The sequence below is a fragment of the Aythya ferina genome (assembly GCF_964211825.1).
Source record: "Aythya ferina genome assembly, chromosome: Z".
Taxonomy (NCBI): Eukaryota; Metazoa; Chordata; class Aves; order Anseriformes; family Anatidae; genus Aythya; species Aythya ferina.
This window is the reverse complement of record NC_140299.1, coordinates 52,237,681-52,365,187: the sequence shown is the minus strand read 5'-3', so window position 1 is coordinate 52,365,187 and position 127,507 is coordinate 52,237,681. Positions and strand designations below refer to the sequence as shown.

Here is a 127,507-nt window from a genome sequence, read left to right as displayed (position 1 = left end):
ACGTGCTGAGCTCTGCTACGCTCCTAAATCCCTTCAGTGCTTCTCGCAGTCGCTGGAAAAAAAAATAAATTAAATTTTTAAAAATGCCCTTTTTCAGCCCAGGGGCTTCTCCCCGCAGCCTGGCTCCAGAAAGCGAAAGAGCACAGATGTCTGCAGAGCAGCCCTGTCTGCACCTCCGGAGCCGGTTTGTGTTTCGCAGTTCGCTGGAAGTTCTCCCCGAGCTTCGGGTTTCCGAGCAGAGCACGCCGTCAGGTGCCGGGGTTTCTCTCACCAGAAACTACAACCTGTCCCCTTCTGCGAGAGACGGGTTTCCCTGTCAGAAGCTGCAGTCAGAAAACACCCCAGGGTGTCACGGCGCCCCTCGCAGCAGCTACGCCAAGTGGCTGGCAGGCTGGCGGGAGGAGGATGTTAGCTGCCTTCCCCGCGTGCTGCCAGCTTGTGCTTTGCTCAGTAGCCCTCAAACACTTTAGTTTATTTGGCTGCAAGAAGAGAGGCTTTCTGCTGGGCACCCAGGTGTGATCAGGGTGATACCAGGCTGGAAACCCGATGGGAAGTCACTGCCATTTCAGAGCTGCAGTTTTGCCAGGGTTCCTCCGCAGCCGGTGGCACTTTGTCGCCCAAGGACAAGGCACGAGCTGCGGGCAGGACAGCAGCAAAGGGACCATCCACCCCTGGGGACACACAGCCAGGAGAAACCTCCCGCACACAGCAAAGGGTGCAGCGTGATCCCACCACCCATCACAGCCTGCCTCCACAGCCTTGGTGCAGGCACCCCTCGGGGCGTTATCCCCTGCAGGTGGGCCACAGTTGCATTTGGGCTGAGGATAGTTGGGCTGAGGATAGATGAAGTCCTTCTCTGTACCCGCAGTTCGGTGGCAAGGAACAGGTTCCTGCCATAGGCCTTTTTGGCCAGCAAACTGACCTGTGCAGATTGCAATAGGGAGTCTTAGGATTCTCTGAACACTTTAATTCTGCTCCTGACCTTGCACTGTAAAACAAAGCTGTCAGGTGGAAGGCGTTGTTCCAGTCGTTTTGCTGTGAGGAAAGGCTTTGGGCAGTCCTGACACTGCAGGTGCGCCACCACAAAGCCACTGAGACAAGGATAATGTGCCCGGCCCCCATGCTCTGGACAACACATCTCTGCAGCCGAGGGAAAGCACAGTGCTGCCTCATTCCCCATTGCTCCCTGCCAACACCAGGGTGATCTCAGCCTTTCAGTTTTCCAGCACCAGAAACAACAAAGAGAGACAAATCCTGTCCTCGCAGCAGAAAGGTAGGTCCAGGCATAAAGCATGATGCGTCCTGGCCTGGAGCTTTCTGCATCTGGCTGCCCTGATGGCAGTAAAGCAAGGGCGGCAGCACCAGCCAGCCTGGAGCCTCCATCCAGCAACATCATCCCGTGCTCCCCCCAGCAGGGCCATGTCACACGGAGCTCACAGCACTCTTCCTAGCCCAAATACCTCCTCTCTCACTGCTTTCTGCTCCACATTCACCCAACCCAACCACTGCCATGCTTGCTTTCCACCCATGCCACCCTGCAGGAGAACAAGGCTCTGCCCGTGCTTCCACCACCTGGTCCCTCAGGTCGCGCTGAGCCCTGGCCCATCCATCTCTGGATGCGCACCATGAAGCGTGGCAGCCCCAGCAGGGCAAGGAGGAGAGCTGAGGGGCTTCACCCTTCTCCCAGCCTCTCCTGAGGAGCCAGGCATTTGTCTGCCCCCATGCTGTTTTGTCCCATCTGCTTCGTGTGCCTCTGAGGCCACAGGAGCCAGCGCAGGGGCACGGTCTGCGGATTCCCCATCTGTGCCACATCTGAGCTGGCTAATGCAGCGGAAAAAAAAACACCCAGTGTCTGGGTCTCTGAGGAGGTGATTTGCTCCGTCTGCCTCCTCCCAGGCAAGGCTGAGGTAATGTTGGTGCCGGCCAGGAGGCAGCTGGAAGAAAAGACACTTTTTTGGTGGGGGATGTAGGGGCTGGTACCACTCTACTCCACGCAACTGCTTGCCGCCCAGACCTGGGCGCATAGGTGGCAGCTGCGGCTGCTGCACTTCGATTTGCCTTTTTTTCCCTATTTGTGTTCAGTTGAGAAGAATTTGACATTTTCTCCCTGGCCCTGGCTTCTGGCCTGAGTCACCCAGACGTTTGGGCTGTCAGGAATACACTCTGTGCCATAAGGCTGGGAGAGTGTTTGCTGGCTTTGGGGAGGATGATCCACAAGCCTCCGCCACGCTGGCATCGAAGTGAGTTTGCTTCACTGCTAGGGAGGGTGATGGGATTTGGCACCACCCGCCCCGAGGTTTGCACAAGGGAAGGCGGTATTTCTTACACCATCAATCATCACTTCTTGCACCAAGGCCATATTAAATCCCAAAACATTACTATGAACAGGCACTCATCAGGGAAATGGGACGTTTATAGTGTTTTTATGAAGGAAATTATGTTTTTTTTGTCCAAAAGCTTGATGTAAGTTTTCAGTTAGCTACATCAAAAAATGATTGCAGCAAAAGCTGGCACAAAAAAAAAAAAAAAAAAAAAAAAAAAAAAAAAAAAAAAAAGCAGTTATGAGTGCTGTCATATCTACAGAGTGCTCTGAATTGCTCAAGGAATTAAGTTCAACCAAATGGCATGTATTTTAACACAGAGCAATCTAGGGGGAAAAACAAGAGAGAGAGAGGGAGAGAGGCAGAAATCCAGCAGCCAACCTTTGTGGAGGTGGCAAACAGTCAACTCAGCATGAATTTGCAGCCTGGTTTAGTGGGTAAGCTGCTGCAAATCCTGCAGCAAAGGGCACTGACACCACCCCCAGGTCCCCGTGCTGCCAGCTACCAGTGGCAGCAGGAGCAGCACGGGTGAGCTGGAGACGTGCAAAATGTGATGGCAGGCGACCCGGCTGCCAGCCAGGTGACCAGGACACAGGAAGCTGGAGGTGAGGCCAGGAGCTGTGGGACACGACGGGTGGCAGCATGAGAACCTGATGAAAGCACCAGGAGGGATGGCTGGATCGCACAGGAGGAGTCGTGCCAAACTGCACAAGGAGATGCTGAGGGGGACGGTGGGGCTGGCATTGCTGTGACAGTGCCTGTTCTGGGCCTGCTGGCACTGCCCTCCTCTCATGACTGCCCAACACAAACATTGATCTTATGAGTCAAAAATTCACTGCCGAAAATACCTTCTCTCACAACCCTACCCCCTCAGAAATAAAAAGAAAAAAAAAGGAGTATTTCACAATAAGTGGTCTGTAAAGAATAACCAATGCACAACCTCTGTAATCTTTTGGCTATAAAGGTGCTCTCTTGCTCATTATTCCCCTCTCACAGGGAGATGAGAGGAGTACAGGAAACTCACTTCCAATTTATTCCTCCTCATTCAAAGGGGAAAAAACACATGTAAGCCATCATCCAGGTGCTCGCCAGAAAACAGCTCAGGACATTGCATTTCAAATCAAACAGAGATTGCCTCTTTCCGTGGGGGAAAGAGAAGGCTAGCAATAAAATAATAATAATAATACAAAAAATAATAATAAAAAAAAGAAAACGCCACCAGAAACACCATTACCCACAGATGGAAATACTGAGTTAATCATTTATTGGATTTTCTCCTGTGTGTCTGGAAACAGCTGCGAAAACATTTTTTTTCTTGTTTTACTCAGAAGAACAGTCACAACCCTTTCTTTCTGACTTAAGCCTGGAAAAGTAGCTGTAATGGCACAAGGGGAACAGCAGAAATGGAGGTAAGGTCCACACTAGGAAAGAGCTGGGCATGTGAAACCTTTCTACTATTTTAAAGAAAAGACAAGCAGTGGTAATAAATCATTACAGTAAAGCCCTGGGTGGCAGCCATGGCCGGTGCACACATGGCAGGTTAGCTGGTGTTGTTGTGGGGAGTGGTACTGAGATCTGTGCCAGCATCATCACACTCCACCAAGTTCTTTCCTTGCAGATTCTCCAGCAGGGCTGGCTTTTCACTCAAAACGCCTGGAAATTTGTCTTTCAGGGGTTAACTGATTCTTGCCTTGCTTCTTCCCCCATTGACAATTCCCTAGAGTCTCGCCATGCCCAGGACTCTGGGAAATGTGATTTTTCCAGATCCTCCATCTCTTCTCTCCAGAGATTTCACTTCCCTCCCTCCTCCATCTGACATGTTCCTTGGGAGGAAAGGAAATGACAGACATTCCCTGCCTGCGCAGCCAGATTGTGATATTTGCCCTTTAACTGGACAAAATTAGAGCTTTTGATCCATCCTCTTTGGAGATCTCCAATCTGACATTTCTCTCTGAAAAACCTCACAGCACAGGTACCTCCCCTGATGTGCCTGTCCCGGTCCTTCAGAAACGTCCTTGTTAGCCCCAGCAAAACTGGACGACGCAGAAAATCCTGATGAATGCCCTGCTTTGTAAGGTTCATGGTTACCTCCTGGGACTGGGCCGTTATTTCCTCTCTTAATCTTTTCCCTCCCTCACCTCAATCAAATCTCTCTTTCTGGCCTTCTCTTTAGCAAAAAGGGCTCCAGATCAGCCTGTCAGCACTGGGTCTGTCCCTCCTGAGCAGGCCACCGGTGACAGCTGAGAGCACCCTCCATTTCCTGGGCCTGCTGGAGAGCTGGGCAGGGAGAAACCTCATGAGGTTCAACAAGGGCAAGTTCAGGGTCCTGCAGCTAGAAGGAATAACCCCAAGCACTGGTACAGGCTGGGGGCTGCCCTGTTGGAGAGCAGCTCTGCAAGCAGGGACCTGGGAGTCCTGGTGGACAACAAGGTGGCCACGAGCCAGCAGTGTGCCCTGGTGGCCAACAAGGCCAGTGGGATCCTGGGGTGCATGAGGGAAAGTGTAGCCAGCAGGGAGGTGATCCTGCCCCTCTGGGCTCCCCAGTGCAAAAGGGACATGGGGCTACTGGGGAGAGTCCAGCAGAGGGCTACAAAGGTGATGAGAGGACTGGAGTACCTGTTGTCTGACGACGGACTGAGAGAGCTGGGCCTGGTTAACCTGGAGGGGAGGGAGAAGGAATCTTACCAATGTGTATAAACATCTGAAGGGAGTCTGTTAAGAGGAGGGGGCGAGACTCTTTCCAGTGGTGCCCGGTGGTAGGATGAGAAGCAATGGGCACAAAATGAAGCACAGAAATTCCCATCTGAATATGGAGAAAAGCTTCTTTACAGCGAGGGTGACAGAGCACTGGCACAGGTTGCACAGAGAAGTGAAGTCTCCTTCTCTGGAGAATACTCAAAACCGACCTGGACACGATCCTGTGCAATGTGCTCTGGATGACCCTGCTTGGCAAGGGGGTTTCTGTGATTCTAGCACTGGTAATGCATCACACCAGCCTCACAAGTCAATCTGACACACACAGCTGGACTAACAACCAAGAGAAGAAAGAATGTTTTCCATGAACATCAACCTCATCTTGAAAAGAATCTTTGGCACTAAGGAAAGTCCAGAAGTGTTCAAAAGTGCACTCAATCCAGCACACAGGAGGGGACCACACTGCATTTGAGCAGAACAGAAAAGCTCCAGGTGGTCTTTTCCCCTCCAGAACAACATACAGGATTCTGCAGAATGATATCCTTTATAGGAAAACCTTAGCCAGACTCACATAAATCATTCTGGTCTTGACCTCCAAAAACAGATGCCAAAAACTGAAACTGTATGGTATGTTATGATCAAGGGAAACTTACATTTCAAGCCAAGGTACTGTGGCTTTGTGTTTTTGGTTTCCTGAAACACTGGGATCCTCCTGTAAAATCCCCCTGTATGGTTTTCCCCAGCTCATGTGTGCCTTCTTTCTTCTGCCACAGATTATTCAGACTCGACTGGGACTGCACATCAGATGCCAAACCACCAAGAGTGGAGGGGAAGAGAGGGATGTGCTCAATGGCTTTTTTTTTTTTTTTTTTTTTTTGGTAGGGTAAGTATCACCTTTTAACAGTACTAACAGTGTGTGGAAAAACAGAGTCAGGGGAGGATTGCTGCCGCTAAGGCTATGACTTCATTGGTATGCTACAAGCAGCTTTTAGAGTCAGGCAAGCATAAGACACCACCCCACAGTCCTCTGAAAATGGGATCATTATGTCCCACAGCTCTGGGACAGCGATGCAGCAGACACTACCTGAAATGCTGCAGCTGCAGAGTGAATTAATACCATTGAGAATGAAGCTATTAAAACCAACCAAATAACGCAGCCTCACTATATTGGAAAGGTGACAAGAAGAGGTGGGTTGGCCATCTATGTTTCGTCTCACTGTCTTTACCACAAGCAGCAGGACTCTACTTCTAATTGGACATGAGAAATTCCTCCTCATGCAGGTATTGCCTCTCATTTTACTTCTTCAGTCCAACAAGCAGAATGGAACTCTTTAGGCAAGTGAGATGTTAAACAGCCATGTTCAGCTTTCTCCTCTCCTTAGACAGAACAGCCATGGATGTGGGTAACAAACATCTAGAAATGACCCTGTTCATCCACATCCCTCCTCGTATCTCTCCATACAGTGAACACACATGAGTCACAAACAATGGATGCAAGGTTACAAACAGACAATTAAGCAAATTTCACTTGGACAGAGCAAGCCCAGCAAGCGTGGACAAATTAATACTGATTTTGGTTGGAAGGGAAAGGTTTCTGCAGACAATTCTGTTGACAGATTTTCTAAACAAAGAAAGACACAGATCCCACAGCAGAGAACAGAAGCCAAAGCCAAAGAAGACCTGAGCCGAACGTATTATGTGTCCCATGGGAGAGTGACACCAGGGACAGGTTACGGTACCAGGTACAACACCATGACAACAGCCTCCAGTTTGCAGCTCACAGGGCTCTGTTGTCAGCTGGGGGGTATCGTATTTTCTCCTCTCCATAGCCCTTTTCCTGGAGGCAGTCTGCCAAACAAGGGGGCTGCACAGCCTTCTGGGTTAGCATCAGCTTTATAGGGTCATATAAAGCGATTAAAAGCCCTGGGGGAACAAGAGCCAACAAGGCCATTCCTGGGAGGATATAGTGAGAAGCGAGGCATAGCTTTGCATCAGATGATGGGAGTACATGTATATGCATAAATCACACACTGAAATTGTATGTAGAAAAGGAGCCACCAGGGGAAGACCCTGTCCTCCCTTCTCATGCAAATCCCCTACACTGTTTACTGGTCCTCTCCAAAGCAAGACCCAAGACCTCCTTTCAAACCTTTCTATGCTCTTTCTTCCCTCCCCAGGTGTCAAGCCCAGCATGTATCCCCTAAATTTCTACCCTCTCATGTACCTCCCCATTTCCTCACAACACCAGCCACCTCTTGCTCCTCACAACCCTGGCCTTCTACAGCACTCAAACTCAGACCCCAGCACAGGAGCTCTCAACTCCTCTGTCCTCTTGTTTCATACCACTGCTGCCTCCTTAAGGAAGGGTCCCAGCCCTACTACCGTACATTTCCCGTTTCCCACTCCCTATCTCTCATGCAATCACTTATCTGCTTAATATTGCTCTTTCTCTAGGTAGTTATTAATTTCCACCCTGCCCCTGGCCAGAGGTCAGCACTCCGTCAGTGAGATAGGTACACAGACTTGACATTCAACATCCCTTTCTGCATAAGCAGCAGGAAAGCTGTAGAAAGCTCCCACCCACCCCACTTTTAGTCCTGACCACCATCTGGAAGCTGTGCCAAATGCCAGATCTATCCAGGCCCACTCTGTGCAAACAGAGTGCTCTACCAAGAAGCATTATTTTCCATTTCAGCTTTACTTTCTACATTTCCCCCCCAAATGAATTGCTGCCATCACCTTTACTCCTACCCCTCCCCACCCTCCTGTAACTCAGCCTTTATTTTCCACCTGCAAATGGATGAAACAGCTCCTGCCTGTTCCTGGGCTAGCACTCAGGATTAGTTTTCATGATTTCCATACATCTTCCTCCACACCCTAGGTGGCTGTACTGAAAGCCAGGCCAGCAGGCTATAAAGCATGTACCTCTTTTTGTCTCCTTACTTTTAGGAAATCCTCACCTGGACTGCAGAAGGCATGAAATAGACTACACAGTGCTCTAGCATACAGATCCAATCTCCTGTGAAGTGGGTTCTATCTCAACAACTGAGGGCGTCGGTGGACATTGTCTGTCATTTTCCATTCCATTCCATATCACTCACCATCTCCATGTGGATCCAGATGAAACTGATGTGCTGCTCCTGACTCCTTTGAATCCAAAAATCCTTCTTTGCTCCGTTTCTGAGAGTTTGAATTTTTCTCCTTTAACATCATACTGAGTCTTTACAGCTCCATAAAACCAACTTTACTACTCCATAACTATCCCAAGTTCAAATCCAAGTCCAAATTCAGCCCAAGGGAAAAAGCCACTCACTCCCAGAAGCATGTGTTCCTATCCTTCAAATTTTTTTTCCATTTACATTTTAAATTAGGATACTAGATTTTTGAGAGCTGGTGCAGAAGCAACATGCTGTTTCTTGGATTTCAGAAGGACTTGACTCCTTGCCTGAAGAACACATTAGATTCCTGTTTTCTGAGAGAAATAGAAATGAAGAGTTATGCATGGTGATGAAATGATAAGTATCTGAGACAGTTGCAGGAGACACAAACTTGGGTTGAAAGTCTGTTGGAGTCAGGGAAAGCTATCGCTTACTGCATTGGCCTTTGGAGCCTCCTGTGGTTCAAAAAATGTTGGATTTCTACTGGCTATCTTAAATTTTTAGTCTGTTTCTGATCCTGCTAAGGACATTTAACCTTTACTGCTTAGGGCAGTAGTGACAAACAGTCAACGCTGCTCAGGATCAGGCTGTTGTGCAAGTGTTCTCAAGCGCAAGACAAACAATTGTTAATTATAGTTTTTCATACTGGCAGACTTCTCTGAAGTCCAGGGCACACACTCATGAATTAATCCTCCTACTTCACCTGGTAAAAAGGCAAACCCTAGCATTCTCACTTCTCAGATGAAACAACTGAGGTAGAGAAGTTAAATGACATGAATGACATGATCAAACCACAGATGCAAGCAAGTGTTAGAGTCAATATGAAAGGCCTGCTCTCTGCATGGCAATAAACCAGATGTCGTTCAGCGTGGCGCCTCTCAGTCAGTCCCTACTAACTACATGCTTCAGTCCCGCTGCAGATAGTTACTTACCTGAATGAAGTTAACCAAGGCACACAAGTGCTTTATAAAACTGGAACCCGGATATCCCAGATCCATACTCACATTTTCAGACATTGGTCAAACACAACGCTGAGGCATTTACCACATTTACCACAACCATAGCTCCACGAAATTGTCAGACAGCACAACTGTCTCAGGAGCCCACCTTGCTCAACTGAGCCCTCAAGGAAGGCCTCCATTTCCCTGTGTTGCCTGAGTCTGAGCTGTTGGAACTGGATGGAAAAAGAAGAGAATGATCTACTGCAGCACTCAGACTTGTCTCTACTCCCTCTCTGCTTGATTGAGTAATACCTTTCAATCAGTGAGCCCAAATAAATAAACCCAACTCACAACTCAGATTTGAGTTTGAAGGGATTTGCTGAGCTGGATGAGAGCTCTTTACGTCTTTGAGTAGGTCAGTATTTGCTGATGAGCTAGCAGCCCCCTTGGAACCAATAAAAGACTGGTTTCCTATATGTAAAATAAAAAGCTCCACTTTTTCCAAAGAACTCCTCATGCAGCAGTTTTTTAGACACACCTATGAAATGCAGCCATATTTACACTGGAGGTTAGCAACAGCCAAGAGAACAATAGAAAACCCTTCTCCTTCTCATAATGGGAAAGTGATTCTTGCCAAAATAACTTGCTTAAATGATGGACTAGCTTAATTAATAGCTTTGATCTCAAACAAACAAATGAAAGCAAATACTGCAGGCTTATGATAATCCAAAATATCCATATCATATGGTGGCATGGCAGCAATCCTTCTACCTGCAGGAAATGCAGGGAATCTGTTTTTGAAATGCAACATGAACATTTCAACAGGCAGTCTTTGTATAGAAGCTATGGGCCTCAAGCTATACAGCAGAACTTGATACAGCCAGAGGATTTGCAGGTACCTCACCAAGGATGTCTTCTGCATACAAAACATTCAAAGACATTAAAAGAAGAATTGTGCTATGTGCATGCAGTAGGGTCACCTGGCAAAAAGAGACACTCAAAGATCCTTTCTTTTTTACATTTGGAAAGCCATGTTTGAAATTAATAAAGGCTGGAAGTTCTGTGGGATCCAAGAGATATTTTACAAGAATAGGGAGTGCTTGGCATAGACTCCAAAAGTCCCCTTTGGCCAATGTGTGTTCATGGAGATCTGGTAGAGGACGCTGGTGGAAGTGAACAGACTGACGTCTTCTGTCGTAACGGCCAGTGCAAGCATGAGTTTTCCTATATATCAGACCCTGTAAAAGGTGTGGGTGATGGTAATATGGTAACATACGTACCACACAACCTGTTGCTTATGACTAATGCATCTGTAGCCACCAAGATCTTCTCTAAAGTTGACAAGACAATCCACTGGTCAAAAACTCCCTGCATGGAGTGGAATCATTCCCAGGGGATGGGACCACGTAATTCAAATGATTTTGCTGTGACTGGCTGAACAAATATAGGGAAAACTCACAATCTTGGGATGGATTGGAGAATGAAAGCCACCCTGAAGAGCAATACAGTGGAATGCTTTCAAATACCAGAGCATATTGCAGTAAATAAGGTACACTAACAACCACCCAAAACTGTTCATACAGCTACAGTTTACCCTGTGGTACAGGAAAAAAAATAATAAAAAAAAAAAAAATAAAAAAAAAATAAAGAATGGTTTCTAACCATTGCTTCTTACCCAAAAAGGTCATAATTAGATGGGAATGACATTTTCAAGAGCTGTTGTTTTGCTATGAATCATATGAAAAGGAGACATTATTAGCTGTCCTGTAAGGCAGCACTTTGTACTGTGATTCTCCTGTTCTAGCTTTGCCATATCCTTCAACCCATTGCCTTAAATTCTCCTACTCCTACTCCCAAAAGAAGGCACTGTCACACGCAGGAACCAAACCCAGTCCTTCTGAAATCAGTCCTGTCTTTCAGCCACAAGGCTGGTTTCAGCTCCCGTGCCCACAGGCTGCTGCTGCAGCACTGAACACAGGACCAGAAAGTATTCAACCAGACCAGCCAGGGAGAGTTTCATATTCACTGTGTGTCCCTAGGGAGTGTGCTGGATTTGATCCCTTGTTTTTTGAGGTGAAGACTTTCTCTTAAGTGCCAGACTTGACCAATTCACAGGCAGCTGCAGCCTGATTAAACAGTGCTCTTTTTAGCCCAGTTTTCTAAGAAAACAGAGCTTATGGGGTTACGCTACCTGTTATCTGTTTGTTCATCTGCCCCACCTCCTGCAGTATCTTTTGAACCAGTTAGCTAATTTCAAACAGAAGTAGGACAGAGGTCTCGGGGAAAATTAGGTTAATGGAAATCAGCACTTGATCAATGCTTGTTCTGCAGAAAAGACACGGAGAAGCACGTCCCTTTGGGCAGCAGTCAGCATTGGCTAGTGGTATGCACATTTAGGTAGTATTCTTGCCTGCTATAGGTATTCACAAAGACACAAATGGAAGACGGGAAACACCAATAGAATTGCATAAGGTTGGGCTATAAGAGCAAGTCCATGGGAATGAAGAGTTCATGTAATGTCACACTCGTTATTACTGTTGGTTGAAGCTCCTTGTGATTTGCATGCACCACTGTCACAGGGGATTATTGGTGATGCAACACCAGCCACACAGCAGGTCCCTTTGAAATGCTACTGACTCTAACTAGAGGACTTCTAAGAAAAAGAAGTGGCTACCTGGCTACCTTCCCTGGTTACCAAAGTGCAACTCGTTAGTAAATACCCAGGGTGCTGCCCCAAAGTCTTGATGGTGTATAGAGGGTGGGCCACAAGTAAATACATTACTCAGCACTTGGTCGAAGTGTCACCATTTTACAGAATGGCGTATTTATTGTTATTGCCCCAACATCTGGAGTAATTTCTCAGAGCAGAGGACAGAGATCCGCCACTTCCCTGCTGGTTGCAGAGTTTCTTAGATTGTCTCTCCATTGCCTGCATGCCTCGTGGACTACTACTCTTGCGTCCACAGTCCAGTTTAAAAAAGGTAATCTAGCGCATACTTGCTATGCAAATGCATGATCACCATTTCAACCATTCCTAGTAATTCCAGGCCTGTATATCCTACTTTTTCCTGGCAATCTTTTCAAATGTTTCACTATCTTAATAAGTGGAAAACATCTGATCAAAATTTCCCTTCCTGTAATTTCAGCCTGTGGCTTTTATTTTATCCACCATGGACAAAGAGAACAGATTATGCCTTTCTGTCCTGAAGCATTCTTGTAATTACCTGAATAGGGATCTCACAACCATCAGTACTATCTTCTCTAAATTAAAACAACATTGTTTTTGTTCAGCTTTTCCTGTACACCCTGCTGCCTGTGTTGAGACAGACCTACCTGCTGGATAAAGCAAAAATGCAGAAGTCTACGTTCTCATTAGAGGTGAGCAGTGATTACTGGAGCTGCCTGTCACCACGTATGAGGAAAATGTTCCATGCTTACAGACCACACATTCTGGGGACCCGGAGCTAGAAATACCTGGTTTCAAAGCCAAGATCTGATTTTGCCAGTCTGTCTGGTCCTAGGCAAATTGGATACCAGCGCACAACTCCTTCACTTGACAGACAGGTCTAGAAATAACAATTTGCTTAACTTAGCATATCATGACCAAGGTAATATAAAGTTGGAGACTGTGCAGATGTTGTAAAGTGTGGTGGAAGAGCTGATTGTTATGACAGACTTCCATGCTGATAGGTGTTCTCTCTTATAAGTTATTTTAAAAATTTTGTTCTGAAATACGACAGGTCTCTAAAAAAGATAGTTCTTCAAGACTGATTACATCAAACTGCTGGGATATCAGTAGCTTCCAAGTAAATACAGTGACGTGCAGGACCTCAGAATACCAGGATCCTATTGGTAAGTATTGATATTTGAAGCCCTTCACATGAATGACTAAACTAATTTGCCTATCATTGCTATGACTCATGGGTTTCCTAGTAGAAAGCCGATTCTGCTGGGAGGATTCTCTCTAAAATAGGTGTATTTCTGCACCCTAAGGTGCTTATAACATAAGGTGCTTATGAGTATCAGAATACTTTCTAGTTCAGGCTGCTATTTTTATTTTTATTTTTATTTTTATTTTTATTTTTATTTTTATTTTTATTTTTATTTTTATTTTTAGTCACCGCAGCAGAAATCTACCTGGAATCACTTAAATGTTTACTGCCATTCAAAACTTTCCCTCCAGATTGGAACTTCATATACAATCATTTTCCTTTAGTTGTATTGGTCAACAGACTATTTATCAATGGTTCTTATGCAATTTTATTGACTTCCTAACATTAAAAAAAAAAAAAAAAGATTTGTTTTGTCCTGTTTTTAATACACTAAATTGTAAGAGAGATCTATCTGCAATAACAATCATCTTCTGAAATACTGGTGATGGCATATTAGAACACACAGGTGTTGCTTGTTTTTACTGTTTATTGAAAGAATTTGTTCCACGTGGCTTGATGTAAGGAGGTAAAAAGAAGTACTTTTGTTTTTTTTTAAAGGAAATGGGCACTGATGTACATTACAGTGTCCAGGTGATCAAGTCCACCTGCAAATGTTTTTCACATTGCATGCCCATTCAGTTTGTACCCACCTACCTGCAGTTTATTTGGGTGCTTTATTCATTTCTGCATGATATCAGGAGTGTTGAGGTATCTCACAGCTCTTGATGCCTAATACCACTTTAGAGATTGCTTTGAGAAGCCTGGTGGCAGAACTTGTCTGTTCTGCTCCCAGTTTCCATCTTCTTAGCCTATCAGTTTATTTAGCCAAGTTATATCCTGCTCAGCATGTTCAACCTGTGCTCACCATAGCTCTCTCTGTCAGATGAGGTAGTCCAGCCTTCAGCTGTGCTTTCATTACACCAAGATACAGGTGGGAAGGAGAGATGTGCTGAACAGACCGTGCCAGCCAGATGCAGAGGTAGATGACAAGTTCTGCAACAGCTGCAAATTTCCCTGGTGTGATTAACAGACCAGCACCTCATTACCATAAACAGCAAGAGCACCTCTTGAATTTTGGGGAAAAAAAAAAAAAAAAAAGATAAATCAGGTGAACTTGTCATTGAGTGGTACCAAGAAAAGCAGTTTTCTGGGGTGTCAGGGAAGAACAACTAAGGCAGAAGGAGAAGCCTATTATCAGTACTCATTTCAATCTAACTACAGGGAAAGGAAGCTACAAAAGAGGTTATTTACTGCAGACTGGAAGAGGGAGACAACTTTTCTAGGCATGTGGAACAAGACTGTGTTTCTACAGGAAAGAGATCTTTATCTATGCAAGGCATCAAAAAATAGAAGAGAGAGGTGAATTATTGGAGTTGATAATTTAGCCTTGCTCAGAAATCTAACCCATCATTTTGGGCTTTTTTGTTCAAAGCTCTCCAGGCCTCATTCCCAAACTCAGGAGATGAATTAAGGCAGAGGAGCTTGCTCACAATAAAATGACTGGCTGCCTAACTAACCCCAAGGTGGCCATACACAGGCATCATAGAGTTCCTTTCATTAACTGGGACTTGTGCTGCAGGCTACGTGGGACAATGCCATTTAAGTAATATTACTGGTATTAGAGAGAGACTGAGATGAAGAACAAAATACCTAGAAACCGCATGTTTGCTGTGTGCCACCACAGACAGCTCTCCACCCAGGTTAAGCAGGCCCACAGCAAATCAGCCACCCTCTGATGCTGCACGGATCTCTGCTGGGGCCAGGCTGTGCTGGGCAACATGAGGAGAAGCAGCCAGCTGGTCAGCCAAGGCACCCCAGCAGCACAGACAGCAGCAAGACTGAGGGGATGTACTCATCTGAGAGCAGTCTGCTTGCATTCATCTTCGATCCTTGTTGGGAGAGGGTGAAGGAAATCATCCAAGCAAGGAAAACAGGCCATATTCGCCTCCCCCGCCCTCTTAGGCCTGCCTAGGACCATGCCCGTTCTCCTCATCTGATCCAGGTATGGGATTGCAAGAATAGCTGAAAGGTGCTTTCCACAGCAAACCTTTCTGTGTTGGAATCTATCTTCCCTTATCAAATCTGACAGAATGGGTGCTTTTGCTTGTCTCCTCCATCACAGAAGGCCTCACATCAGGACTCAGGTTAGGAGGCACAATGTTGTTTCACCCTCAGCTGAAAGAACCCTGGTTTTCTTCAGGTTAAACATGTCCAGCTTGCTTTCCTTAGCAGGCAAACATGACTTTAGATCACACGTGCAACCTGTGTTTGGCCAAATCCTAGAGAAAAAACTCAGTTTACGCCTCCAGAAACAAGCTTATTGTATGCAGCAAATAACAGACGGCAATAGAGAAGCGTAGCTTAGGAAAGAGAAACTGGGTGTTTCATTTGCATCTTTTGTAGGCTTTAATTTTTCAGGGGAAAATGTTAATTGAGCTAATACCTGTGAAGTAAGAAGTCAACCCAGCTGGGTATTCCCCATGTAAACCTTCATCTGCATACCCATGTCAACTCCTTTCCGGCACAGACCTTACAGTTCTCAGCTGCATTGTGCTTGAAATACCCGCAGTGGCAGAAGCCACCGTATGTCACCCCATCTGTGAAAATGTGCAAGCAGAGCATTGGTTTTTGCCTAATCAACTGGAAAGGGATTAACTAAAAGGAGTATTTAATTCTCAGATTTTAAAAATATCACTCATAAAATGCAAGGAGATATTCTGAGGTGAACAACTGTAATTACGGTGGTCAGGTAATAAGCACCACACAGTAATAAAGTCCTTGAACTTAATACTTATGAGCTATTGATAAGGAAGTTTTTTTGTTTTGTTTTGTTGTTTTTGTTTTTAAATCAGAGGTGTGGAATAAAACTGTTTTACTATACAAAAAAATGAAGTGATCAGAGGATTTCAATATGTGTGTCATCTTTAACATGCCCCTTCTTCTAGAATCATTATAGATTTCCCAGGGACTACAAAAAAAAAAAAAAATCATTTAATCGAGCTTTTAAGAAATATGCCTTCTATAAAACAACAGGGAACAAATCTGAGTGTTTTCTTCTGTACTTAATTCAAATAAACCGACTGGTCCATCACTCAGTTTGTGCTATAGGTAGTTGGGTACTTGTAAGATGAGTGGAGAACATCTGATACAGTAAAATTTGTCTCCTCCTGGTGCTGATACAAACAATGACAAAAGGTACTGTGACACCCAATATCAGGCCCAAATGTTTATGAAAATCTAGCACCATAAAGCAGCTCTCTAATTCCTTTCTAGATAGCTGTAAACCCCTGCCTTGCTCTATATCTTCTTCCCAAAGATCTAAGAGGCCAAGACAGCTGATGGACTCCACCCTGGCACGGTCAGGGGCTGCATCAAACATCAGCCCATATTCTGGGTGTGGAGTGGACAAATGCAGAGTGTGGACAGCAGGGACCTGCTTCCCAGAGAGATAAAGCACTGCACTGCCTTCTCCAGCAAAGGGAAAACATGACATCACTGACCAGAAACCTGAAGATGACTCCGTTTTGAGCATGTCCTCAGGCCCTGGCCACAAAGGAGCAGCATGGTGACTCTCACCAGTGGTAAGACAGGGATAGCACTGGTTTGGGTAGGTATTCCCATTGTCGACATGCAGCAATTAACTATATACAATGTAGATTGTTTCACTAGGATGAAGATTGCAAAGTGACTGGGAAAACCATGGAAGAAAATACTGAGTTTGGTAAACTGTTACTCAGATTTTCATATGGAACAGCTGAGAAGATGGAAATGAGAAGCTATTTACATGTACAGGTTCTGGCCTACTGGGAAGACACCAAGAGGCTACATTATATTCAGGAATGCTGTATTGTTCACAAACCAGGAAATCACTCGCTGCTTGCTCATCCAGGATCAGAACCACTGAGATGATGGGCAGCACACAGAATGAGAGATTTGTAAGAACACGGAAAGTCTGCACATTACACTTAGGCTAAATAAGCACCTTGTACACCTGTCTCAAGTTCTGCCAATGGCATGGAACTATTTAACCAGCTGTAGTTTTAAAAGAGTAGCAAGAAGCCCTATTGCTTGTACACTTGAAAATAGCCTTTCTGTGGAAAGAGCTTAAGCAGAAGGTTTCATGGAGAAAGAGAATGAAAGCTCCTTGTTTTATCCTTTACGAAAAAGGAAAATGAAAGATGTGATTCACAAATTGGAACATCCTGCCTAGTGTAATAAGGACAGGTATCGTGCTTTCTCAGTTTCAAGAAGAGCTTAGCACTGATTTGCTTTCTCTGCATGTGTTTAAGCAAACATCACAAATGAAGTTAGAGCTGCTCCTGCAAGTGTTAATGCCTTTGGTACAGATGGTTACCTTTATCTATTATCACCACCTCCAATTAGGGTATGAGAGAGATAAAAGATATTACCCAGTGCTTGCACACACTCACAGGTCATTTACATATAGATCAGACTAAAAATGTTTCCCTGTGCCATGGGAAAATGATAATCGATTAAAATGTTGCATGGAGGGAATACAACACATAAATGCAGTATAGCAACAAATCACTTTCTTGCATTTTGCCTCCATGGAGCTTTGCCTTCCACTAGTAACAAACATTTTAATAAACCATTTCTGCCTGGGGATCACTGGCAGTCACAGCGGCATGAATAGAAAACAGTATTTGATTCATCAGCTGTGGACCAAAATTAAACATTCCTAACAGGTATTATGCAGCACTATTTCTTTCACAAGATCAACACTGTCGTTCCCATATGTCCAATACTATCTGTGAGCTGCATTATGTCTGCGAAACACAGCTCCTATTCACCATTTATGGAATGGTAAACAGCCCCATAAGTAGCAAACAGGCTGGATATACAGTCCTCTCACTCTGCCACTGTGGCTCTGCATCGTCTGTTTTGAAAGAAGAATATTCCCCTGGACTTCTAGAAGAACGTAAATGAGAAAATATCAGGGAATGTGGCAAACTCATGTTTGAGGCAAAAATGTAGAGCTGAAAGAACAGCTTTCTTAACAAGTTTTTTCTTAGCCACTTCATTAGCTGAACTCACAAGCAGTTTTCTCAAAGTTATGTCTGTATAAAATCATTTGTCAAATAGTTTCAGGGAATCATTTTGGGCCCACAATGAGTTCCACTGCTGTTTATTGTACATTTTTCCTTTGCACTACATTGAACTGTTTTGCTCAAATACAAAAATCACGTTCTTCTTTCTATTCCCTGACTACACCAAAGAGGTTTAAAATCAAAGTGTCTGTTTGACCGTTCAGGTTAACAAGAACAAAACCTGCTTTTTATGACTACTTGATTCAAATCCTGGTTTCATTTCTGACAAAGAAGAAAACACATATAAAGTTGAAATGATAAAACTTTTACAAATGTAAAGGAATCTCCCAGCACAACATGGCTATGAGCAACATTTATGCAACCATATAGTAAGATAAACAAAGGAAGACCTTAAATATTATGGAATTTGCCACTCATTCCCTGCCCTCAGCTGAAATACAGTTTGTTTGTAAGTGGGAAAAAAAAAAAAGAAAAAAAAAAAAAAAGAAAGAAGAAAAAAAAAAGATCTGAAACAGGCAATTACTGCATCAGCAATCACACTTCATATGTGCTTCTGCTATAGAAACTATCAAAATGATTCATGCTGTGCTGCAAAAATGCTTTATTGTGTATCAAGCTCAGTGCTTTTAACATAAAAAATGTAACCATGGGTAACACTTGCACGTGTACTTACAACGCACAAACACACAGTGCAGATTCTTCATTTTTTCCACACCACTCTCTTAACGTGTCTGCTAAAACAACTTTTTCCTTTCTTGTTTTAATTTAGACCATCTTTTTTTCCTGGGATTGTCGTTAACAAAAATTGCCTGAAATCAAGAGAAAAACCATGAAAGCTCCACAGAGAGTAGCAAAAGCAAGGCACAAAGCCTTCACCTTAATTCCATTATTAATGATATTAATTATATTGTTATTATTGTTATTATTGTTGTTGATTTTGTTGTCATTGAAGTTGTTGTTGTTGTTGTTATTGGCTTTCACAGGCCACCCTTCACCGAAGCAGGATGTATATTTATTTGTTATTTATAATTTATCTTTATTATCAGCTGCACTGACACCAACACTCCCTTTGGGCCAGCGTTCAACCCTGCAGAGTGAGTTGGTCATCTGCTTGAGGGCAGGAAGGCCCTGCAGAGGGACCTGGACAGGATGGATTGACGGGCAGAGGCCAGTGGGATGAGGTTCAACATGGCTATGGGCCAGGTCCTGCACTTTGGTCACAACAACCCCATGCAGCGCTACGGTCTTGGGGCAGAGTGGCTGGAAAGCTGTGCAGAGGAAAAGGATCTGGGGGTGCTGGCTGATGCTTGCCTAAACATGAGCCAGCAGTGTGCCCAGGTGGCCAAGAAGGCCAACGGCATCCTTGCTTGTATCAGGAATAGTGCAACCAGCAGGAGCAGGGAGGTGATCATTCCCCTGTACTCTGCTCTGGTGAGGCTGCACCTCGAGTGCTGTGTTCAGCTTTGGGCCCCTCACCACAAGAAGGGCATCAAGGCCATAGAGCAAGTCCAGGCTGCAAAGCTGGTGAAGGGCCTGGAGCACAAGCCCTGTGAGGAGTGGCTGAGGGAACTGGGGGTGTTTGGCCTGGAGAACAAGTCCTACGAGGAGCGGCTGAGGGAGCTGGGCTTGTTCAGCCTGGAGAAAAGGAGGCTCAGGGGCAACCTTATTGCTCTCTACAGATACCTTAAAGGAGGCTGTAGCGAGGTGGGCGTTGGCCTGTTCTCCCACGTGCCTGGTGACAGGACGAGGGGGAATGGGCTAAAGTTGCGCCAGGGGAGGTTTAGGTTAGATGTTAGGAAGAACTTCTTTACCGAAAGGGTTGTGAGGCATTGGAACAGGCTGCCCAGGGAAGTGGTGGAGTCACCATCCCTGGAAGTCTTCAAAAGACGTTTAGATGTGGAGCTTGGGGATATGGTTTAGTGGGGATTGTTGGCGTTGGGTCGGAGGTTGGACTCGGTGATCGTGAGGTCTCTTCCAACCTAGAAATTCTGTGATTCTGTGATTCTGTGATTCTGAGAAGGGGAGGCTCAGGGCAGACCTCATTGCTCTCTGCAGCTGCCTGAAAGGAAGGTGTGGGGAGCTGGGGGTCGGCCTCTTCTCACAGGTGACCAGTGATAGGACCAGAGGGAATGGCCTCAAGTTGTGCCAGGGGAGGCTCAGCTTGGCAATGAGGAGCCATTTCTGCTCAGAAAGAGCAGTCAGGCGTTGGGACGGGTTGCCCAGGGAGGTGGTGGAGTCACCGTCCCTGGGGATGTGCAAGGACAGGCTGGACGTGGTGCTTGGGGACGTGTTTTAGTGGTGAAATGGATGGTACAGGGATGGACGAGGAGCTCTGGAAGCTCTTTCCCAACACTTCTGCCTCTGTTACCCTACGATTCTGACTCCCTGGTCCCACCCCCGCCCAGCGGCCGCCCCGCTCCGGCCCAGGGGCCGCCCAAGGGCCCGCCCGCCGCCGCCACCACCCGCCCGCCATGCTGACCCCGGGGCTGCTCCGCCGACCCCTGGCCGCCGCCGCCCGCCTGTGCGGAGCGCGGGGCCGCCCGCAGGTGAGGGCCGGGACGGGGCCGAGGAGGGAAGGGCCGGGCTGGGGGATATTTTTGTGGCGTGGATGGGAAAAGGGCTCGCCAGCAGCCCTCGGGAGGTTGCCAGCAAAGGGCAAGGAGGCAGGGTTTTTAGCAGCGGCTTGCTGGAAGGAAGCAATCTCTCCCCAGGCGCTTGCTGCTGGGCGTTTTTTTGTGCCAGCAATCTATAAGCTGTCAATACCGATGTAAGGCTGTAATTAGGAAGCGTGGTGCAGTAGCTGGTCGTAGATTAGTAGAAACGCGATGCAGTCTGGTGAGTGTTGGGCTGAGCAGTGCCAAGAGAGCGATGCTTTAATGCAGAGATGCAAGCTGGTAGTAACATTTTCTATTTTATGCAGTTGCACGCTGTAATTCTCAGCAAAACCAGTAATGGTCACTGGTTTAGTCAGCACTCTGCATTAAAATGTTAAATGATATGAAGAGTTAGCCACCTTTTTTTTTTTTCTTTTTTCCTTTCTTTTTAGAATCATAAATTCAATTTACATATTGAAGGCATATTAAGAAGCGTATTGCAGGGGGTGCTCATCAAGATGTCTGGTTCACTTTCGCATTCACAAGCAGCCAAGGCAAGAGCACGCCCTGCAGAGGGCAATGAATGAGTAACCTGGCAGGCAGCACTTCCCCTGCTCCCATTCCTGTCGAGCTGGCCCTTGGCTCATGTGCCGTGGCATATTTTCTGTGGCAGAGGACTGGGTCATGGAGGCATACCCTGGTGCCACTGGTTCTGGGAAGACCCCATGAGACCCCGGTGAGAAGAGAAAACCCCTTATTTTTTAATGGGTAATAATTAAACAGCTCATTTTGACAAAGGACGTGTGATGGTCCATTGCACTGCCAAAAAGAATTGCAGCAAATAGTGCACGTGGGAAGTATTTTCCCAAAGGAAAAAGTCACAAGGCACTCATGCAGTGGAGGTCATGAAGTATTCCCTCTCCCAGTCCCTATTAAACAAACAAACAAACAAAAACCAAACACCTGTGCCTCACTGTAAAACAAAACAAGAAGTCTAGAAATGAGATAGAAGGATGGTTTTCTGACTTGAGAATGTTTGTTATTTTTCTTAACATTTTCTCTTAGGTACTCGCATCGCTTGCTACAGGTCCCAGACAAAATAATGGCATTTTCTATGAAATTCGTACATACGATATTAAGCCATCGAGGATGAAGGAGTTTGTGGAACTGGTCAATAAGTACTTCCACCTTCGCACAGCTCACTCAGAGCTGGTGGGATTCTGGACTGTGGAGCTGGGAGCGATGAATAAGGCTGTCCATGTGTGGAAGTATGGTACGCTCGGCCTCCCTCTACGTGCTCCGTGTGCCAGCGAGGGGACTGCTTATGTGGCTGTTGTTTGTTGCTCTTACGATAAGTAACCAAGCATCAGAAAAAAAAAAAAAGATGTTACCGTACTGATTAATGGAAAAAAAAAAAAAAGGAAAAAAAAACCTGTAGGACAATTTTGACTTGTTGGGATGAAAGGATTACAGCTGTTCCTACAGGGTGGTCTTTGTGCCTCGCAGGTGTATGAGATGAGCTGCAGCAGAGTCCTTTTGCCTGTGGTAGGTGTCTTGCTTAGGGCCAGCTCCTGAACCACAGATGTCTTCACAATCTCAAAATGGATGGAAGAAAGTCTGAGATGTCCTCAATAAGATAATGCAGATAACTGCAGACAGTATATATGCAAGTGTCTGTATGTGTTTACACAGAATCATGCACGTATCATTGTTCAGAAATCTTAGATGAGCATGGTTCAAGTTTAGTTCAGTCACTCGCCTAAAACAGAAGAGCACCCGGTTCGTGTGGTTAGGCTCCTGAAGCTATGCTGTGCTGAGCTGGAAAGCTGCTCCACCAGCTCTGTCATCCCACATGTGTGAAGCGCTCTGTTGCTGCAGCGATGGTTGCAACAGGCTGCTGGTGCTGTAACCAGCTTCGTATGTTGTTGGAGTCAGTGCTGTCTGCCACATGCATCTGTGGTTAAGAAATGTCCTGCTTCTTAGAACTTTCTGCCCTATTCTGTTGTTCCTTTTTCTAAAAAAAAAAAATAAAAATCTGAATAGTTTCTGAGAAACTTTTTAAATGGAAAACTAAGGAAAAATAAAATTATTTTTATTTCATGATTATGTTTATATGTGTAAGGTTCAACATCCTTTCTCCTTGTCTCATCAGCCCCCGTATTAAATGTTGTTAAGTAATTAAGAAAAACTGTTACATTTTTCCTCTGAATACCAAAATACTGATATTCCTCAAAGTTCTTTCCAGTCTCTCATGCTACATCTTTCTCATACTTGCTGATGTAGCATTAAGTACGTTTTTTCATATTTTTTCCCCTTTCTTACAGATAATTTTGCCCACAGAGCAGCAGTCCGGAAGGCGCTAGCCAATGACAAGGACTGGCAAGGAAAATTCATCTCTCCAGCCCTCACCTGTATAGAGAAGCAGCACAATGAAGTTGCTTATCTGGTACCCTGGTGTCAGCTTGGGAAACCTTCAAAAGAAGGGGGTGAGCTTATCTTCTCTTTTACTGATTAAAGATACTGATGCTGACTGACTGGCTAACAAAAAACGGCTTAAAGTTTAAACCAGGTATTACACAATTTTATAACCCTTTATGTAACAAGTGCATGTAAATACACTCTGAAAGAGGTGACATAGTACAGATGAGGTAGAAAATTTTTAAGAATGGCTTTGTACTGACTTGTGTCAAACCTTTGTCAAACTTTTTGTCAAAAGCTACAGCCCCAGTTGTAAGGCTGTAAAAAGTTGTGTGAGTCACATAAACAAACATGCAGAATGACAACTCTGTACTAACATTCTGAGCAGTCATCCTGGACTCCCTTTGTCCATCTGTCAGCAAGAGGATGTTTCCTGGAAACATTTAAAAAAAAAAAAGATTGTTCCGTATCACAGAGGTTTTTCTCATTTGTCAGTTTTTATTTTATTGCTTCTTTTGCATAATTGTTTTTAAAACAAGGACCCCCAAACCTACTTTTTAAAGGTACGTATAAGTCAAGCATACTTTGTAGTTCACAGATCAGGTTTAGATGTCCTGTCCCTCACGTCCTATCTCTCCATATTTTCTTTCTTTCTGTAGCAAATGTGACCACGTGCTTACTGAGAAAAATTTGCAGACTTTGTAGTCTGTCACCTGGAATGATGTCAAATAGGCCCTGCTTTACCCCTCAGAATATGTATGCATACAGTAATCTTTGTTCTTTATTTCTGAGAGATTATGAATTTTATGCTGTGTTACAGTTGAATTTAACAGCAGTCCAGTTTTCTGTTGAAATTGGATACCTGGCTATTCTAACACTGCATTCACATTTTAACGTTTGTACTTTTTAAATCTCCAGCCTGTATTTGGAGAACAGTACCAGACAATACATTGCCATACGACAATTGTCCAGATTCGTATTAAAGTGTTAGCAAGTGTGATTTAGAGTAACTATGTGAATGGAAAGGAGGCAGGTAACATGTCTTTTAGCAAGACCAGAGTTTTTTGGGATATCGTGCTGTTTGTCTGCATACAAGGCAGATTGTTTGGCAGAGCAGAGATGGCAATCTAGTCATGGTCTGTTATTTATGACTTCAAGTCTTGATGCAACCAGCTGCCAAGATTCAAAGGTGTTTATAATGTCATAAACCAGCTCCAGAAAACATCACTAGTCTTAGAAAAGGCCACCTTGCATAGTTCAGCCATTGCAAACCTACCAAGTATAAGTATTTGTGATGTCTGCAAAGTACATTGAACTGCTCTGAATGTTCGTGCAACCATTTCCCTTTAAACTGGGCTTTGTGGGAATCCTTTTGAACCTCTGGGTCCCAGAGCTTTTATGTAGACTTCAAACAGTTCTAGTTGAAGAGCCACTTCCCTGTGCTCCTCTGGAAGCTGTGAGATGATGTGTGTGTGGGCTGGGAGGAAGGGGGCAGTTTTGTGGGCTGCCCACCCCAAATGGCAGGGAATTGCAGTGCTGGTTTCACAATGACTACATTGTGGCTGTGAAAAAATAAGAAACAGCACGTATTAAGTTTTATTTCCTTCCTCGAGGTCGTCTTTGTCGTTTCCTCCAGGTGTATATGAGTGGGTTACTTTCCAGATGAAACCTGGTGGACCAGCTCTGTGGGGTGAATCGTTCCAGGCTGCAATCAACGCTCACATCAATACAGGCTACACTAAGCTGATTGGAGTTTTCCACACAGAGTATGGGTTACTTAACACAGGTACAAGTACTGCTCACTTTCTGATAAAGATTTGGGAATGGCGACTGGGGGAGAAGGGGTGGGAAAAGTGGGAGAAACCCTTGTCCTGGCTCACAATTGGATGGCTTGATTAAAAAAAATGTCGGTATGGATCACAGAAGTCCTGTAAACAGTCCTTGAACCCAACGTTGTGTATTGGGTTATATGCTTAAGCCAGATGGTGCTCTTTTAAAAGGTTCTTAGATCTGATGTTCAAGAGTCAAACCTTTTAAAGGCTCAGCAACAGATTGTCTCTCCACATACTCGCCTGGTGAATCGTTTCTGCTAGATGCAAGGCGTGAGAGGGTGGAAAACTAGGATGTGCATATGGTATTACAACAGGAACAATATTTAGCTGCCTTTATTTGTACTTTTCAGTCCATGTGATCTGGTGGAATGAGAGCCCAGATCACCGGGCAGCAGGAAGGCACAGTGCCCATGAAGATGCCAGAGTGGTAGCAGCTGGTAAGCAATGTTGGATCTCACTGCTGGTACTTGTATGCATGCTGAGAAAAGTATTACTCCTCATTGGATTTATTTCCTAATTAAATGTGTGTTTCATTGCAGTACGGGACAGTGTCAGGTTCTTGGAGTCCCAGCACAACATGCTGATGATTCCTGTGGCATGCTCACCCCTGAAGTAACCTTCCCCTAAATGATGTGACCGATGGCAGAAAAGACAAGATGGAAGCACTGTCAGCAAGTACCGTCACATGGATTGTCATACCCTCATGAACTGTGTGGTTTGTTTTTCAGTTTACAGTGGATGGATGCAAAATGCTGATACACCAAAGAAAATTAGCAAGATCTTGCATGATAGTTTACGGTGATGTTTCTACATCTCCAGGAATAGAACATGAAAATTAGTTTTGCAGCTCTTGTAATTTAACCCCTCACTTATTAAAGCTTTTCTGTGTTTACTAGTAGGACCCACTAAGTAAAGTGTTGTTTTCCAAAGTTACAATTCAGGGTGGTATCATTTTCATAATGCACAGTGGCGACTCTTGTAATCACTGCATCATGGGTATTACATACTGTCTTAAGAATGAATGCCCCTATATCCTCGTAACACGGTTATGTTTCATCAGACATCTCATTGGGGTGCTTTATATTAATTCTTCGTAATGTAAAATTTCAGTGTGGCTACAATTGTGCCAAGGAGGTGCTGCAGTGAAGCTGGTTAGGTGGCGTTCTGATGGAGTCTGCCCTGACTACAGTCCTTTCATTTTGTATTCAGTAAGCACTTCCACAAAGCTAGCTTTGAGGAAGTATTTTAATACTTATTTAGGGTGCTAAAATTTACAATCTTGTATCTCAAATTCAGCGCATCTATACATGCTTACATTCTTTGAAATAGTGTCTGCCAGATTGTTAAAAACCAAATAAATTTGCATAAAGAATGAAATTTTAGTGTTTGCACCTCCAGCTCTTTATGGTTTTGACCTGTGATAAACCCCATTCTCCCAGGCACAGCCTTCTGCAGGTTTTGCATTCCGGTCATCAGCAGGCCTGGTAATAGCTGCTCTGGAGTCACTAAGCTGCTGTGATTTGCTGGAGTAGCAGCAGGGCAGAGGGCACACGGGGTGAGGCGTCACTTAGATTTTGTGTACAGTGAAAAGCACCCTCTGCTGAAATCTGAAGTTTATTCACTAACCTGCGATAAGCAACTGAGTTCACTTTACCGAAGTATCTTTGTGCAATCTGCCTAATGATGATTGTTGCTCCTGTCAAGTGCACTAAGGTCTCATGGAAAGCACTAGAAAAAAAATAAATAACCAAAACGGCTGCAGGTAGTTGTGCTGGTGTCCAAGCTGAGTGGATGGGATCCAGCTACTGTGTAATGGAGTGTTAACAGGTCACAGATTTTTACACCCACCAGTCTTCATCCTGTCTCCCCATGACAGAGGGACCTCTAGTGTTCTCAGGATGGACAGCAGACTAGCTCAGAGACCCCTGCCTTCTATTTTACAAATGAACTCCTAAAGGTATAAATGACTGATAAACCATCAGCACACTGATTTAGAACGTGGTCTTGTAGCAGTTAAAAGGGGGCTATTCGTTTTTCTTGAACAAGAACATGGACTAAAATGACACAAGGAATTAATAAGACTTTTTGCACACAAATGCAACAAATTACTTATATTTATTAACTGACATGAAAAAACAGCAAAGTATTACAAAAAGACTAAAATTCCATAATAAAACTATTCTATCACAAACACTTAAAGTGATGAATACTCAGAATGTTGGAGATGTACTTTATTCCAAAGTTTGTATTTTTTGTGGCACAAAAAGTTGATGAATAAAGCACACTACCCAAATTGCAGACTGAACACTATTAAGGCAGCAGAAACAGGTAATTTTAACTGGCTTCTTAAGAAGAATTTTTGAGAAGAGTGTAACTCAATGAATTTGTTGGATTCTGAAACTTTGATAGTGGGAGAAGAGGCAGTAACAGCCAACATTTTTAAATCACTTTTCCTTTCAGCAATCTGACCATTGTTCTGCTTTCATTTCTAAATTGCTGTTCAAAATCAATACGTTATTAACTTGAGGGATTGTCCTTTAATTTGACGTTAGCTAAGGTATTTCAGAGCCTTTATACACAAACATGACATTCTGCTTTGTCAGTGAAAACAGGTATCGAATAGCAAAGAGAACGAGCACTTATCAATATAGTTGCACCTTGCTGCACCTCTGTGATGGAAATATTCTGGGGTGCATGCCTGACAGATGATTTGAACATCCAGATAGGTCTGTGGTTCTTAGAAGCTCTATTTTTTTTTTCCAGGATTTATTGGAAACCTTTTTACTTAATAAATTAAGAAGCTTAAAGTAGCTTCTGCATTTCAAATCTTGGACCACCTCACTTACTTACCTGAAAATAGCAAGTGCCTCACACTAGTATGTAGGAATACTTGAACTTGCTCATCAATTATGCATGAAAGTAAGACCAGACCAAAACAGGGCAAAATGAGCTTCTAAGTAGCACTTTTCAAGGGTGTATGCATAAATGACGCTTCATAGACCAAAGGTGCCAGAACAGCTTTATTTTTTTTTACTTAATACAAGGCAATTAGAGTGCCTTTTAATACTTCACATAACAGTTATTAGCAAATACAAATATATATACTTTTTTTTTTTTTTCGCTTTTAATGAAAATGTCCATTTAAGGATTTAACTCAGAAATTTCAGTTGTGAAATCTCACTAGATTTTTGCAAAGTTAATAGATATTCCAGTGCAAAAATAGATCCCATTACAGATAGCATAAAGTGCTTGGAATGAAGGACCAACTATAATTCAGGAGGCAAGGATAAGCACAAAGTGGCGGTTTAACCATGGGGGAAAAGTGTAACAACTCTTCTGAAATACAAGTGTACTACAAAGAGGGATGCAACATTTCAACAGTAATACAGTTTAAAATAAGTTAACACCTCAGTGCAGCTTCATTATAATGAGTGGTTCATAATCATACTGTATGTGACTAGAGTGATTTTTTCCCTATGAACTGTTAATAAGGGTAGACAAATTGTTGTCTGGATTTACTCCATGACAAATCTGCATGGGAGCTGTATTAAGCTGTCTGTTCAGTATGACTACAAACAAAATGGACTGGAGTTGTGAAACAGTTCAGTTAATATCCATGTTTACTGTAAGGTTTTCATCACAGATACCAGACTACCTGTGGCAGGGTATAAGCATGACAGTCACAGGGCACAGGAACCAATAATGTCTTTTTGGCCAGCTAAGGGAAAAATAAACTATTGTTTCCTGCTTAATTAGTCACTTATATGAACAAAGAGCAAACCACAGCTCTTTTTTTTTGACCAAATCTGAATCCTCCTAGAACTTGTAGTTTTCTACGTGCACTAGATCTGTGCAGTGCAAAACGTAAGCCCTTCACTTCAGTCTCTATGCTGAGATTTTGACTCAATTCTGATTTCTAATTACGATTTCTAGCAGTGGTAAGTCTTCAATACATGCTACTTATTTCACTGATAAAATAACCTACCAGCAGCCTGCTATAGAAAAGTCATGGCTGTAGCTCAGCTGCTTGGTAGTTGTTCTGCACCTCGAAGTTTGGTGCATACTCATCCTCATGGGGGCAAGGATGCCATAAAGGTAATAACAAAGCATGTTTTAAGTGAGGTATAACAATCCCCGTTACTCTCCTTTCTATCCCCTTAGCAATATACAGATAAAAAATAATTAGTATGAAAAAGGCACTTGAGCAGAACATGTAGTAAGCTATTAACTTTATCCCAAGGTAGAACACAGCAGGGACTGGGGACTTGCGCTAAATCTTTAGCTGTCTATGTAATAAAAATGCTGAATTGGTCAATGTTACCACGTACGCCTGGAAATACGTAATCGGCCTTAAGGCTCATTCCAGCCTCCTCGCTGCTTGTTGGGCTGCTATGGGCATTCACAGAAGAAAGTGGTCCGTGACTCGTTCATGGCGGAGTAGCGTTAAAAACTAGTGCAGAACTTGTACAGGTACTTAAGGCAGAGGCACGACATACAGGAATAGCCCAGGAACTACTACACTTGGGTTCAAACCACATACTGAACCTATTTCTGAACTTTGTAAAAGCAAGACAGAAGGGCCCGTAAGCTTATTAACAAAAGCACACTCTCCCACAACTGTTCTACAGGATGAACAAGAATTGCTTGTTCTCACCACATCATCTCCCCTCTATTATTAATCTGTCTTTGTAAAACTTTAAAAACTCACTGATGCAATTTGTAGCACTACTACTTTGAACTATCTTGTTCAAGACGATTTTTTAATGAAGCAGTTTCTTGCATGAACAAGGGTGTGTTCTCCAGTTAGGGATCACCTAATGACTGAAACTATACTGCACAACAGAAGTACAAACTTGCACATTAATCTAACATTATATTAGCTTCAAACAGGGAAAACTTTAGGTCAACAACTTGCAGTAATTCCAGATACAGGTTGATTGCAAGAACGTGGAACTCGCCAAGATCATGAACATAGCTATCACTGAACAGAGAACGAGAGCACAGCATTGCAGGCATAATGTAAAGAAATACTGTGGCTACAAAGATCAAGTGAAAGCACTTTCAATCCCTAATTATGCTACCTACTTATTTAAAGTCATATAAATAATACTGTTAAAAAAAAAAAAAAGACCTACATTTCTAGTTTTATCTGGCAAAGCCAGAAATGGCAACACTTGTGCTAAGCAATAACTTTAGTTGATGGGTACCTTTCTGGTGCAAAGCAGGGGTTAAAGAGCAGACGTTACATATCTGAGTGACGTATCATGATTTAGAACTTGCTCTTGGTATTAGCAGCTTGTACAACTACTGAGTTTGCTGCTGTGGTCAGAACCCTGCTTCTCACCCACTCCCTTCTGCTAGGTGTTCATGCAGCTGCTGCAGTATCTCGAAGGAGCAGGAGAGTACTCAGCTACACAAAAACCTAGTCGGAGTAGGTTACTGGTTGTGATGCTGGTGGGACAATCCTGTGCATTTGTAGGGTTCACAGTTCTACATATCCCCACCCTCTAAAACAGATGTATGGATATGATGGCCCATCTCTTGCCATCCCATCTGCACAGCACTGCTTTGTGGCCCCAGATTTGTCACCGACTGACCTACACCAGTCTAGGAAAAGAAGCTGGTCAGGTAAGTTTTTACAAATTCAGGCCACAAGGCTGGCAACTTTCCTTGCCACCGACTGTCCCAGTGCATTCATTGCCAGCAATGGATGTAGCACCAGGGAATTCCCACTCCTGACATGCATGTTTTCAAGAGTGAAACATGCATGTCTTTAGAATATCAATAAATAACCACTGGCCATGATTCCTCAATGAACAGTTTTTTGCAACCCTAGTAAAACATACTGTACAGGACAAGATACAGTATGGATGAAAGCCCGCAGCATCTGGTGGGTGCTTTACCACAGCTTCACAGAGTTGTACTGTAAATGAGCTAAATTCAAGTCTTTCACTTAAGAACAGTACAAGACGACTCCACGAGGCACTGCCCCTAAAATGGAATTTTGTTTTCATTGCATTGAATTGCATTGCATTGAATGGTTATCAGTAGAGTGTCCAGTTTCTCTCCCTCTAGCTTCTTTGGGAGTAACCTATCCCCAGGCAAAGGAAGTTTGCATTCTGCTCATCACTTCTTGGCTGAAATTGGCTCACACACAACTTTCTTTTACCTTCTCATCTTGCAGAAAGGAATTAAGGATTGCAATGTCTACCACAGTTTGGTTTTTGTGCAATGACAGGTCCTTAGTGTGGTCGTCGTCACTTTGGTCCTTAGCAAAATTTACAAATACCTGCAAGGAAGAAGGCCATGTGTAACGTCAGTCTCGATTTTTGTTAGTTCAGGGCCCTTTATACACTGGGCTTTCAGGACTATAGCTGGGATTCAGTTCTACAGCTTGCTGAAATGCCCTTACAAGACAGGACTGGAAAATTGGTAGATTTATTCCTACCTCTGCCAATTTTGGCACACTGGCTACTAAAAACTTACTTGGTCAAGTGTGGTCTGAGAAACGGAGTAGTCTTCTATGTGGAGTCTCTTTTTGTTCTGGGAGAGAATACTGAATATTCTGGCCAGGGACGATGGTGAGGAGGGAAGCTGGTACTGCAGCATATTCCGATGCTTTTCCTTTAGGACACTTCCAGGGAAGGCATGCCCAAAGAATTCCTCAACAGGCTTCAGGTCTGGGTTTGCCCCTGCAATGCGCACCACGATCGTGTAACCGTCTCCAAACCTGTAAACAAGAGGGCCAGCAGAGCAATTCACATCAGTGGCTTTGAAACAGATGTGCAGCTTAAAATTCAGCAGCTGTTCCCATAGCCAGAAAAGCAATGGGAATGCTGCATGAGGGATTAAGTCTGACAGTATGTCCCTAAAAATGCATACTGTGGTGGAAGTCAAAAGAAAATAGCTACCTGTTCTTTAGATGCTGGACGCTGCCCAGGCACCTGAATCGCCCATTGACCATTATCGCCATTCGAGTGCACAAGGCTTCGCATTCTTCCATGCTGCAGAAAGAATTAACTTCCTTAGCACTGTGAGAAGTGCTGCGGGGCAGAGCAGCTGAGCGTAGCTTTGCATCCAGCCCCAGCAGATGCAGTAGCGGTGGTGTGATACAGTTGACTTGCTACTTGCCTGTGAGATGTAAGCACCACTGATCTCCCCTCTTTGATTACACTCAGAGCACAGTTCCACAGGAAACGACGTGCTTTGGGATCCATCCCTGTTGTTGGCTCATCCTGCAAAATACATAAAAAAGTAGGTTATGCTGTTCCGTTCCACCAACAAACGCCTCATGTCTGACATGACCTGGCCATTCTGATTATGCTTATTGGAAAAGCTGAAAATAACCAAGTTTGACTCATTTTTTAAAACGAGAAAACAATTTATACTCAAAAAGATGGTTGCTAATTTAAAATTTGAAGAACTAAGTGCTGTTTATTTTGCAATTATAATATGTTGAAATAGTCAGTTCTAAACAAGTTAAACTTAGCTAGCTCAAATTTAAATAGAGCAGTAGACTACTTCTTTCTATACTATGAACTTTACTAATCCTAAGGTTTATTCTTCATTTTAATCTAAAGACTCCTAAAACATTTATTTCCAACTTTCATTGAATTATTAAAAACACAGGACTGATTCTCCTAGATGGAAAGATTTGCTTGTGCCCAAAAACTATAAAATGCTGCAAAGTCATAATTTTTTGTAGGTATAGAAATCTTTGCAGCAGTGGTCAAGATGCTACAGCAGTCAGTAGCCTGGCATCGTGTTTGAGACCCACATTTCCCCAGTGATTTTTCAGAAACAGAAGCCAGGAGGCACGTTACAGTTTTAGCCTACATTCAGAGAGGGAAATAAAGATTCTCTGGTTACATTTAAGTGACTGATGACATATTCAGACATTAGTTGGTCATGAAATATTCAGCCTTCATCTAAGCCCGATTTCTCTGTTTTCAGAGGAAAATATTAACAAGCAAAGCTTGCAAACTCACCAGAAATACCACAGGTGGCCCTCCAATGAGGGCAATTGCTGTGGAGAGCTTGCGCCTGTTCCCTCCACTGTAATTGCCTGCATATTTTTCTCCATATTTCACAAGGCCCAGTTTCCGAATTGCCCATTCACCAACCTAAAAGAGACAGCACAACACCTTCTTGAATTGAGCACAGCTACATTTACACAGTGAGAGTTTCTTTACAAGCTTTAGCTTCAGAGTGATTTTTCAGAAGGGCCCTTATCTGATGCTCCAACCTGGCACGGATCTAGGTTTTGGAACACCAGGTTCACCTTCAGATCAGAAAATATAAAACCCTGCTTCTGGGAGCCCAGGAAATCCAATGGCTGCACCTCTTAGTCAGTACAAAATCATGGAATATTCTGAGTTGGAAGGGACTCTCAGAGATCATTGAGTCCAACTCCTGGCTCCACACAGGACAAATGAAAAATTAAGCCATATTTCAGAAAGCACTGTCCAAACACTTCTCAAACTCCAGCAGGCTCAGTGCCATGACCGCTGCCCTGGGGAGCCTGTCCCAGTGCATGAAGCAAGCACACACTTCAGCATCAGCTGAGCATCGGCACAGGATAAGATGATGCTGCCCAAACCATCAGATACAGATGTCCTGCAGCAGTCCCTGTTCTGCAGAACCCAGGACACAAATGGTGAAAGCTGCTGACAACCCAATGAGCCAGTATTGAACAGGGTGCTGCACAGCACTGGCAGCTGTCAGTATATGCCTAAAGACTGTTAGCGTAAGCTTATGTGTGAACGCTGAAACAGAAGCAATTTAATGACACGGTGCGATGACTCAAAAAGATGCAGACCACCACAATACTTTGTGTGTTGTGGGGAGTGTGCATGCAAGCAGGAACAGTTAGTCACGGGGGTGGTCCCGTGGCGTTTCATTTACCTTGCAGACTTCTTTCTCTGGAACACCTCTGAGGAGCGCAAAGAACTCCAAGTGCTCTCGCCCTGTCAGCAGCTCATTAATAGCATCAAACTGCGGGCAGTAGCCCATGTTCTGATGGACTTCTTGGATGTTGGACAGAATACTGTAAAAGAAGAACTCCTTTTGTTAGGATTTTACAAATACACACCATTTAGATAATAAAAAGAGGAAGGTGAATCAGTGGGTTTGGAATCATTGGACTAAGAAAAATATGGGATCCTAAAAGTCTGTCTTTGCCCAATTCTTTTTCTTTTCTTTTTATAGATGTGACATTTAACCATGGCAGGGCAGGTATTTAGAAGTGACTAGCAGATTAAATACACCTTCATAAGTCGCTGAACTACTTCAGTAGACTCAGCAAAAGGCTGAAGCAGATACCAAGAGCTCAAAATTGAAAAGCGTGGCAGCATTTAGACTTGCTGGAAGTGAAACAAAGGCTGTGAAGGTTGAAGGAGGAAGAAGCAAAGGATTTTTTTTTAACACAGAGCAAGGAAAAGATGCATGGTCTTTCACCTGTTCCCTTTCAGGAAAGCTTCTCCTCCTGTCACATCTGTATCACCAGTTAGCATCTTGAAAGTGGATGATTTGCCAGCACCATTTACTCCCAGGAGCCCAAAGCACTGGGGATATAAAAAGAGCAAATGAGCACAGGATCTGAGAACAGGGTTCAGTCACTAATTTTCACCACTGACAAGATTGAAGGTGACAAACTTGACTCTCAAGACAACCTGAAGGGGGACTTGAGTGCTTTTTCTGAATAAACTTCTAGACTTTCATTTCAAGCATAAATCTTTAGGCTGGGAAACGGAATGAACTGTGGTGTCACCTCAGTGCAGTGCCACCACAGTGCATCTGTGCTAAACCTTGGAGGGTGCCATAGTTTGGCCTCTGGTCTTAGAGGTAGCAGAGTTCACTATCATCTTCAAAGGCAGAGAAAGCCTGAGTGATAAACTGCTTCAACTTCCAGGCCATTCCCTTTGGTGCAATTTGAACATCATCTGCTTCTAATATCACCCTACTCTGTGTTGTGCTTTTAAATACTCCAGTAATACCAAAGCAATGAGTTTGACAAATAAGCTTACCTCTCCAGGGGGAATTCCAACACAGATTCTGTCAACTGCTGGCTTTCGCTTCATTCTGTAAATCTGAAAACAGAAGAAAAAAAAAAAAAGGAACAACCATGTAAAAGGAACTATAACTACAGCCATACATATTCAACACTTCAGTATTCTCTAGTTCTGATTCCATTAATCTCTGAGTGAGGATGCCGGTGAACTGCATAGCTTTCATCCAACATGTCTTAGAAACACAAAACTTTTGTTACCTTGGTCAGCTCCTTGATTTCTAGGATGTCACTCTGTCCTCCTCCACTAATTATTCTCTGTCTCTCTCTGTTCACATCTTCATCTTCATCATTCACAGGAGGAAGCTTGGCATAGACAGGCCTGCAGAGAGCAACATGGTAAAGCCTCAACAGAATGTGACAGAGCCTCCATAGTTCACCTCCTCCCCAGTTCACAGCAGACACCAGGGAAAACTTCACCTGCCTGCTGTGGTGAAGTGAAGCAGACAACCTACCTGGGTTTGATGAAGAACCTGTACTGGATGAGCACGGTGATGAGGAAGAACACTACACCCTCCACGGCCATGGCAAAGAGGTTTCTTCCCACCAAGTCCCATGACAGAGGGGACACAAAGCGATTCTCACCTGTGAAGGTAAGAAGTGCACAGTCACCTTTCCAGAGCAATGGGAGCAGGCTATCATTTCTTCCTGCAAAGCTCACCAGGTCAGGCAGTGTGGGCACTGGAGAGCAATCAGTGAGAGGAGGGAGGGGATAGGCTACACAAATTCTGGCTGCATACACACTTCTTGCTGTAGCACAGTTGGGGGTGGGCAATTGCTCTTAGTTGAAGGTGACGTGCGCCCTGAGAATCCAGCCTGACGAAGAATTGCTGGCCCACCTTCTCATGAAGCACAAGACTCAGGCCTAGCATTTGCATCCCAGAAAAAAAATAAAATAAAATCCAGCTCTCCAGAATCTCTGCAACTCCTTTCACTTGGCCTAATGATCTTCTCCATGCATACTGACCTCACGTATTTTTAATTAAGGCTCCTAATAACTCAAAGTACTGGGGATCTATCTGCCAGACCTCCTCATGCTCAAAGCCTGAACAGGTCAGCCGAGGAGACCTACCAGCTTTGGTCGGCTCTGCACTGCAAACTGTACAATTTCAGTTCCTGAAAACTCAGAGGAGCAAAGGGTGCTCGTCTGCAGCAGACTCAAGTGTTCCCTCTCCAGTTCATACCACTGTGCCTGCAACACACAATTTCACTTACCAAACCTCTCCAGAGCATCAGCCATGGCCTGGTTCTTCACCATGTCAATAAGTCCACGCCCCAGGCAGAAGTGGGGAAAGATGAGGAAGACGGACTTCAGGATGTCATTGATGTTGTTCAGCTTCTGTTAAGACAAAAATGAAGTGCCAGTGAGCCATCTGAGTAGAGAGCAGCCACCACCTGCTGAGTGTGACAGCATGTTGTGAGTGAACATCCACAGCCCACTAGCAGCACTGCAGCCCCACAAAAAATCAAGGATTAGAAATGTTCTGCCAAGAGCCAGTTCCAGGGCTCCTCTGGACAGTCAATGTTGTTCTTTCTTTGCTCAAGATGCTATTAACACCAGCAAACTATACCAAGGACAGATTTCTCCAAATGCTCACAGGTAATGCTAAAAGGCAGTGCCTGCAAACAGCAACATACAGAAAGGCTACAGGTTTTGGAGACAGGACGTGTGTGGTTGAACAGCCTGGTTGTCTCAAGTGGCTGTGGGTAGCCACTCCCCAGTCAATATTGGATGCTGTAGTCCTTTGCCTTTGCTGTTTTCCATTTGTGTTAACCCACAGGTCTGACTGACAGCAGCTTCTAGAGAGGTTTCTGTTCTGCCAGGCACTTATCTTCAAGCAAGTCCATGCCTTTACTAAGCTAAAATAGGCCTTGTGACAAAAGGGACCACCATCAAGGACTGCTGCCTTGTGCCCACGGGCAGTGCAAATGTACCACAGGCAGTAGTACCATCAACAGGTTAATCCCACAGGGTCCTTTCCCTCAAGGAGTACTTCCCACCAATATGTGACACAGGGCCTGCTAAGATGTCTGGTGTTGAGGGAAAATCACATCTTCCCCAGGAAGTGTCTGGCTCTGGAAAAACTTAAGTGAGGTGCATAAATTCACAGTACAGTCAGAGGGACATTTACCACTGGAGGCAAAACCAAACTGAGTGCTTGAAACGGCCTCTAGTAGACAGTAAGTGAGTAGGGGCAACATGCAGGAAATTCCTTTTAAACATAGGAAATGCCCACGTTTAAACCCCTGCTAAGGAGCTTCTGGGGAGACTTACATTGTTGGTGAAGAGCTCCAGGACAAAGGTGGCCACGCTGCCATTGATGCCAATGAAGAGGTTCACACTAGTCAGCACAACGTATGCGGTGCTGGGGATTTTGAACACAAAGGAGGCTGGATACATGAGAGGGGTGATAGACCACCTGTAAGAGGAAAGGCAGCAACATTAGATAAGGATCTTTCAAATCTAAGTTCCTTCCTAGTCATTATTCTGAGGAGAAATCCCTTACCCATAGAGAAGCAGAAGAAGAGCCAGTACAGGCAAGTTGGAGGAGGATACATATGATTTCTGCTGGAAGCAGATGAAGATGATGATGACTAGCGTGGCTGGAACAATGTAGTTGCACTGGAAGGTGAAAAAAAAAAAAACAGCTTTAGATTTGTTTCTAGATGACAAAAATGAAGGTGTCTTTCTGCTCTGAACCAATGATTTTCAACATCCTGTAGTGTTCCCAAGGCCACTTGCAATGGGAGACTCTTAGAAGTGTCAAATGTGTGAGATGCAGTGTAGTACATATGCATTTACATTTCTTGCCCTTGAAGCAGTTAATAGTCTCTCAGGGGTTCTGGACACCATGGGTTGAAAAGCCTGATGTGAATAAGCAGAACAAGTGGCAAACAAACATTCTGGGGCAAGTATTTTAAAGTGACATTAAAAATACCAATGCTGGAGCTTATGGTTGTCTTCCTATCTTCTGTTCAGTGTTCTTTGTCTCAACATAGTCCCAAGAGTGTAAAGGCAGAAGTCACAGCTGTCCACTGAACTAATGTTGTGCCCACTGGCCCCAGCTACATTTTACATTTCACTGGACACCCTGCAAACACAGGATCGAGGACAAATTAAGCACAGTCACAAAGCACAGTTCAGCCCTTACCATATCCCAGACAAAGTTGGCCAGCCAGTAGATCACAGGCTTCACACCACTGATGAATTGCAAGTGCTTAGCCTTGCTGACACGTTCCTGGATGAGGAAGACCACAAAGCTGGCAGGAACAAAGGACATGGCAAAGATCACACAGATGGAGACTAGGACATCCACAGAGGTGGTCATCCTGGACAAAAAAAGAAAGAAAGCAAAGTGTTTGTATGTTGGTACTGGCTTCCTTGAGATGAGGTTAGGCAGCTCATGCAGGGCGGCACAGAAACTGGTTCTCCTTCTGCTGCCCTTGTTTTGCAGGGTAAAGGATTACCACACCAGGACATGTTAACTACAGGGTTATATGATCAAAGGAGTCTGTACAGCTTGTAAGCACCTCAAAGACAGCACGAAAACCTGGAGACAAGTTGGTAACTTCAGCACCATAGCCTACTTTATGCTTTCCTCACCATCACCCTATGTAACTTTGTTTCTCACTTAATGCACTTACTGGGGTTGGGATTTTTTTGCTTTTGTTTTTTAAGTCCAAAGAAAGGTATCTCTGACTGTCACCTGCCATCGCTGTGCTCTTAAGATTTGACAGATGTATCTGCATACAGCTTATGACTCCTGATTCAGCTTGTGAACTCATCAATGCCTCAGTGATACTGAGTAAGCCCTGTGCATTACTGCATGCCCACCAGGCTGAGACAGTGGGCAAAACTGAACAGGATCTATCGATTTGTCAAGTGGTGGCACTTTGGGACTAATGAATGACCATATGCATGGCAAGTCACCTTCTGGATATGTCTGGGAAAGGAAAGGGGCAGTTACACTGTTGAAATTCCCCAAGCAGCAGTGGATCAGAGGATTTCATTGTTTTTTAGAAGTTACAACTTCAAGGAACTACACACAAAAAGCTTGCATAGCACTGAGGAATAGGGAACTACCTTCATATAACAAAGATGTTCCCTTTCATTCTGTGACCTCCACATATGCAGCTGTCTAGGGAGGATCTATCACACTTTGGAGATAAACCACTGAAGCTTTGAGAACATAACAGTGTGGAAACAGTGGTGACAGGTTCTTTTTACACTATTTACACCAGCTACAGAAAGAGAGTAAGTGACTTATGGAACCCTTACAAAACCACTGCTGTCTCTTGTGTGCAGGTTATTCACCTTCCTTGAGAGGTGAGGGGTTCAACTAGCCTGCCCAGACCACAGAAAATTAGGGGAAGCATGGTAGAACCTCATTGCCACAAGCCACTGACTGCCCATCAATGATGCTACAGCACTGCACACGTTGTCAGCTTCCAGTAATCAGCAGTTGATGATCCCAAACCCATTTATATTCACATTAGGACTTACAGAGCCACTTCAGAGAGCTGCTGCTTGGTGAGGTTGAGTGGGTGATTGAAGGCAGTGATCCCGTAAGCACTAGGGTTTTTGCCTTGCTGCAGATTGGCCCGAAGGATGGCATTGTTGATCACATTTAGGAAGGAGGCAATGGCATGCCAGCCCTTGTTGTTGAACCACACCTGCAAGAGACCACATCAGCATCAGAAAGGCACCAAGTGTATCAGCCACGGAACAGACTCCTGAGCCCTGCAGAATGTCCCTTCCTATGTTGAGGGTATGCAATTTCTTTCTTTTTCCAGCCAGCTTGCTCAGGGACCAGACATACAGTTTGACCAATAACCATTAGAGGCTGCTGGAAGCAAGAGCATGGGCCTTGAAACCAAGCCACTGATTCAGCACAGAACTCGTTCTGAGCCTTAGGCCTGAACAGGGACAAACAGATTTCAGTGAAAACTGTAAGAATATAACCTGCATCTTCTCCACTAGCAAATGATTTAAATGCAGAGAGCTCTAGGCTGCATAGTTGTCCAAGGCAAACTGCTGAGGCTTTGCTAACTGAAAATAACTCCTGGTTACCAGAGCTTCAAGCAGCAGGCACAGCAGTGAGGATGCTTGATTTACCTTCACGTTGTTCTTTGTATCCAGGCCTTTCATGAAACTTGCCAAGCTGTTGAGAAATCGATCTCCAGAACTCCCCTGCAAACAGCAAAGAGAGAGTTACTTCCCCTCTTTTCTTACATCTTGGACTCTGGGGGTCACCCTAGGTTTTTCATGGCTCTGACAGTTTTCTTTCTAGTCTGCAGACTGTATCCTCTGAGACAGAGGTGGTAAGAAGGTTAGAAAGTGTAGCTTTCCCCTCACCCTTTTCCCTTCTGCAGTCCTACCAATAAGAGAGATCAGCCTTAGGCCTGTTTTGTTGTAGTTGTTGTTGGTTTTTTTTTTTTTTTTTTTTTTTTTTTTTTTTTCTACCCAGTGACAAGTATTAAATCAGGGTTGCAGAAAATCTTCAGTGACACCACAGCCCAGAGGCAGTCTCAGAAGAAAGCAGTGGACCAAGTTCTCTTCTGAGCCAGGACGGACTTGGCACAGAAGAACTTAAGTGAGGTTTTACAGAAGCTTGTTAAGTCCCTGAGGCAGCCTGCTCTGCCCTGCCACACAGCACTCAGAGGTGGCTGTAATCCCCATTGACTTGCAGATGGTGTTGGGTAGAACCTGCATCAGCAATGAGGGCTGTGCAAGTGTCAGATGAGTGCATTTCCAAGCCTTCTGCTGCTGCCCAACACCAGCCTGGAAAACCCCAGCTGAGAGGTGATGGGGAGAAGCCACTGGAAAGCTAACACACAAACTATTCTCACTTTACACTTTCCAAGCCATCTCTCAAATAACAGAACTCTGTCACATGAACACAATCTGGGTTTATGGGAGACAGCTACTCACCTGCGCTAGCTCCAAGATTTTCTTCACCTGCTTAATGGCATCAGTGACTTCATGGCTTGGAGGAAGCATGAGGGAACTGCTGGCTCCCAAGGAAAAGCCACCATACCTGGGGGTACAGATGGAGAGTGAAGCACACATCTGACTACACACCTCCAGAAAACATCACTTCTTCTTTCCCAGATGTCTCATTTTCTTGCACTACAACCAAGGCACGTGTCCCCACTCTTACATAAAGGGCAAACTTTGACCCTTCCACATTGCTACTTAGCCCTGATGTCTTCCACCCCTTATTTCTGGGGTTAAATTACCAGTTTATGACTACAGTGTGCTGTTTGTAAAGACATAGACTGTGTTTAATGAATGCAGCTGTCCTCTGCTGCCTGTGCAGGCAGAGCAGGACATTCCTCTGTTTTTCTTGCTTGCAAAAACAGCACCTCCTGTGAGACAGTATTGGCTGATCCTGTCAATCCCTACAAGCCAGGACTGCTCTCCATATAAACCAGGCAGGTTTTCCAGCAGTGTGTTCTGGGGTTGTCCCAGCTGTATCCTTTGAAGTGTTCCTGGGACACTTGGCAGTTAAGAGCCACGCACAATAAACTATGAAATGGGGTGGAGCTGTCCTGAGAACCTTGCTCAACACAATGCACAGGGTGCAGTGGAAACAAACAAACTAGAGAAAATGTACAAACTCACCTGAACTCATTCACCCAGATCTTATTCTTTAAGCTGCAGAAACAGAAAAGAAAGCACATGAGATATACATGGAAAAAGAGGAGACAACCCCTACCAGTGCTTCAGGCACACAGCCAGGGAAAAGGGTGCAATACACCCTCACATCTGGCATATGATCTTTAAGGTCCCTTCCAACCCAAACCATTCTATGATTCCATGTCCCACCACTCCTCTCTGGTAAAACTCCTGGGGTTTGCACCCCGTCCTTCCCATTACTTTACCCTCAAGGCTCAGGACATGCCTGCCTCCCTGCCCCAGAACTGCCATGGCATCACTATAAAGCAGAAACACCTGAACTGTGGATCAGGACAGTCAGAGGAGCTAAGAGTTTGGGTTGCCAAGACCTATTTGGCTGAGCTGTGAAGCATCCCGCTGACAGCACAGTGTGTTTGGTGGGGAGGTAAGGGACAGGGCATGTTAACAGCTACCTTTTTCCAATGATCTGCGCGTAGGTCTTCACTAGATAGTCTGAAATATTGCGGCCTGTCAGATTCTGGAGGATATCAGCAGTGTCTTGTTCTCGCTGGTGTCACCGGGGAAACACAGATGAATATCCATTAGAAAATGCAAGTGCCAAATCAGATAAATTTTGTTCAGTACTGTATAAAGTATTAATCACACCCAGCCACTCCGCTCTCTAGGACCATCCCACACTGCAGGACCCCTCAACTCCCTCCTACCTGTGGGGGTGGCAGCCCGCCTGCACCAGGGGGACATACAGGCAGCATCTTCTTGATCTTCTCATTGCTGCACTCGCATGATGGGGAAGGGTTCTCCATGCTCCAGTTGCCTTTCAAGATGTCCAGGACTGACTCTGGGACTGAAGCAGTGGTCCATTCCGTCTGCCCCACGGTGCAAGGAGTGTCTCTGTGTCAAGACAGAGGTAAGGCAACCGTCACCCCCTTTCCCATCATCCAGTGAAGATGAGCTGCAGCTCTTCCTGCCTAGGCACAAAACCAACTGGACTCTGTATATCCTTTCTACACAAGTGGCCCAGATCTTCAGTGATTTGCCCAAGGCCATGCAGCAAGACAGTAGCAGAGTTAGGAAATACCACCAGTGCTGCTTGGCTCTCCATCCTGTCTGCTGGTGTTTGTGGGGGTGCTAACCTGGATTCTTTTAGTGCAGCTGGAAACTTAGGATTGTGTGAATAGGTACAGTCAAGAGTAGAAGGTGATCCTGCCAATTGCAGGGGTGCTGGAATTAGATGAACTTTAAGGCTGCTTCCAAGCCAAACCAGTCTGTGATTCTATAACTAGGTCCTTTTATTTTTTTGGTTCAGAACTGAACAGTAACTTGAGGGAGAGACAACAGTCTCCTTTCCAGCTCTGTCAGTGAGGACTTGCATCCAGACCCTGCTCCCTTACTATGCCAGGTGCTGGCACTTTCTAGAAGGTCCTGAGCGTTAAAATGTTAATGTAATTACAACCCTTTTGGTTTAAATCCTGCCCTGGCCATGTGTAAGTATCATTCCCTGAAGCTGACTAAATCTACCGAGTGACCAGAAACCAGGGCTGGGCTTCCCCTTCCCAGCACTGAGTTCTACTTACGGGATGGAGTGTCCTTGCATACAGCGTGTCCCAAAGCCAGGCTTATTGAGAAGGGCATCCAAAAGCCTCTGAGTGCCTGCATCTTCTGGAGCATCATTGCTATGGATAGAGAAGACAAACACCACCGGGTCAGTGGGTTAACACACACGCAGCAAAAACAGCAGTGGAGTAAGGCTGAGAACACAGTGACAAAGCTCAGGAAAAGGATATGGGTGGAGGTTTCCCTTTGAAAAACACTTGGCCTAGGAGCACAAACACACTTCTGGTCTACATTTATTTTTCTGCACAGCATTACTGGTCATAACACCGTTCAGAAATGGATATGGCCTTGCTAGTAGTTAAGGATGGCAGTTAAAGGTCCAAAAAGGAAACACCAGCATTCCCTTCAAATTTACTTCTGAGCTAACCACAGAAAGCAAATTTAAACTATACAGTAAGGAATTCAGTACTCGGTAACTTAAGTTAGCAGAGAATAAAACAATTTTAGGATTTAGCACTATTTCTGTGCCACAAAGAACATACCTAATAAAAGTATACTGCTCATCGTACATCCAGGGCTGCAATTCCAGGCTGGGGTACTTCCCAAAGGGAGGAACGATCAGGCTGAACATGAGAGCAATACACACAAAGACAGCTGGCAGCACAATCTGAAATTGCAAAGAAAGAGTGAGCATTTTTAAAGTGAATGTTCCAGTGGCATCATCAGCTCCAGGTGAGTCAATGGATCAAGACTTTTTTTCAAAGTTTCCCAGGAAGGTCTTTGTAAATTACCATGGCTTCTCTCGATACCAAGACAAGGCCTATCCTGACATGCAATCATGTCACTCACGTGGCATACAGAGGACTCAGACCCCACTTGCTTCTCTTAAGGTATAATTTGGATTTGAATCTCATTTGTAAGAATTCCTGTGCAAGAATACGTGGTAACCACTTGGTTATCCTCTACCTCCTTTCACTTGCACAAGCCCCCTTTTGCTCACCTGAGCAAAGAAGCCTTTCCGGCTTCGCTTGGCAATAAGCAGCCTCTTCCACAACAGAGCCACGAACTGCTGCTGGGACAGCTTCCAGCCCTTCATCTGGTAGGAGCCTTTCCCATCCATGCCACTGAGAAGGTCTGTCTCTCTGGATTCTGCTGGCAAGAAGCAAGAAACAATTAATTACAAGCTCACAAAAATATACCCTGGGCAATTCTGTGCTGGAGAAACAAGGTGATGGCTGGACCAGTTACTCACTCACAAAAAAAAGAGAGCAACAGGTTGAAGAAGCAACAGAAATTCACAAGAATTCATTTATAGCTGTATCTCCTTGAGCCTTGACAGGAGGTTGGAACAGGCAATGGATACTGCAATGCCTACTAAAGGCAAATAAGCCACTAATCCTTTGGTACTCTCAGCCTTGTAATCTGCAATATTTATAATGTGAAAGAGTGTCCACAAGAAGAAAACAGGCTTGGGAACCCTCAATACCTGGATCTATGTCTGAATCATTAGGGTCAAATGCATCGTCTTCTGTAAATGGACGAAGGCAGCTCTGTCTGTCTCCAAACGCACGCCTGTTCCTTCTGGCTGGCAATGTCCCATCTGAAAATAATGCAGTTACGGTTAGCTGAACTGCTTCCATTGATCTCCAGTTAGCACCAGAGAAAGCAAAGCAGTATTGTTTTCATTTTACGTGATGCCCATCTGTAAACCGAGGAGCTGAGTTGGAGTGATTCCAGTACAGAAAAACCTAAAACCATGACTGTTACTCTGCAAGGTCATATGGTTTATGCACTATTCCGTGTGTGCTGTCCTAGAAGCTTCTTCCAGTGCACTGGACATCTAATTTTTTTATTTTTTTATTTTTATTATTTTTTTTAATTTTTCACTAAGCCCTAGAAACTGCAGGCTGTTCTCACCAAGAGAAAATTCTTGTTTAATATGCACATGACACTAAGTACAATTTGCTAGCATTAGTTTATCAGGAAACACTGCCACAAACATTTAGTTCAGTGAGCTGCTCTCAGGAAAAGAGAAAGAGGAAGTCAGAGGGTACTGTGACCCTGTCAAAAGTTCTTCTTACTCCTCAGAGTAGACAGCAGTGTCACTCAAAGTCACAACACAGTCAGAAACTTGAAACTGCACTTTTCCAAAATGACTGTGCTGTTACTGAGTAGACAGAAAGTAACAGTAAACAAGCAGACTTTAAGCATACTAAGAACAGCTACTTTAGGTCATGAAAGCTCTCACCACAGAAGAGCTCCGCTTCAGCCTGAAATAGAGGCAATCACACCTGGGCACATGTCACTGTATAGCTGGACACATTGCCATACACAAAGGTCACCCACCTGTCCAAGGCTAACAACTGAGAACAGCAACACTCCTCGTTTGATATATCCACTGCATCATTTCATCCCCAGGAAGCTAAGCCCTGCACTGAAACATTACTCCTGAAATATCTAGGCTCTGTCAGACATGTTCTTAAACAACACATACAGGGTATACCCCTCCCTGAAGTCTCCCTCAACGCTGTAGGAGACAACTACACTCACCTGAGGTTTCTGCATCCACACCACTATCATCAGCCACTTTGAGGAATATCTGAAAGGCAATGGTAAGTGTCAGTGAAAATTAGAAGGGATGCAATATTGTGGGGACTCCTTCAGGAAATGCCATGACAGAGCCTAAGACTGACATTCGTATCATGAGAACAGAGGATATAGGCTCTATCCGCTGGGTGACTCAAGCATGGACTTTCTCTTAGCTTCCCCAGAAGCACAGGCTGTAACAACACTGCAGTTGTTTCACCTTTACAACATCAGTTCTCAGTATGTCTTAAATGAACATCATTTCCTATGTCTGAGTGAAATACCTTGGTACTAAATGTGTCAGAACACAATCACAAGGATCAGCCCCCAAACCCTGACACGGGCATATGGCCGTAGGGTTTCTGTAAACAACAACCTCCAGTACTGAAAATGCATGTTTCCGGTTAAGTGCAGCACAAAGCATCCCTAAAAACACCTCAAAGGTATTTACACAGTCATTAGAAGCCAATTTGGGGCCAAACTTTACATGACAGACATCTCAGTGAAGTGCAACTGAGTACAAAGGACCTAGCTTGCCTGTATTACATTTCCATTTTTATCACAAATACTTTAATGGTACAGAATAAAATCCATTTTGGAGAGGAGGACAGAACTGCTTGCTCCACAATAAACAGGCAACTATTTACTGGAAGTGGAGACAAGACTGCCTTGCCCTTGTTTCTGACATAATTCACTAATTCACTTCCGTGGTTTAAGTCAAAAAAGAAGGTTTAGCTCACTCACCTCCTCCAGGGTAGTTTCAGAAATGCCATAGCTGGAAATGCCGAGGTCAGAGAGACGGTCATCAATCTCATGGAACAGCTCCACAAAAGCTCCCTCTTTAGCAGCTTTGTATGGCAAGACATAGGTTAACTCATGGCCAATGTCCTCCACCAGTCTGGCCTCAGGAACATGTTTTGTAATGAGATTTGAAATTGCAGACACATCTAGAAGAACCAATGAAAAAGGTAGTATTCATCTTTTGACTTTGTTCATTATGCAGAAAAATCAGCTCAGCCTAAAATAATCCTGTCAGAAGCAAAGGAAGGAATATGGGACTTCTCTGGAAAGCAGCTCATTTCCAAGGAAAATCTGACTTCCATTTATTTTTAGCAAAGACTTGGACCTAAGTCTGGTTATTCCTTTTATTTGTAGAATGTGAGCGATCTGTTACGTGCTACCAGCAGCCTTGCAAGTCATATTGCTAACAGGCCTAGCAACTATGTCACCTTTAGCTATTAAATCTCAAGACAACATGAACTCGAAGTGGCTCACAGGAGGAAAATGTTCCTGTATTTATGGATTTAAAAATGCTGTGTCTGTGAACTTGATAACTGTCCCAAGACTGTAGCTACACAGAGACACAAATTTAAGGCAGTTTTTCAAGGTCAAAGGATGAGCAATGTTAGCACTGGGACTGAATGTTATATACTCTTTTCCCGAGCCTCACCTATTGTCAAGGTGTCGCTTTCATGGTCACTGCCAAGGCCAGCATCGGAGCTGCTCTGGGAGACACTGTCATCCTAGTCACAAAAAGAAAAGACAACCATTAAGCAATGTTTAGTTAGAAAAGGGGCCTACGTAGACGCTACACTCTTTATAATTCCAAACAGATGCTGCATCATGCTAGATATTCCACAGAAGAGTCAAAGTAAAGGTGACATACTACTGCAAAGGGATAAAATACAAGCAAGAAGTCACATCAGTCAATTTAAGTATTACAGAAGGGTGCATTTCATCTATCTTGTCTCTCTCCAATCAGCTTTGGAAACACTGGTGTTGAAATAAACTCTATTAGAGGCATATATCCCATGCAACAATTTAAATAGCTGTAGTTGTCTGCCATGGCACCTACGAAAGCAAGCAACCCTTCTTTTTAAGAATAAGGGGTTTTTCTTCAATATATTCTGTCATGTAAAATCTCAAATGCTGTAAGCCTAAAATTTCACGCAGGAAGAAAGAACATAAGCAGGAATGGTCAGTTGTACCTTTTTCAGATAGGACACTGTGCTGCTGCTGTTTCGACAGGAGCTCAGAGAAGAATCCACATCCTTCTTGACCAGGGTCAAGTAATAGCCTGTTCCCAACTGGTTCTTCAGGAAGAGAGAAGAGCCAACGCAGCAGAGCTTGCCATGAGAAATGATGGCAATCCGGTCGCCCAGAATGTCTGCCTCATCCATGTGGTGTGTGGAGAGAATGATAGTGCGGCCTGCAAGAAAGCAAAGGAAGACACTGGCATAAAACAACCATACCCAAGCTTGCAAAACAAGAAAGGCCATGATCATCTGGGTTTTAATATGAAGTTGCATAGGAGGTTTGTGACCCAGGTTGAAGCTCGTTTGTACAAGGATAGCAGTATGGAAAAGGTTCACAATTGCTGTCACAGTTATATTCTCTCCATTCTCTACACACCATTGCCCTGCTTAGCTGAAGTGGGTTAATTTCACGTCAACAAGCATGGCTGCACTACAACAGGACACTGCTGCAAGAAAAGGGTGAATTTCTGGCTTTACTGTTCTCACAACACATCAAGGGGTTTTGTTCATGAGCTCTGACATGAATGGGATGAGAAATGAGGACAGGTGAAAGATCAGAACACGCTTGTCCCACATGCTCTTTGTTCCTTCCTCAGTGCAGGCAACAATAGCGTTGCAAAGACACGTTGCTATTTTGGGAACAGTCACGAATCAGAGATTTTCTTTTGCTTCACATGACAGATTTCATTGGGAGTACAGAAAAAGACCACATACCTTGCCGATACTTCAGAAGCAGTTCCCATATCCCTCTGCGGGAATAAGGATCCACCCCAGCCGTGGGTTCATCCAGAATGACAACCTTGGAGCCACCCACAAAGGCTAAGGCAACTGAGAGCTTCCTCTGCATGCCACCTGACAGGCACAACAAGAAAGAGGAATTCAGGCTGACACAGAGAGCAGGAGAACAACAAACACAGCACAGTGGAAACTGAGCTCTCCAAGAGAAAGCAGAATTGAATACTGAGAAGACAGTGCTGCTAGTGTTTCAGGCCTTCAGGGTCCCATAAACTGCAGGACAGGGGATAATTCATTGGGATGGTTTTCCCCCAGCGCTGCCCAATTCTTCTTCTACAGCAAACCACATCTTGCAACCCCCTCTATAAGTGAATTACGTGTATTTTTGCTACATCAGCAGTAGCAAATTTCCTGCTTGGAGGCCTAACTGTGTTTAAGGATATGGAGCACAGGTCTTTAGAAGCCTGAACTACAGCAGGAGGTCCCCAAGAGACTCGCTCCTGTGTAAGTGCATCAGAGACAGCAGTGAGGAATTATTATATACTCGTCAACCTCTCTTATGTTACACTCTTCTCAGTGAAGCCAACCTGAGGCCATCTACACTCCCTTTCCAAGGACAAATGTGCAGTCTGTGAACATGTTGACTGAGACAAAGCAGTCTCAGTCCCCAAGTATCTGGTACAGAATGACACAGGAATCCTGGCATTCTGGAACAAAACGGAAGGACACTCCAGGATGTCAACTGAAGTAGCAGAAGTTGATATAAAAAGTGCACGTGCTGTTCACAAACACCACATGACTTGGAGGTTAGGTTATGGTCTGAACCACCCTCACCTAACCCCATAAAGCCCAAACATACTAGTAAGCACTTGGAAAACAAATATCACACGTAGCTTTATCACAGGTATGCAAATTCCATGGCTAGAGTGGATGCCTGTGTCATGATGGAAACAAGTACAGGATATTCATAGAAAGTGATTGACTTTTTATGGTATCAGCATGAAATACTGTAAGATCATTATGCTTCCTAATTTAGATGATTAGGTACTTAGTAAACACCTAATTTTTTAAGTGTCAAGTTGTATGGTAGCCTGCAGAGGATCCAGCCTTAACTGGAAGATCCAGACGAGATCTGTGATGCAGCCTCTGCCAAGCTCTGCTGAGAGGGAGGGCTGAGGGAGCTACTCAGAAATGTACAAGCTGCTGAACCTACCAGAGAGTTTGCTTGTCCTGGCTTTCAGTTTGTGAGGCAAACCAACATCCATTGCCATCTGCTCCATTTCCTCTTTCACCTGCTTCTCCGGCAGCCCTTTGAGCCGAGCATAGAACCAGATGTGCTCCTCCACAGTGAGCCTGGGGAACAAGAACAAACTCAGGGCACAGCTGAGAGCACCACGCTGGCATACATCCTTTGCATTTAGTGTTACAGCAAATGCATTTGTCTGCTAGGGAAAACATCTCTTAAGGCTGAGGTTTTAGACAGCAGCTACAGATTGGGTGTGCTCAGCTCAGGCCTGATTTCAGAGTGTGACTGTTCAGCCACAATGCAAATAATCCTCCTTTAGAGGAGCTTGGCAGTGCTTAACACCCCAAACCAGTAGGCTCAGTAAGTTTAGTGTAGCAGATTTCCTCAGAAAGAGGACAAAGATGAAAGTGTAGGCTCTTGTTGATAATACATAAACATGCATGAACACACTAATGAACAGAATGTCCTTCTACCACTCTCACACCACCCTGCTGTCAGTCACCCTCCCCACAGCTGAAGATACATCCATCCCAGCTGGAAGCACACTAGTGTCTCAGAAGGAACCCAAATACCAGTTGGATAACAACAGCCCTGCATCTCATGGATGCTACTCACAAGTCAAACAGCACATTGTGTTGTGGACAGACACCCAAGTTTTGCCTGATGGTGCTGAGCTCGGAGCGGATATCTTTGCCCAGGATGAAGGCAGTACCCGAGGTTGGAGGGAACAAGCCAGTCAAGATGGACCTGAAGAACAAACAAAACAGATATGCAGGTTCTACCACTAGTAAGTGGCTGCTGTATATGCTAGGATGGATCAATGAAGAGCAGGTGAAAGCCCTTGGGAAATCCTGCATTAGGGAAGTAGTCTGACAAACATCTCACTAATGGATGAAGAATTGGCTCCAGTGGTTTTAACACAGTGATCAAAGCACACCCACATGACATTGTTTGAAGGAAATATCTTTTCCTCTAAAAGCTTCCCATCCTTTCAAGCTCAACTCATTTCCTTATCCTGATAAGTCAGAATCACAAATGGGATTACTAAAAATATGCTGCCTGCCAGCAGATGCATTCAGTCACAGTCTGAACTCCCTCCAGTTTCAGTCCCCTTTATCTGTGCATCTTCTGAGGCAGCTGGAGTAAATAAACAAAGCTCAACTGAAATCAGCAGAGCATCATCAGCAGAGCCCCACTGCAGTTGTACCTGCACCATATTGACAGGTACAGTAGCATTCAGAGCCACTTCCCCCACTTCCCAAAAGTATTATGTTGATCTTACATGGTAGTGGTTTTCCCTGCTCCATTATGTCCCAGAAAGGATGTGATCTGCCCTTCATAGAAGTTCAGTGTGAGACCATCTACAGCAACTTTCTTGCCATCACGATAAACCTTTATCAGGTTCTGGATGGAAACACCAAGGCTCAGATGCACAGGCTCTTCCTCCTTGCAAACTGGAAGGAAAACAGCAAAGTAGAGACAGATTATTTAACTGTGTGAGAACTCCAACGAACAACACATTCCTCCAAATTTGTGGAGATCCATGGAGAAATGAGCAATACAATTAACTGGCTATATTTCTTTCCTAGTTACAGGAACCTTCCATAGAGATTGCCCTTTAGCTCTCTTCACTCTCTTGGCTTCATCTGGAGGTTAGAAATCTCCAGTGTCACCAGGGTCAGCAAAAATGAGAGAAATTCTCAACTTTGAGGCTTCAGTATCCACCTGGCTAATTACCTTGGGTTTACCTAGATACACACAGCTGATGAGTGTACCCAAACTGAGAACAAATGGAAGACCAATTTCACTTCAGCCACGCAGTCCTGCTGCCCGTGAGCTCTGCTTTCAAAGAGGGAGACCCCAACACTGCACTGCAGACGGGCTCCTTTATTTCCAACACTTACCTTCTGAAGGCCCCTTCTGGTCAGGATGAAGGGGCTGCCTGTCCTGTTGTTCTTCGCCAAACCAATATGACTTTGTGAAAGGAAAGTACCAGGGCCTGGGAATTCCATACTGGCCTAAAGAGTGGGAAAATAAATAAATAAATAAATAAATAAATAAATTTACATGAGCCCAACTGCAGCAGACCATTTTCCCAAGCTAGCTTTCATAACGTGAAGGCAAGTATTTTACCCCCGTAGTAAGCCTCTAGGTTAGGCAGGACTAAGGAGATATTTACTGATGAAGACACTGACAGTCTTCAGGATGAGAACAATCTCTTTTCTAAAATTCCATTTTAGGGTTAGAGGTCCTATGCTGGAAGGCATTAAGCATCCACATGTGGTCTGATATTCTCAATGCCTCCTATGGCATGGTTTGTGGAATTAGCAGTTCAGAGAAGGGAACAGTTGAAATGCACCAAAGCTTTTGGGGCTATCTTAACCAGCACCACAATGGGGCACTGCCTCTGTACTGGGAAACAGACACTGATAATAGCCACAACAGCCTCCCTGTAATGCTGGTATGGAGTTTTCCTCTATGACTTTTCTGCAGCTCTGCTTAAAAATAGGCCCATTTTGCACCTTGTCAAAGGAGTAAGGCAAGAGGATCCATGTGAAAGCGTGAAGGTATGACCCTCACTCAGAAGCAGACCTCACCTGGGAAGACAGACTCAATGTACCAGGTCATGACCCCATACAGGAACGTGTCAAACAACATCATGACGGCAGATGTGGTGATGCTAAAGCCATCTTCTTCTAGTGGGCTCTCAAAGAAGTTGTCCCATTGAACACCAACTCCCTGCTCTTCAAACAGTGCAAAGTACTCACAACCAAAGCCAAAGGCTACTGGAGACAACAGGCTCTGCAAATGGGAGGCATGAACACACAAAGTTTTTCACAACTACTCAGCTCTGGGCAGCTCACCATTAGTGCAAGGCTAAAGCAACCTAGTTTGGAGACCTTACAGGAAAAAATTAGTCCAAGGAGCATCACTAGAATCACTAGAGGGACTGGCAGACTCCATTTTTGTTTTGTTCAAATAAGTAAAGCCTGAAATCTCTGCTGGACCACCACCCAGAATAAGTTTGCTTCCCTGTTCCTTCCATTATTCTGTGGACTTTAATATGAGGGAAGACACCATTAGGCCACCCTCTCCAGGCAGGTGAGGAGAAAGTCAAATGGTTCCTACAGCCCTGCCCATCTGGTGGTACAGCACCACAGAATAAAAAGATGAAAAGAGCTTCATGTAGCTAAATTACTCCTACCAAAGCCAACAAAAGCTCAGCCCTAGTAGCTTCTTATGCTGGAAAATTATCCTCTCATTGCCCCCTCCCCGCTAATTATCACTGTCCAGCTAGAGTGCTGCAGTATCATTGAGACTTACCGCAAAAATCTTGAGTGAGAAGCTGACGTAGTCCTGCCAGGCAACACACAGCACATAGGGAAGGTACAGTGTGAAATACACAATACCCCCACAGGCAGCTGCCAGGTTGGCCCTGGAGAACACGGTGCTGATGAGGAAGCATTGGAGAATGGTCACAACAGCGAAGATCGAGAGGAAAACAAACACCACGCTTGGGTCGCTGTAAGGTAGCAGATTCCCCATCTGGAAAATGAAAAACAGGCACATCAAACTTTGAAAGGGCTCTCTAAAATGGCTCTAGTAAAACGAGATTCTCAGCAATGCTGCTGAGGGGATGGGGACACTGGGCTGGCTGCAATTTGCACAGCAGCATTCCCTGAAGTGAGGTGCTACTAGAGGTGCATTTTCAAGGGCACTGAACCTATCACAGCACACCCTGCAGTTTTCAGCAAATCATCTCTGTTTTAATTCCAAAACCCTGCTCCCAAAGATCAGTCAACAACCACTACCTCCTTCTCGATGTGCCAATTCAGGCCACTACACATCAAAGCTCTGGATTCTGCTGTCACAGACCGAACCAGTGGGCTCACCTTGAGGATCAGCACCAGCAGACCTGCACTCATCAGGAGAGGAATGAGGCTGCTAATGAACCAGCTTAGCCAAAGGATGCCATTGTCAAGGCCCATAATCCTCATTGTCTCCTTCAGCCGGGCTTCCTTCTCATACACGATGCCCTTAATTATCACAGCCACTGAGTAGATCCAAGCTAGAGTCATGAAGAGAGGCATGGAGCGGCTCATGACACGCAGAAATCTAAGAGCAGGAAGAAAAGGGACAGAAGAACAAAGTGAGAAACATTAGTGTGACTTTGGGTACCACCCAATGGTTAGCAGAGCATGGCGATGGCTAGGGCTTCACTGCACAAAGCAGCCCAAGTGTAAACCATGACATAGTGTCAGTGTCTCACCACAAGGTGAGGCTGATGGGTCTAAAGCACATCACCAGCCCTGAGTGGGAGCTGGCGTTGTAGTTCTCACTCAACTGAAGAGCAGGTTCAAAGAGCTGCTTTTTGTGGGGACTGCTCTGAACTGTCTTCCTTCCACCCTCCTGTGCTAAGGTCTCTGCTTTTTTTCTCAGTGCTAGTTTTGCTTGTATCAGGTTTGGGGATACTGGCACATCTCACGAATGTGCTCTTCCTATTTCATCCTCCCACTCTGCATGTGGAAGTCCTGTGCAGATCTGGGAAGGGTTCCACAAGTCATTACATATCCTAAATCCTTAGTGCTCCATACAGGAGCCCTAATTCAGAGAGTAGGGAGGCTGACGAGATCTGCTCCCACACTGATAATAGGAACACAGTAAGCCATGTTTGAGGAGCGAGAAAAGCCCATGCCTCCTAAGACAGAATGCTCCTGGGAGCTTTTGAAGCAGCCTGTATACATACATGTCATCCACGTAACATGGATAGGGCATCTGCTGCACATAAACTCCTGTCTTCTTCTCCGTGCCTGTTTGCACCCTGATGATGGCCTGTTCTACCACATCCTGCAGGTAGGCAAAGCCTCCCCAAACGTAGCGCATGTCCTCAAAGGGGTCAGCACGGGGACCAGGATCCCAGTACCTGCCAAGGGAACAAGACGTTTCTGTTAGAAATCCTCAGTCAGCTCAACCCCAGTAAAAAATTGTGTAAAAGGCAGTATGCCAGGCCTCACCCATCCTTGATCTTGTTGGTCCTTTCCACGTTGTCAATGTCCATCCGTATCTTGTATTTCACATGCTGAGGGAGCTCTGTGCTGTTAGGAGCTATTTCAGTGAAGACAATACCAGCCCAGAACCTCCTTTCATCCAGAAGCTGCAAGGACTTGTTTATAAGACGGACTTCTGTGGCCACAGGCTCCAGTTTGTCCAAGTTGACACACTAGACAGGGACAGTTTTGGAAGTGTTTATGGGATCAGATCAAACCAGAACACACTTTAAGTTCAGGAGGGACAGAAAAGAGGTAACTCTACAATACTAATATCAGGCCCATGAAAAGGCTGTAGCACTGAAATATCCTGCAATGGCTCACAGCAGCCCAGCAAGTTGCTAGAGATGTCTTTTTTTTTTTTTTTTTCCCAGCTTACTGGTTATCTGCAAGTCAAACAGGTGTCCCTGACAGATAACCCAAAGGTATTTTCTGTACAAGAGGTTAGGAAGCATTACAGTAGTGGCTATAGGATTCCATACAAGCATCAATTTTCATAGATGAGGTTTTATTTTTGCTGTTACCAATAAGCTAGGTCTGACCGAAAGCCTCTAAAAATCTGTGGATAACTCACAAAGGCTTTGGACCAGGCCCCCAAAAGACCAAGACATGCTTCTGTTTGCACTCATCTGCCAAGAGAAGTGCATAACATGTAGAACAAGTTCCATTATTTGCTTCATCTTTCTCAGCTTCAAGAAGCTGCTAGCGTTGCTGCTGTCCTCAGCTAAAACCCCAAACAGAAATATGAGCTGTGACATGGCTGCAGTGAGCAGCCACTTTCAGTCGTCCAGTAACAACAGGGTGGGAAACCACATGCAATGGCCAAAGCAGGAGCCTCAAGAACAAGGCCTACAGTTAGGTTCCCACATCTATATTTAGACTCCTGAATAAATAGTGTTTTCTAACATACTTTGCACTTGGCCCCACCAAAGCATGGTAATTTACGGAACAGGGACTGAAGAAGATTGATCTTCCCTTCCCAGGAACCACCCCACCACATGAGTGGAGGCCAAGGCGCCGCTGTCCCCCAGCTCCCTGCCCACACTACAGCATGATCTCACCTCCATGAAGCGGGAGATGGTCTGAATAGCCCTGTCTGTCTCATTGAAGGCATCCATCCAGGTGTACACCGACCCGTTATCTGTCTCAACCTCCTCGGGATGCTTTGAGAGGAAGCGGGCAACGTCCTCCACCGTCCAGTTGGAAGCTGGCAAGTGCAGGTCCCAGAGAGCTTTGCCTTTCAGCAGCGTCTGTGGATATTTTAATCAAAGAGGAAATAGGTTGAGAATTGCTGTTGGATCACCCCCTTGTCATGGAAATTAGTATTACTGGGAAAAATGACTTAAAAATGCACTGGAAACACTGATGTTAAACCAGAGCTCCCTTCAGCACCCACAACCAGCTGCCCACAAGGCAGCCGCGGGATGGGGATGATGCCCGTGTTTCAGGTGGCAGCGAGCAGCAGCCCTCCATAAATGCTCACCTCCAGCACCAGCCACCTCCAAGCCCCAGACACTTTGCCTGGCTGTCAGGGGGTCTCATTTCTGTCCTCTGCTGCCGAGTGCCAAGCAACTCACTTTGTCACCCGGTGCTGATGCTCCCTGTGCCACTCACACCCTCTTTTAACTGTGCACCCTGTATTTCCCCAGGGAGCAGCACACTGCCGTACCGAGAAGCTCAGCCTGGGGGTGTTCCCGACAGCTCTGGGCACCTCTCCTGCCGAAATGATGCACTTCTCCCAGCGCAGCAGCGAAGCTATCGGGCACGCTTCGCAGGCTGGCTTGCTGTCTCCTTGTCCTGCCACATTTTTTCCGTGGAGAGGGCAGCAGAGAGCCATGCACAGCCCCACGCCTTGGGAAAATTCAGCTAGCGCTGCCCAGCCCTGGCTCAGCCCTAGGTGGCAGCCACGAACCGGGCTCCTCGGGCAGGAGAGAGATGAAGGAGACGACAAAACCCATCCACGCCTTCCCTCCTCCCCACAAGCCACGGGGTTTTACACCAGCAAGATACGGAGCAGGAAGAAACGTGCTCAGCAGAAATGCACCTGGCTGCCCAGCGGCCGCCCAGCTCTGCAGGCTGCTCCAAACAAGTCTCTGGGATGGAGAAGGGGCAAGGCACAGCCAGAGGCTGAGCCCTCCAGGTAATAAACAGAAACACCAGAACCAAAAGCCGGGTGGCTTTGTTATGTGCTTTTCTGTTGTGTCACCGGGGCTGGCTGAAACAGCCTTGTACAGCAATGATGTCCTGCCTCTCTGCTCTCCCACTGGAGACAGTGCTGTTTTCACGTGGTTTAGCTCCTAGCTTTTGGAGGGTGGGCTGTGGACCTACTAGGTATATATGTAACACCCTGCACAAGTGCAATCCAGGTAGGAGCACCTGGCAGTAAAGCAGAACTGAGAGCTGTGGGCAGTAATGTAAGGGCAGGTAGGAAGGCAGCATTAACTGTAAGAGATAAAGCTAACCTGAAAGGGAGGAAAAACCAGCCAGCAAAGGGGGAAAACTAAAAATCATAACCAATAAAAACAGGAAATGGAATTTCTGCCAGAACAAAGAATGAAGCTGAAAGGTGCGGAGAGGAGCGTCCCCATGTGCAGCTGTTAGCAACAAACCCGAAAGCAACGGGTCACATGAGTTACAAAAACAGAATCACAAACTGGGAGAACAGAACAAGCCAAGCTGACAAAGGAGAACATGCAAAAGGGAAATCTGAACAAACAGGGATGCACGACAGGCTGCACAACGCTGCCTTTGCGCACTCGGTCTCCTGAGGCTGGCCACCCCACCCTTGCTCTCAGGAAGGGCACCACGCCTGCAGGCACAGGGCTCAGCCTCATCATGTCCAGCAGCAGCATTAACAGACAGTAACTCCTGGGGGCACGTCCCATCCTCCCTGGAGTCAGTAGCTGCATTAGCATCAGGCTGGAAGTGCCAGCAGTGAGTGGGAAAAGCAGTTTTCCTCTACCGCAGAAGGAAATACACCAAACATGTTCCACACCAAAGGAAGCCGGGAGGTGACAACCCGTCTCCCGACAGCACAGCAGTCTCAGGGACTTGCAAACAGCAGAGTGGAACAGTCCCAAGCAGGCAGCTATATGTTTTAGCCTACCGCTGAGAGCTGTGCTGCATTGCTAAACCCAACAGGATGCTGCCTGAGAGCTGCCCAGGTGTTCATAATGCAGTACTGCTGCGAGCAAGAACCGCTGCAGGTGACCGCAAAGGAACTTCTGCTACTGCACCAGTACAGGGGAAGAGACCAGACTGTTGGGAAGACCAAGAAGTAAACACCAGAGCCAGCAGAGTTAACAGGATGCATAAAATAAAGAATCAGTAAAGCCTAGGGCTCATTTAAGCACAAAAACAAAAAAAGCCAGCAACATTCACCTTTCAAAAGACACAACTGCAAACCAAACCAATACCCAGATCCTGTCTCAGTCAGCACTCCCTGCAGCAAGCAGTTCAATTTACAATCGGTGGGCCTGATTCTCATCTCTCTGCTACCAGTATCTGCAGAAGTAATTTTAATAAAGCCAACAGAGGCACAGGAGTAATAAAAATGATGTCTTCATCCTCTCAGGTATGTCGTGTTCTTGGGAAGAGCAACAGGATAGGTCAGGGACTGTTCTGCACATCATTGCATTGGGATCAACAAGGAATGAACTTCAAGGTTTAACAAACCCAGGGAGATCTCTGTGTAACACCTGTGCTATAACACCCACCCAGCTGCCAGCAGGAAAAGTTCCTCTGCAACTGATTTTCTGTTGTGCTGTTACAGTTTTACATCACTGCGTTTCCAAAGACATCAATGCAGAGGTGCAAGACCCACCCCTGAGCTACACCTGAGGGAAGCAAAGCGAACTAAGCCTCTTGTACTTTTAATAAGCAGATAATGCCCTAGTAATGAAGGTCTTACACTGGGCACAATGCTCTGGGGAGCCAACAGAATAGCAGTGTGTCAAATCCAAACAAGGCTCCCAACCCTTTCTTCATGGTCTTGTACACGTAACACGTTATGAAGTGATCAGCTGCAGGGTGATGTTCCCTCTTCCCCCAAAAATACTCAACTATTACTAAATTAAGCATACCATACAAGCCAAAATTATTTTTTTTTACAAGGTTTGTGCCAGGTGACCACCAGGCATCTAGGTGTAGCTCTAAGACAATAACCATTTAAATCTGACTGCACTCAATGGGGCCTGAGGCCACCTAGCACATTCCAGGATCTGATCTAGGTATATGGTGGGTCATGAAAGCAGCTGCTCCAGAGAGCACTTTTACAGAGGAGTGCACAGCACAGGCAGCAGAATATGTCACCAACTCCACAAAAATACCACCAGCCAGATATTTGCACAGAATTAGGGCAACAGTGTGGAAGAAGCAGCACACTTCCCCACAGAGGTAGATTAGAAGCAGCTCTTAAACGTGGTCTGCTCCTGTTTGTGGCAGGATGTTACATGAAGGAGTGTCCAGCACAAGGCAAGACTGGTACAACCACAACATGTTTCAAAAAGGGGGTCACATCCATACTATTTATCTGCCCAGACTAGTGCTGAAGCGCTATCCAAAACAAGTGTTTCATGACTTATCGCAGAACACGATGGTAGTGGTTCTGGCAAGAACAGCATACTGACCCGAATCAGATCCATTTCCTGACTGCTTTCCATAAATGTCCAGATCTTCGGGCTTATCTCCTCCCACATCCCCCCGAGGTCACGAAACACACCCAGCTCCTGGAATGTCCTGTTCACCTGTCGGCAAAGAGAGGAGGAAGGTTATTCCCAAAACCTGGCTCAGATCCACAGCAGGCTGAGAGGGTGTATTGACCTGTCAAGTGAAGTACTGAGCATTGCTTATATTCAAAGAGCAACAGCTTCCGCAAGGGCAGGAGTAAGGAAAGGCATGTGCATATTGGAAGGAAAATTAGAAGAGGGAGTGAAGATGGCTGTGGCTGAGCAGGGCCTGCTTGGAAGACTACTCTTAAGGCTTGGTGGAATTTGGAGATGAAGGGCACACAGAGGCAGCCCTTCCCCAGGTGCTAGGAGAGTCTGCTGAGGGGAAATAGAGAGCACATTAGGTAAACTGCTATCAGAAATGGTTAAGGATCAGCTATCAGCCTGCAACGGAGGAGAGGAAAGATATCTGAAGGCATATCAAGGTCTTTCCCAGTCTCATATCCCACATCAGAGCTGCAAATCCTGCGGGTAATCACAAAGCACCACCACAAATGTCTCCAGTAAGGTGTAGACATGGAGTAGAGACTGGCCTTTTCTCTTCAAGCCTTTGGCATGGGAAGTGAGCGACTATGGAGGCTGTGCTTTGTGGACAATCATTTCTAGGCTTGCATCTGGACCCAATTTAACACAGAGAAGCTTAGCTGTACAGCCAGAGCACATACCTCACACTGCGTATCAGAGGATAGGGTTAGAGTTACCTCAGTCATGACCTTCCTTATGGCTGGTGTGTCTGGAGTGTACAAGACCTTCCCAATCAGCAAGGGTTTCAAAGCCCTCCAAATAATTCTGGAAAGCGGGCTGGATTCCAGGTTCTTCATCAGCTCGTTGCAGTAGGGTGCTGAGGAGGAGAGGACAGGGTGAGTGGCTGAATAGCACTGTGACAACTGCAGAAGGCACATGACCCACTCGCACGCACTTTAAGGACGGTCACAGCTGAAAGCAGAGCAGCTGTCACAAAACAAAAACCCTCCTCTGCTGCAAAGCTCCACAAAATGCCCTTTTCAGCCTGAGCCTTCACCATCTGCCCAGCAAGCATGGAGTACCTGCAGAGCTTCCAGCATTAATGGCATATTCCATGATTAACAGCCACACTTACCTGCACAGCCCATGCAACACACTGCATGCCAAAATTGCACAGAAAAGGCCAGATTTCCAAAGACCGCATGCAACTGTGCTCTCCATTCCCTTCAAGGAGGTCCACATAGCCTTCAGTGGACCTTCTGCAAGAGGTCCATGGGAATCCCTTACATCTTGACACCCTTGCTGTCCCTAAAGGCACGTGCAGGAGGCAGTGGTTGGCTGCTCAGACAGCATGTGTGTACTTTTCTGGAACAGTAGCAGGTATGCTGACCCTCAGGATCACCTGCTTTCACCCGTGAAGTTTAGAATATAGCAGTCATTACAGCCATGGAGTGGATGGGACCTTGGGCCACGACAGGGTTACACTTACTTGTGGAGTTATCGTAGAAGTTGGTTACATCATCTTCAGTGTTGTTGCCTCCGAACAGTGCTTTGTAATTGTTGTCCTCGTACCAGTTGAGGGATTTAATTTTGAGCCCTCCACCTTCGGGATGGCCACACACAATACGTGACACAGCCTGGTAGATCTGCGTAGAGGAGTTTGATGCATTCACATTGGTCAGGAACATCACCTCTTGCCTCATGTCGCTCCAGCTCTTCATGCTCAGCAACTGGAAGGGAGTGGGAGAAGAATGGAGACAGGGGTAGGAACTGGATTAGTGAAGGGAAAAGATCCTGCCGTTCTCCTTCAAGCCACACATCTGTTTTCAGACAGATGAGAGTCCCACTGGATGCACAACTAACAGGAGAGACCGGGAGAAGTGTGTTTCCCCCTACCACTGTGGGAAAACGTGGAGACCATGTACTTATCGAGCTCTTTATTCTACGTTTTCTCCTTCAGTGTTGTGGTGGTTCCTGCCTTTCCTGCCCTCTCACATGGAAACCACTTCTCTGGTTGCACAATAGCTCACATTCCAGCAGTCCCCTCACTCCGGGGTGGAGCGACTCAGAAGAGGGAATAAGGAAACAACACGGAGTGGGAGCAGCTAATCAGACCCAGCCTTGCAAAGCTGCAGGCCCCAGCGCTCTGGCAGTGTCACCCGGCACAGCTCCACCAGGGTCAGCAAGCCTCCTCAGATTTACACCAGGCAGAAAGTTTGACCTCCTAGACCAGCAACGCTGTGCCTGCCCTAGCACCTCCCTGCCCCTTTGTCAACAGCTTTGCTGAAAGCCCAGGAAAACAAGCCCAGCTGCAGCCTCAGGCCTGACCACGGTGTGTGCCTTTACTCCACAGAACATGAAGCCAACCATGGTGAGAAGCCTTCTACTGCCCTGCTCGCTCAACACCAGGCACAGAGATGCAATGCTCACGGCTGGAAGGGAGATTCTGTACTGCAAGACACATTTACTTGTTGTGGCAGCTACCTGCAGGATCTGTCACCAACAAAAGCAGCAGGTGCTCAGCCTATGACACTGCATCAATGTCTCCATGCTCAGAGACATGGCCAGGCTCACCACGAGGAGAAAAATGATGCACGTCCATGAGCACTGCTTTTGTGCTACACTGGACCACTACTCTCAGGCTCTCTGGCTGGAGAAGCAAGAAAACAGAGGTGTGTCCGTACACACACAAAGTCTGTTTAGCTCAGTAACCTCTGTGATGGTGACAGTAAGTGGATGTTAGGAAACAAAAAAGCAAGGCCAAGAACAAACTTCCCCCCCCAAGTAACCTTCCAGATTCCAATTATTTTCAGCTCAGGGAACTTCTGTCTATTTGCTAACTCACAATGAATGTCTTCCATGGTATTTGAACATCTGCAAATATTTAGCATACAACATATCACTGGAAAGAACCTCCTCTCCCTCTCCTAAACTTGGCTACTGTTAGCTTCACTTGGTGCCACACTTTTTGCACAGTGAACATTCAGTCCCTATCTCTTTTTCTCTGGGCCACTCAACTCGGCAGACCTCTGTCATATCCCCAGCTCATCTCTTTACCAGGCTGACAGGTCCCAGACTGCTCTCTTGTTCCTTACGTGAAAGTCATTCCACTTCTAAATGTCCCCATTGCCCTTCTCTGAACTTTTTTCAGGTCTGCTACTGCGTTTTGGAGACAAAGTGCCTAGCTCTGTACTCCGTATCAAACAGGAGGGCAAACCACAGATTTGCATAGTGTCATGGTAACATCTTCCACAGTTGGTTCCCTATCCTTTTCTAAATCTTTTCTAGCATTTGATCTGATTTCTTGTCTGCTACTGAATATCAGGTGACATGAACTGTGATGCTCTTGCTGTGCTGCCCAGAATAGCGACTTGCACTAATAAGGGCAAGCAGAGCTGCTGAGACACCTATTTGTAATTGCTCCTCAGATGCATCTCAGAAATAAAATTAGATGGCCCCAATTACTCTGTTTTTGGAGTCAGTCAAAGCCCTGCTGCCAGGTCTGCCGTGTCTTAGTTCTGTCACCTTTGTTTAAATAAAATGGCAGGTATTCAAGGTCTAGGACAGTTGGCAAAGCCAGCCAACAACAACCCCTGAAAGCAATGGTGTCCCATAATAACTCAATGCTAATTCAACTGAGGCAGGAATACCCAGGGTCTCTGGCCCTACCCTGTAGTTAAACCTGGCCCTTTGTGTTCATTTGTAGTTCTGTGCATGCTCTAGAAGTGCCAACATCTGGGCAAAAAAAAAATCTTGATGCTAAACAAGAGCTATTTTGTGTCACATACACAAGGAGCCTCTATTTTTAGCTGCCTGAAAACACGACACATTGATATGATAGAAGACAGCTGTGAGAACAGCTAAAACCTGGGGATTCAGTACTTGTATCCAGACTTGCTTCAAGAGTACTTTCATTTCCTCACTGCTCACTGGTGCCTTTGTCTGCACCCTGGTGCCAATCAATCAGGCTCTGCAGATTCAGGGTGACTGACAGGGCGCTAACATCGTAGGATGTGAATGAAAAAGAGAAGACAACAACTGTACTTGGTTAAATATACTCAGGTGGATTTTGGATTTGATGTCTCCCAACCCAAAAGGCCGAGGCTGCACTTCAGGCATAACAGTGTGAGTCTCCAATTCAAAGGGATGCCTTGGGAGGTTTTGGTACTTTAGGTAAGACAGTTGAATTTTCTTTGGTAAATGTCCACTGCTTTAGCTAAAGTGCCATCAGCTCCTTAGGACAGGCAAAGGTACAGAAACAGAAAGGGTAGCTAATTGCCACAAACTGTCTTGCAGAGGGATTGCATTAACGAAAGTATTTGTTATTTTAAAAACAAAGTTTGAGCAAGCAGCTTTGTTTCATCTTTGGCACCAGTTTTACAATAGATGTGCAGAGCTGCTCCGTTCACACCACTGGAAGCAAATATCTCACATGGCTGAAGCGTTACTGAACTACTTCTCCCAGACATCAGACCTGGCTCCGTGTTTCTTAATAGTTGCCCTTGCTCTCAGAGTTTAATCTGCCCTCCTGGGTTGATTTAAAGAGCACAGGGACACGGACCCAATCAATCCCCACACTAAGAGACAAATATTTTGTTCAGACTATTCTCTAATTAAAATTCCTTGCTAGAAAGGCTTCTAGACGTGGCACAAACAATAGCTCTCTCCACCCCCTCAAGCTGCTGCCCTGTGAAACAAGGGAGCAAGTCCCTCCTTTTCACACAGAAATCAGCCTGCCAGACAATAAGAAGTAACTTTCGGTCAAGCCATCTGGAGCAGCTCACGCTGTACGCAAAGGAAAATGCTGCCTTTGTTTGCACAGTAATAAGGCAGCATAAAAGGTAGTCCTACCCAAAACAGCTGCCAAGCAAAAGGCACGCTACCCTGGGACATTTTCAGCCACATCAGCAAACTGAATGTCACATGGTTTCAATTATTTTTATCCCAGACAAAAAAGAAGAAAAAAAAAAAAAAGAGAAGAAAAAAAAAAAAGAAGAAAAAAAAAAAAAAAGGCAAGCTTAAGTGACGTAACGGGAAACAGCTGTAACCAAACTCTTAAGGGCAGCCTCCCTGCGAGCAGCAAGGGCTCTGCCGTGGTCTGAAGTGCAGCTGATCCGGGAATCATCTTAATTTCACTGCAGAAGGCAGCCAGTGGCAGGTTCTGGGGCTCTGGGGTGAGGGACGCGTGCCAGGGGCTGCTGGCTGGCACGGTGCTGGCTCCCGGCGGGGTGGGAGGGGAGCGCACGCTGCTAACCCCGAGTGACCCGTTCCTCTGCGCTCCCCGGGGTTACTGCCGTTCACCGCTCTGCACGGACGGGCGGACGGAAGGCTCGAGGAGGAGGAGGCTCAGTTTATTGTTTAGTTTAGGTGGTTGTGATCTCTGCTAGAGGGAGAGAGAATGTTTTTTTGCCTGGTAGCAGCATGTCGAAGTCGGAGCCGGGCAGAAAGTGGCTAAGATGTTTCTGGCTCCAAAAATTAAAATAAAAAAAATTGGGGTTTGGGTTTCTGACTCACACTAGGCATGCAGGGCTTTATTCTTAATCCACTGTTTCACCTGCAAAAACAAATACAGTCTCTACAATGTCACTTTGCCTCTGCAAATCCCTGTATTTTGTCGGAGCCTTTCTCAGTTGCTGCTGTGATGCCACTGCATTGGGTGCCCCACAAAGATCAGAAAACAATCTCTGCCCCCAAAAGCTACTTATCCAAAGACAAAGAGCAAATAGTACCCTGCAGTTTGCTCAGTTGTAACATCCACAACAGCTCTTCCACATGCCATACCCTCACCAAACCTAAGAGCAAGTATCTGCAACACAGAAACACACCTAGCATGGTTGGCAACTGAGTGAAAAAGCTGAAACAGAGGCAAACCTCCACAGGTAGTTTGCGAGCTGCTGCTAGTCAACAGATATATATTGCAAAGGTAACTGTTGTGCCACCGCTGAGAAAGTAAACCCCACAGAAAATGTAACTCCTGCGCTTCCTGGGTGTACCCAATCTTTTAGCCACATGCCTAAAGACTGGTGTCCATGATCTGGAGTTCTGTGCACCAAGGGGTTGCACAGCAGGTGTTGCCTCTGTCAACATATAGGGACAATAGCTGTAGGATGGTGGGGTAATTTGAAAAACAGCAAGGGGCTTGACTTTGAGTTGCACCAAGGAGACTTGTGCTTCTTGTACTCGACCACAGGCATGGGCAGCCACCACCACACCAATGTATTATTCTGACATAAAGGACACACTTACCTCTTTAACAAGCTTTCCCAGGCTCTCTTTCAAAGCCTCCACAGTTTCTGACAGATCCCGCAAGGAAGAGTTAAAAGAAATGTGTCTCTGCAAGAGATAAAAAGAAGATGGGAGTCATTGACAGGCACCAACCAACGCGGAAATTAAACCATTGTAGACATCCTTGTAGAGAAGAGTAGTTAGGACTGCTTACAAGGCAAAGTGATTGACAGGGAAGACAGGCTCCCTGTGCAACCTGGAGCTCAAGCAACCCCAGGCTTCAGCACCCCGTAATGCCATGGAGACTCCACAGCTTCCAGCTCAGAAATCCTGCTGCACAGTACATCTCACCTTCAGGTGATCTTCATCACCTGAGTCCTCCCACCAGGCCTGTGCATTTTCAGACTAAACCAGTGGTGCATTTTAAAAGAAACAGGTTCCTTAAAGCAACAGCACCACAACAGAAATAGTGACAGGTTTCTAGAAGTGGAAGGCACAGTTTCTTCCTGGAAACTCCATTTGCTCCAGCAGTTGCTTGACCTGGGAGTCCCACTGAAGACAACTCCTTGTTTATAGTTGCCCTCCATGTAACTGGTGGGGGGGCTGGGTTTTTCTTTCTTTTTTCTTCTGTTTTATTTCTGGATAAAGTTAAAGCACTACCTTTGACTAAAAGTTAAAGCACTACCTTTGACTACATGAGAAACATTTACTGCAAGAGAAGCATCAAGACTCTTTAGCCTAATGCTTTGGACACAATCCTTCTTTCAGAGGAATGAGGATTAAAATCATTTCCTAAGATTTCACATTCATAGCTACATATTACAGCATTGTGACACAGAGGAACAGTCAAGACCCTTGATTTTAGTACAAATCTTTTGGGCTGAAGCCTTTCATTTTTTCCATCCTTCCCAAGACAATTGCTGGAAGCAAAGTCTGGAGTCTTTCACATGCTCCAGCTGACTTGCTGAAGGGTAGTAAGAGTTGGTCGGTGTCAGCTGGTGTAACTGGGCACTGTTCCACTGATCTGCTGCTGGGATATTTACACCTAGCTAACTTTGCTGAGTGCTCAGTTCATGCCTGCTCCAAAGCCAGCTGTAAATTCAGGGAGGCTTTCTAGCGTCTATGAATTTCTACTGAACACAGACCTTAAGGTTCAGATAAACCAAAACACATCAGAGCTAGAAGAAAAGCAATTAAAACTCCCCACAGGATAAGATCTTCAAGCTATTTTAAAGGAATACACATAGCAAATATCAAAGCTACGTACCTGCACTACCACTTCAGCAATGAGATGAAGTAGAAAGTCCTAGATTCGTGCATACTGTAAGACAAGCCCGGTCAGCTCCATTACACTTCATCAAGCTCTATGCAGATTTGCATTGTTTGGTGTATTCAGGGACAGGGTGGATGAGGAAGGGTTTTCTGATGATACTAATTGGTTCAGAATAGTGAAAGTCGAAAGCCAATTGCAAAGGATTAGTGAAAGACCTCATGTTGACACACTGTTATAAAGTGCCAGATGAAATTCAGTGCTGCAAAGTAAAGTACACAGGGAGAAGACAGTTCTACCTTAAGATACCCCGGGATGGTTCTGAACTAGCTAGCACCACACAGAGAAGAGATCGCAGAATTACTATGATAAGACGGGTCAACACCAATATACATTCATGGTGCTTTCTTGTCTCTCAAGTACTATGTGCAATTTTGGATCCTCCATCTCCAAAAGAACACAAGTACAGAAGAAGGCCACAAGTATGATTTTAAGATACAAATGGCTTCTGACGGAAGAACAAAAGACCACAGTTCTTCAACAGAAATCTTATTGACAAGCAGAGGATATGACAGGGGTCTGTAGAATTAGTAGTGGGATGGAGAACATGAATAGAGCATGATTGTTCACTGCACCTCATCATAGAAGAACAGAGGGCTTCCATTGTAATGATTGGTTTAATACAAACCAAAGGAGCTACTTCACACACAACCCAGTCAAAATGGAAAAATTTTGTGCATACTATGCAATGCTGAAGGTAAAAGTTAACATGGGATTGAAAAAGGCTAAGAAGAATTCATGACAGAAAAAAAAATACCAAGTTTTCAGGCTTAGCTGAAGAAGTAGCGCGGCTGGAGTAGCACTCAAGGGACACCGAGTTGAATAGGACTTTGGTCTGAACAAGTATGTAAGCCTTATGAGATTCAAGTTTTCAAATCTGACCCTGAAATGTCATCAGTTTCCCTGGAAAATAACTTTTTGCAGTGGCTCTGCGTAGTTCTTTACATTCAGAAGTGTCCTCTAGATTCAGCGCTTCTCAAGTAGGATTGGTCCCAGTGTGACAGTGTATTTTGCAGGTGTCTGCACTAAAACAAGGTGGGGGTAATGGCTCATTTGCTGGTGAAATGCTGGAAGACATCACCTGTCTTTTCCTGGCACATGGTGGAAAGACAAAGTTCTAGCAGGTTTTGAACAGAGCTGCCCTGTACAATTACTGTGCTTGTGGCTGGTAAGTTATGCCTTCATCTAGTCTTGCCTTTTAGGGCATGCAAATGTCTTAATATTCTGCAGCTACCCATTGCACTAAGCACACGCTGTGTGCTCGCATGTGCGCGCTTACAGGACACAAAACACAGAAATACTCGAGGTAACTAGAGTTGACTGCCCAGTCAAGACAAGCCTTAAATAAACCCACCTGTCAGCTCCTGCTAGAAGGGATGGAAAACTCTTTAACATACACGAGAACACATCCGTATTTGAAGTGCTGGGAGGTTACAACAAAATTGTCACTTGCTGCAGCGTAACAGGTAATTGCTTCTGCTTAAGAGACCACTGCCATGTTTGCTTTGAAACAGTTATTACAATTTTACGCTGATCTTAGTGGAAACTGAGCACTGAACTTTGCAGAAAAATCACATGCTTTGTGTTTCTGCTTTTGTTTCCTGGGAGTGGAAGTCCCAAAGTACAGCTGCTTGAAATCATGATATCATTGTGCTTGACCGAAAACACTCAAAAGAGCAAGGAAAGCCACAAGTTTAGTTGCAGCATGTATTTACATTACGAGACCTTTTCTAAAGCCTTTTTTTTTCAACTGGAATGCATTCAACATTCAATGCTTAGTTCATGCTAACCATATGACAAAATACCAGCTGCATTATGAAGGGAAAAGAACAATTGGAGTTTCATGTGCTCACCCACACTCCTTCTAGCACCACTACAGTACAGAAGCCACAACATGTTTATGGCTTGTTACAGACCCACACCACTGGAAGTGAATGTGGCAAAGCCCTTCTTAAGCAGCACTGCTGCAAAATCCCACAAGGCCAATCTGAAATGTCTCTGTCACTTAACAGTCTCCCTCCAAGTTGTTTTTTAAACTGGGGAGATTTGCAGAGGTAAACGTTGTTGCACAGACATGTAATTTTATGCTATAAGATAGTCCCTACCCATCAACACCAGTCTGTTGGGACATCTCTGACTTAATGCCATTGCTCCTCATAACCTTCCCCTGCCTGTACAGCTCTTCCATGGGACAACTCCTGGCCTAGCACAGAGAGATAGCTGAAAATAAAACTTGTCTGCATGGAATTAGAGGTTCTGTTTCTCTGTTTTTCTCCAACCAGCTCCTCCTGCCCCACTTTAGTCTCACTGAATACACCCAGTGGAAGGCAAACCTTCCACTGAAGACAAGCTGTGCCTGCAACTGGCTTGAACAAAATGTACTACAGCCCATTGTTCTTATTGTTGGCCAAAAATGCTTCAGGGAATGGATGAAGATTGAGATGTGGGACCTAGAAAAAAGAATCTGACTTTTATAAACATTTGTTGCTTCTAGCAGATCGAATACTCCATTCAAGAAGGAAAGCTGATCCTCTGCCATGGCACCCTGTGATCACTCCCAGATTTTCTTCCATCTTAAAAAGCCCTCCCCAAATAGGTTCTTACAAAGGAGGTAACAAGGAGGCCTACCTGAACTTCCCTACCATGCCTCTACCATCCTGGCTCTGTTTTCTCGCCCTACAAGAGTAGGGTAATTGAAAGTCACACAAAGGATCAGTGGCAGAGCTAGAAAGGCGTAGGTAAAAATTTTAATTGGAAATCCTTTATCTTAACTGTACTAATCCACTTCGTGCAACACTCAGTGTCTGTTTGGGATAGAACAGATGAGCAGATATGCAAAGACAAGTATTGAGTTTTTGCCTTCTTTTTCAAACTTCCTTTACAGTGCCGTGACATTCAGAGCTCACACATTTCACTGTGCACCTGTTTTAATTTGCTTTTTAAAACTCTGGTCTCTTCATCATTCACAAAAAAAAAAAAAAAAAAAAAAAAAAAAAAAAACTAAAAAAAAAAAAAAACTGTTTTGTTTTGAGTTACCTGAAACACTTATTGTTTCCCTCAGCCTGCAAAGGCATAAACACTTTAAGCTAATAGAAGCATGTGTTGACACAGGGGTCTCAAGTCCCCTCCCCATACACCCTGACCACTCGGTTCCCAGTCTTATACCAACCCCCCTCCATCTTTCTGCACAAATGTTTGTGTAACCATACAATTACATTAGTTCATTCTAATCCAGGTCAATTCCCTAACGCAATTTGCTTATGGTCTTGCGGAGGGAACAACAAACAGGAATGTACAAGGGCAAGAGCAAGCAGGTGGATGCTGGCCTGCATCTTCCATATGCAGCACACCAGACATGACAGCCACCTGAACAGCAAAAACTTCCATTTTACTGTTCAAGACTTTAGTGTTGAACTTACACAGTTCTTGCACATTGTTCCAAGTCCTCGTCATTCCAGTTGTATCTACCTAATTATATTAAGATGTTTTTTTCTCTGCCTCCCCAAAAACCAGCAAGCAGAGCTTAGGTCTCATCATGTGAGCCAAATACCTGCCTCTAAATTTCTGTTGTACCTGCATCTGACTTGGCCCTTACTTTTACTTACTGACATCAAGGGGATTAAGCCAAAAATTAAAAATAAATCTCTGGGACAGTCAACTTGCTGGCATTGGTTTGCAGGCTCTGTAGTGGATAGGGTGCACGCTAGCTTCAGCGTGCTTGTCCAAGATTTGACCCCAGTGCCTTTAATGATAAGCTATTTGTCAAAAGCCTTCTTTGTTTAAGAACAGAAAGTTCTCTCTTTGTTCCAAGATGTTACTACAGGTCAAGGCTTTTTTTTTTCAGCCTTTAAAGCCACCAAGTTTCAAATGCATTGGTCATGATCCTGATGTTATTTTAATCATTTTGCCTGGCCATAGTGATGCAACTTGGTTTTATTTCACTCACTGAGCCATTACAGCAGCTTTTACTAGTGGATAGCATGCAACATTTTTCTGAAGAAACCCATGGACCTCTACTGGATGGTGTACAATATACAGCAGGTTTAGAACTTCTGGCTTCAGGCCTTGGGCTTCTCTGAAGCCAGGATCATGAGCAAACTTCTCAGAAGTCACCCAAAATTGCTCTTAATGTCTCTACTTTGCTGTTGCCAAGTAGCACTATCAGAGTGGCTTATGACTGCTTTCTTTCACCAGTAAACAATACAGATGTAACAACAGAGACATAGTATCTGCTTCTGCCAGCTCAATTGTAGAGACTTTCAAACATGAGTAAAAACTACCTGGAGTCTCCAGAGGGCCCAAAAGGATGATGATGAATGGTGCTAGCTGGTTACTTTCATCCTACTCAGTTCCAAAAACTCTAGAGACTCTGAATGATTTAAAGTGAATGCATGCATATATACATCAAACTGCACAAAAGAAATTGCTTATAGCCATTTTCTGATTTTTTTTCATTTTTTGCTCATTTTTGTTACGAGGGTGGTTTCAGTAATGTTACCTTATTTCTTAATGCTCATGATTAGCTTGCACTTCCAGCAAGAAAGAAAAAATGCAGATGGGGGACACATGGCAAACTGAAAATGATCTGCAGAGAGAACTGTCCACTGTGCACTGCACTGAAGAGTAACATGATTCCAGTACTTATTAATGACCCTCTTTGACTGGGGACAAAGCCAAGCAAGTGGTACATGACTTTCTGTCCTGAAAGGCTCATCAAATCTGGAAACTCACACAGCCAAAGTGTTTATTTCTTTCAGTGCACACAAGAGAGTGTTTGTTTTACTGGGTAACAGAGTGGGTTCTGTGGTCCCTTCTCGCTGATATTTCCAGCACTAACTTCCTCAAACTTTTGCTCTTTATCCAGATATTGTGGGCATGTAACAACAAAACATCACTGGGGTTTCTTAGAATAAGCGGCTAAGTCTGCCCAGATTGCAATCACACCCTAATTGACACGTTTTCCTTAATTTCAATGAGTTTTGGAGCACTTGCTCCAAAATCTGTTTAGTTGGTCAGCCTTTCAATCAGGGTCTTTAACAGTTGACTCCTCTTCATATGAATTAAATCTGCTCCTGGCGAGGAATTTCCGCACTCTACATACAGCCCCTTGCTAAGTGCAGAGGATGATGGTTTTAGCACCCAGCATGGGCCGGTCTAACACCTGTGCTCATTTCAGCTGCGATACAGCTGACCAAAACACAGGGACAACCCATCATCTGTTTGTTACTATACCGCATAAATATTTTCCTCTTGACAAACTAAATCATAGCCCACACACATTTACACTATGCAAGTAACACTGCAACGGAAAGGGTAGGAATGACAGGAAGAAGCAACTTTGTTCAAGCTTCAATGATAAAGACCATATTCTTTCTTAATGCCAATAAACAATTCACTCTAGAAATACAGAGATAAATTCCCAGATTGAAAACACCACAATGTCAACGATAGCTTCTCACAAGTTCAACTATTAGACTCACCTGAAGAGGCTTCAAAGGATTCAGGTTAGCACGGAAGGCTTGTTCGGCTGCAAGGAGCTTTTCCTTTGGTAAGGCGCAAAGGAAGGCTTCAGAGTCCATGGCCACTGACTGATTTTGGATTGTAAGAAATTCAGACAGCATTGAGCTATTGCAGAGATCTCGCAGTCGCATTCGGTAGCCAGACACTATGACCTAGACAAGTGAGAAAAGCATATAAATCTCCCTACGTGTAAGAGTCATAGAACAAAGCTGGTCATCACCTAGACAAAACTAACCATTCATGACATTTCCAGATAGAGGGAAGAGGGCATTTTTCTCTACAAGTTGCATGGTCCTGACCCACACGCAACTCTGAATTCCAAGAAAAACATGTTTCCCTGCAGAGTACGTGGGGGAAAAGTCCTGGGGGACACAGGTCTCTCTCCACTTCCCTGCACACATGCTCAGAGCAGCAGTAATCTTGTCCTCCACAGCAGCCATTTTCTCCAACCAAGGGTACACGCATTGCCCAATATTCAGTCTCCTGGGAACTGAGCCACAGGGACAAAGCAAGGCTTGTGACCAGACACAAGTCTGGCAAATATATGTGAAGGGCAAAAGACCTATGTCCCCAGCTCCTTAGTTGGATCTGCCAGCTACGTTTTCAGTGTGGTTCTGGATCAGGATCACCTTCTCCTGTAGCTCTTGATGCATCTCTTTACTAGCAGCCAAGATAAACGTTTTGCAATGTTTCGGGGGCAGATAATGTACCAGTGAAATAAAGAATAATCTTACTGACTGCAACAAACAAGAGATAAGATCCTCAAGTCTTCTTTTATGGGCATATTTTTACTTAAGGTGATGGTTTGCTTGTGGATGAGGTTTACTCATCCACAAACAATCACCTTGTTTGTGAAGGAAATGCGTAAAATTGCTCTGATTGATCATGAACACCTTTCAGCCCTGTTAGGCAAGTTTATTTCTTTAATAAGGTCAATAAAACATCTAGGTTTGTTCAACAAGAAAGAGGTGCACAGCAAACAGGTACACACTTCAAAAAAGTAATAAACACAAGGAAAATCTGGAATCTTTTTGGAAAGGATATTTTGTTTGCCTTGGGGCTAGAGAGAGTGAACAATTTGATTGTGAACACACAGTGAACAAGAGCTTTACAGTTTATGTTTTCTGTTCTTTTGTAATACCCAACATGCATTGCCCAACTTCCAGCAAAAACTAAAGAGGATTGATCTACATCCCAGAAGAGTTAACAGTTTCTGCGTAATGCTGGTAAGCTTGAGAATTTTCTTGTCTTTCAAAACCAAAAGGGCATCAACAATCCAGGGGGAAAAAGAGCACTATGTTCAGAAAACAAGCGGATGGAAATGATATGAGAGGGAAGAGATTTATAATGCAACACTTATGCAAACCTTTAACTTTAGTCTGCATCCACATGCCAAAAATAGGATGTTTCTATGCTGCACACTCGGCTGAATACACAGAATAACTCCTGCATCAAGAAGTCAAGACTTTTTAGAAAGATTTATTATTTTTTTTTTGCCAGCAGCGTTACTACCACATGCTGTAAAAGGGATATTCCTGTGAAACTGGAATGACACTCAGGAGTTGTGGGCTCAGTCAAAAATAGCTTCCCTGGGTGGATATACAGAAAACCAGTGTCTCTCAGTGCTCACTTAAAAAATGAGGATGAACAAATCTCTAGTGTCTGACCATCTATTTCACTCAGATTTCAAGCTCCTTTGGATAAAAGATACTCTTATCAAACACAGCCCATCCATGGCTCATGACCCTAACACAAACCTACCTACCCTTCCTACCTACCCAGTCACACCTAGCCAATTCTCTTCAACATTTTGAGCCACCTGAAGCCACAGTGTCTTCAATAAGCAAATAAATGGCAGGTTAGTTCCCTAAGACTCCCAAAATGCCAAGCTCATTTCCAAGAAAGCAGTCACAGGTGACTGTTTTAGGTTCACAGGTCACACTGTCCTCTCCTGGGACTGTCCCTGTTGTATAAAACAGGGAGATTTGTGCCAGGCAGCATACACCTGGCCACTGTTATTTGCTCCTCACTGCCATTGAATGGGTCACGCTGCAGCCCAGACCAGGACCTCAGCCTTTTTCCCGCAGATATGGCCCTACTCCTGCCATCCGAGCCATGATCCAGCATGTGATCACACAGCTGCCTGCCCACTGGTGGTCTGGGCTCCTTCCAAACCCCACGGCCCCTCAGCATGCCTGCTACTGTCAGAGAAACACGAGGTTGAGCTTCTCTGCCCCAGGAAGCAACGTGCACATCTGGACAAGGCTTTGGCCAATTTTATGCTTCTGTAGTGTACGTGGTGCACTGGATACATGACCCTGCTTAGGACACTGGAGTACATTACAGTAACATCAGCGAACTTTCTCCTCAGAAATTCCAGTTCCCTACTTGGTTACAAACTGTAATTCTGGGCTTATTAGGCAACTATAGGGCACTGACAGACTGCAGGAGAAGGCTGCATTTACCGTGAGAGGTTTGCATAATCGGAATTGGCCTTTCTGTACAGCCTTACGTGAGAGAAGCTGTCACCCATTTATAGATATGTCATCTATTTATTTTTCACCTTTTTTTTTTTTAGTACAACTTAACTTGTAGGAATAATTATCAAACTGCACTGAAAAAGATGGCTGGCGAGAATTCACTGAAGAATGAGACACTATGTGGAAGGGGGGCAGCAGCTGTACCTAGAATCTTAGACTGGCTCGGGTTGGAAGGGGCATTAAAGATCATCTAACTCCATCTAACTCCAACCTCCCTGGCACAGGCAGGGGTGCTACCCACTAGATCAGGTTGGCCAAGGCCCCATCCAGTCTGTACTCCTGTCTGGGATTGCCCTGACTCAGGTGCAGCACTAGCAACCTAATTAATGTTTCACTGGGTGGAAAAAAAAAAAAAAAGAAAAAAAAAAAGGATAGGAAATAGGAAATTCCATTTAGCCTGAAGGGTACAAGGCTGGTTTCTTATGCTAATCAAAACATTTCCTTGTGGGTCTCAGTGTCTTTTTGCAGTTTACAACCAAATAAAACAGTAAGTTGAGGGTAAGGAGGAAGAGAGAAGCAGGGATTGCATTTTCCTCTCTGTACAGCACCTAGCAAAGAGGGGTCCTGCACTGTGGATCATGGCACTATAGTTAAACAAACAATGGACTGACCATTATTTTAGTGGTTGAAAGCACTCTTTACCTGCTGGAGCTTGACCTCTGCGTTCAGTAGCTCCTCTACTGCAGATGATGGCATGGACACATTATGATAGAGGAAGTCTGAGAACGTCTCGTTGTCAACCAGGAAATCCCGAAGTTTCAAATCTGAAAAGTGACAAAACCAGCAACATTTTGGTCAGGGCAAAGCCAAAAGGAAATTCATGTGAGAGCTCTGAACAGGAAAAGCAACAGCTGACAAATAGGGGAGAGGGGATTACGCAAACAATAGCATAAAGAAAGCAGGAGCTGCTAGCAAAATGCTCTGAAGCACAGCAGCTTTGAGAGATGTCAAACTATGATGTCTTGATCTCAAAACGGGGGTTGGGGGATTAAAAGCAACTTTATTTAAAACTTAAACTCAATTTGCACACACTCTCCATTAGTCCAACACAGAAGCAGCAAGGGAGACCAAGCTATAACCCTGCATTGGGGTGAAATCTACTCCAGCATTAGCCTTGCACAAAGACTCAGGTTCACATAATCCCTGTGCTCTTACTGAATGCAAGACTCAGCTGGTACATGGACCATGGAGGGATTTAGTAGTCCGTATTTAATTATGCTAATAGTAACTACAAGATGTACTCTACAAAACTACTATATGTACTCTACCACAAAATATTTCTAAGTCTGATGTGTGCAGACAAAAAGAGATCAGCTCATATAGAACTGCATGAAAACATAGGAACAAATCTTAACCACTCTGGCGAAATTTCTGCAAACACTTTTTTTCCATTTTCTTTTCACAAAGCTTCACCTTCACCTTTCATCTCCCAGTTTTAAAAAAATGCATATCTCCCTCACAGCAGACGCGAGCCATCTGGAAATTATAAACCCATGTACAGTATTAAAGTTCACAAGCCCGGAGCTTAAGCAACTGACTGCCCCTCATGCTGTTTCTTTCTTTCGAGAGGCCAACTCGCTTTTCACTATGCTTAAATAAGTGGAGACAAGGAGGAAAGCAGCTGTGGCAGGGAGAGCCGAGAGAGGAGGCCTGACGGGATTTGCTGGGGTGAAGATTTCCAGGTGACACTGAGCCCACCGGCAGGGCATCATGCTGCTTTGTCTACTCAAGAAGAGCAGGATGTGGGAGCCCACAGCAAAGATCAAGCCCTGACAGGAAAAGTCCCGCAGGCAGCCCTAGGAGTAACAGGCGGAGTAACAGCAGCTGCTGCTACCCCCAACATTTCATTTTTTCGCTTCACCAGGCTGGTGATCCCTCCTAGAAAACCCACCCTGGGGCAGAAACCCCATCACCCGCAGTGCCAGGCCCAGCCCGGGCAGGCTGCGGGCGCCCCGGCAGCAGGCCACAGGCGCTGCTCCTGCGGCACGAAGCGCGCCGGGTTACTGTCGGTCATCGCTCCCTCGTCCACATCTCCAGTTACAAACACCCTGTCGCCTTCTGGTTCCGCGCGAGCAGCCGGCACCACCACCACCACCCTCAGCCGCAGCGATGCAGAGGTTACTTCAGGACAAAGGCTGCTCCCTCGCCCTCTGCGTTTGCAGGAAACCTCGCAAGGAAACCACCCGCCGCTGCTGCCATAACGTGCGGCCGCCTCGCGCTTTCCTCCTCCACTGCAGAGGCTAAAGCAGCCGGCCTCAGTGCTGCTGAAGGAAAACCTCCCCAGCCCCATTCCTTGGCTGCTCCTGAAAAGGCACGAGCTGCCCAAGCGCTCCTGCAGCTTGTTTGTTTTTTTGGTGAGATCATCAATGGTTCAGAGACTCAGATGGACAAAAGGGTAGCTGGCTGAAGGTGCCCTAGCATGCAAAGTTCAGATGTTTGCAAGCTTTTTCATGTAGTCTGTCCCTGTTCGGAGGATTTTTCAAGCTCCTCTTAAAGGGACCATACACCTTTAAAAAAAAAAATCAAGCAATAATTCCCCTATTTTTCTGAATCCTCATTGTTGTTTGTTTGCAGGGAGAAGAGGAGATGCACTGGGTCTGCCATGCAAAAGTAGGATTTCCTTGGTCAGGAGCAGACTGTGTAGGTAGTTGTAGGAAAGCAACATGAACAGTGCTTGGACTCCTGCTGGCCTCTCTGCAATCACCATGGGGAGGAACAGCCTGACATCCTTCACAACTGTAATTAACCCGTCCAGGGTTAACAGGGTATTTCTCCCCTTCCTTTTTATCACGCTGAATATTTTCAGACTTGCTCAGCACTAGAATTTGCTGAAAATCAAAGCTGACTTCTAAGGCAACTCCTACAAATGCCTGAAGGGGTTTTCATCATCATTTGGAAGAAAACATGATGGGAACAGAACATAAAGTTACCAGCACGTGAAGTTACCAGAACTGCTTGTGGGATAATACTTAGCTTCCAGCTGGCTGGGCATGAACCTATGCTTACTTGGCCATATCCTTTGTGTGCCTGAGACCACACGTGGAAGCTCTGTGAGACCAAGGGGCCAAATCCAAACATCATGGTCCCACTGCACCACCCCAAACAAACAGACAGCCTCTCTCTCTGTGCTTTTTTTCTCCCCCACCCTGTCTGGTCCTACTTCTAGCACTCATGGCTCAGTGTCTCATGTCACACCCCCAGTCACAGAGGCACGCGTAACAACTTGCACGTGAAGCCACAGAAAAGCACTGCACACTGCAATCAGTCTAAATTCCTGTCCTGGGTATTTCAAGAAGATGAAAGTTAATAGATCTCTCCTCTTGAAAACAGCCATTCTCCTCCAAGGTTGCTTGCCCACAAGGGTATATGAAATACAAAAGCATTAGTTGAAAGAACCACCCCAAAAATAGAAAACAAAAGAAACAGGTCTTTTGAAGGTTAGTATCAAGCTTACCTAATAATGCAAACATTTGGAGTAGAAGAACACATTTTACAACCAGAGGCCAACTACTGTAATATTTTCCTGCCATAAAAGCTCAGACACACTATCAAGTTACTCAAAAAACGTGAGGCAAAATGTCAGCTCGAATGTTATTTAACTCATGTGTCTTCTCTCACTTGAGACTGACGAAGAGCACTGGTATGGTCACCTATTGCAACCCAGCTGACACTCAGCAATGCAGCTGCAGCATCCGTACAGCACGTCAGAAAGACATCCCTCTGTGTTTTGCTAATGTGGATGGACAGACTCTTCCCCTCTCCCTTTGCCTCCGACAGAAAACCAGAATTGCAGGCTCCCCTCACCACCACCACGGCAGGGTACAGCCTCCCAGTCAGCAACTCAGGTCCCACAAGTCAAGATGAGCCCCAGGCACAAACGTGAGGTCAGACTGAGCCACCACGCTCATAGATGATCAGATCTGATGTCAGCCCCTGCCATGATTTGGAGGTGGGATGGCCATCTGAAGTTATTGTCTCACAGCAGAAGAAATACTAAAGTAGATGGTGTTCACAGTAGCCTACCTTTGTAATTTCAGTCATGACAACAAAGGAACAAAAGCAGAGCAACGGAGAACAAGAACAGGGGCTGTGCTTATAAACCATGCAAACCACCTCATGTCAGCAGGCCCAGCAGGACTGATGTGCTGAGCCTTGTTCTGCCAAGCTCCAGCTTGGGCACTGTGTAGCAACAAAGCAGGAGACAGTCCCCATCTGTTTGAAGCAAGAAGTCCACTTCCCCTGTGGGGCAGGGAGAAATGTCCTCCCTACAGTCACGCACGGAAGTCTCCAGCAGAACCAAGAGCTCCCAGAACTGGCGGTCTTGTGCTTTAACCACAAAACCACCCTTCCTCTCTGAAATCACAGGTCAGGATTAAACAATCACACATGGCAACATTTCACGGACACTGACTTCATGAAAGACATGGCTTTCCTGTTGCTTCGAACTGACGCAGGGGGCTGAGCTCTGGGCAGGGAAAACAGAAATTCTGGATTTTCATATTGAAGACCATCTCCTTCAGGACTGTTTTAAATCTGTTCAAGATTCAGAGTTTCCTGACAGCCCTTCCAGCACCTTCACCCCTGAGCACAGAGCCAGACTGGTCACTTCTAGCTTGAGAATCAAATCATCGTGACAATAATAGCAAGAAAAAAAGTCTATTCAAGGCGCTCAAGACATCCATACGAATTAGCAAGAAAAACAGAAACTCCATGCTTGCTACGTTATTGGTTGAGTCGAAGTGCAGAACAAAATATGTCCACTATAAATAATAGCAAGTCATTGCTATGTGGGGTCATGAGAAACATTGCAGATAAACTAGTCTACTTTCCCTCTAGATCTGGACTGAAACACTGATTGTGCAGTGAAGAAAGTGTCCATGGTTCATATGTTCTCCGCAGCCAGAGGTTTTTACTGTCATCACTCTGGAAACACATCACCAGTTACTTTCACAGGCTCTAAACACAGCTCAGTGCAGGAAAGAGCAAGGGAACCAACCCACAGTGAGGAACCTGTTTTAATTTGCTCTTCTTACTATTAGTATGACCACAACTGCTCCCAGAGCAAGCAGTGACTATTTCCAGCAAAACTGAGAGGATGCACAGACAAGTGAGAAGATTAAAAATGTGCAGGTTAGAGAGCAGGACTGTTCTCCATTCCTTCTTGCTTCACTTGGAAGCACAATGGGCTCATACCTTCCTTTCAAAATTTAATTATGCGGTGTCTTTTAAAAATGAAACAATAGGGTAGAAAAACAAAACCCCACGGAAATTGTGGCTACAGTTTTCATATCCTGAGCACTGCCTTCTAAAAATAAAAGGCATGCAAATCTTAGTTCAACATATCTCAGTGTACCATAGAATACAGAGCTCACCGGGTCTGACTTCAATTTGCAGGGTTTGTGCTCAAGGGGTTTGTTCTCCATAAGCTATAGTAAACCAGACTTTCTACCAGTTTAAAACTAACTTAGGCTGACTGAAAACAATCTGACAGGCTGATGTACTGTTTATTTCCCAGCCTCACATGCTGTAAGTCCCTACAAGGAACTCAGTGAAGGAAGGGGGAGAAGGCGATTCATGCCATGCTAATTTAGAAGCTAGGAGGAAAACAGGGCAGTGTGTCCCATCTTTAAGTGTGACTATTTATCTTCAGGGAATTTCAGTCCCTACTTACGGAACATTCAGGGCAGAAAACAATTATGTTATTTTCTGGATATCCATTGTGGTTAGCAGATTTGCTACCCTTTGGCTAAGCCTGTGTTCCTCACAGCCAAGCATCAAGACAACAGAGAAGCTGTTGTTAAATTATGACCCTTTATTTCTCATCACAGAGACTGTTAATTGGGCAACCCAATCATTTTCACAGCAGCTGCATAAAAGCATCACTGCAAGATGAACCAGCAAGACAAGACAGGACATACGAAGCTGTAGCTTTATTAGAATGAGCATGCTTCCATAAATGCCCAAAGGAGATACCAGGGAGGGAAGTGGGATTCATTGTACCTGGTTCCCTGCTGGAACAAAACTGCACTTCTGCAGAATGGGAGGTAGGTGCACAGTGCCTCCTCAGAGCTTTCATGTGAAGGCAGTAATTCACATCCACCCACACCAGCTTGATCATACACCTGCCCATCATACCTGTGCAACCCTGCTCCACAGTGCCTTGGCATGACCAGAAGACAAGATGAGAAGGCTCCCTGGCCACAGAGCCCTGCTTCACCCAGGGCATTGCTTCTTTCCCACTCATAGTCCCAACAACAGGACATATTGCAAGATACCAAGTGCATGAATGGGCTACCAGCAGACCAAGAGCTGGTATCAGCTCCTGCAGCTGAAAGCATTTACAAGTGGCACACATTACCACCAAGAGGACTCTGGCTGGAGACTTACCTTAACAATTAGCAACTCCTCACATGGGAAAAGGACCAGAGCAGACAAACCAAGTGTGCTTGCGAGACTAACACTTACACTAGAATTTTGTGCTAATTTTTCAGTGGAGATTATGGGAAGTGTTCCTCAAAAATACTTGACAGGTGCAGTTAAATGACTCCACTGATTTTCATGCTCATTGCCTGTCACTGATTTATAGACGAAAGGAGCCTGAGGCTACTTCCCATAAAAAGAGGCTTTCAAACTAAGTAACAGTGGAACAGAAGGGCTCATGAATTGATGCTTACTTTGAGGAAATAGAAATCTCCTAATGTTGGAGTCTGTTACAGTATTGTACCACTCTGAGCCAACAGCCCAGATCTACAGCATGAAGAGCAAACCTTCCAGACGACCTACTGCTGGGCTTTGGCAAGGAGGCAAATCTTCATTTGTCCTCGTTATAACCCTAACTTCAAGCAGCACATCGGAAGAGCATGATGTGATGTATGGTGCATACATACAGGTATTTATTAAAAACCAACCAAACAAACAAAAAGTTACTGGGGTTTAATTTTCCTTTTCCTGTAGGCATACCTTGCCCCTGGTATGGTGGGAATAGCTCTCAGAGCTGCCTGTATCCCTGCTGATACTGACAAGTGCAAAACTGTTCTCTGAACAAGTTAGACAGCTGTGCCCTGATTTGTTGACAAGAAATCAAGCAGCTCAGCAGGCCTGTTGTGCAGGACCTGCTCATGTGAAAACACAAGCCTAATTTGCTTGCAATCGAAGTGCTGTTCCTTCTGTAGCCATGGCTTGATGTGTTTTCATGGCAGGCTATAGGTCTGTGCTGTGTCCATCAGAAATGTAACAGTGCTGTCTGTGGAGAGATTAGATGACACCCAAGTGAGCACCATTTAACTAAAGCCCATAATCTTGACATACTTGCTATGTCAAATTTCCCTGGCAAAGTGTGTAGTGAGGAGGCAGCCTCCTGCCCTTCTCCAGCAGCTAGGATAAAGGTACATATTGTGCAACAGGTCCCCTCTTTCCACCGTGGAGAACTCACTTCTCTTGTCCTTCCCACTTGTGTTGGGAGCTATAAGTTAGGAGGTGAGTCTGAGGTACCAAGCGGTGCTTGGATAGCCACAACAAACAGGCACATCAGAGAGATCCTGTGTGACAAACATGCCAACAGATAGCCTCTGCATCAAAAAGCGTAGGCACAGGACACAGAAATGAAAGCCACATGGTGGTCAGCAGCAGTTTTGTGAACAAACGCAGCCTCCATAGCTTCCGTCTCTGAAGGCACACATCCACCCACACCCACACCCCCTGGTCTTGTATAACACCATAAAAAAGATATTCTCGCCTCTTCCCCTGCTGCAAACCAAACACTGTTATCAGCACAGACAACTGTGAAATACAGTTTGCCAGTAAAAAAAAAAAAAAGTTACTTGTATTCAGGCTTCGTACAGTACAATAAATGAAGCATGCCTGCAGAAAAAAAAAAAAATCAAATACCCCCACTGTATTGTTTTAAAAAGCAAATTCTGAGCAGGGTTCCAGAGTTCACAAGGCAGTTATAACTGGTTGAGAATTCTCCTGTTTCACAAAATAAGGATAAACTGCTACACTGCACATCTTCCAACCCATGAATTGGCTTGTCAGCTATACGGATGACAGACCTCAGATCTGACCAGATAATGATACTTCATTATTACAACAAAATGATTTTCAGGAGTGGTATGTAGAAAGTTTTTGAGGCACGTACAGGCTATGGAAGATCTCTGTTTGTCAAATCCAGCTCAGAAGAAAAAAAAAGATAGATACTTGACAATACCTGAAAAGTGTTTCTAAAGAGCCTGAAGGTAAGGGTTGGTTGCTAAAAATAGGGTTTGGATTTTAACTGCACTAAGAACATTATGCCCTAGGTAACATGCAGATTTTGGATACGCCAAAACATCAGCTCAGAGATGCAGTAAAATATATTAAAAAACAATAGGCAGGCTGGAAACAAATGGCGTGGTTTGTCCAGCCACAAACCTCTATTCCAATGGCAAAGACTGGTGTGAGAATACATGGTGTGACGCTATGCTATCAAAAAGTATGGACCTCAGCAGAAGTTGAAAGTAGGAGCTGTGGCCAACGAAGACCCAGGCCAGCGTTGCTTGCACTTGGACAAATGACCTTATATTCAGTGGAAATTCAAGTCACAGGAAAAGGCAGGACTGGACATTTTAATCAAATGACCATTACTAATAGCGGAAGGGCTGGATATGTGAGCAAGCATCTGGGAAACTGCTGGTTCCAATGCAGACAGAAAATACCTGTGTCAGAATAGCTTCAGAGCCCTGAAACAAGCAGCCAGAACCACCCCAACAACACTGGGCTGCTTCTGACTTACAGCTGCAGCCCAGCACCATTGGAAAGACTTCCCTCACAAGACCAGTATGGGTAATGATGAATTATAAGCAAAATGACAGGCAGAGCTGCCCAGAATCAAAGGAGCCTGACTGTCCTGCACTTGCATTGTTTAGCTTTGCACAGAAAGATGAAAAAAGAAATAGCCACACCTTCCTTGGGTGTGAAGCCTCACTCGGTCTTGGCTCCCTTCCTCTCTCTTGACAAGGATTCGTAGAACCCAGCTCACATCTGGCTCAACGTGATACCGAGTCTGCAGTCAGCAGATCACAGTGCATCTTGTTTCCCCGCCTGTCAGGAAGAAGTGTCACTTCTGGATGTAGTGCCAAGTCCTAACGCTCCCTCATCTACTGCACAACAGCCAAAGCCAGCTCTAGAACAAGGAGCTTCCTAAGGTCAAACCAACCCCAAAGGTAGCAAAAATGCTAAGGATTCACAAGAATCAGCCAATCACTATAGTCCAACTAGCTTAAATGGGCACTCTGCCTACTTATTCTCAACACATACCTGTATCTAAATGATTTCAAACCCTCATGATTGTTCCTTATGTTTCAAGTTGGTTGGGTATTGGAAAGTTATCCATAATGTAGTTCAGTTTTGCTTCTGAGCTCCAAGTCCAAAGGAATGAGAAAATCAAGCTTCAGCACTGGAACAACAGAATGTGCTCTGTCTTGCTCAGGGAAACCTTTGCAACCATTCGGCCCCGTTACTAACATTTATCAGACTGTTGAGCAACAGCACTTCAAAATAGTTAAAGAAATTTCTCAATCTTTGAGAAATGTGGTTTGAAAATCAGATACTTTGTGAATATGGCTTGCCCAAACTCACGTAGCAAAGTTTTGGGTACAGATCATGTCTCTTGCTTCCTAAGTACTACACTGTGCTGCTGTTTACAGCAGGAAGCTCCCAACAGACCTTGCCTTGGTAGTCTGAGGAGCTCATCCTTCCGTTTGGCATCACTCTGGACTGGCAATATACTAACCATTCCCTCCCTTCTGTACTGGCAGAGCTTGCCAGCTGAAAATACACCTTGGAGTACTTGTGGGGGCACTACTGCCTCCTGTTTCACACAGAGGTCAGGAGCACTGCTGGTAGACACAACAAAGGGCAGTGCCATTTTCTGGTTGAGGAACAGGGTCCTGAGTACTTCTGAGTCACAGACCAGTGCCCTTTAGCATAAGAAAAAGTGTGTACTGCTGAAGGAGGCTTGTGCATTACTTATATGGACACCCTGGTACAATCCTTTGACTTTCTTCAGGTAACACTACAATATAACTTGCAAAGGAAGTAAATGGATTGCATAGCTAGAGGTAATTGTGGGCTTAAAGAATTGCTTTGTCTTGATTTCTGTTCTCTGGCTTTACAGCACTAGAGTTAATGCTTTCCCCAGCTTTTGGGCAGTGGACAAGTGTGTGAACAGAGTGGGAAAGAGGATAGGTGAGCAGAGATCTGATGGACACTGATTATGTCACAGATCTGTCGCCTTATTGTAAGGAGAATTGTTGGGACAATGTGCTTTCATGTCCACATCAATCCCTTAAAATGCAGTCTTCCATTGCACTACCCTTAAAATTAAAACTAAATAGAAAGGGGATGAACCTTGAGCTATTTATAGAGATGTATGTCACATATCAGCTTCAATCTCCCTCATATATACCTCAGTATGGACAGGTCAGCATAAAAAAGCCTGAGCAAGAGCTATGTTCCACAAACCTTTCAGAGCTATACCAATTTTTCATCAGCCAAGAATCTCATTAGAGGCATAAGCAATATTAAGTTTTAACAAGCTGGGTTAATTATTACAACTCTGTTTATACATAAGAATGTGCAACACTTTTGTAATCTGGAGCACTTTAATTTATCTCAAAAGGATTTTTCCATAACTTTGCATGTTTCTTGTTTACAAAGTCTGATTCAAGCAAAAAACCTATAATCTGAAATAAAAATTCATCTCTTAAACAAGACATAACCACTACTTGATAATACACTGCAACACTAAAAAAAACAGGACTGCAAATAAAGAATGTTGCAGTCTGTTGAAGCAGTAAAGAAGTTTAGCAACAGGAGGTAGAAAATGTTGTTTGATTTTAGCCAGGATCCTGACATTGACAGTCACTTATTTTATGACCAAAAATACTTAAATAGAACAGCATGTGTTCCCTGTGAAAAAAGCAGCCTACAAAAATTGAATTTTTATGGATTTTCAAAGAAATTGGTCAAGCAGTGTTCTTGCCTGGATAAAAATGAACTTTGATTCAACATCAACAATATTTCAAAGCCATCATCTTTTATTGCATCCTGACTACATTTAAAACTATGTCACATCCTACTGTGTTGTAGAAGGAGGACTCCAGTTCCTTGGCAGCTGTTTATTTATTTAGCTCACAGCGATGCTGTAAAATTGGGTAATAAATAAATGTTTGTAATGATGAAAAAAAAAGATGAAATGTATTATTACTAGGGAAGGCTCCAAAGCTCAATATTAACTTTGGAGATATGGTAGGTCAGATCAAAATTACGTACTCCAGCCTCAGTACCAAGTCGGATACAGAGGTGGACACAGCTTTTTCCAGCTGTGGCCATTTCCTAATAGCCGCTCTCATGAGAGCACAAAGACAAGGAAATCCCCTGGGAACAGCTGCACTTTTCACCAGAGGACAGTGGTACAAGTTTCCTAGGAGACTGTTTTCACATTGAGGTTGGTGCTAGCAGCCTGTGACCCTCCCGTCTCATCCAACCTCAGCCTGTACCTTAGATAAACCAAATGTGATCTTCCACAAATCAGGCAATTTATTGAAATTCTGAGATTAGAAGTCGCTGAGAACAAACCCAGAAATCGTGTCAGAATGGGGAATGGAGAAAATAAATGCAAATTGAAGTTAACACTGAGAATATGTTTTCAGCAACATAATGCTGGTATTAGCAAACTCTGCTGATAAGGTTGCATTAAAAAAAAAGAGTGAGATAATAGGAGAGTGTGAAAGGTGTGACTGTTCATTTAACGCTTGGCTTTACTTGGTGATTCAGAACAAAAGTCAGTGTTGACAGACCAGACTGAAGAGTTTTATAGGAGACTAAAGGAAGCACCCAGAGCTCTCCCACAGTGTCCTGTTTTGGCAGCTGATATTATTCATGCTGCAACAAGCACAATAAGCAGTTCTTGTTTTCTTTATCTTTGTGTCTTTCTCTAGACAAATTAACATCAAGATAAAGCCAGTGCCTCTAAGGTACAGTGATTTTCTAAAATTTGTTGTAGTAGCTGTGCTGCATATTTTAACTATGGGCACTGTTGGTTGCCCTGCAAGTGGTCAAATTGTTTGGTGGCATCATCAGATACGGTGGTCTTAAAGTAACCAAACTGTCAGCACTGTCCTTCACCAATACAGACCAATGGTGACATCCTTGTGATTCCCCTTGCATGTTTTTAACATGGTACACACAGTCCTTTATCACGGGAATCCTAGATGTCTTGCTCAAGCTCTTGTCACTTACAGCGCAAACACTGAAGCAAGGCCAGATGTAACATGACGCTGACTGGATGTTCTGAGCTACACTTTCAAAGGTACTACAGTCTTTCCCGCCTACATCCACATGTATGCATATTCTACCTAGAGTGCAAGCTGGAATAAATGTAAACCTCCCACTTCAAAAGCAGAAGGGAAGTTCAGCTACAAACACACAGGCACTGAAGCCCAGTTCTGCAGAATCACGAGACAGTGATGCACATTACGCTGCTTCTGTTTACCCATCCCAGCCTCTAAGTATAGTCATGTAATAACAATGCTGTTACTAACAAAAAATCTCTGAAAGCTCATGGACACCCCCACGGGAAGCAAGGATAATTTTCCTGGTAACAGATTTCACAGTGCAGCAGACCTTGGTGCCTAAACCTCTAACAGAATTATTTTATTACTTTAATCTTAGCAGCAGCTTCAAAATAGCAAGGGACGCACAAGCAGACTCCAATGGAAGTGGTAAGTGTACAAGTGTGTAGTTCAGCAAATACTGTGCCATGTCACTAAAAATGTTATAGCTAAATGCACAACACATAATTTGGGCTGAATACCACACCAAGAAGTCTTCTCAGTCTTGGTACCTATCTTGACTGTCAGTCTTCCTGCTGGAGTTTAGGACAAAAACATAATGAACCCTCTGGATTCACACACAGATGCTGCTCACTACACCTGTAGTAAGGGACTTGAACTTCCAAGAATGTACTCGAAATATTTTCTACTTGTGTCTGCTCAGAGACTAGGTGCTTTCAAGGAAAAAGTAATTAGGCAAATGTGGGAAAACTGTGCATACCCAAGTCTCCTGTTTGATCGACACAGCACACAAAGCAAAACCCTTTGTGCAATCTGAATTCCTGGTGTTGGCGGCTTCTTCCACTTGCTCCATATTACAGACTGCATCTGACCAAGGCAGAATCATGCCTGTTCACACACAGTCCTGGCTCGACACTTTGGGCTGGGAGGGAGCAGCAGCCTGGAGACCTCCAGGAACCCCACACAGGGTTCTGCTGAGGGTTAACGCAATGAAATACATGAATCACACTCAACAGCTGGCCTTCCTAGATGCCCCCAAGAGTCAAAATCTCACCACCGTTACCACAGAGCAGTGGTTTTTGGTGGCATTTTCCCCAGACTGAAGGAAAAGCAAGGCCTTGTGCGTCATTATGGAGCACAGTATCAGAGAACCCAGATGTGTATTTACTTGCTGCCATGAGATGCCAGGAATGCCACCCTGCAACCACTGGTGTACGCAGGTGTTTCCGGGGATGAAGGCCACCCGGACAAATGGTTTGTTAGTCCTCGTTCTAGCCTGGCTGGTTTTTGCTAGGATCCTTCCCAAGGTAAGTCAGGGAGGAAACCAGCTTAATTAGGGAGATGTAGGCAGGTATAAGAACCGATCCAAATGTTTAGCTTGAGGGTGTGGGGCCATTTTTATTAGCGAGAAGACACCAAGGAGGGAGCTATCTATCACCTCAAAGTCATCTAGTAGATAATGCAGAACATCCTGTTTCCCTGAGCACCCTAATAATCATCCAGCAGGTCACATACCACCACAAAGCCTCTCCCAAGGCCATTGTTCAGCCCTAGCCCTCCACCATTTTTAAATAAAAGTAGCCCTACTAGCTCTGACTGGACAGTCTGCAAACTCCTTCAGCCCCAACAGGGGCTGTGCAGGACCTAGAGTCCCCGAGGTGCAACACTGGCAGAAGATGCTATCCAGCTGATGTTTCTCCTACACCACGGGTAATACTAATCTAGCAAACAAGCAGGAAAGGGAGGGCACGTATAGAACAACAGCCTGAGATATGATGCAACTTCTTAGGCGATGTTTGTTTCCCTCTGCATATTTCATTACTCCCTTTTTGTTTAGTTGGGTTGGTTTCAAGGAAAATAAAAACATGCCCTTTGGGATCACTGAAAACTAAGAGCAATGAAGTAAATACCAGCTAGACTGGCTTACACGTGCAACTGTTAGCAACAACAGGGAAGGTGGCTTTAATTTTACCTGTTGATTTTTATTACCCCATGGCACCACAGAGCAGAACATTTGGGAGCTTTGTATAGAGGAGAAGGAAACAAAGAACAGATGCCTTGGAGCAAAAAGGAAGGTGTATCTCCACCTTCCAAAACAGAAGAAAAGCTTATTTCTTGTAAACACTTTATCCTCAACGCTGAGGCCAGTTGCAAAGCCAGTACCTATATCCAATGAGCCAAGCCTATAGTGAGGAGCAATCCCAGCAGCCATGTCTTGCTCTTGGAAGTGCTGTCACCAAGGTCTTTGACTCTGTTCTGATTTGTACTCTGCCTTATCATATGAATGTTGAAGACCTTGATGACATTGTTGGACAGAGATGTAACAAGTGCTGGGAAGGAGAGGGCACCTGGCACCTGCCTGCAAAATCGATTGCATTGCACTATGTGTGTGCATGCACGTAGATTTCACTGCTCAGGGATTGCTGGAAGCTGCCATAAACAGCAGCCCCCACACAGCCTGACAGCCACCGGTGCTTATTTCCCTCTCACCACCAGCCAAAGCTTCATCCTGGCTAGAAAAGGTGCCACATGGAAAGAGGGTGGGCTGCTCCCTAATGGCCACATCCTCCCCTTTCAGCTGGACAGCAGTTCTGGAGCTAGAAGCAGCAGAGAACAGGAGACAGTTCTCTAGCTCCTGTTCTTCATAAGATAAGAGGTGATCCCTTAGAAGTGATGGAGGCACAAAGTCTGTTGTCATGAGTTTAAAGCTCTCCCTGAGCAAAATCTCAGGGTCCTGCCTTGTGTCTTTAACCAAGACTCCTGACTTCGTGACACCTGTGTAAGTACCCTGACATCTTAGGCACGCATCCCTTCCCCAAGGTTCAGAATGTGCTTAATGTCAGATCAGATAACACCAGCAATACCACCTTGGACATTAGTTTGTCAAGGCTCTTTTTAAAAACAAGTTTGAAGTCAAAGGACTTTGGCAAATGATCTCTTAACTGATTCAAACATCTGGAGCCAAACACAGACATGCATACTCTGCATAATATTAGAACAAACCATCCCGTAGCTCTAGCTTTTACGCTAGTAACAGGAGGTCATCCTGAAGCCTGTTTGAAAGCCATCAGGCAGCAGTGAGAAGTGTGTGTGGAAGAGGGACATCACACCAGCGTAAGAGAGGAAGAAGGAGCTGCAGAGACGCCAGTTGAGCCCATAACACAAAGTAAGAAGCATACAGTTACTCCCAGTGGGGAAATGTGAGCTGCAAAGCTGTATTTGTCTGCATCACTGATTGAAGAGGCTTCAGGTCTGGGCCAGAACTGGAATGGATGAGGTATTACTTTTTTTTATTATTATTAACTCATCAGGTAATTAACCCTCCTGCTAATTGCGGGAAATGCCTGTACTAAGGCAGGCAAAGGAACTTGCTTCCTGTAGACCGCAGTGGCTGTATTTACTCAGAACATCCTTTCAGTCTGGGAGGCTCTCTCACAGCTGACCTCTCTCTCTTACGGTCTGCTTAAGTTCCCAGAGTCACTGAAATAACCCAGAGACCGATGGATTTAAGCTACTCCTCACACCTCTGTCAACAGCAGCTGAAGGATTCATCTGTAGTTCCCTTCATTGCACAGGGATCTAACCATTGCTAAGGATAAATACGCAAATACTTGTAAGATTAGAGGATGCAGTTTTATGCATGCTGTCAGAGAATGAATCAGGCAGCCAAAGAGTGGGCAGCAGGGACCCCCAAGCTGGTGGCTTTGTAAATGAGCATATCATAAGAAGGACAAACAAGCACAAGCTTTGTTCCCTACAAGCCATACCAACAATGGACAGTCTGTCCTTCCAATGACATGGAGGCTTGATTATTTTTTTTCACTACACATTTGAAATACTTTATTACAGAAATACAATCTTAGATGACTTGTCTGATGCTTATTTTTTGCAATCAGTCCAGTAGTCTTTGTAGTGTAGAGAAACACGAGACTTCTGACTAGACTCGCACAATACTCCCTATGCAAAATGTTTCTTGGAATCACTCCGCCCCCTCAAACCTTCCCAACAATGATGCTCCAGTTTATGGCTTCAGTCATATTCTTGCAAATGTTCACATTTGATGCTCTCTGCACGTTTCAATACAAAACACAAGCATTGACTTTCTTTGGTACAGTTAATTTGCAGATAGTACTGCAGAAATTAGATGTAAAACCTGGTAACAACTTATGCTGTTCCCACTGGTAGGGCTTGTTCCCACAACACCGAGTTAAACCAAGGGTTTAATGCGTTCCCTTCAACATGTTTTTAATCTCTCCTTGAGGAATACAGTCATCCTATCTCATTTTGGCTGTGTTCATTATCTGTTAATCTCTGCGCAATGGGCTCACCACATACCTACTCCCCCTTAAATACTGAATATTTAGGTAAAAGAATGGTGGTGCCACTTACCAGCTGCCAGAGTAAAAAGAAGGGAGCCTGGCAATATGGACGGACATTGGGCCTAGGAATGAAGGGTGTCCCTTTTACATAAAGATACAGGTCAACTAACGCAAAAAAAAAAAAAAGCAGTAGACCACACTAACACCTGCAGATCTGATCTCATCAGGATTCTGAAGGGGAGAGAGGATGGTTATTTATCCAAGACAATCCCCGTTGCATCTACCAACCCTCCAGTAACAATATAGATTATTTCAAAATGACCTGCAGTGTACTGAGCAACACGAGAAAGAATATAAAAATGTTACCTCTGCCTCAGAAGTATGCTCAGGCCACATCAGACTTGTGAAACTATTCATATCACACTGGGCCAATATTCTTCTTCCTGGAGCCTACCTGAACCATACTCAGGTGGAAAGAGCTGGGAACACCACAACTGTAAAACCAGGGACAACTTTCACAAAACTCTGAAATACCATCAAGTGCTTGTAGGTGAAGGCACTCAACAGCTGCATCCCCTGCTCTGTAAATATTTCTTCCTAAACTGTTACTTTCCAATAATCTCCAACTATTGTTTCCAATAGAAGCAGGCAGTACCGACAAAGCAGCCAAGAGAAATAACCTTTGAGAGAAGAGTACCCCAAAAAACTCTAACAAGTTGCCATGTCAGTGAGGCTTGGCAATACATTCCCCAAGACTGGACAAAGCTGTTGCAAGTCCCAGCTCTCCTGTGAGCCTCCTATGTGATTTCACACTACTTAGTTACTCATTTCCATGGAACAGGAAGCCATGCCAGGCATTCCCACATCAGCTAAAAATGGCAGGATCCTCAGTTGCTGGTGGTTTTTTTTGTTTGTTTTCCACTAACGGGGCAGTAAGAGCCCGTAAGACAAAACATTTTCTTCTGGAGCTTGTCACTGAAAATCCTGCTGGACAGTAACAGAGAATACAGTACCCTACACCAAACAGTCACAGGGAAAATAAAAACTAAGAAGGGAAATGAAAACTTCATCGTCAGATAATAATCAGCTCTGAGTTTGTAAACTCGAGGCCAAGATCAGCTTTTCCTTATCTGTCTTCCTTCAGCTCACTTCCTTCTGCAGCTTGTAGAGTAAAGAGGTAAATTCTAGCTGTAACGGGTTCATTGCTTTACTGGCAAAATAACTAGTGTTTTCCAAACACACACTACCTAAACTTCTTTGAGAAAGTCAGCATTTTAAATCACTTCAGCAGGCTGAGGATTGTAATTTCACATCCAAAACAGCTGCTATTCTTGGCATTCAGACCTCCCCTTTCTCTTCCACCGAAGAATCTAAAGAGCACACAAAGCTTTGACATGGAGAGGCTTAAGTTAATTCTGTAGGACTAGAAAGGTCTGATGAGCAGCAAGTGGTAACCACACAGCCTCCTATTATCATACATGTCAGAAATCCACACACATAGAATTAACCAGATGAGAAACACCAAATGTAGGTGGCTTTTTCTGCCATGCCATTACCTGACCCAGAGGAGTTTCCCAACTTCCGCAGTTTTCCCAAGACCTTCTGGACATCCTTTATACTCGTGTCCTGTTGGCTGTACAGGAGTAACCTCTTGGCATCTGAGAACAGGCGGGAAACACTGATGGAAGAGACGGGAAAAACAAAACAAAAAAAACAACCATCAGTCATCAGCTCAGTGAGCCAGCATCCACACAGTTTTACATCCCAATTTCAAACTTTGGTCCTTTCAGTTATGCCACTGCCCTCTTCAGTACAATGAGCCCTTTCTTGGTGGTCACCCTTGGGACAATTAAGGAGCCTAATAAAAGTTGTCTGCTAAAGTAGGGTCAAGCAAAGTTACACTGGTAACCTCCAAGCGTTTGAAAGCAGTTCAGACTTGGATGGAGTAGTTCTCCTGCTGCTTGTAAACTGCTCCCTCTTAGAACTCAATATTGTAAGTGTGCCCTTGCTCCTTTTCAAATGCTTTTCCAGGTTGCAGACATCTTTTATTCTGCTTTAAGCCTAGCTAGCCTGACAGTACAAATGCAGCAAGCAAGGCAGGGTACAAGGATGCTGGCCACAAATGGAGCTTCCTGCAACACATTAGCCAGTAATAACTAACAAAGAGAATCACCCAGACCCTGCTCTTAAGCTGCTCTTAGTCTCTCACTCTACATTGTCCATCTCGGAGGTACATTAGCCAGGTAATGGGGGTTCCTTGGGGAACAGAGTTTGCACCTTGCTTTTTTCTGGGCTGATTTCTGAACACTTAGTAAGAGAACAGACCCAGCCCTTGCCCTGGCAAAGCTCTATTCAATGAGAGCTTCAACTGCTTGGACGCGGGGATACACCACAGCCCCTCTGAACTGGCAGCTGGAGAGATTGGTGCTTGAAGTGGTAGCAGAATTAACTGGTGACTTCAAAATATCCCTTTTCCATACGTCCCCCCAAGAACAGAGATTAGGAAAAAGCAGTCAGACTAGACTCACATGGAGGCATTGAAGTTTCCAACAATACCAGGGGATTCCCCAGGAGTTGGGTAGCGGAAACAAGGGTTATTGGCGTTGCAGATGATCCCCTGTATCCAAGGCAAGGTTCCAGCTGAAGGCATAGCTTTGTTTGGGAAGTGACCTAAAACCAAAACACAATAGTTCGGAGACAGACACAAGACAAAGCAGATGTCATGCTATGTAGCAGCAGAGGGCAATGGCAATCCTGTCCTGGTTACTGCCTCAAATTGCTTACAAGAGAGCAGAATGGTCAATACCAAGAGGATTAAGTACATGTTAACATGGTTAACATGTAATTGATTAACTGGATTAACATGGTTATCCAACAAAGGGGACTGTCCAAAACGACAGAACAGGTCAGGATCTTGGTTCTGGAGACCCTTAATACTCAGACCTCTTGGTTTTCAAAATCATCTCTCACTTACAAGCACCATAAGCTCCAAGCAAAAGGTCAGCATGTGTGGGGTGCCCACATTAGTTTACCTGAGATAAGTATGTCATTGTTCTCCCATAATTGCTAATTTCCAGACAATTCTAAGATTTCAGAGTTCCTGAAACACTAAGGCATCTGTCTGCCAATTTCAAGTCTTTCCAATAAAATTCAACTCTTGCTCTTAAAGACCTACTTAAGGCATACCTTAACATTAGCATCCTGTTTATGTTATGAATTCTGGTGAATGTTAAAGCAGAAAAAAACTGCCCATGGCAGAGCTCCACCAGTACGCCATCCGGGTACTTGTGAATCCCTCAGCCTTCAAAGAAAGGCTTCTCTCATACAATCCCGTAATTGAGAGGGCTTGTCACTCTGCTTTCTGCACATGAATTCACTTCCTTACCCCAGCCCTTGGGAAGGGAGGCAAGCATCTTTCTTGCATAGGGCTTTGACAATGAGACCCACAATCTTCCACCTGCTTCTCTCTAAACCTCACTCCTCTCTAAACCTCACTCCTTGGTGCCTGCCTCCACAGCCACAAAGGCGGTACAAAGCTCCTAGGAGAAGTCTGCTCAGATCCAACAAGGCTGGTTGGTACAGGTGGTGGAAGGAAGACAGGGTGCTTATCAGTCTTCCCTGCAGAAAGCCAAGGACTCTGTCCAGGAGAAAGGTGAGGGAACCAAGGGTTCATTGTTTCCAGTACCCAGGGGACTACTTGTTCCTAGTGTTCTTTTTAAAATAGAAAAGCTATTTACCTGAGCTCTCTGGCTTTTGTTTCATTTCTGGTTTTTGTTCTTCTTGGCAGAGGGGTATAGGGAGGATAAAAGAAGAAAAGCGCTAAGATGTTTAGATTATTTTCCTAAAATTTCTAAAAGAAACACCTCTCCCCCATGCCTTTTACTTTACATGGATAAAAAGTAAAATAAAAAAATAAAGAGCAGTATGGAAACAGGAAGAGTGCACAGGAATTCGTGGTAATTTTCTACATACAGTGAAGCATGTAATGGCAGTTTCTCAAAGACTACTGTGGAATCATCCAATTTTAAGACAGCAGAGTTACTCAGAAAACACAATATATCAGCACTCCCTTTTCAATGGTATTGCTGCAAACATCTAGCTTTTCAATTGATTTTTTTTTTTCTGTTGGGCTTTTTTCTTACAAATGAAGCACATTTTGAATACCTCAAAAGACCACAGGAATGGAAAAAAAAGTCAAGCTCTACAAGACAAAGTCAGCAATTTTGCTCAATGCTTCTTCTGGATAAAGATATTTAATTGCATTAAAACAAAATGCTAATGATATGAAAGAAATACCAGAGAGCTCTCAGTCTGAGATGCCTTCTCTGTCTGGTCTGGTGAAAGCCATGCAGCTATCATTGCAGAGTTAGCAAAATTTTCCCCTGTGTTTTCAGAAAAAGGTTCCCCACGCCAGACCAAGCTGCTGGAAATAAAAGTCCTGTCTGGAAAGTCTGATTACAGAAACAGTCCAATTCCTGGTTCTTCTCCTTTTCATCAAACAGAAAAAGAGCTGAAAATCTTATGTTTATTAAAAACATTATGCCATCAAATAACGAGGGTATTTGGAGGTTGCAAAGCACCTGCACACAGCTCTGCTACTGCTATCGTCAGGCATTACCTGCAAGTCATTTCATAACAGCAGACAGTGCTGCCATTACAGATAACAATCCTGTTTCCCCAAAGGCATCCACAGGGTTGCCACAAAGTTCACCATGAACTCAAGGTTTCCTTCCAGTATCTCTGCTCACAGTTCAGCAAAAAATGTTCCACTACAGAATGCATCCCTATATGTCAGCATATGAGCTAACAATCAGTGAAACCAATCCAGATTTCAACTACAGGACTTAGCTTTCTTTTTGCTGAAGGCTTCTCAGAACAGGAGAGGAACTAGATTAACCATAGTGTGAATTTAAGTTACCAGATGCTCTACCCTCTGTGATTCTTGGTGACAACAGTGGGAGAAGGCAGACAAAACAATATTAGTCAACAAAAATGGGGTGGAAAAAGGGCTGCAGGTGAAAGACCAAAATGAAATTCTACTTCTGACACCAGGGTGCCAGACCAAAGGACATACAAGGAGTAACAAACCCAACATGAGCAGCTATGAAAAATCAGCTCTTTCTGAGTTTGAGTCTATACACTGCACTGCCGCAGCTGGGAAAAATTACCATTGAGGCTGCTGCAGTTATTTATACCATCTGAGTAGACTGCCTATTGCTTCTCTTGCTTCTCTCCAGTTCCATGTCCATATTGCAGGTATTTCTCCTAATGCCACTGTAATACTTGGTTAGGAAAGGCAACTCAAATGTCATGCAGCAAAGTACGAGATGGCATTTAGAGAAGCTTCAATTATCCTGCCAGCCACAGCAGAAAGTGGCTTAGGCAGTGCATGAGACCAGCAGTGTCCAATGCATATAGGGAAACTGCAGACATTAGCACTTCAACCTTGACAGGCTCCTTGCTAGCTTGAAAGCCTAGCAAGCAGCATAAAATGCCCCAGCCGTGGCAAAGAACCACAGGCTAAGTGCTGTAAGAGCTAGTTCTTCACCTATTTTAAGAACGAAATACTTCAGATTGCCCTCCAGAAACATGTTGTGCTGACCCTTAACCCTTACCTTGTAGTAATCAGGCAAAGGAAAGATAAACAAAGAGCTCTTCCATCGTCAGCTGATTGCAGCATGAGGTCGCCACCAATCACAGTAAGATGAAGCATAATGCTAATAAACAAGATATGCTTCCTAAATCAAACGGCAACCAACACAGAGGCCTAATGACAGCCATCCGCAGGGCAAGAATAAGCTTACTCTGAAGGAAAAGCTGACATGTGCCCATTTATGATGTGAAGAGAAAAATACAACAGTTTTCTTCGCAAACGTATGGCTGCTGAATCTACTGAACAGTGAGCTGATGGTGTGCAGTTAGAAGGAATGGAATTGCTCCTCTGTTGTTTTATGTAATACATTAGCCCACATTACTGCCTGAAAATGAGATTGCTTTCCAACAGATCTGAACACTGCTTTCTTTTTATGCTAAGTCACATACGGATCAAGGATGAGAAATAAGGCTTAGGTTCTGTGTGGGTTTTACAGACTTGTCACGCTCCCACAGCAAATTCTCAGCTAATAGACTGTAACTGCAGAAACCAAGGAACACCAAGGAAAGCAGGAGCAGTGTACAGTTATGAAGATACATCATGTCAGAACAGGCTGCAGACCCCAAGATGGAAGGAAAGCAGCCACTAAAACTTCCCTCAAGATTACTGAGAGGTATGCAGCCACTACCCCTGCGCTTTGTCTCTTGCCAGTTGGCGTTGCTGCCTCCTAGCCATGGAACAACCGCTCTGGGAGCAGCTGCAGCATTCGGTACTTACATTCATGCTGTTCGTAGGGCGGATATGAAAGTCTTACGGAGATCAGGATGAAGAAGATAAACAGAGGCCAAGCAACTTCGATCAGCAGCTGGAACTGGAAACAATAAAAACAAAGTATTAGGACATCATATGCAAAATACGGGACAGAACAGAGTTTCCAGCACAATCCACTTGCAAGTCAGGACAGCTTTCCAAGCACGGTCTCGTGTCCTTTTGGTTATGTATTCCAGGACCAAAAAGTTTGTTCCTACTACTTCAGGAGACACTCTGTGAAAAATTAGTCTTTTCTTGTTGATATGTGACAGTTACAGACCTGAATTGGATGTGCTTAAGGAGGGTTATTTTTGGCTTTTTTATAGCTCTTTTCGTCTCTTGCCTGCAAGAAATTGCCCAATTAATCTTCCCAGCAATTAGCTGAATTTTTTGCCTTGTATTTTAGAGTTAGTGGGAAGTACTTACATCTCATCCTCACAATAAACCACTCAGCTTCTACCCTAACATCAGGGATGAAAATTGTGCCAGTGTATAGCTATGCCAAATCTTTCAGTTTCTCTGTTAGGGAAGTATATTGTTATCAGGAGAACAAAGCTACTAAGCTTATACCTAGTTACCGTTCTGTTCTGATGTATTGATGTTTCCAAAAGCAGGCAAACACTGCTCTGGGGTACTTACATATACACAGAGAGTGTCAGGTAAAGATAGAAAAAACTCAGTTATTTAGAGGAATGAGGTGAGGATAGAAGAACAGGCTACTATTAAATGCAGAATATTTTTTAAGGAATTGAAGCACAGCAAAACTCCTTAAAAAAGTATGTGCTACATCCCACAGAAACACATAGAGAAAGCAACACTTCAACAGAGCTCCTGGAACACAAGCAGAAGTGTTCCAGGCTTGAGCTTCACCAGCTATTCCCTCCTTTCCCCTTCCAGGAAGGCTGCCTAAACATGCATCTCGGGTAAACCACGAGACAAAGAAAACTGAAAGCTTTTTATACTGCTACTTCTTATGCTTTGGGGAATGGAAACCGGAATGCTTTCTTGGTCAAGAGAAATCTTTTCTCCTTTGCTGGAATAAAACATCTTTTCTAATAAGATATCTACGTCACTCTTACAAGCCAGACGGGTAAGACCTGCACTCCAGTGGAGGAGATAATCCCCACACAAATGTGTTTTCCTGTACTACACCATTAACAGCTAAAATTAGGCTCTTGACATTCAACACAGAGCACTCCAATCAAACTTGGAGGTGAGATTTCTTGACTACTGTACCTTGAAAAAAAATCTCACGCTGTAAAATCAGTATGTTAAAACAAATGCCATGATCCAGCAGAGGAACCATCTAGGATCTCTTCACAGATATCATTAATGGCTGACATCCAGCCACATGCTAACTGTACCCAGAAGTGAAAATGGAGCATCAGAGTCTCCCAGGCATTTCTGGTAACAGTGCCCGGCTCTGCAGGATGAGTTTTGAATACTGTTTCCCACCCGTTATTCACATGCACATGTTATATGGCCATTGGATAAGGAAATGCACTGAAACCATGCTAACAAAGGCACCACAAAAATGCGTCAGTAGTCTAATTGCACAATCCAGAAGGTAACCACGTGCAGGCTGCGCGCAAGGTGCTGTTTGCCTCTGCATACGTATATGCACATGTTTCTGGCTTTCCAGAGGTAGTTTGGACTGGCTGTATGTTAGCAGCTGAAGGCTGCTACATCACAGCTGCAAATGAAATGCTACTCCATCAGATGTGGCTGGCAAATGAGCCTTGCACGGGGTCAAACTTATTGCATCTGCAGATTTTCAGTAGAGAGTTTGGTCTCCCTGGGCAGCCTCTTATGCTATTCAACAAAAAAACAAATCTTTTCCTTTTGCTCCTAGAGTTTAATAGGTTCCTTCCCATGCTGCTTCCTGACCTTCACATGACAGCAATTATACCACCGCTTTTCATCTGCTGGAGCTTTTGCAGAAGAGGACACATGGATATTAAAAGGGATGTGCCTCTCCCAGGTTCCTGCTAAGAAGATACCAAAGAACCAAGTCTCCTCTCCCACTCCTTCATGCTTCAGTGACCAAACCTGCCTGGTGAACAGCAAAATGAAGCTTCGGTCTCCTGACCCTGCTGCCACCCCTGCCCCATCTGGAATTGAGGAAGGAACATCCCGTTTGCACACAGAAGGTGAGTTCAGAGGCAGCACAAACTGTTTGTAGTTTTACTAGGCTAGTTCCCAAAGCATGCCCAATTCACACCAGTTGGCTGACAATGCTGGCTACTCTTAAATACTGAAATCAACGCTGTGTCAACAGGAAATCTGTTGAGCAAGAACTAACTAAACTACCACCCCATCTCATTGTCAGCCACCCTCCCCATCTTCATGGTCCAGTTTCCATGGGGGGAGAGCTACCAGCGCTGACCAGTCTCTCCATGCCAGTTTGAGATGACTCCTGATCTGCAAGACAGCAGGAAGAGATAGTGCTTTTACACAACAGTGACCCCTGAACATGATTTTTTTTTCCCTGCTCTCCCCCGTACGCTCCTTCCCCCCACTCCAATGCTGTTGGAAGTTATCCAGTACAAAGTAACGCTTGAATTGCACACGTCAGGCTGAGCTTTGAACCCAGCTTTCGCAACACAGCCCAAACTAAACTCACAGCACCAGAGGAGAGAGTTCAGTGGGAAGAAAAGGCTAGCCCACGCTTCTTGCAGTGGAAAAAAAAAAATCAGATTATTTCAGGGCTACATCTTCAGTAGGTACAAATGGGTGAGCACCACTGCCAGCAAACCTAGGTGAAGGACAATGGTCTTCTAACAGTAGAGCAAACATGAATGACTGTGCAGACGTGAGAGCACCATGGTGAGAAGAGAGGTTCTGCCATTTCCTTGCCATTTTTTCAAGTGGCCTTCCCCTCAATATCTGCAGTTAAAGCCCACGCTGAAACCATTAATGAGTAAAAACATGGAGATATACGCAGAATGTGTGATGAAGGAATGGCTGGGGCCTTCGCTGTGAATTGACTAATAATATTGGTATGGAATAGACTATAAAGCACTGGTCTTTGGGCTACTCAATGGGAAACTGATACAGAAGCTGGCAAAAGGTACCAAGAAATAGCTGAACAGATCCAAGGTCATGACAAAATTACAAGCAGGAAAGTCTTTTTCCACCAACATGCAGATGCTTTGTGCGTTTTTGTGGCATTGCCGAAAGTTCTCTATGAACTTGTGCTGCCCAGCACCCTAGCCTACAGTTACTTGATGGGACATACCATGCTAGACTCAGACCTCTTCAAGTAACCTTCAGACCTCATGCATTAATTTCATAAGGTCCAGCCAAAACAGCCACCATCCTCAGCATAAAACTCAGCTCCTCTGAAGTCTCCTCCTAGCTGAACCAGTTTAAGCATTGCTCCAGAAGATACAATCTCCTGCAGTTCCCCCAGGCTCATAAAGCCAGTTTGGGACAGAACGGGAGTAAGATTTCTAGTAGCAAGTGAGGAAGAGACTATTTTCAGCTCTGAGAGCCTAGGTTACTTTGGTGGTAGTTGAGAACAGCCTGCACTTTTAGGAGCTGCAGCTACTTCTGAGACTACTTGCCCCAGCTCCATTGCAACATTTTTCTAAATTATGAGGCAGTTCACAAAGTTAGGATGCTGACCTGTATATACTTCCAGAAAGCAGGCAATGTCATTCCTTAGGGCTGGCACAGCCCACAGCTTATCAGCTGGGCTGTCTTGTCATGGGAGATCAAGGCTCTTGGGTAAGCACAAAAACATGCGACTTGCACGGAAATTCCCACCACCTTGATAGCACTGCAACCGTGGAGCTTACAGGAAAAGTCTAATCTGGCACGAGTCCCCTTTGTCTGATTTTATTTAAGCACTGTAAGAATAGGATAAATTCAGCTCTGAATTCACTGGACACCAGTCCTATGACAAGACCCAGACATTTGAGCAAAGACCTCTCAGACCGTTTGAATCTCCCCTAGCGAAAATGATAGCTGTCTCTCTCTCCCATGTGACTCTGAGTTTCTAAAACGACCCAGCCCCAGCCAGCTGGCAAACACCCTGACATTTGCAGGGTTCAGAAAGCTTATCAGAGAGACCACTTTCCACTCACCACCTCGGTAACTCGTGTTCCCTTTGCATTCCCTACTCATACCTCCTCAAGGTCAGACCTAATGCGACAGTTCCTCTGCACAGCCCTGTTCTATAGAACATGCCCCAGTCCAACACAGTTGCCTCCAAAATTCCTGGAGGAGAAACAACATGCCTTCTGCGGCTTTTAGCTGTCTGCAGGAGTTACAGCATGCTGTGAGGTCTCATTGATGAGAAGATAAAAAGCTTTGAGAAGAATATGCTGAATTCACGCTCTTGTGCCCCTGTTGCCACAAAGAGAGACTCCTCTTGCATACAAGTAGATTTAGTGGCATGGTTTAGTGGTGGACTTTAGTACTAGGTTAAAGGTTGGACTAGATGATCTTAAAAGGTCTTTTCCAACCTGAATGACTCTATAAGACTGTCTACCCAAGCAGGTATGTTTCTGCACTGCTAACAGATGGCGGGGCCAGCACTGAAACTGATCAGAACATGCCTTGGTAGAAAAGCATCAGTTGCCTGGATTCCTCTCCACAAAAATCTGAGAACATGTCTCTTGTCAGCCATGTAAACTACAACACCTGTTGGAAAGGTACATAGCAGGTTTGGTTTGAGATTTGAGACACCTAGATACAAGAATTTCTTTCTGTGTTGCTTTACAAGCAAGCTAAAGGCTACAACTTAAGATCAAAAAACCCTCTGGATAATACTTACAGTCTGTCTTCTTCTATAGGTGAAGTTCTTCCACAGCAGCAATCCCAGCTGCGTCCAGAAAGCCATTGCTCTTCAGCAACGCCTTGCTCCTCTTGTGCAGCAGCAGCAGTATACAGCAAGGAGGTTGTGGCTGGGCATTAACTAGAAAACAAGAGCTGAAAGGGAAAAGCTGTGTTAATACAGGAAATGCGACAAGACACAGAAAGGCAGAGGCTGTGACCTGTGAACCCACATAACCCTGCAGCACCCCTGTGCGTTCCCCATCTCTTTCTTCTTACCCCGTGCACTCTGCCTAAGCCTTGTGGGCCCAAGTAAACTCAGATTTAGAATCACTGCCTACTGCTTCAGAGCTCCAAGATATAGAAGAATGAAACACCTGCAAGCTACTTCCCTTCCTCTCCCCTCCAAAAAAAAATAAATAAATAAATAAAGCAAAAACAGCCCAGAAGGGAGAAGAAACCATAGGCTTTGAAAGCTAATTTAGAGACTCTGTGAATGAGGTCGAACCATAGAATTCTGACCACTGTTATTTTTTGGTTTTTGTTTTTTTCCCTTAAGCTTCTTTCCATATTTATTTTTATAATGGTGAAAAATGTAACACCAAATCAGGAATCCCTTTGTTTGAAAGTCCAATCAGCACCGCAGCTTGTAGGACAAAATGCTATGCAATTAACAGGCGAGGGAGAAACATTCATCTACTTGAAATGAAGCGACTAAGAATGACCCTACCACCATTTACATTTGGATAAAGTGAATGGAAAATCACTGTTGAGTCAGTGTCAGGTCTTGCAGCCACCTGGCCTCCACATCTGTTGTGAATACTGTGCATTCATTATGCACCTTGTAAGACTATGAGAAAGTATAAAGGATTTTAAAACGCATTCATTTCTTTGGTGGCTTTTAACAATTACATGGTATAGGCTTGGGTACACAGAGACTTCCAGGAAGGCTCAGATGGAAAGGTGAGCTTATAGTAGATTGAATGTCATTAAACTTTTTTTTTTTTTTAAAGAATTAATTTAGCATAGCTTAATTTACTTCTGAGTTTAAGCCACTTCAGAGTAAGAGCATTTTCATTCCAAATATGTGTCCATGCAGGAATTTGGCTAAATCCACATCAAATTAACTCTGATTTATGTTCCTGAATACACTCTGTTGACAGGCTCAGTGTTAACAGGACAGCTAGCAACTGATCCAAACACACTAAGAGATAACCATTCCCTCTAACATCTGTTAAAGTGGGAACACACATGCTTTTGATTCAAACATCCCACATACCAGTATCTGAGCCTTATGATTCAGAGTTGCATGCCTGATTGCAAACTGCACTGAAAACATTTTGAAAATCTGTAAAGGTGCTAGGAAATTAATACTCCAAGAAATGCTCTGACCAGTCCTATACAGGTCCAAGACTGGATTAGAAATGGTAATTCAGGATGTGAGCTTTGAGTTAATGAATATTTGCTACCTCTATGACTTGCCCACAACTAAATCCATTATTAGAATGACTTGCAGATTAAAAAGTTGTTTTACAGCATGTCTGTGCTACAAAAAAGTTTCCCTATCATGACAAAATCATGCCGAGCGCTACAGACAATTACGCTGTAGTACCACAACAGGACAACAGTGCTTCTTTATGCCAGTTTAGGGAAGCAAGAATGATAACAGACGCCTACAAAAACCTACAAATTGAACTTCATGTCAGTACCCAGGCAGCCGGGCGTACAGTCAGCATGGGTTCATTAACTACTGCTATCACTCACTGAAATGACCTGTGCCCACAGAAGCTCGCCTTCACAGGTAGATGCCCAGCAGATCTGGCAGGACAGCCTTCCTCCCCCAGCACTGTGCTTCCCTCTGTTTGGAGCACCCTAACACATTCCAGATGCATGCACATCTGACTGGTAGATAGTGAATTCCCAGACATACTCAGAGCAAGGCACTACAACATCTGATAGCACATACACAGCGTTAAAAAAAATCCCGCTGTAGCATCCTATCAACACTCTGCAACAAACTACTTCCTATTTTTTTTCCAACAATTACAAAACCCTACAAATATAAGTGCCAGGGGAAGGATCACGAGAGCAGGAAGGATCCTGAGGAGAGTCAATGAGACCTTCGATTCTGAATGGAAATAACACAATTCATAAAATCACAGAATTTCTTTGCTTTAATATCCTGCATAAAGGTAGAGTAAAATTTGAAGCCATCCAGACGGTGTTTGAGCTAGTCACAGGGTATATCTGGTTTAATCCATGCCAGTGAAAATCCAGATGTTGGTGCTTTGCAATTGTAGGCAGCCCCCAGGACTCAAAATACAGAACTACTGCTCTATAGAGGTTGTAGGGTTCACATTGCATTAGTGCTCTGCAGTGAGATAAGGGCATATATGTGCTCACTTAACACACATCTCTGCTGATCAGCAGAAACCTGTGCAACTAGAAAGATTGGCTATGCCTGCTTAGACTGCAGCTCTCCACAGTTTATCTAAACCTTATGGGGAACAGAGCAAATGCAAAGGCTTTCAAATCAGGCTACTACATGATTTTACAAATCATGTAGTATGGATACAAGTTTCAAGTTAGGAAAAAGATATTGATTTGTTACAACTGTACTGGAAGATCGGAAAATTTGTCCCAGATGTTGACACTACTAGCTAAGTCTCTACATTAAGCCAAAGGGAAGGTCCTAACACTGGATACTTGCCAACTGCACAAAACTTGAAGCGTCTCCACTTGTACTTCTTCCAGCCATGTTGGGATGACAGCTTCAGAGACACATTTTTGCCCCAGTATCTCTTACAGGGTGGGCAACACAGGTTTTGTTGATGCCTAGAGCTGTCTCTGATTTTGATCAACAGAGGCTGACTTATTTGGTTCACTGCTGATACAAGTTAACTAGGTCCACCTGAATTACTAACGCATCAAAATGCTCTGCAAGCGAAGAATCTCAGAGGAAACTGGGTTACCTCTCCTTCAGATGTTCTAGCTGTCAGAAAGTAAGAACTATAAAGCAGCAACACAAAACTGTGACAGACCCAACACTTCCAGCTCAAGGAGCTGAAGTCCACCTGTATTTCCACTCCAGACTAGCCTGGGAAGTTCAGCACAGCTGGGAAACCCAACTTGCCGTTAATTACTGCAGTGCCAAATGCACAAGTACCAGCCAGTTTTCCTTTTGTGTTGCACCTATGTAAAACTTTCTGAGCCAACAGCATGCATCAGTGATCATTCCTTACCCACAACCCTCTAAAAAAGCAATGCCATTTCTGTCTAGAACAGTGGGGATTTAAGCCTGCCAAGACTGGGCCTACCCTTTGAAAGTGCAATCTCTTGCTTCTGTAAAGCTGCGCTCCATGAGAGCAGGAACAATTTCCCCAGCTGTTAATTAGCAGCGCAACCTGGTTGTGTAGAGGTCTTTGCTGTAGACATACACCTTGCACACCCAATCCTCTTCATTGTGTGAACACTGCAAGTTTTACAGCAGAGGTAGGTATCCATGCACAGCAGTTTTAAGCCTAGGGGCAATAAATAGGTTTACTTCTCTTCATCACCCAGCAATCTGCTTTTGTCTAGCTCTGCTTCAGCATTTTTCCACCTATTCACCAACACATGCAACACCACCGCATAGCTTAGACAACATGGAGCACACCAGGAGAGGCTCAAATTGCCTATAGCTTTGGGATACACCTGGCAGCTGTCTGGTACCTCAGGTGCAAACTCTAACCACCACCTTACTACAAATAAACAGATACCATCAGAAAGGGCTGTCTGATAACTGAAACAAGTAAATGGTGTTTGGAGTAATGTCCTGAATCCCACCACATGCCCTATGCCACACGGATAGAGCAACGAGCATTCAGTTAACCATACAGCCAGGCAAAAGGATCGAAGGGTCACCTTACGTTTAACCAGCAAATAAATTCTGGGTATCCAGTATACAGACCTCCTTGCATGCCTTACCAACGTACCACTTAGACTTACATACACTTAACATGCTATTTCCTGAGCATTCCAAATTTTCTCAACTCATGACAAAAAACACACAGGAGGAATGAAGCAAAGGCATCTAGATATTCCCCCATCTTTTGATAGTCTGCCTCACATTCTCTTCCCCAAGAGAAGCTTACCCTTCCAATTATAAAACAGCTGTTCAACCCACAGAAAACTGTGGGCATCAGAGGCAGAGGCAGGGCAGATCAGCCTGCGTGTACCTTCTGATCCAGCCTGGGATTCCTGCTTTGCTCCTCACTGAGCTCTAATAGTGGGTCAGGACCCTCTCTACCAGACCAAGCAGCCACAACAGCCACCTGCACAATTAAAGCACAAGAGCCCAAATGGTTGTCCCACAGACTGCCTTTGTATATGGCACTTCTCCCCACTGCAGAAACCTTGCAGAGGTTCCAGACCTGCAAGGCTGCAATTCCATCTCAGTGTGCAATTCAGAAAATTACTCCTAAGAGATAATTACACTATGGGGCAAGCTCTGAAAATGTTGAAAACAAAATACACACTTTGACCAACCCTTTCTTTCTAGATCAGTGCTACCCCACTCTTTGGAAGTAGAATGGCTACTGAAAAGTCCATTAGCTGGTATGCCAAGAGTTTGCAGGTCCAATCAGTCTTAAACACAAAGCTATGTATTTTTACAGCTGTAGATTTTAAGAGGGGAAAAATGCTCAAGTGGCAGAGAACCAATTCCCTACCCCCATGCCTGGTGTCTGTACTAAATAAACATAAAACAGCCTTCAAAAGCAGCTTTCTGCAAACAATGCAGCTGTTTGCTTTCTTTTGGGGGCGAAAAAACCTTTTCCCTAGAGAAGAAATCACTATTTAGACAGTGAACAAAGCAAACTTATCAAACCTTATGAGACTGGAACATTTCAGAATTCTGGCAGCAGGCTACCTTCAAGGCTCCAGCAACGACTTAAACCCAGCCCTGGTCAGCAGAGCTAAAAGCTTTTTTACCAATTGATGACAGTTCAGAGGCCTCCATGAAAGCAGTCAGTGGCTTCTGTCCCACCCTGTTGGTCAGATCTCCACATCATAAAAGCTACCATCATTGGCAGCACTCCACAGACCAACCAGCCAGGGGGAATATCAATCTAATATCTAGAGATGATGCCCTCTAAGAGAAAAGAAAATATTAGCTGCTGTACTGCTACAGCCAGTCCTGTTCCTCTACTATGAGCAAACCTGGTCTAGCACATTGCTCTATCTCAGATGAAAAGCCGTAGATCTGCTTAATGCCATTAGCTTTTTTATAAATATCTATCAAATCAAACAGCCACTGTTTGAAAGAAACGGGGCAAATTAAAAAAAAAAAAAAAAAAAAAAAAAAAAAAACACGTCATTTTTGAGCAGAAACAGTCCTTTCAGGGAATGCTGAGAAATGACTTAACATTTCATTTCCTTTAGGTAGGTCAAGCTGCATTTCGTGAAGCAAACAGTGTCATGAGCCATGTCAACTCTGCAAAGCCCAGACCCAAGAGCAAAGTCCCCCAGTTCTCCATATGCCACCAAGTGAGAGCAGGTCCCCACGACGGCCACGAGCAACAATGGCAAGAGAGAAGTGTGTGCCTCAAGCATTGACATTTTGATTTAAACATGACAAACCATCAGAGAACTAGTAGCCCTTCTGTTTATTTGGTGAATAGAGGCAGAGTAAGTCAAGAGCTGAGAACGAAGCCCATGTCTCCAAAATCAGGGTCTAACGTGCCCTTGCTCTGCAGGACACCTAGACCTAAGCTTCTGGTTTCTCCCCACATAGTAGCTACAGCCAAGAGACTTACACAACCACATCCACCTCGTACAACCTGTGACTGTGCGAGGCAATAAGCAATTTTCAAGACACAAGCATTATGTGCCCCTCCACCACAATATCCATGATTTCCAGAAAGGGATAAGCACTTTGCTTCTACACAACTTCAACAGGACTAAAGGAATTGGAAAAGCAGCATTAGTTACAATGCTGTTGAGATTAGGCTCAACAAAGAGCAGCTGAGGACAAATGCAAACAATTACTTATCCCACTGTGAGGGATCTAACTGGAGATAATCTCCACAGCAGAAACAGACAGTGCATGAAGAATCAGGAGTAAATGTCCATTCTAAAACCAAAACAATTCATTGAAAGTTTGCAAGACTAATAGGCACAAATCTGACATTCACATCTCTAAAACCTTCAAGGAGTCAAAAAAAAAAACCTCATTAGCTCTTGACTATGAAGTCAAAAAAACTCATTACTATGAGTTAAAAACCACATAGGCAAGAAGGGAAACTGCACCCAAACAATAATACTTTTCTAGCAATAACACCATTGCTCTTTTAAAGTCACCCTTTACCTCAAACAGCCTGAACTATGTTACAACAAGATGCCATCAAAAACATTAGCAGCATGGTCAGTTCAAGCAACTCACCCCGGGCCACAACCAAAGCATAAGCAGAGATGAGAATACAGCTACCAGATGCCACACGTCTGTCTCCCAGTTTAAGCACTGCTAGACTCTGTAGCAATAGCGAGCAATGCAGGGTCAGCAGAGGAGGTGTGAGCTTTGAACCTGCAGCCTGCTCTCTGGGACACAGGATCATTATCAGCAGAGCCACACAGACACTAAAAAGCAAGTCTTTCGTAACTTCCCAACAGAGGACTTCCATTTCTTTCCCATTTGCCAGAGGAATATCGGACAAAATTTCTCATTCCATCTAAAAATTCATTCAATGAGAAGTACTATCCTTCTCAGAATGACCCAGATCTCATCACAGGGTTTAATCTGACTGCTAATTGTTAACAATGTGATTGGAGAGCTTCTGGGTCAGCAGGCAAGGACTTAATTAGGACCACAAACAACAATATTTGGGTGGTGATTCTTGGCAAGATCCTCCACTAGTTTACATCACTTTACACATACTGACGACCTGGCTTTATGTTTGGTAATAAACAGGTTCTGGCCTTGTTCTCCAGCACTTACTAACACTGCAAGCAACTAGAACATTGTTTTCAACTTGGCCATCTGTCTGACCTCTGAATAACAACGATGCATATGACTGAAGCACTTTAAGATCTAGCTTTCATGGTAATAATCCACAACCAGTTTGACTCACTTCCCCCTGAGGAGCATGTCAAGTCTCCTAAAACCCTCTAAGGAGAGTGCCAAAGTATCAGTAGGCTGACTAAACATTCTCATGGAATTCCACCAGTGTCCAAACAAAACCAAGACACTGCATTTCACTTATCCACAGGGTCCTTAAGGCAGCATACACACAGCTACAAAACACCGAGTAAATGACTTCCCTTTGTTTAAGAGGGCTGAACCTCACGGAAGAGAAGAGACAGCTAGTAGAAAAGAACTGCTCCTTTTAAGAACAGCAGGACAAGAAAATAGCTACTCACAACCTGCTTTAACTGCTACTATTAAAACAATTAGTCCTGTAAAAGAGACTGGTTCTGGGTTCTGCCTGCCACAGCATGAATTACAAGAGGAGAGGGAACCCTAGACCTTGTTCTGGCAGGAACTGTTACAAATAAAATGTGATGTTAGGGGCAGAAATCCAGCACCCCAAATATTTAGGCAAAATTGAAAGGGGCTTCTAAAAGGTACCTAGCCTCAACGCTAGGAATAAACAGTTGGATTTTTCAAAAGGCAGCATATTAAGTGCTGAGTAGCTCAAAAAGACCAGCTATGAATCGCTGAGCAGAGATCGTTATGAAAGCCTGCGGCCAGAATGAATATCACAAGCACACAAACTGCTGGCCATGAACTCTTCAGATGATTTTGCTTCCTCTTTCTGACCAAGCTCAAGTCCCAAGGGGTATTTTTAGGGCACAGGTGGGCCTGTGCCTACCAACAAGAAATAAACCATAAGAGATAGTTTGCAAAAGACCTGAGCACTAGCTTACAAAGTATTCCATAATATAAATTGGACTAGATTTTCCAAAGTCTGCGGTGCCTCCTTAGGCATTTACAGGAAGCCATGTTTTTAGACATGGCTGCTGTTCAGAAGCTTCCCGTGTGACAGAGCATACCAAGCTCCTTTGAAAACCTGTCCCAGGTCACACAGGAGCAATGTCTTCCTACCAGAATGACAACAACAACTGGTTCTCCTTACTGCTAGCACATTCAGGAAGCTCACTGGTGAAAACAAGTGTGTTTCCCATACACTGGAAGAAGTCAGGCTTGCACGTGCCACAGTTGGACTGGCCCAAAGTAAGGCACGTGCCAAAGACTGTGTCACGCACTTCAGCAAGAGCAATTGCTTAAGTGTCAAGTATAACACTCAAATAGTCATCTGTTTTACCAAAAAAAAAAAAAAAATTCCACTGGAACGTTGTGAAACACATGAAATATTTCAACTTTCCTATTACACTGGACATCCATACTCTCCCCACACAAAAAAAAAAAAAAAAAAAGAGGCTGAAATATAGTCCATTCTCTGGTGAAAACAAACAAAAAGACGATTTGCTTTATCACGGCCAATGTCCAAAAATCCATAGTCCATATTAGCTGATTTTTTTTTTTTTTGGCTCTCATAGAATGAGCTCCTCTCTGTAGTGAGATCTAGAAATAATAGAACATCCTGCTAAAATAATAATTGCGACATTTGATCTCAATTCATGCCATTAAGCTTTGATCTCTGAGCAACTATAGCATCGTCAGTACACAGTCTGCAAAAAGCTGTGTAACACAGCCTCAGTCACTTTTTCCAGCTGATGACGCATCCTATTTAAGGACGTTATCTTCTCAAATGGGAAAAAAGAGGAAGCGTTTCACGTAGTAAAAGGTACTGTTTTCTGCATGACGGACACCTTTAGGGTGCGAGGAAAGACAAGGCACCCCCCAAGAAAGTCATCAGCCTACTCAACTTTTGGGAAAAGAAATTGGTGAGCTCAGGAGGTCTTAGGCAAGAAAACCTCTTCAGACCCACTCCCTGCTCACTGAATCGCTTTACCCACACAAAGCAGCTAGAGATCTGTCTTCAGAAAGTGTACACTGCATAAGTGCTCCACATTCCTACCCTGGAGTGGCTGGAGCACCACTGGGGTGTTTGTATCTTCTCTTGAGCAAAATCACCACGCCTTGCAGTGTTGCCATCACCTTCATAAGGACTTTTTCGGAAGGCAATGTCTTCAAAGTCTTGTTTCTGTAGCTTGCTCTTGATCTTGGGAAAAGACAAGGTTACAAACAATCTTGGCCCAGCACAAGATTAAGCTGCAATCTGAGATGTTTGTCTGCCCTGTAACATCCAAATAAACTTTACTGTTATTTTCTTCGTGATCTTTGCCATCTGGGAGCAGCATGTTGTGAACCAGCACATGTCCGGAAAGAAAGAATGAAACGTGGCTCATACTGTGGGAAACATCCCAGAGGTGTCTTTGGGGTTCATTGGTGCAAGGAATAAACTGTCTGTGAAGCCTGGTACCTACACAACTGCACTGATATCTGTCACACCGGTATAAATTATAGCAGACAAAATAAAAAAAGTTCTCTGAACTATGCAGAAAAGAATCAGCCAAGAAAAAGCCTCTAGCACAATGCAAGGAAATGACATTGTCAAAAAAAAAAAAAAAAAAAAAAACAGGTGGCAAAGGCAGTATTTTGCAACAGATGTCAGTTTGAACTGTTTGATCCTTGAAACCCTACAAGACACTGTCCCACAACATGACTTCAGCTCCCACATCACAAGCCACCCAACCATATGGATGTAGAAACTAGTAATTCACTAGAGATAATAAAGAGGTGTCCAAATGCTTTTGAAAGTAATGAGCATCAGCTATGAAGAGGAATGAATTTCTGCTCAATCTTTGCAACTGATACTGCTTTCAATAACCACTTATCTCTAAGGTTATTCATAGAGGAATAAAAAATAATTGGCATAGATGATAAGAATGGAGGCAGCATGCCTGTTGCAGCAGGTGTGGCACCGGGCACCTCGCCGGGAGCGCTGCCAGAAAGTTGTGTGCAAAGCTTCCCCTTTTTGCCTGGTTCACAGAAACAATTCGTTCTGCACATTTGTGTTCTGTAGCTCCAGCTGTACAACTCACACTCCTGCGGCTAAAGCTCCAATCCTTAGGGTCAACAAGACAGTTAGCAGACATGTAAAACACACAAAAGTATGGTTATTTTAATATAATGCACATACTGATGTAACAGAGACAAGGGTGACCGAATTTGTTCATATCCTAAGTTACATCTCTTCAAGCAAGATTTGGGACAGAGATCCATTAGTTTACATGCACAATTTCAAGGGACTAAATCCAGCAGTGAAGAGCTGTGGTCTACTCAAATTGAAGCAAAGGACTAACAATTCAAAAAAACTTCACGTAGGTGCAGAAGTGGCATTAAACACCCAAAGGGAGAGAGTAAGTTCGTAAAAGAAATGTAAACAAAATAGTTTGGCAAGTTGTTAATGGAAATGGGACCCAAGCCATACATTTTCTGTGGAGCTTAGGATATTCTTAATGATGCTGAGAAAGTTCCACTGGAGTCAAAGCATACTCCCACAGACAATCTAATTGGCTGCAATTATGTCTGGTTTTATATGTGAATACAACTGGGAAGAAAAGATACAGATTTCTTTAGGATGAATATTTCAATATAGGTTTGTTAAAGCTGGTAAATTAGGTGGTAAGAATTGCTACCCTAATTTAATAGGGTAAAGAACATCAAGAATACTTTAAAACAAATAATTTTGATAAAAAGCACATTGTCCAGTGATAGCACAAAGACTGAAATGCAAGATTAATTTAGTTTCATAAACAGAAAATGCTTTAAGAGAGGACTAGATTTTGAACTTGGGCTCCACTGCTGCTACTAGAAAGAAATGTCAATGCTTCTGCACATACAAAAGGGTGCTGCCATTTCATTGTTTGGGTGAGGGGAGGTTTTTGGTTTTGTTTTGTTTCATTTTTTAATACATTTAAATTTGGTCCTAACTCTGCTTAAACCATCAGCCACAACAAAATTACTATTATGGGAGCATAATCACAACATTGGTAAGAGGAGAAACAGGCATCAACATATCCTAAGAATATAAACGTACCCCCCATGAATACATCTCTCAGACAAAACACGTGTATGATTTTTGCTTGTTTCTTTTGAAGGCACAAGAACTCACCTGCAAAAGTACAAGCTATGTCTGAAAACATGGGCTTTACAACCTGGCTGCTGACATGAGCAACACAGCCAACAGTCTTTAAAAGCAGACACATTACAGTGCTGTAGCTGAGTAAAAACACACTTTTGCTTTTACCTTGCAGAATATAAGGTTTTGTGATCTCATATTTATTATGATATTAAGATCAGTTAAGGGGAAACAGGAGCATATCATCACAAGACAGACACTGTTGCTGGAAACCAGGTTATCCTGGTCCTGCTGTTATCACCTAGACCGCCACCGCTGTTGCTCTGAGACCTTACACATGGCTTAATTTTGGCTTTTACTTACAGCCAAGAATGCTAATGAACATTAATTGCATAGCTTGCGTTCCAGCTCCCAGTAACAGCCTTTCACTGGGACATGGGCTAGTAAAACTGCAGAATGTTTCAGGGAGCCAAGCAAGTAGGCTGGTAGCTGGTTTTGGCCACTTTACCTTCCACGCAGCCCTGCCTGCTAGAAAGGAAGCCAGACCTCCAGAATGATCTCTGAACCATGTGGTCAGGGGCTCTGACTTTGTTTGCTCTTTCCCAAAGAACGACCTTGCTATCTAGCCCAAGCCAGAGCAGCTTTGGAAAGGCTCTTCTGCTCTCCTCTTTTTGCCTAATGCCAATTGTTCCCTAACAAAGTTAACACAACACAAACGGATCTCTTATTGGATTAGATTGAGCTCTGCTAAGCAACACTCCTCCAGAAAATAACAGAAGAGGAAAAAGGTCAGCTTGTATATGGATATTTATGCCTTTCAGACTGATGTACATTCTTCTTATAATCCACGATCAAGCCTTTTCACTAATAACCCAATAAATCTTAAGATCTGAATGCTTCTATTTTTCCTACAGTGTTAGCTTGTTGTGTCAGGAAAGCTGCATCAACAGTTTTCCATCCTACTCTGTCTCTCCCTCAGTCCTTGAGGCAAGCTCACATGTTTTCTGCCCTATGACAAGTGCTAAAAAAGACAGGTCTTGCTTTGCTGTTTTTTGTTCATTTGTTTGTTTTATTAGAAAAACAGATGTAAAAATAGGTAAGAGGGTATTCCAATCAGTAGTTCAAATCATAGTAATTTTTCTGAGTCGTTCTGTATGACTTTCCTACAGCCAGTAGAAATAGAGGAGTATTTCCTACATTATAGGAAATATTTTTATTTTTATTTTTAATAATTGCAATCATCTTCTACAAGTAAGAATTCTACCATGTTATTTATGATCTTTATTCTTAATATCAGTAGTTGCAACTGTGCTGGATAACTACACAGCAAAGCTTTCAAGAATTCAGGATTCAAATCTTCAGCAGACATAAAAACTTCTACCATGTCAGTCCCTAGCTGCCTCAGATGAACTAGGAAAATACAGCATATATATGTGTGTGTGTTTTATTAAACAGCAGGTCCTGACTCTGGCCAGTCACAGCAGGAGTCATCAAGAATAAGCAGCCTAATAGAAACATGCTGGTGTTTGGTCAGCCATGGCCTGCAGACTTATTTCAGGATTTGGTGTGTTGCCCAGCCTAAAAGACCTATATAAACACCAAGGGTGCTTGCTCCAAGGTTACTTAAACAAAGGGGTAGTCTGGTTCCCTTTCTGCCCTGCTCCTGTCATCATCTTTGTGCTGGCACCAGCATTCACAAACCCACACCAAACCCCTGAACACAGGATGCCGAAGCTAAAATAAACATTTTCATCCCTTCCATCCCTTCGTGAAAGCACCCCCAGACCCAAATGCTCAGAGAAAAATAATAATTTCAAGTTTGTTCACTGGTTGGTGAACACCAACACCAGCCCAGAGGGTGAAACAGATAGGGAGAGATGAGAGAACAGGCACTTGGGGGGAAGTGAACTGGGTCCATTACTAGCGCAGCTGCAGCCCTCAATTACTTTGGATTAAAGTTCTGAAGAAACCACACCCTAGGAAATGTTGTGCCTGCGTGGTGCAACACACGTGATAAACACTAGCAGCGCTGATCCCATTCTGCCACTGAGGGATGGGTTCGGGACCGATCCTCCTCCAGGTCTGGTTTGTGGGCACAGTTCTGCCAGGTGAACTACTAGTGAGAAAACAGGCTCACAGAGAGGAAGGCAAGGGAGGACTCGCTTCCTGAGCTGTGTACACTAGATTCATCTTTGAGAATTTGCATTTTTAATAGTCATGCGTTTTCAATTTCTGTAGTTCAGCACTTCACCGGGAACCACTCTCACCTGCACTGCAACGGCAGGTGCTGAATTTGGTGCTAGACAAGGTCTCCGCTCACATCAATAGAGCTGAGCCACACGGGTTTTTGAAAACAAATTTGGCATGACAAAAAAGGTTAGCCAGCAGCTGCCTGTGGCAAACCCATTTATAAACACGCCTCTGTCTCGCTGGGTGAAAGGGACATTAAGTGATTTTCAATATACCTGCTTACACTACAGTCCAGCTGAACTTGGAAGAAATCTGGAATTTATATCTAAAGATTGCTGTAACTCTTGTAAACACCAAAACCTTACACAGAGCTGCACCCAAGGTGCTTGTTTCACACAAATAGCATACGGCTAATTGAACTTCAACAGTAATTTCTCAAGGGAAAGTTACTGTGAATGGCTGCAATGCTGGACCACTGCACTGTAACAGCAAATGAGAGCCACTGCGATCTCTGGCAGCCCAAAGCTAGCACATACCCACCCATCTCTGCAGAATAACCATGGTGAGCACACTCCTGTCTTCTGAAGCGAGACACTCTCAACTTCAAAAGTTCAATTTAAGCTCTACCACACAGCTCTTGTTTCCAGGCTGCAGACCTTTTATCCCCAGTTTGGAAAGAGCCAACTTCCAATTCTCACCATAATCAGCCCTACTGCACTGTGACAACACGATCAACACGGCACGGGTTGCGAGTTAAGGCATCAGACTCCTGCCTGTAGCTGCCCAGACCACACCAGATACATATAACTCCTGCCCAGACCACACCAGGTACAGACTGAGGCACCACATTTTACACACATGAAAGTTCAGATGGGCGCGATGAAGGGTGATGACCCAGGAGCAGCATTTACAGCTGACACATCAGCAATGCTGCAGCCCCAGGCAGCTCCCTGCGCGATGCTCCGGGAGAACCTGGGCACACGCTGCCACCTGTCCCTGCATGTGAGGATGGAAACCTGTGCCAACCAGGACCAGACCAAAAACACATTCGCGCTGTGTGTTTATTACCCTAACCCCTTTCAAAACTGAGCGAGACTGCTCAGTTCGGAGAGCCTCAAGACAGCAAGCCAGACCATCTGTTGTTAATGGAACATCCCCAAGACGTGGCTGTTCCCTGCTGCACCAGCAGTGACCGATTTCCAAAGGCCACCTCCTAACGGGTTTGTAATGCATTAATCTATACCCATAATTTTCAAGATGGGCACCGATTCAGCTAAAAGTGCGAGCACATGTTTTTATCCCCCTGGCTTTTGTAAGGTCTACTCCAACACACTAGAGATCAACTTCGACCCTCCAAGTAAGTTGATTACCCTTAAAATCTCCAAGCACAGCAGCTGGGGGTGGCGGGACAAACAGCTCATGTTCAAAACAGACAAAAATACTGTTTACTGTAAACTTTCGATTTACAGTCAGAGTATCTTTCCTCTGATAGACCGTATGCATCTGAGCAGTCAGGCACGTCCCGCGCTAAGCAGCAGTGTTCGGTAAGAGGCTGATGGCAGCCTGTAACATAGCAGAGCACAGACTTCACAACAGCCTGGCACGCAGGAGCGGGATGTGCCGCCTGCAACTCAGCCTCCTGCCCATCACAAAAAGCTGCGGGATCGATTTTTTTATTTTTACACTCCCGCTCATCCCAAGGCCCTCCCCGCCCCCGACGTTTTATGGATTTCCCGTAGGTGTGAAGGGGATGGAAACCCTTCCCGTTATCTTCTAGCAGCCCACCGGGGCTGGAAGGGACGGCGAGGCGAGCCCCCCTCCGCGAGCGCAGCCAACCCAGCGTCGCTTCGCTCAGGACGAGCTACAATAAAGTGGTTACAAAAAAAAATTAAAAAAAATAGTAAGAATAATAAACAAACGCACAAGAGGGGAAAAAGAAAAAACAAGCTTCACTGTCTACCTCCCAGTGCCCTGCCGTCCCGCAAGCCATCCTCCGAGCCTCGCTCTAGACACGCTGCGCGCAGCGAGAAACAAAAAGACAAAAAAAAAAAAGAATTAAAAAGGGGGTAAAAAAAAAAAAAAAAAAAAAGGCATTCGCTTTCTTCCCCCCTCGCTCTGTGCCGGGGCTGCCTCCCCCGACAGCTGCCCGCATCACGGCACGGCTCGGCTCGGCGCATCCCCCCGACCGCCCTCCTCGCCTACCTCCCGGGCCGGGGGGCCCTGGGCAGCTGCCGTGGGTCCCGTCGGTCCCTCCGGGAGCCGAGCCGAGCCGAGCCGAGCCGAGCCGCCTTGCCCCTCCGCTCCGCCTCGCTCCGCTCCGGCCCCGACGCCGGCCCCGCTCCCGGACAGCCGCGGCCCCGCAGCGCCTCTTATAGGGCGGCGGCGACCGCCCCTTCCAAGGCCGGGCAGCGCCGGGGCTTCTTTCTCCCGTCCCCTTTTTTCTTTTTTCCCCTTCACTTTTATTTTTTTGTTTCCTCTTGCATTTTTTATTTTGCTTCTCTCCTTTCTTCTTTCTTCTTTTTTTTTTTTTTTTTTTTTTAGTTTTATTTTTCCCCACTTTTTCTCTCCGGGGGAGGGGGTGAAGGAGAGGCGGGGACGCGGCGATTTGCATGAGGGCGTGCACGTTGCAGCCAAAAACAAAACAAACCTCGAGGCTCCGCCCGCACCGCACGGGCCCGCACAGCGCCTGCTGGCCCGGGACGGGCTGGCCACGGTGGGACACGGGTGGCGTGGGACCCCAGGGCGATAAGGGTGGGGGAGGCCCGGGGACCTCCGAGGAGGGTTGTCGCCGGCTGTGCCAGGTCCAGCAGGACCGGGACACCCCTCAACACCGTGGCTTTTCATGGTGAGGAGCTGTGAAAGTTAGTGCGCTGCTACCTACCCAGAGACAACGATGAATATGGCCGAAATGGTTCGTGGTGGGACTGGGAACCACTCCCGAACCTTAAAAAAGCTCCTTCTTCACAGTGCCCAACTTCTCCAGCTTGGGACAAACACAAAGGGCAGCATGTTGGAGCCCCCAGAGGAACGGCCTGCGCTCCTCGTCCTCCCCAGTGGGCTCCTCTCCCAGAAACACACCAGCCTGTGCATCACCCTTTCCAAAATTTTTGTCAGGAGCACCCAGAAACACTGCAGTTCGGCCTGCAGAAGTGTAGCAGTGCATCTCCAGTGTGAATGAAAACATGTAACGCGCGAACGACAGGCAACTCTAAATTATTGTTCCCACTACAGACATAATGCACTGCCATTGCTCATCTGCAGTGAAGTCACTGATGTTATTGTGCATGCTGTTAGTGCCTTGCTTTATTATGAGCAACCTGTATGATACATGGTTACTGAGGGAACTGTACGTTCCAGTTTCTTCACTTGCGTTTCGATTCTCAGCCTACAGCCATTGTATTTCTTCGAGGAGCACAGAAATACAAGGACCTGAAAGCAAAACTCCAGAGAGCGCAGAGTGACTGTGATCTGAAATAATATTATCCACCGGAGTGTCATATATAGTAGTAAATATTCAGATTAATGTTGCAGACCCTTCTGCACTGAATAAACGCAGACACATTTGTTTCGACAATGACCCATGCTCCTTCCATCAGTCACCATCTTGCAGAGCAACTCAGGGACGGACAAAATAAAAACAGACCCATTTTCTGATCCCAGGTTCCCCAGTGCCACTGCTGCATACCTCCACTGACTTACATGGACTCTCTCTGTACATTCATCTGGTCACAAAACTGAAATAAAAATTAGGTCCTTAATGTAAAAATACAGCCACTATATACTTCACTATATACTACATCTTTCAATTTTTACACATTTCCAAACATTTACTAGATCACAATTTTGAATTGTCATATAAATTAACTTCAGCATGCTTGCTCAAATACAGTGAGAAAGAGTACATTTAATTTATTATCAGCAAGGCATAAGGACTCATCCCATGCAATAAAGAGTCTGAATAGAGTGGGGTATGCTGGACAGGGTTTTCAAAACAATTAGTGACCTGACATCAGTGGAAAGGGTGCTATGTGAGCACTGAAAAGGGGCTGGAAATTGCCCTGCTGCTGTTGTCTCCTTAAATCAGATTCCTTCAAAACATCATCAGAAGACTAGAGTTTTTTAATTTTGTAAATCAGTGTCTGTGTCAACTGTTAAAGCATTTAGATATCATCTTCCAGTAAAGCACTTAATAAACAGCTGTTCATCAGAAGCAAATGGAATATTTGATTTAGTTTGCTAAATACCTGTAAGACGGTGAGAAATATCTTTGCGCACCACTGGATAGCATTTTCCACATTTACAATTTCTTGCATGACAGCAGAGTCAGGTTACTGAGAGGCAAGCTGTGGCAAACCATTCAAGAAGATGAACAAGGAAAGGGAGCATTGATAGATCTGATGGCTAGCCCGTACATACACCAAGTCCACAGCTAAACCAGGAACAGATTTTAATAAAAAATCAGCCTTCTGGACTGGCAGTATTTCTATTTGGGTGTAGTTTTCAGAGTGGATGGGCATGTGCAGCTCCTATAGATTTCTCAGAGAAATTTGTACCTCCCAAGTCTTACACCCACAGCAAGCATTATGTTGGCTTTTGTGTCCCATGGAAGGCAGGATAGGTTTGTTGCAGACAAAAGAGTTTCAGTCAGGGAATTGTGCTCAGTTTAGTCTGTTACCAATTAACACAAACTTCCAGGTACTGATTCAGAATATGGAGAAAAAAAAAAAAAAAAGAAAAAAAAAAAAGACATGAATAAGTGAACACTTAGAGAAACACCTTTCAGATATTGAGAGGGGAAAAAAAAGACATAAACAGTCAAACCCTTAGGGAAACACCCTTCTGTCTTTTCCCTAAGCTCTATTCCAGTTACACACCTCTTCTACCTCCTTCCTAGTCTCAACATCCCTTGCATCCAGTGGGTGTTATGCCCAGTCCTTCCCATTTCCTTCTGTGAGGCACTGGATGAAGAAGGAGGTTGGGGTCAGTGTGTAATGGTTTCTTTCTGCTGTTCCTTGCTTCTTAATTTCCTCCACTGCTCCCCACCTCTTACTGCTTCTCTGTGGGTCCTTCATAGGCCACAGTCCCCTCAGGGTAATCCCTGCACAGTGCATCCTTTCAATATTATGTCTCCAGCCATGTCCCCAACCAAGTCCCCTCCCATACGTCCCCTCCACTTACTCTTCCGATGTCTTCTGCTCCCAGTGGCTGTTGGCCTCACTCAGATACCCGTGAGCAGAGGTGCCACGTGCTGTTCCCATTGGTTGAGGTTTGGGTATGCAGTGGGTCATTTTCATCCATTTCAGAGCTGGCTGGAAGCAACTACCTGTGGCTGTCATAGCACCTCCTGGCCTCCTCCCTCGCAGCCCCCTGCTACTGAAAGCCTCCAGGAACGGCCGATACACAGCTCTCATGACATGCACTTCTATACTAGATTTGATCTGTTCTGCTTTTCCAAAGGCTACTCTTCTTCCTTAGCCTGCACCCACACCACAACCTCATTTTTGCAAGTGTGGAAGATGCAGCCCACACTGGGGTCCAAGCCTGGGTGCAAGGGAAGACTTAGAGAGCTGACAAAGGGACCACAACTACTCCAGAAGGTTACAGGAAGAGGTCCTAGACTGCGTGAATTGCTGTTCATGGAAAGGACCTTATGTAGAGGAATGAAGGAGCTGGGTTCTTGCTGAGGAGGAAGTTGTTTCTCCATGCTTGTAATCTGTACAAAGCATGGCACGCCATTGTTGAGCCTCCAAGATCGATGGCTCCTGACATCAGGATGCTAGAGAAGTCCCTGGGCTTAGTCAGTCACACCAAGAAATGCCTTGGTATAAACAGAAGAGCTCTAAGACAGATTTCAGATATAAAGAATGCCAGTTTGCAAGCCAGCTGTTGAGATGAAATATTTCATCTGGAAATCCAAACTCTTTTTAACCCTAAGTGAGTTAGTTTGGACTTAGTTCAGGAAACAGGAAAGGTATAAGATTAGTAATACTTCTGGTTAGGAAATTACTTTTCAAAGAGTTTTGATCAACTCTTCTGTGATTAGTTTACAGTTTTGCAGCACTTCAGGACTCTTTTCTATTGCACTGTGGGGTACACATTGAAGATTAATCAGCGTTTCAAGCATCTGCTCGGTGTTGTTTTACTTTCTCCCTTGATTTGCAATATCTGAGTCAGCTGAGGTGCCAACTTTCATAAGGCCTTCCTGGAAGTAACTTCCTAACTTTTAGTAAGAAATAATTGCATCGTTATTATTTTATAGCAACCTAAACTTTCACTGAGCATCCCGTCTTCAATTTGTATTTCCTAACATGGGAGTTAGTCACTCCAGCCCGGTTTACAACACAGTGAGTACAAATGACAGCACCATGCTGTTTACTGCAGCCTGCAACGCTCACTTTTTTTTTTTTTTTTCTTCCTGTACTATTCACAGAAAAACAGGTAACACTCATTTGATCTTTAAAAGACGGTGTTCTGGTTGGAGAGAAAGAGAAGTGGTTGAGGCTTAACAGCCCCTAGGTACTCCACTGTGCCCTGCAGTGGGGGAAGCTTCGAGGTGTTTGTGCCATGTCAAGTACTGAACCTAGGAAGCTGCTGCCCTTGGGACCAAGAACATTGCTAGCCTGTCTTAGCGCCTAGTGGAGACAAAGGAGCTTGCTTAATTCCCTGCATCCTTTGGTATAAGCACCAAACTGCCTCTAATAATCAATAAGTTACATCTAAGTCTTTTTAATAAAACAATATATTGAAGCTCAGACATGACCAAGTAACAATTCAAGCGGTATGGGTAATATTTCTTAACGTAACATATATTTTGTTTAAAAAGGATGATTTAAAAACGTCATCTCTTGTGAAGGTTAGTTGCCAAATTACTGCTGTTATTTTAAGAAGAGGACCCATTACCACAAGCATAGCCTTGTCATTTCTCACAAATGCTTGGCATTAAATGTAAGCACATGCCAAATTACATCTGCAGTTATTATAGATAAAGTGGTGTGAGGCTCCCTGTTAACAAAATTACTACATTTTGGATGTAAAATATACATGCAGCCAAATACTTAGCTGGTAAAAATTCTTCAGCTTGCCAGAAATAAGCTGATTTTCCCAACCATGAGTCTAACCTATAGTTTGAAGAGCAAAGAACGTATGTAGAGTTGCCAAGTAAAATATACCTAAGGTAGCAATTCTAATTTTACACCAACTTTATGCCTTCCCCATATTCCCTAGAGATATACCTTATAATGGCATGCAGCATGTATAAATTTTTGTGCTAACATTTCAATCTTCCTCTGTGCAATTGTCTACCATTCAAAAATTATCCCACACCAGGGCTCCTTTAGAAATGTTTCAGTGCACATTACGTGTACTCTGCCATTCAACTTTTACAGGGACAGCCTGGCCTGCACAAACTAGGGTTTCTGTGCCATTAATGTGATTGAATGGTTAGCAGTGGAGAGAGTAAAATGTCAGTGTGAACAAAGCCCATACTTTAAAAAATTGGCACTTCTTCCCCAGTGAAAAATGATTATTCTAATAACATCCCCAGTGGGTGGAACAAGGAAGAAAGGCTTCATCACAAAGCAGAAGTGGTCTGGTAGACACAGGATCCAATCAAATGCAAATAAAGCCAAATAAAAGGATGCAATTTGGCTTTATCTAACCTCAATTTAGGTACTGATGGACAAATTTTTACTTGTGTTAAATGGACTGGCCAGGAGGTAAACTTCACCAACTTAACCCTTGAGATGTGAGCTAGAATGGCTAGCATTCCCTCATGGCCAGCCAAATGCCATTTCATATTAGTTGTAGTTGCCCATTTCCTTAAACAATTATCTAAGAGAGATCAAAAATCGGCCGATCAAAAATCCTTATTTAATCAGTTGCTTGTGAAACTCAGTGCAATGTTTACCTGAGCATGTATAGGGCTCCTGGACTGGAGCTGATACTACAAAAGATTCAGCCTTTTACATATGGAGGACGTGTTAGAGTAGCTCCATAAGTCTGTGGAGATGTGCACTTGGGAACTGGACCGCATGTGCCGGCAGTGCAACTGCAGACCCAGCCAGTCCCTGATCAGCAAACCTCCTGTCTACAGCCCTGGAGCTGTAGAGAACAGCACTCAGTGCAAATCTTAGTGGTGTGGGAGCTTGTTTTTAGGAAGATGTGTTTTTCCTTTAGTAGATAATGACTTCCTTCCCTTCAGGAAGGGAAGGAAGTGCACTCCAGTGTATGAAACCAGCTTCTGAACCAAAAGGAAAGGGAGGTGGGGACGGCTCCCAAGCTGTACAGACTGCTTCAGTGCCAGTCTGACCAGAGGCCACAGGGGAAAGCACGCTGTACCTTACCTCTGAACTTAACACAGGAGTCACACTTGGGTAACCAGGGCCATCCTCCAGCCCTGGGAGGTTTCGCTTACTTAGCCGCACTGCAGTGCACCACCAGCCAGCCCCCTGGCCTTCACCCCAGCAAAGGGGTGCTTTTGGGCTCTTCAGCTTCCTCTGTACCCATAAAACCTGCAATGTGGAGCTGGGAAAGTGCCTCTGTCCTTCGGACAGTGTCTCCATGTCTGTGAGAAGGGAAAAAACAGGACTCATCTGCCATTAAGTATAGTGCCCTAAAAGAAAAAGTTGCACTTTTTTTTTTTTTTTTTTTTTTTTTTTTGGTCAAAACACTTTCCTCCTCTTTTCCCACCTCTGCCTTTACTGAGCATCCATGCCATCCAACAGGGACTTGCTTTCCAGGAGGCAAGAGAGACCTCTTCTACCCCTCCTTTTCCAGGCATGACTGTTTACAAAGATAGGTTTGAGGCTACATTTTGCTGCTCTTTTCATCCACCTGGAGAAGCACCTTCTGCAGTAGAGCTTTAAAGGTGTCTCTTCAAATCAGGAGCTTCCCTGGACACCAAGACAAACTCACACTGGAAAATGAAGGATCTCTTATTCAAGCCCAAATCTTTCCATAGCTGCTCAGAATTGCCAGCTGACTTCCATGCTTATTTACACTGCAGTCTGCTCTGTAGAGCCTAACATTTTTTCCTCTTGATAGGTTAAATGCTTGCTCAGTTTGGGGTCTGCTTTGCACTGTGCTTCTACACAAACACACACACACATAAAAAGCAGCTTTTGAGTCCTGATATTTCTCCCTTTGGAAATAGCTTCACTTTCTGAATGTTCCCAGCTCTTTTATCAAGACAGCAGGCTTGACCTCTACATTCTCTAGCTACTTGCAGGCAACCGGGGCCGGATCTAGGGTGTAGCCAACTTGTGCTGCAGACACACTCTTCTTCTTGGCTCTGAGATGGGCCAGTTCCTGCTTCTGCTCATTTTGTCTTGATCTGAAGAACAGGTACCTCCTTGTGCCTGTTAATTCTCTCCCTAGCAGCTGTAGCAAGGGGAGATAATCAAGCTTAACCTTGTCTTGTGCACCCGCATCCATTTCTGTGTGGTTGGGTAGCTGCTGCAAATGCTGCCTTTAACTTGCCTTCAGTGTTGGTGCCAGAGACTGTGCAGTCACTGCTCAGGATATTAACAACCTCCCTGGAGGTTCAACGGGCTCACAATCTATTGTATGTTTCCAAGGAGAATCCAGTACCTAAACCATGTCCTTTCTTATCATCCCCAGCCTGTTTTCCTCTTTATCCTCATGTGGCATGCCCAAGTGTGAAACGCTGTCTCTTTATTGTCTAGCATCAATGCTGTCTGGCTTCTGTATCCCAGATCCTTCTCTTCCTTCAGGAGAGGTTCTCTCTCTTTTCCCTTTGGCTTAGAGGATCTCCCTCTCACTTTGATGTTCCTCAGTCAGCACATTCCCACCTGCCCCTGTAATAAGAGTAACGCAACATTTTGGACATGCTCTGCTTTTAGAGAAGAAAAAGACAATCAACCTCTTTCTCTATGTCCTTGAGTCTTTATGCACTCATTCTGTCCAGCTTCACTTGGTTCCTGGCCATTTTAGTCAGATTTTCCATAAAAACTAATAACTCTGGGGTTCTTCCTTCTGCTATGAGCTATCTCCTTTATTCTAAAGCCTCTAAGTATCCCACAGAAGTCATTTCCTTCAGAAAAGCCATGTTGTCATCATCAGCTCCATCAGAATTACAGAGCAGTATGGTGTCTACTTGTGTTGTTTTCCTTGGTATCCGTAAAAACTTGTTCTCTTTCTTCTTCAGCATGCAGGAAAGAATCTTTTTGTGATTGCTGTAACCCATGAGCTTTGTCCAGGCTTCCTCCCTAAGCTGCTCATCAGTGTTGACTTTCATATCTTTCTAAGGGAACTTATGACTGGGGAGACTGGGGACTTTTTTTTTTTTTTTTTGACTGAGATTTCCATGACTCTTCTTTGGCCATCTGTGGAATAGTGAACAATTATAAACTATCAGAAAGAAATCTTCAGAGCAAATGATTCCTAGCAATCAGCCTAAAAGTATTAATTACCCGAAGGGCTGTATAAAAAAATGGAAGACCAAGAAAACTGACGTGTGTGACACACACACAAAAAAGGAGAAGATACAGGTAGATGCAAGACAAGTTTGATACATATGCTATCATTTAAAGCTCTCTCAATGTTTCTTACAAGATCAACTGGCATTTTAAGTTTTAGCAGGTTGTATTTTCTTTATTAAAATACATGCAATATAGTCTTGCCAAATTCTTGCAGTCATAAGGAGTCAGAAGCTAACATAGCTTTGTAGATCTGCTTCAGTGTTCACATGCCATTATGTAAGGCAACTGGTTGTGATCACTTTCAGAGATTAATTAGACGGGCTGTAGGTCTCATCCATTCACACTGGATTGTATTCCCTCTAAATGCAATGGGCTGAATAACTGGGTGCAACTTCAGTATCTCACCTTCAAATCCACAGTCTCTCTGCAGAGTATTTTTCGTTGTGAACCAGGCTCACTAGATTATTGTTGTTTTCCTTTCCCCAACCCCTTAACATTTTTTGGTCTTGAAAGGCCAAGAAGCTGTAGGGATGCCTACTAATATACGGGAGAGACCTTGTTTACAATAAATGCTTATCATTAACATATTCCTTCCACTGAAGGAATTTATATTCCTGATACTGAAGTTCAGTATCCTTCACATTCAACGCTCCATTGATCAGGCTGTGTGTTTATTTCTGGCACAGAGATTCTGTGCACTCCATCTGCATGTTCTGCAGTTCTTTGCTACACCGAGCTAAAGTTGCTCTCTGACTCTGAAGTGTAGTTTAAGGCTGGATTTTAAA

The 127,507-nt window shown here is 44.5% G+C and overlaps 2 protein-coding genes across 3 annotated transcripts; one reads left to right on the top strand and one right to left on the bottom strand.

The window, feature by feature from the left end:
• Positions 1-20,569: 20,569 nt before the first annotated feature.
• On the top strand, positions 20,570-25,892 carry NIPSNAP3A (nipsnap homolog 3A). The gene is made up of 6 exons (XM_084503471.1): positions 20,570-20,661; positions 21,775-21,982; positions 23,034-23,195; positions 24,764-24,913; positions 25,310-25,396; positions 25,499-25,892. Exons 1-6 carry the CDS (start codon positions 20,587-20,589, stop codon positions 25,573-25,575), a joined length of 759 nt encoding a protein of 252 aa, XP_084359597.1. The 5' UTR covers positions 20,570-20,586; the 3' UTR covers positions 25,576-25,892.
• A 1,163-nt stretch (positions 25,893-27,055) lies between these two features.
• ABCA1 (ATP binding cassette subfamily A member 1) lies at positions 27,056-118,635 on the bottom strand. 2 transcript variants are annotated; one of them, XM_084503469.1, is made up of 50 exons: positions 118,486-118,635; positions 103,011-103,165; positions 98,198-98,291; positions 94,356-94,497; positions 93,384-93,505; positions 75,819-75,940; positions 72,597-72,788; positions 65,808-65,894; positions 61,051-61,291; positions 60,299-60,438; positions 59,499-59,615; positions 55,932-56,120; positions 54,838-55,043; positions 54,570-54,746; positions 53,716-53,938; positions 53,147-53,368; positions 52,420-52,624; positions 51,727-51,840; positions 51,105-51,276; positions 50,438-50,569; positions 49,790-49,929; positions 48,556-48,693; positions 47,794-48,014; positions 47,256-47,328; positions 46,550-46,752; positions 45,770-45,818; positions 44,706-44,819; positions 44,220-44,371; positions 43,762-43,886; positions 43,240-43,338; positions 42,370-42,556; positions 42,118-42,212; positions 41,651-41,683; positions 40,958-41,063; positions 40,142-40,216; positions 39,530-39,699; positions 38,178-38,355; positions 37,533-37,648; positions 37,301-37,445; positions 36,241-36,364; positions 35,481-35,610; positions 35,227-35,347; positions 34,985-35,047; positions 34,416-34,522; positions 33,864-34,005; positions 32,948-33,082; positions 32,091-32,194; positions 31,871-31,963; positions 31,446-31,689; positions 27,056-31,248 (listed from the first exon to the last, which is right to left on the bottom strand). In XM_084503469.1, exons 2-50 carry the CDS (start codon positions 103,074-103,076, stop codon positions 31,108-31,110), a joined length of 6,786 nt encoding a protein of 2,261 aa, XP_084359595.1. In that variant the 5' UTR covers positions 103,077-103,165; positions 118,486-118,635; the 3' UTR covers positions 27,056-31,107. The 2 variants fall into 2 exon arrangements, with proteins under 2 accessions (XP_084359595.1, XP_084359596.1); XM_084503470.1 differs by having other exon boundaries at positions 44,220-44,368.
• Between the last annotated feature and the right edge of the window lie 8,872 nt (positions 118,636-127,507).

Coding starts and splice junctions, on each gene's coding strand:
- NIPSNAP3A (XM_084503471.1), top strand. CDS start 20,587: ATGCTGACCCCGGGGCTGCTCCGCCGACCCCTGGCCGCCGCCGCCCGC. Junction 21,983..23,033: donor TGTCCATGTGTGGAAGTATG/GTACGCTCGGCC, acceptor CCTTTCTTACAG/ATAATTTTGCCCACAGAGCA. Junction 23,196..24,763: donor GAAACCTTCAAAAGAAGGGG/GTGAGCTTATCT, acceptor CGTTTCCTCCAG/GTGTATATGAGTGGGTTACT.
- ABCA1 (XM_084503469.1), bottom strand. CDS start 103,076: ATGGCTTTCTGGACGCAGCTGGGATTGCTGCTGTGGAAGAACTTCACC. Junction 59,616..60,298: donor TAAGGAAGGTCATGACTGAG/GTAACTCTAACC, acceptor CTTTGCCGACAG/GTGAACAGGACATTCCAGGA. Junction 31,964..32,090: donor GTGGTGCTTACATCTCACAG/GCAAGTAGCAAG, acceptor TTCTTTCTGCAG/CATGGAAGAATGCGAAGCCT.